This window comes from Mobula birostris, chromosome 3 (genome assembly GCF_030028105.1).
Source record: "Mobula birostris isolate sMobBir1 chromosome 3, sMobBir1.hap1, whole genome shotgun sequence".
In the NCBI taxonomy this organism is placed as follows: Eukaryota; Metazoa; Chordata; class Chondrichthyes; order Myliobatiformes; family Myliobatidae; genus Mobula; species Mobula birostris.
In genome coordinates this window covers 29,842,589-29,983,704 of record NC_092372.1, presented here as the reverse complement: position 1 = coordinate 29,983,704, position 141,116 = coordinate 29,842,589, and the positions used below count along the sequence as shown (strand labels likewise).

Below are 141,116 nucleotides of genomic sequence, written 5' to 3'. Positions count from 1 at the left end.
GCTACCCTCACTTGGTTTAGCCCGTCTGCCGAGACGGTTTACCGGGGTGTGGCCACTGCACGTGCTACAGCTACTTGGAGCCATGGGTGAGAGCTGAGGGCCAGGTGGGGACCAAAGGTGGACGAGCTGTCCTGAAAAGGGCAAGGCAGGCCCCCCACCAGAGGTGCTACCCCTCCCTAGACACCCCATACACCACTGTGTCTGATAAAGTAGCCATACTGTGTGTTCAGAGATGCTCTTCTGCACATCACTACTGAAACACATGGTTATTTGAGTTATTGTCATCTTTATGGTAGCATGAACCAATCTTCCCATTCTCCTCTGATATCACTCAGTAGCAAGGCAATTTTGCACACAGAACAGCCGCTCACTGGATTTTCATGCACAGGACTGCTGCTCACTGTCTTGCACCATTCTCTGTAAACTCTAGAGATTGCTTTGTGTGAAAATCCCAGAAGAGCAGCAGCTGCTTTGCGTAGCAGTAGGCAGGTAGTGCAGGAGTCCCCTGAGGTCATCTGCCTCCTAAGCAGATATACTGTTTTGGATACTGTTGGGGGAGATGTCTCATCAGGGGAAGGCAGCAGCAGCTGAGTTCATGGCACCATGGGTGGCTCTGTGGCACAGGAGGGACGGAAAAGGAGTGGGAGAGCTATAGTGATAGGGGATTCGATTGTGAGGGGATTAGATAGGCATTTCTGCGGCCGCACACGAGACTCCAGGAGGGTACGTTGCCTCCCTGGTGCAAGGGTCAGGGATGTCTCTGAGCGGCTGCAGGACATTCTGGAGTGGGAGGGTGAACAGCCAGTGGTCGTGGTGCACATAGGTACCAACGATATAGGTAAAAAAAAGGATGAGGTCCTACAAGGTGAATTTAGGGAGTTGGGAGATAAACTAAAAAGTACAAATGTAGGACCACAAAGGTAATAATCTCTGGATTACTACCAATGCCACTTACTAGTCAGTGTAGAAATAGGAGGACATATCAGATGAATATGTGGCTTGAAAAATGGTGCAGGGGGGAGGGATTCAAATTTCTGGGGCATTGGAACCAGTTCTAGAGGAGGTGGGACCAGTACAAACAGGACGGTCTGCACCTGGGCTGGACTGGAAACAATGTCCTAGGGGGAGCGTTTGCTGCTGTTCAGGAGGATTTAAACTAATGTGGCAGGGGGATGGGAACAAGTGCAGAGAGACAGAGGGGTGTAAAATGAAGGTAGAAGCAAAAAGTAGTAAGGTGAAAAGTAAAAGTGGCAGGCAGGCAAGTCCAGGGCAAAAATCAAAAAGGGCCACTTTTCAACGTAATTGTATAAGGGCTAAGAGTGCTGTAAAAGCAAGCCTAAAGGCTTTGCGTGTCAATGCAAGGAGCATTCATAACAAGGTGGATGAATTGAATGTGCAGATAGTTATTAATGAATATGATATAGTTAGGATCACAGAGACATGACTCCAGGGTGACCAAGGATGGGAGCTCAATATTCAGGGATATTCAATATTCAGGAGGGATAGACATGGAAGAAAAGGAGGTGGGGTAGCATTGCTGGTTAGAGAGGAGATTAACACAATAGAAAGGAAGGACATAAGCCGGGAAGATGTGGAATAGATATGGGTAGAGCTGCATAACACTAAAGGGCAGAAAACGCTGGTGGGAGTTGTGTACAGGCCACCTAACAGTAGTAGTGAGGTTAGGGATGGCATTAAACAGGAAATTAGAAATGCGTGCAATAAAGGAACAGCAGTTATAATGGGTGACTTCAATCTACATATAGATTGGGTGAACCTAATTGGTAAAGGTGCTGAGGAAGAGGATTTCTTGGAATGTATGCGGGATGGTTTTCTGAACCAACATGTCGAGGAACCAACTAGAGAGCAGGCCATTCTAGACTGGGTATTGAGTAATGAGGAAGGGTTAGTTAGCAATCTTGTCGTGCGAGGCCCCTTGGGTAAGAGTGACCATAATATGGTGGAATTCTTCATTAAGATGGAGAGTGGCATAGTTAATTCCGAAAAAAAGGTTCTGAACTTAAAGAAGGGTAACTTTGAAGGTATGAGTCATGAATTAGCTAAGATAGACTGGCAAATGATACTTAAAGGATTGAAGGTGGATATGCAATGGCAAGCATTTAAAGATCGCATGAACTACAACAATTGTTCACCCTAGTTTGGCAAAAGAATATATCAGGGAAGGTAGTGCACCCGTGGCTGACAAGGGAAATTAGGGATAGTATCAATTCCAAAGGAGAAACATACAAATTAGCCAGAAAAAGCCGCACATCTGAGGACTGGGAGAAATGGGAGTCCAGCAGAGGAGGACAAAGGGCTTAATTAGGAAAGGGAAAAAAAGATTATGAGAGAAAGCTGGCAGGGAACATAAAAACTGACTGTAAAAGCTTTTATACATATGTGTAAAAGAAAAGATTGGTTAAGACAAATATAGGTCCCTTACAGTCAGAAACAGGTGAATTGATCATGGGGAACAAGGACATGGCAGACCAATTGAATAACTGCTTTGGTTCTGTCTTCACTAAGGAGGACATAAATAATCTTCCAGAAATAATAGGGGACCGAGGGTCTAGTGAGATTGAGGAACTGAAGGAAATACATGTTAGTAGGGAAGTGGTGTTAGGTAAATTGAAGGGATTAAAGGCAGATAAATCCCCAGGGCCAGATGGTCTGCATCCCAGAGTGCTTAAGGAAGTAGCCCAAGAGATAATGGATGCATTAGTGATAATTTTTCAAAACTCTTTAGATTCTGGATTAGTTCCTGAGAATTGGAGGGTGGCTAATGTAACCCCACTTTTTAAAAAGGGAGGGAGCGAGAAACCTGGGAATTATAGACCGGTTAGCCTGACATCAGTAGTGGGGAAAATGCCAGAGTCAGTTATCAAAGATGTGATAACAGCACATTTGGAAAGCGGTGAAATCATCGGACAAAGTCAGCATGGATTTGTGAAAGGAAAATCATGTCTGACGAATCTCATAGAATTTTTTGAGGATGTAACTAGTAGAGTGGACAGGGGAGAACCAGTGGAAGTGGTATATTTGGATTTTCAAAAGGCTTTTGACAAGGTCCCACACAGGAAATTAGTGTGCAAACTTAAAGCACACGGTATTGGGGGTAAGGTATTGATGTGGATAGAGAATTGGTTGGCAAACAGAAAGCAAAGAGTGGGAATAAACGGGACCTTTTCAGAATGACAGGCAGTGACTAGTGGGGTACCGCAAGGCTCAGTGCTGGGACCCCAGTTGTTTACAATATATATTAATGACTTAGACGAGGGAATTAAATGCAGCATCTCCAAGTTTGCGGATGACACGAAGCTGGTCGGCAGTGTTAGCTGTAAGGAGGATACTAAGAGGATGCAGGATGACTTGGTTAGGTGAGTGGGCAAACTCATGGCAGATGCAATTTAATGTGGATAAATGTGAGGTTATCCACTTTGGTGGCAAGAACAGGATAACAAATTATCTGAATGGTGGCCGATTAGGAAAAGGGGAGGTGCAAAGAGACCTGGGTGTCATTGTACACCAGTCATTGAAAGTGGGCATGCAGGTACAGCAGGCGGTGAAAAAAGTGAATGGTATGCTGGCATTCATAGCAAGAGGATTCAAGTACAGGAGCAGGGAGGTTCTACTGCAGTTGTACAAGGCCTTGGTGAGACCACACCTGGAGTATTGTGTACAGTTTTGGTCCCCTAATCTGAGGAAAGACATTCTTGCCATAGAGGGAGTACAAAGAAGGTTCACCAGATTGATTCCTGGGATGGCAGGACTTTCATATGAGGAAAGACTGCGTTGACTAGGTTTATACTCGCTGGAATTTAGAACATTGAGGGGGAACCTTATTAAAACGTATAAAATGCTAAAGGGATTGGACAGGCTAGATGCAGGAAGATTGTTCCCGATGTTGGGGAAGTCCAGAACGAGGGGTCACAGTCTGAGGGTAAAGGGGAAGCCTTTTAGGACCGAGATGAGGAAAAACTTCACACAGAGAGTGGTGAATCTGTGGAATTCTCTGCCACAGGAAACAGTTGAGGCCAGTTCATTGGCTATATTTAATAGGGAGTTAGATATGCTCCTTATGGCTAAAGGGATCAGGGGGTATGGAAAGAAGGCAGGTACAGGGTTCTGAGTTGGATGATCAGCCATGATCATACTGAATGGCAGTGCAGGCTTGAAGGGCCGAATGGCCTACTCCTGCACCTATTTTCTATGTTCTATGTTTCAGAGATACTCAAACATATACCTAATAAAGTGGCCATGGAGTGGATTTCTCTTCTAGTTGTCTTTGGTCACCTGGAAATTTGGCTTGGTATTGGTATGTTATTGTCACAAGTGCTAAAAGTGCTAAAATTCAATGAAAAGGTTCTCTTGCATAGTGTTCATACAGATCAAATCATTGATGTAGAACAAGGTAACACAGTTACAAAGCAGAATGAAGTGAAAAAGCTACAGAGAAAATGCAAGTAAACAAAGCGCAAGATCATAATGAGGCAGACTGTGTGGTCAATTATTCATTTTATTGTACAAGAGGTCAGTTCAAGATTCTGAGCGTGGGATAGAAGCGGTCCTTGAGCCTGGTGGTACATGTTAATGTATCTTCTGCCCGATGGGAGAGGGGAGAAGAGAGAATGTCTGGGTGAGTAGGGTCTTTGATTATGCTGGTTACTTTACTGAGGCAGTGGGAAGTATAGACAGAGTCCATAGAGGGAAGGCTGATTTCTGGTGTGCTGTGCTGTGTCTACAATTCTCACATACAGAGCTGTTACCAGACCAAACCGTTATGTATCCAGATAGTATATTTTCTATGGTGCATTAATAAAAATTGGTAGGGGTTGTCTATAGCCTCTTGAGCATTCTTGGCTGTGATATCAATATGGTTGGATCAGGACAGATTACTGAGGATGTTCTCAACATGCAGTCTTCTCAATTTCAACATTGTTGATGTGGCTATGCACTGCCCCCCCCCAACTTTTGGAATTCAATAACGAACTCCACTTCTGGGTTTGAGCCACCCCAGTACTTCTGATTCAGTTATCATGTCAGAGCAACACACACAGAATGCTCAGCAGGCCAGTCAGCATCTATGGAAAAAAGTAAAGTCGACGTTTCGGACTGAGTCCTGCTGAATGACTCCCCCCTACCCCCCCCACCCCCGCATTGATCCCAATCACATAAGTTTAATTTGCCGATCCACTATGTCACACCCATAATTTTCTGACAATCCATTCCACCTTCTTCTGCGCTGTCGACATTTCAATTCCTTCAATCCCAATCTGGTCACTAACCTCCCTTTTCTTCTAAAGTGCCTGCCTCCTACACCCTACCCTGAGCTGTGATCTGCCATCTCCCTCCACCACCACTGCCTTACACACAGCAGAATGCCAATGTTATCCACCACATCCCCCTCCCCAACCCACTTGCTCAATATAAGCTGTTCCAGCTGTCCAAACCAGCCGATGGTCCAGCTGAAACTTTCTCTCCCCACCCACCCCTCCCCCAGCTCAGTAGGCACCCCTGTTAGGATGCCTTAAAGTTTCTACATAGATTCAGAGAGAAGTACACCACAGAAACAGCCTCTTCAGCTCAACAAGTCTGCATTGGCCATCAACTACTCATTTACAATAATCCTACATTAATCTCATTCTATTCTCCCTACTTTCGGCACTGCATTGTAGTGTAGCAGTTAGTGCAATCGCTTGACAATCCCAGAGACCACCAACCGGGGTTAAATTCCTGCCACTGTCTGTAAGGAGTTCGCACGTCCTCCCCATGACCCCGGGGGTTTCCTCCATGTGCTCCAGTTTCCTCCCACATTCCAAACACATATGGTTAGGGTTAGGGTTAGTAACATGCAGACATGTATGTTGGTGCCAGAAGTGCAGTGATGCCTGCAACCTACCCAGCTCAATCCTCGGATTGTGTTGGACATTGACACAAAATGATGCATTTCACTGTATGATTCATTGTACATGCAGTGCCCACTTTACTGGGTACAGGCGTGGAACCCAGTGTGGTCTTCTGTTGCTGTAGCCCGTCCATTTCAAGGCTTCAGCATGTTGTGCATTCAGAGATGCTTTTCTGTGCACTATAGTTGTATTGCGTGGTTATTTGTGTTACTATCACCTTCCTATCAGCTTGAATCAGTCTGACCATTCTCCTCTGACCTCTTCCATTAACAAGGCATCTTCTGCCCACAGAACTGCCACTCACAGGATGTTTTTTTTTTGCTTTTCACACCCTTCTCTGTAAACTCTAGAGACAGATGTGCATGAAAATCTCAGGATATCAGCAGTTTCTGAGATACACAAACTACCTCATCTGATACCAACAATTAATCAGTCACTTAGATCTTATCTCATGCTCATTTTGAGGTTTGATCAGAACAACTGAACCTCTTGACCATGTCTGCATGCTTTTATACACTGAGTTGCTGGCCCATGATTTGCTGATTAGATATTTGCATTAACAAGCTGTACAGGTGTACCTAATAAAGTGGCCAGTGAGTGTATATGTGGCAAGCAAAGCTAATTTTCTTTTCTTTCCCTTCACCTCCTCCCAGATTCTGTTGCTCATCTAAGTACTGTGGCCAATTAACCTATTCAACATGCACACGTTCTGGATGTGGGAGCGTACAAACTCAATACAAGCAAAGGTCTACAGCGCTGTAAGGCGGCAGCTCAACCAGATAGATGTACCACTGTGCCGTCCATGAAGTACACGTGCAGATGGCCTACCGCCATGTAGCAGCCATTGGGTAACGGAGATTCATCCCTATAGATTTTACAAATCTTTACCTAAAAAAATTAAGGTATGGAATTAACTTTGCTCAACAGAATTTACATGCAAAAAAAGAGCAGAAAGTTCATTTTTTGCAACTGGCATTTTTTCAATGCATGTACAGACGACACAGCTTTTACAAAAATATCTCAACGTAGACCGTTTTCTGGGAATGCAATCCTCCAGTAATGCGTGGTGTCCTGTTCTAGTATTTTTTAAACCTTCATATTTCATATACTAACTCCACATATATCATACATTAGATTTTCAGGGCTGGAGGGGTCGTTCAGGCTTAGCATTCCATTAAAGACTCAGTAACACCTCATTCAATATGATTTAATCAATTCTTTTATCTTTACAGCAAGAGTAATGCAGTTATTTTTGATTTTCATTTTAACATGCCTTTGAAGTTAATACAAAGTGGTGGTACCATTTCAACTGGAATCCAATCTATTGCTGACATTTCATGAAAGAAACACTAAGCATGAGATGCGGTTGTTACAGTTATTCAGCTGATTATCTTCCACATACATTTCATTCTATAGTGTGTCCTCCGCCTGTGAAGACTTGCAGGCTTGTGACTTTCCTCAGCATTATCAATGGAGAGTTCAAATGTAAAATGCAACAACAAATCCTAAATGGTCCATAATCAGGACCTAAATTTGAGATTTTATTACAGACTTAACAAGGACTTTGTTTTATTCTTTATCACTGGGACATTGTTTTGGGACAAGAGCAATTTAGAGTTATTTTAAGATAGAGTGGATAGCCAGCGCCTTTTCCCCATGGCACCACTGCTCAATACAAGGGGACATGGCTTTAAGGTAAGGAGTGGGAAGTTCAAGGGGGATATTAGAGGAAGGTTTTTTACTCAGAGAGTGGTTGGTGTGTGGAATGCACTGCCTGAGTCAGTGGTGGAAGCAGATACACTAGTGAAATTTAAGAGACTATTAGACAGGTATATGGAGGAATTTAAGGTGGGGGGTTATATGGGAGGCAGGGTTTAAGGGTCGGCACAACAATGTGGGCCAAAGGGCCTGTACTGTGCTGTACTATTCTATGTTCTATGAACTCATTGTTTTTGGTGTCAATCAGCAAACTTAAAAAACTTTCCATGGATGGCCACAAGGCTGAGCTCATGAGTTCACCTCTGCTCAATTCCAAACTGTGCATGGTCCATCCTTGAGCCATGCATAGACAGAGCAATGCAAGGTTGTTTTCAGGCTTCAGATATTACAGCACAGTCCCATTACAGCACAGTCCCATTACAGTTTTTGGCCATCTGCCTTCAGGTTCCGAGCTGGTTCACGGCATTTCAGGGAGTGCAGTTTTTCTCTCCCTTGCTCTGCCATTTGACCTTGTTAAGAGCAGACACAATTGCCTGTGGATATTTGTAGCAAAATAATATTGGCAAACTGTCTTGTGATGAGGAAGTCCTGTATGGCTTCAGGTGTTTAATAGAGTAACTTGACTCCATTATAAGGTTGCTGGCATGCTCTGTCTATTGCTTCCTGCCTCCTTGGCTGGCATCATCTCTCCAGTAAGGATGTACATGCTTTCCATAAATACAGGAAATTCTGCAGATGCCGGAAATCTAAAGTAGTGCACACAAAATGCTGGAGGAACTCAGCAGGTCAGGCGGCATCAATGGAAATGAATAAACGGTCAACGTTTCTGGCTGAGTCTCTTCTTCAAGACTTGAAAGTTTATGACATCTATTGGATTATATCAGACAACGATCATTCTATTGCTGATTCTTTCTTGCTTGTCTGAAACATTCATACACAAGGTGAGAATACAGCTTTGGGATAACTTAAGAAGAGGGTGTTGTTCTAACTGTGGACAAGTGTGCCCCCATTTTCAAATCTCTAATTTTCTGGATGTTATTTTATTGTATTTCTTAAACCTACAAAAACTTGAAGGGTTGGTAATTATGTAGCTTTAAATGTAATGGTGTCACGTACCCCGTGACGGGAATAAAGAACCAGCAGAGATGGAAAACACTTTGGAGTTCAGTATTGCTATAAACTAATAATATTTATTAGCAACTACTCAATACAGTAATATAAATGTAGATAAATCAAACAGGTTAGCAATGACTATAGATATATATAAGTAAGTATATCAGTAAGTGTGGAAACATATGTATGAAAAACCCAGCTTCTTTAAGTCTAGGGGTAAAAAGATACAGTCTTACGATGATGAGTAAAGTTCAGTTCAGTTCAGTTCGTGGTATTGAATAGTGATGGAGAGAGAAAGAGAGAGAGGGAGAGATTTGAGTCTTCACATGAGCTGACACCATTGATCTTTTCGTTGTCCTCCGAAATCCTTTAAAAAGTCACCAACTGTGACCACAACAAAGGGGACCGGTTTTCTGTGGTGGAGCTATCACCCAGGCGAGGGTGGACATGTGGACAAATCCCCACCAGTCAACCCCTTTCCTTTTCACTGCAAGATCCTCCAAAAACTCACTTTCTCTGCAGGCACAACAAAGCTCATTCAGTGTCTGAAATATGTGTCTGAGGTCTATATCATCTGACCTCCTATTTATCTCATCGTACTGGATACCAGCTGTCATTCAAATAACTCCTCCGTCCCTTCTCTGTGTAAGAAATACACCAGCATGCCACGTCCTTGGGAAGTATCAACACGCTGCCGAAAAAGTCATAACATCCATTGTCCATTAAATAACCGCCCTCGGTTACCATAGCAACTTATGAGCTGCTCGGTGCCATCTCTCTCTCCAACTCAGCAGAAATCCAAAAGTTACTTCCAGTGCCTTAAAGTGACAGTCCAACAGTTAGTCTTCGTCTCTCTCTCTCTCTCTCTTCAAAACAAGATATCGATGTTAAATAACTCTCTCTCTCTCTCTCTCTCTTTTCAAAAGCAGCTAATAGGGGTAAACGAGTACAGTTCACAGCGGTAATTCAAGACCCTGTCACAATAGCAACAGGATTGCTGTTACAAAGTGATAAAACATATGAGAACAACATTTTTAAAATCAATTTCAGTATTTTTGTAAAGAGTGTCTTTTAATCTGCTCAGATACTTATTTGCATAAGAAGTGAATCCAATAAAATATTTAAGAGATTAAAGGACTAACTCAGATCGCAGTGACAGGAGACCAGTTCTGTCGCACATTCTTCTAACCAGGAGGCCAGCCCATCTGACGACCTCCAATCACATGGATGTGTAAATGGTACACAGACTGTGCTCCATTCTTCCCATCGTTAATCACTATGAAGAGAAAAAGTATGTTGTAAGAAGACCCACCAACAACTGAGATTGCTACTTCCACTGAGGTTGGGTGAATCTAGAACTAGAAGTCACAGGTTAAGGGTAAAAGGTGAAATGTTTAAGAAGAACCCAATGGAAACATCTTCACTCAGAGGGTGATGAGAATGTGGAAACAAGCTGCCAGCAGAAGTTTGGATGTGGATTCAATTTCAGCATTTCATGGAGGTTTGAAAAAGTACATGGATGGGAAGGGTGTGGAGGGCTATGGTTCAGGTGCCAGTTGATGGGACTAGGCAGACTAAGAGTTCAGCATGAATTACATGGGCTGAAGGATCTCTTTCTGTGCTGTGTGCTCAATGACTATGACTCTACGAATAAGTAAAAAATAACCAATAGATCATTCTAATAATACTTTTGTCCAGGTATAGAAGCAAGTGGAATTCATAATTTTTTTTTCTCAGCCTAGTTTACAGCTGTTTGATACCCTCTCTGACTCACTCAACTGCTCATCATTCACTTGCATGTCCAGGTGTTTTCACCATGCAGTATATTGCACCATGGTGTTTACAGACAATGATAGAAGTATCTGACTAGTGGTGTCATGGGTGTACGATAATGTCCTGGGAGTCCCAAGACAGGAGGGACTGGGTTCTCCAGCAATACTTGGGAATGGTCATTGATGTATTTCTCTGGGGAAAAACATAACACTGTGGTAGGGTATAGGTTTAAGGTCAGAAGTGAAGAGATTTAAAAGGGACATCGGGGCATCTTCTTCACGTGGGGGGGGAGGTGTGTATTTAAAATGAGCTGTCAGAATTTTGGTTGAGGTAGGCTCATTAGCAACATTTAAAAGCCATCTAGATAAGTACATGGATAGGAGAGCTTTCAAGGCCTATGCGAGATGATGGGACTAGTAAAGCAGTCTAAATGGACCAACTGATCCTGACCCACTGGCACAGATTAACAACTGCGGGATGCTGGTAGCTCAGGTTGGCTATTTGGAAGTTTGGTTGATCACCGAGCTTGGCAAAATGTTTGCAGATGTTTCGGCTCCAATCGAGAAGCCATCATCAGGGTGTTGTCTCCTCAGAATGCCAGCTTATATACTCCTCCAGGGTCCAGATGGATATTGATTAGATGTTGTGATCTGGTTGGCTGGTTTAAAATACTGTGAACAGTTTAGCAGTAGAAGATTCTGGTTGGCTAGCTTCGAGGGAGGTCCGTTGAAAACTGGCGATTCGTTGATTGTTGACGTTGTTTCTATTTTCTGTGTAAGGGTTCATATTACCAGATTTATATGTTGATGTGTTTGTTGACGGATCCTTCTGTAGAAAACCATGCTTTGAGAAATTCTTGTTCTTTTCTTGTTCTTGCTTTGAATCAAGACTTTGGCAGTCATCCAGTTGAAATGGTTTCCTTCTTCACCATCATGAGCTGATACTAGTGAGAGTGAGTCGTGCCTTCTGCTCGCTAGCCAATCAGATCACGACATGTAATCAATATCCATCCGTATCCCAGAGGAGTATATAAGCCGGCATTCTGAGGAGACAACACCCTCAACTGTACACTGATGATGGCTTCTCGATTGGAGCCGAAACATCTGCAAACGTTTTGCCAAGTTCAGGTATCAACCAAACTTCCAAACAGATCAACAATGCCCATGACCCATCATACCTCCCTCCCACAGGCAAATTCCCTAAGAACCTCTTTTGCAAAATCATGATCTCTGCCAAAAAGACACTTCAACTGTTTCCAGGTGAGATTCAGCACAACGAATATCACATCAAGAAACCTGGACATAATCAATGTATTTCTCTGACAACTACAATGGCTTTATAAAATACAACAATATGTTCATATTGTATTTTAGATATTTGAGGCAGTCCCACTGGTGAAAAAGGAGATAAATCTCTGTGCTGGATGCTTCAAAGAATTATGCAAACTTGGAGAAGGCTGGGGTCATTTGGCAGCACCTCATGTTGCCTGTTAATAATCAACTACGTATAGATATCTGCAAAGTACAAGGTTCAAGAATGCCCATGAAACATTAATGTAAAGTTTGCAATTTCAGCTAAAAATCAGAAAATGTGTTACATGTTTAACAAAATATTAAAATGTTTAACGAAGTTGTTAGTATGTCCACACCGTACTACTCTGCAGTCCAGGCATGCTACTGCCTCTCTGAGGCAGTCTGGATCTGTTTTTGCTAAGCAGTGACTTCTTCAGAATGAGAATCAGATTCAGGCTTATTATCACTGATATACGTTGTGAAACATATGTCAGTGGGTAGTGGCTCCATATGTCACTACTACAGGGCGTGACGACCCTGCCTTACACGAGTCCTGGGCTCAGCTGGCTCCGGCTGACGGTATCCGGTATGGGTCCCTATCCAGGGTTACGGATCCCACTGCCTTGTGGGTATCTTCGGGAGAAGAGAAGGCTAAGGAGTAAACCCTACACAAATCCGGAGTGAAGCCCCTAAGGCGGTTGGATGACGTATCACGTCACCTCCCGGCAGCTCCTGCAGCCAAGCTGATGCCAAATGTACTGCTTCGCATTCCTTTGGACCACGTCCGCCAGGCCGAGAGGGGGATCTTGATGTCTGGGCAGCCCAGGATCTCCATATTGATCGCCCAGGTCTGCGCCCCGGACGGACGTCTCCGTTGTCTACTTAGACAGACGGAGCCATGATGATGATGATGATGATGTTGTGAAATGTGTTATGTTGCTACAGCAGTACAGTGCAACACGTTAAGAAATATTTTTTTTTACAGCGGTGCAAAAAGAGATTAAAAGGTGAGATTTTGTTCATGGGTTCATGGTCCATTCAGAAATCTGATGGCAGAGAGGAAGAAGCTGTTCTTAAAATATTGGGAGTGTGTGTGTTAGGTAAACCTGCTTCTGCCATGGAGGTGGCAAAGAGACGAGGCCATGTCCTGAATGAAGAGGGTCCCTAATGATGCATGTCACCTTCTTGAGGCATCACATGTTGAAGATGTCACTGATGATGGGGAAGCTTGGGTCCATGGTGCAGGAAGGTATACCTATCACTAGCTCTGACCCAAGCACATCATGATGGTCCTTAATCTTATTACATATGAAAATACTATCTTACTCATTCCTTCAATTAGAAAATGTTAATAACATTTCCATCTACTCATACAACTTTCGCAGACTTACCCACTCTGTAGCCATCTGTGAGCCCTTCTTTCTTCGCAAGATTTTTAGCCACTATCAACAAATGTCCCAGCAGCTGTTTGTACAATGAAAAATAAAGTTTAAATCACAATCAAAATGCTTCCGTTTGATCAACCTAATTCATAAATGTTCTAACAATGCAAAGGTGACTTCAAATCTACGTTTACTTCCTTGCTGTAGTCTGCATCTTTTAATTCCTCCTTAAATTTAATATTCACATTGTTTGCCATCAACATTTATATTACAATATGCAATTTATATTGTGCTCTTAAAATATCCCAAGGCTCTATCAAACAAAATCTGGGATCAAGTCACATTAGAAAATAAAAGAACAGGTGACCATAATTACATTCTATATATAGCAGCCATCCTCTCTTACCTCCTTGTCATCATCTGCTGTGGCACTAATTCGTGGTATCGGCACTTTGGGTATCACGAGAAAGTGAACTGGACCCTGAGGATTTATGTCTCTGAAAGACAGGCACTGCAAAGAAGATGATACAGTAACTAGGCAGAACTATAGAATCAAACAATAAAAAATTATTAACAGTTACTTTGTTGACTGCCATGTGCTAGCTTGAAATTCTCCCATTTTGTTTATTACACTCAGGTCACACCAGATTCAGCAGAACTTTCTTATTTTTGCAAAAAGTTAACATACCATCTGTCTGCCAAATTGTTTGTTGTATCTTTATTTTACTATCTGTGTCCCATGAACTGGCACACCAAGATCCCTCTCTTTATCAAAATCTACTAGTCTCTTGCCATTTAGAACATATTTTTCCCTATACTTCTTCCCAAAGTGCACAACCTAATTTTTGCACAGTAGACTTCTTGTCTTCTCGTTTAACCTATCTACAGCTAGTTTTCCCTCTTGCTCGGAATCAGGAGTTAAGCTACTATACGAGTCACACTTTATCAGCTATAAACATGAATCTAGAATATAAATTATATGGATGCATGATTCAAATGAGTAAGTGCATCAGGAGCACTTCAATATACAAGTAAAATGGAATTCAGTGCATGGAAATATACCTGATCATCTTCGTAAATAATGTCAGCAGAAATTGATCTATCAATAATTTTTGAGAATAACGTAGGCGGTTGGTTTCCATATTTCTTCCTTGCTTCGTCAGCCAACTTTGCTTTAAGCACTTCACTATTATCAACGTTTGATGAACAGTAGCCTTTCTAAATGTGGAAAGGAAAAAAAGTTTAACATGTGTTTAATAGGCATTATTTCTTATTTAGTAATACAGCACGGAACAGGCCCCTCTAGCCCAACGAGCCACAAAGGCCGGCAACTCACCTATTTAACCCTAGCCTAATCACAGGACAATTTACAATGTCCAGTTAACCTAGTAACCGGTACGTCTTTGTACTGTGGGAGGAAACGGGAGCAGCCGCAGAAAACTAGTGCATTCATGGGGAGGACAAACAAACTCCTTACCGAGGATGCTGGAAATGAACTCTGCCTCCAATGCCCCAAACTTTAACTGCATCGTGCGAACCACCATGTTACAGGGGCGCCCCTTCAGCCAGTGTGAATAACATCAAAGTTCAAAATAAATGTAAAGGTAAATTTATTTATCAAAGTATGAATATGTGACCATGTACTTCCCTGACATTCATTTACTTGCCAGCATTCACAGTAAAACAAAGGAATCAATGAGAAAAAGCTACACACAAAGACTGTAACTGCAACTCAACCTCTATACAAGCTAGACTCTGAAGACCTAGCACGGCTTAACGCTTGTCTTTTGGAGAAATGTATTGAACATAGGCACACCTCAAGGATATGTGCTTGCACCACTACTCTACTCTCTCTACACTCATGAGTGTACAACTAAGCACAACCTAAACAGCATTTACAAATTCACAGATGATACCACCTTTGTCGGTACAATCGCAGCTAGCAATGAGGAGACAGGAGTGAGTTAGATCTGCTAGTTGAGTGGTGTCACAACAATCCTGCATTCAACTTTAAGGAGGTGGTACAGGAGCCTGAAGAAAAGATGAGGATTAGCTTTACTTATCACTGAAATCGAAATATCAAAACAGTGAAATGTGTCATTTGTGTCAAATCAAATCAGCAATGATTGTGCTGGGCAGCCTGCAAATGTCACCAAGCATCAAGCACCAACATAGCAACACACATCAAAGTTGCTGGTGAACGCAGCAGGCCAGGCAGCATCTCTAGGAAGAGCTGCAGTTGACGTTTCAGGCCGAGACCCTGAGTCCTGACGAAGGGTCTCGGCATGAAACGTCAACGGCACCTCTTCCTAGAGATGCTGCCTGGCCTGCTGCGTTCACCAGCAACTTTGATGTGTGTTGCTTGAATTTCCAGCATCTGCAGAATTCCTGTTGTAAGCACCAACATAGCATGCCCACTACTCACTGATGCCAACTGTACATTCCAAAGACATACGTAGGAGGTAACTGCAGCACCTGGATGAAAACACGCATTACAGAAAGACATACAAACTCCTTACAGAATTGAACCTGGGTTGCTGGCACTATGCTACCATGCCACCCACATTCAATGTTACAGAAACAGCTTCTTCCCCACCATCAGATTTCCTCCGGCGCTCCCGTTTCCTCCGGTCCACTTTCTAAAGACGTATGGGTTAGGGTTATTGAGTTGTCCGCTTGCTATGCTGGTGTCAGAAGTATGGTGACACTTAAGGGCTGTCCCCAGCACATTTAGAATCGTGTTGGTCATTGGTGCAAAACAATGCATTTCACTATATTTTTGACAAATAAAACTGATCTTTAAACTTCATCAGATTCATCAGGATATTGCCTGGGACGAAGCAGTTCATTTATAGAGGAAGACATGAGAGGCTATATGTGTTCTCTCTGGAGCAAGGGCATGACTTAGGTATATAAAATTACAAGTGGTGTAGATAATAGGGGATTATTATTATTATTATCCAGGCTGTAAAAATAGGGGACAAGCTCTCCTCCACAATCACTCTGAGCACCGGTGCCCCACAAAGCTGTGTACTCAGCCCCCTGCTGTACTCACTGTACACCCAAGATTGTGTGGCCAAGTTTCCATCAAACTCAATATATAAGTTTGCTGATGACACAACAATTGTAGGCTGTATCTCGGGTAATGATGAGTTTGAGTACATAGAGGAAACCAAGAACCTGGTGGCATGGTGCGAAGACAATAACCTATCCCTCAAGGTCAGCAAGACAAAGGAATTGGTTGTTGACTTCAGAAGGAGTAGCTGACCGCACGACCCCATTTACATTGGTGGTGCGCAAGTGGAACAGGTCAAAATCTTTAAGTTCCTCGGGGTCAATATCACAAATGACCTGACTTGGTCCAACCAAGCAGAGTTCACTGCCAAGAAGGCCCACCAGCGCCTTTACTTCCTGAGAAAACTAAAGAAATTTGGCCTGTCCCCTAAAACCCTCACTAATTTTTATAGATGCACCGTAGAAAGCATTCTTTTAGGGTGCATCACAACCTGGTGTGGAAGTTGTCCTGTCCAAGTCCAAAAGAAGCTGCAGAAGATCATGAACACGGCACAGCACATCACACAAACCAATCTCCCATCCTTGGACTCACTTTACACCGCACGCTGTTGGAGAAGTGCTGCCGGGATAATTAAGGACACAACCCACCCAGCCAACAGACTTTTTGTCCCTCTTCCCTCCAGGAGAAGGTTCAGGAGCTTGAAGACTGGTACGGCCAGATTTGGAAACAGCTTCTTTCCAACTGTGATGAGACTGCTGAACGGATCCTGACCCGGATCTGGGCCATACCCTCCAAATATCCGGACCTGCCTCTCAGTTTTTTTGCACTACCTTACTTCCCATTTTTCTACTTTCTATTTTATAAATTAATTTTTTAATATTTACTAATTTTAACTATTTTTAATATTTAATATTTGTAATCCAGGGAGTGTGAAGCACAGATTCAAATATCGCTGTGATGATAGTACGTTCTAGTACTAATTGTTTGGCGATAATAAAGTATAAAGTATAATTAATCTGATCATAAACATACTAATTAGCCCCCTCCACCCCCTCTATTATCCATCACACTACAAACACTTTAAACTGCTTTTTATAATGTTGTTGACATTGTAAATGCATGCTAGTATTTATGTATGTTAATCCATATTCATATTTTAACTTTATATTTTAGATCATTCTTTATTGAGTGTTTTTGTTGCACGTCACGCCCACACTCCATAGCAAATTCCTAATATATGTAAATGTGTATGGTGAATAAAGTTGATTCTTGATAGTGCAGACTGCAGTAAAAAAATTCCCCAGATTTAGAGAGGATGGATGGAACCCTCTCCACACAGAGAGTGGTAAGCGTCTGGAATGTATTGCCTGGGAGAACAGTTGAAGGTAAATCACTGAAAGATGTGTCTGGACGAACACTTCAATCGCTTAGACATTGAGGGTCATGGGATTAACAGTGTCCACTGGATGACATGGCCGAGCGGCCTATTTCCATGCTGTACTCTATGATTCGCTTTCAAACTCCCGTTACCCAAATCTTAACTAATCCTGCAGTGAACAAGACGCTTGAATTGTTGGGATCTCTCAAAAGGTTGCAGATGACAGTAGAGGCGCACCGCGTAAGGATTTAAAATATAAGGCTGCAGTAAAATCGTAAGAGATGATCACAATTTTCCCTAGGAAGTAGCAACCCCTGCCGCCGAACTCCGAAACACTAGGCGTTTCATTTGATAAACGTGCAGTCCTATTGGTTCGACTGAGTGGAAGGTGATTCACTTTGACCCGATTGGGGAGGGAAGCCGTCAGTCATATCAATCCTAATTACACGGCGCCAGCCCTTACCTCCATACAGGCGCTGAGTCTGGGAGCAAGCAAAGTCGCAGTCAGACCAAGAATGCCGCGGACAGCGAACACCCTGGGCCGCCCCAGTGCAGCAACCAGGTTCATTCTGCAATCTTTCACCCTTCCTACGTCCGAGCAGGCTTCCGAGTCATTCTTTGCGGACACTTTATCCACAAGCAGCTCCTGGTTGGTTAATTTAAGCCATGTGGCTTGAACTAGTGATTGTGCGCAAGGGCGGTAGTCAACGATCACCGCCAATGATTGGGCAAATAGAAACTTAATGCTGCCAATACACGGTAGGTAAAATTCGTGCACTTGGTAAATAAAATGAAATGCAGAAAACCAGTTAGGTAGAAGGCAATTATGTTTTTATTTCAAAATATACTATATTCAAAAATAAAATTATATACAGTAAACCATTAAATGACTCTCAATCCTTTACATAAATTTCCCTTATGGTTTCTACATATCCATACTTTGGCCACCCACGTGGCACGCCAGTTGTTCACCTTACCACACCATTGTTGAGGGGTCTACACCCCGCCACCCGACCCCTCCCACTCCCGCGGGTGAAAGAATAACCTATACCGTGGTCCTTCCCCACTGGGCTCTTGCGGTGGTTGCACCGAGTTTTCAGTGCGTCCCTCAGCACGTACTCCTGCAGCCGAGAATGTGCCAGTCGGCAGTATTCTGCCACGGACATCTCCATGTGCTGGTAGATCATCAAGTCTTTCACCGAGTTGATGATCTGCCAGCACCACCGGATGTTGGTCTCCGTGTGCGTCCCCGGGAACAGCCCGTAGATCAGGGAATCCTTTGTTCCGCAGCTGCCAGGGATGAAACGTGACACTAGCCCGTCCATCCTCCTCCACACCTTCTCTGCGAACTGACAGTGTGCAAAGAGGTGGGTCACAGACTCCTCCTCACTGCAGTCCTCCCGTGGGCAGCGGGGTGTGGAGGCGACGTTCCGGGTGTACAGGAGGGATTTGACTGGGAGGGCCCCTCTCACCGCCAGCCAGGTGAGGTCCTGGTGCCTGTTGGTGAGGTCTGGTAATGAGGCATTTTGCCTGATGTACTGGACAGTCTGCTCAGGGAACCACCCCACTGTGTCCATCACGTCCTTCTCCTGCAGGACATTTACGGGCAGACCACTGCCTGATGGCCCTGTGGTCAAAGGCGTTCTCCTGGAAGAACTTTTCTACGAAGGACAGGTATGGCGGCAACGACCAGCTGACTAGGGCGTTGCGTGGGAATGGAGCCAGACCCATCCTTCGTAGCGAAGGCGACAGGTAGAAACCTGGGCACATAGTGGTACTTGGTGCCCACATATCTGGGCTCTACACACGAAGCCACACACGAAGCTGGCCAACAGGGTGAGGGCGACATTGGGGACGTTCCAGCCCCGATTGTCCAGGGACTTGTGCATGACGGTCTGCCTGATCCGTTCTATCTTGGATCCCCCGATGTAATGTTAATTTAGTACAATTTATGTTTGTGCAAACGTATTGTATCCGTCATCTTCTAGATTGTTGTCTTTCCCCTAACCCCACCTTTTTATTCTGGTGTCTTCCCCATTCCTTTCCTGAAGAAGGGTCTCGGCCCAAAACATCGACTTTTTATTCATTTCCAGAGATGCTGCTTGACCTGCTGAGTTCCACCAGCATTTAGTGTGTGTTGTGTATCTGATGCTATGTGCCCAAATAAATTTTCATTTCACCTATACGAACATGTACATGTGCATTTGACAATTAACTCGACTTTCATTTTAAATGTTTTAAATAAAGGAAATACAGAAAGCATCAGCAGGTCTGAAAGCAGAAACAGCATCTCGGGTCGATTACCTGTTATTTGAATGTTCTGACGTTCTTAGTAAATTCACAATGATGTTAAAATGGTTACAGATCAACTATTCAATGACATTGCATTTGAATAAAGCCTTATGAAAATAAAAAAAACATGCCACATTTTTTCTAGATAGTCTCATCAAACTACTATCGAGCCCAATTCTCATGCATAAGAAAAATAGATTTAAGGACTAGATGCAAATCATTTGGGACGAATCCTTACCATAACACTTGTGTGGAAAGACCACAGAAACCAGACCCTTACCCTGGTAAAGTAATATAGACAGTTACATTACAATAAACAGTGGAACAAAGCAACAGATCAAGCTAAGACAAATAAAGTTTAAGACATACCTGAAAGACCCCGGGGAATTATTAATAACAACATTTATAAGGAGCGAAAACAAATAAAATGAATTTGAGATGGTATTTTGATGATGTTTGTCAGAATACAAGCCCATAAGATATGAGCAGGATTGGGCCATACAAAGGCCTCTCCACCAATTAATCATGGTCATTTTTTTTCCAATCCCATTCTCTTGTCTTCTGCATTTAATCTTAACTCCTTTACCAATCAAGAATTGATCAATCTCTGCCTTAAATGATTCGGTCTGCACAGCCCTCTGTGGCAGATAATTCCAGGAATTCACAACCTGCTGGCTTTTCATCCATTTTAATGCCTCTTTATTCTGAGGACGTGCCCTCAGCGATAATGTTTCCACTAGTATGAGTCTATGATTCATTCCCACTTTATCTGGACCTTTCAATATCCAGCAGGTTTCAATGAGATTCCCGCTTTATTCTTCCGAACTCCATCCAAAGCAGGCCCAAGCCATCAAACACCCCTTCATATGATAAGCCTGGAGTTGTTCTTGTGAACTTCTTCTGGACCCTCTCCAGGACCTGTACACTTGTCCAGGTGCAGCACAGTAGCATAGTGGTTAGCACCATGCTGTATAGTACAGGTGACCCAGGTTCAATTCCCACTGCTTCCAGTAAGGAGTTTGTATATTCTCCCCGTGACAGTGTGGGTTGCCTCCCACAGTCCAAAGATGTACCAGTTAATTGGTCATTGTAAATTATCCTGTGATTAGGATCAGATTAAAACATCAGGGGATTGCTGGGTGGCCATATTCAAAGGGCTAGAAGGGCTCACTGTATGTCAATAAACAAAAACAAAATACACCCACATATGGGGCCCAAAATTGCTCACAGTATTTCAAATGCAATCGGACCAATGCCTTCTGTGCTCCTCACAGCAGTGTCATACTTAAAGCAACCTGCCATCTGGTGTTAACAATTCAGTTTAACAGTAAAATTCCTTTACAGCACTGTCTGAAGATTGGAGTTCTAATGGTTCCGAGCCAAATGTATACTGTATTACTGCAATCTTTGGAATATTTGACACATTTAAAAGAGGTCCATAAAAATACTTAATGGCTCCTTGATTTAAGATGGTCCTGAAATAGAATTTTAAGCCCTGAATCATACTTCTTATTGTTATTAGGAATTTAGTTACACAAAATGTTCCAAGTACTAAACATAAACTTTGACAATTATTAAATAGTTTTTTGCAAATAAGCTCTTTTTAAAAAATGCAGGGAGAGAAAAAGTTTGCACTTGCATACATATTTCAGATTTTATAAAAACACTCAAATCATCTTTCAAATCACAATTTAGTTATAATTTTGGCCCAGAAGGAAACACATGACAATTGTCTACAAGACAAAAAGTGTTGAAACAACTTTATCAAATTTTTTTTAAAATTATAAATGTTCTTTGAGTGTAAAGTAACCAATATGAAGATAAAACATCAGCAGCATTAAAGTGGAAATTTCTAAAAATCCCACAAGACAATTGTTTCACAAAATAAATGATTGAGTTAATGATTTGTTTCCAATGCGTGGCAGGCTTCAACATATCACAATGTTTCTAAAAACCCATTCTGGCTCTTTTCCTTTTTGGCTGAGATGATCCAGGCTGACTTCGAGGCATTGGAAGGAAGGACATTTCACTAGTGGATGCCATTTGTAAAGATCCAACATGGGACAATTGTGTAGAGGTAGCTAATGGTAAAAACCCATCTATTCCATCGTCTCCTTGAGAAGACTGGGGTGTGAGATCTTCTAGTGCAGCTAAGTAATTTTGAAGAATTCTCTTTCTTTCCTTGGGAATACTGACCAACTGCCTTTCTTGTGGAAATGTGGGTGTTGGTGTTTGGTTTTGTTCTACTACAGACACACTGGATTGAAGATCCACTTCTCGTCCAAGATTTTCATTAACACTCGCATTTGATACTTCTAGAGATTTTTTTGACAGAACATTACTTTCTGCACCAGATAAGTAGTCACTCTGTTCTGAATCCAGCACAGAAGACCTACTCCAACCCGAAAAATCACTGAAGTCCGACAAATTAGACACTGAGGATGTGAAGCTCCCGGACAGTCCTCTGCGTTGTCCTGCTCGAGATAACTTTTCCAGTCTTCTTCTTGCTCGCAAAGCTCGGACCTTTTTGTCCCGGTTCACATCTAATTTTTCTGCCCACCACTCATTCCACTTACCTTCCCATGATGCTGTAAGTCTTTCACTCAATTCATCCCTCCACACTGAGGGATCCACAACATCTGGAACACTAACAGGATCAAGTATCGGAAAAGTATTTTGGCAAAGCACTTGCTTTTTTTCCATAACCGCTTTCATTTTATTCCACATTTCTTTGTATGTGTCATTTAATTCATTATCCTTCAAAAATGCTTTATGTGAGAACATGCGCTTTGTACTGATGACAGAATGCTTCTGTGGCTCTTCAAAACCATTTCGAAATTTCTGTTGCTTTTTTAAGAATGAGTTCATCCACCTTCTACACACGATAAGAGTAGCAGAACTGGGTGTTAAAGGTGTCTTAGTAATCTGCTTGATCGATGACTGGAATCTCAGTTTGTCTACTGACCTCAGTGAAGAGGCTTCTTCCTGCCTTTCACTCTCACCTGGTACTAAATCTTGTGCTTCATCACGACTTGGTTCTGTACCACAGTTTACTGACTGTACCTTTTCACCCAAAGTAGCTGTGTTTGGTTCATGTTCACTTTCAGCTATCATTCCTGAGTCTTTCAATGTCCTTTTCCCGTTAGCTGACAAGTTCTGAGGGACCAATGTCTGGTAAAATAGGTCTCCTGCTGCAGACAGCTGGAACACTGACAGGGTCTTTTTGCCACGAGTGTGGTAAAGTGTCGCAAGTCCTGCAGAACAAATGTAAATTTAAAATGATGCTTTTTTTCCCCCACTCATAAAAACTGTAGCTAACCACAAATTGTTTCAGTACCCTTTTACTTTAATGTTTCTCCGCAACACATTTTATTCACCTGGGACTCCTCCAACAGCACAGCAGGTTACCACAAGAGAAACCATGTGGTCTTCCATTGTTGCAGTGAAGTATTACCCCAATGCATTTTTTAAATTTCAAAAACTTTTAGTATTTTCATGCTTTTATCTTAATACTTAAAATGGTAAATATATTATGAGCTGATAATTACATCATGCTTTGAAATTAGTCCCAAGTTAATTTCAGATACTTTTTTTAAAAATTCAGATCTCACCTGCCCCAGCAGAGTGCAGTCTCTCAGCAACCATTTCATGTGAGTGAGGTCTCCTGACTGGCAGGTGTTGCATTATGTCATAAATAGTGGAGAGTTTCTGTGGAGGCCCAAATGATTGGCAAGGCATCTGTGTCCCACCTAACAAAATAAAATTCAGAATAAATTACATTCTAGTATTACACTACATTTGTTGATTAATTCCAGCCTTTCTCAAGGAATATTCCATAATCTTCTAGACAGAAATATGTGGAAGGAAAGTACTTGTTCATGCAAATCTCTTCTTGAGAATCTAATGCACTTTGAACTTTTCTGTCATCAAGAGAAACAACAGATCTTCCTCACTTTCCCCTTGGAACTATGACAAGCTTTCCTCAATACCTTTCCCACCCTCGCCTTGATTCCTTCTTCTCAACCTCTGATGTACTTGATCAGCTTATCATAATCATTCACTGTATTCTTGATCAAAACATTTGGCTTTCATGGTAGCCAGAAAGCAAAATGATTCAGTCTTCGTCATATAAACAACTGGGCTCTCTTCAAAATCAACAGATACGTCTGTCCTTCAAACACTGACCCATTTTCTTATTACAGCACTTGGCAAGTAATCATTGAGACTGGTGCCCACTTCTCCTGCGGCTTAATCTGGATCAAAATCTCCTACAAAATGTGTAGACAGTTTTGGCTAGAATCCTAAATTATACTTTGTGACTGTAATCACATTACTTCTTCCCATCCTCTCTGAAGCCTTTCATCCAGCAGAATTTCTACATCATCTCCCAATACTTCATTGTCCAGCCTGACCGTCATTTGATTCCATTCTTATCTACCAAACATTAGTCAAACAATCACCAGCAATGGCACCATTTCCCATCTTTTCACCTGACCACCCTTGGATGCTTCCCATTTATCACCACAGCACAGATCTCTAATATTAGACAATGACATTCAGCTCTTCCTTTTACCAGTTAATCTTACTACTTGTATGGTTTTCTTTAAAGCAGTTTAAAATGCACAATTTCCAAACAATACCTGTTTAATAAATTTTAAAAGTATTCCTCAAATACTCCAGAGTTTGAACAAATAACATTATATAACTGCAATGAATTTGGTTGTGTTTGCCATTCTTTGGAGAGAGAATTTTAAGGACAGGTCTCTCCTGTATATGCCAAATAAAACATTCAATCATTCTCTTGGATCTCTATGACCTCATTATTATCACAGAGTAAGCAAACACTCATGTTCACCATCTATCATTGAGCTGGAAGTTTCTAATCACCTGAATACTGCAGAAGCAACACCTCCTGAGTGCGTTGAGTCCCCAAAACAATCTTGTTTGTTCTGTTCCTTACTGCCCCATTGGTGACCTGTGCAAACATTGGTGGCGAGTCCAAGGTGTGGTCCCATTTTAGAACAGGAACAGTAGAGAATCGTTCATCAACAATGTAAGCAGAATACTATATTTAAAAGAATATTCATTTAGTATTCAAGCAACATGTTCAGACACAGAATATCAATTTCAAATCTTTCACAATCCAGAGAAAAAAGTTCTAAACTTATAACTTGACCCCATAAATGGCAGGGTGCAAAACTGAAAAGATTGCCAAGAAATCTGTCAAAATTTTGTGCTATTCTTTTACTTCTGACTTCTGTTAAAGTCATTACCACAGCTTGATGTAAACATCAAAAGTGTTAGCAGGCTTCTTACTCATGAAGCGTGGCACAAAATAATCTGTTTCCTCATGAAACATTAAAAATCAACATTCTATTTCTCAGAAACAAAAACAGAAATTTGCACAAACCAAAAGAAATGGTAAGTAAATAAAAGTAAATTTATTGAGATAGAAATGCTGGTTATGACATCTGAATCTATTTCTCTTCAATTTTTGCATGCACTAAATTCATGACTGGAAAGTAATTAATTCAAAGTAACAAAATAAGTTGGTAATAAAGAGATATGAATTCAAGTGACATAAAGTAATTGTCACTTCAATTCACTTCTCTTTATTGCCAAGTTATTCTGTGTTAGTTTGTATTCTCTTCTCAGTCATGAATTATTTTATCTCAGTTTAACTGGTAAACTCAAGCCGTGGTTCATAATCTGCTTTTAAAAACTACAAACAGTGTGTTTGTAAACTGATGGTCTCATTTGTGCACTTGATTTACTTGTCTGACATGTTTTTATGAATAATTAAACAGACAGATAACTGTTAATACACAAGATTAAATTACACAAACCTGTGTTGTAATTAGGTGATGGTATGGATTTACATCACGGAGGTGTTTGGGAAGAATCACACGTTCACCTTTTTGGCAGTCAGCAGCAGCTCCTACCTTAAACAAGGTTTGGTTATAGCCTTCACCAGTCTGCATGAATACATTAAAAAGGGTTTGATGCCTTTCTTTGTTTCTGAACTTTGTTATTGCATTTATATTTTCTTTCAACAATAGGCTCATGGTGTTAAGACCCAGTTATGAGAATATTACCATCAATCCCTTTTCTGCCACTCATTTCCTGTAACTTATTCTCCCTCACAGATCCATCAACTCCCTCCAATTCTCTTACCATCAATCTATGCCAAGGTCAGCTGGCTACCGCAAATTACTTTCACTTTGTTTGGGATGTGGGAGGAAACCCAGATGGCCACAAATCCAAATCCATAGGACCCAAGATTAGATCAAACCTGGGTTGAGTAAGACAGTAGTACTATCTACTGTCACCATGACTCCCTGTGCATTACCAATACAGCTACTAACACCATGGTTTCATAGAAATACAGCATGAAAATATCTTTCTCCCCAAAGAAACAAAATTTAATTTACAAATAGCTGCAAGCACATTTTATATTACAGTCAAGCCTATTAATTTAAAAATCCGACCTTACCCCTCGTTTTTTTTTAATATAAAAACATTCACACTTTGAAAAGATGCATTCTAATTACTTATATCTGATTTCAGCATTAAAACTGAAGTGCAAAAGGTGGGAGGTACAGGAGCCATGAATAACCTAAATTCATAAATAGTTGATTTTTTTTGTAATGTTTGTACTTCTAGTTGCAACAGCTTTGTTAAGTGTTCTGTTTTTAATGACCAAAATTAGATAAAGTTTGAATTACTCCTTACAATGTTGATAACAAAGTTATTTGGGTAGTAAAAACAATCCTGCATATAAATGTTCTAAACCTCAATAACAACTCAGGTTGAGAATGTTGAGAAGGAACTAGAAAAAAAATGAAAGATCATAACAATACAAAATTAAAAGAATATTCCTGAACCCAAGGGTTTTAAAACTACAATGAAATAAAATTTAAATATTTCTTACCCTCACATCAGTTAAGTCCAGTCCAGTTCTATCAGCATACATATACACCCGTGGGTGAGCTGTGAAATCACACCACCTCCATGGTAACTGAGCATTGAAGTACAGGTTCTCTGTTTCCTTTCTTATTTTCTGAAGGCTAAGGTATAAACAAAAAGGTAATGTTAAAGTGTTAAAGGGATCCTTACATGTAAAATTAGTCTACCAATCCAACCTTAAAATAAGTTTTAAGTTTTACAAAACATGCACACATCTATGAACAAATCCAAACTTCTGACTCAGCTCAGTCTACGTACTCTTTGTTGAGGAAATATACTACAATTTAGTTACTCTAGCCTAGGCCTTCATATTAATTCAAAAAGACAGGAGAATATATAATTTCCCCCAACAAAAATCATCACAAAAAAGGACCAATCACAGGGAGCTGAGCAAATTGATCAGCTTTCCAAGACCTGGTCAAACCAAAGAAAGTATAGATTCGATAGATATCAGAACTATATGCTATCTATTTTTAAAATACAGACCCAAAATTACACCTGAACTTGACACACCACAAATTAGAAGCTACTATGCTTTGCATGTATTATTTTATATGTAATCCGGTATGTAATTATACATAACTCATAAATGCCTCTTCAATAAAGGTAACAGAATAGGCTAGTAACATAACTGTAACTTGAGAGAAAATAGTCTTCTCGATTTTCTCCCTTAAAATGGGAATCTATTTACTATTTTAACAGAATGTACAACTAGGAACAAAAAGACTCAAAGATTTGCTGCTAAAGCCATTGTGATGGCTTTTACAAAAGAAGATATTAATAGGATTAATTGCTCTCTGATGAGGCACTACTGCTTATCAACAAAAAAAACACGGTACTCTATCAAAAACAGATTTATTATCACTGACATTCCAGGAAATTTGTTGTTTTATGGAAGCAGTAAAGTGCAAGGCATAAAGTTACAAACAATTTAAATGCAAGAGGAATAGAGGGGTAGTGCTCATGGGTCATTCAGAAATCTGATGGCAGAGGGGAAGCAAAGCTGGTACTAAAATGTTGAGAGTGGTCTTCAAGCTACTCAATGGTGGTAAAGAGAGAGGGCATTTCGCAGATGGTGAGGATCCATAATAATGGATACCACCTACTTGAGGCACTGGTGGGGAGGGTTGTGACCATGATGGAGCTGACTAAGCCTACAAGCCAAATATATAACTAAATCTGGCTTTTCAATAATTCTTTTCAGTCCACCCGTGCCCAACATTCATCCTTTGCTGCTTACAATTTACTTAAAATTTGATGAAAATAAAACTTGTAGTTTTAATAACTCGTTGCCTATCAAAACGCACATTGTGATTGGTATGCATTTATTTGAATTGAAAGTATAAAAGAAGCCTGCAGCTCCAAATGAAAAGGGAAGACTTTCCTGTCTATTCATTTTCAGGAACTTTCAAAGTACATTTGCATTTACCCTTTGTCCAGGACCCAAAGATAGGCAGCTCCACACTCACTGGCAATTACCAACTCTCCAGGCACATGAGGGCTGAGATAAAAGAATAAATAATTATAGCTAAAAGATTTCAGCACTGCATGTATTAAGCCCTATAACTTCTACAAGAACCTAACATGGTAGTCTCAAACATTTAACATTTTTTTAATAAGAGAAAAACCTTACAGCCAAGCTGCATTTTACTAAGTCTTAACTTAATCCCACTCTGCTTCTCTTTTCATAAGTTACACTTAGAAAAGCTAAGAAAATACAAGGACAACAAACACACTGCATGTAGAAGAATCTTTTGGCCCCAAGAACCCAACATAAATTGTAGAACTGCCAAAATTGTAACCAAAATTATTCCATTGTAGTTTGCGCAAAAGGACAAAATCAGTTACAGAATAAGCACTAATTGAGAGGAAACACTCCAGTGTCTATTGGCTTCTGGTATTTAAATCCACTGTCAGGAACAAAGTATAAAACTTGTTGCTTCATAATCGTCTTAATAAGAATTGATAGAACAAAGAGAATAGGGACAGAACAGTGACGGGGGTCTTACTACTTGAAGAAGGGAGGAACTAAAGATGCCACCTAGCATAAAACAGCTATTTCTATTACCAGAGATAAGAAAATTCCATAGATAATAATCCAATTAGAAAATACCTATTCAATGCTGTAGTAAAATTAACCAATGAGAAAACAGTTATTCACTTAATGAAAGAAAAAAAGCACCTTCAGCTTTATACTTTGTATAACCACTAGAAGCATCGTAAACTTTTTAAGCATATATAAAGGCTACTTAAAATACAAGCAGATAATAACTAAACTGCAAAGAAGATGACAATTAAACACAGATCGAACAGTACTTAGCTGTGTCTTCTACCTGTCTTTCAGACACAAATAGCTGTCTTTAAAATGTACATCTCAACATCAATAGGTCCAAATTAAAGCTCTCAACACCGGTATCATGCTCTAACTTAACTAAATAAATTAGGAAAACAATGACTTATTGATCTACCCTTCAAAGATAAAAATTTGCATTTTAACCCCCCCCCCATTCTAGTAGCAAAACATCTGGAGCCTCCTTCACAGCAGCTTTATTGAAAAAAAATTATCATCCAGCCACAGAGGGATATTGCAGATGAACAAAAGTTTGGACAGAAATAGGTTCTATGGAAGAGAGAGCTGGCACATGGAGGAATTTAGTGAGAGAAGTCTAGTGGTTGAAGTGTTTTAATGAGGTAAGTATTATGAAGGATTGAAATCAGAGGCTTAAAAAGCCAGAAATAGAAAAACATATTTCTCAAGAGTACTGCAATGAAAGAAATAGAACCATTTGGAAAAAGGAATAAAAGCTTTTAAAATTGAGTCATTGCTTGCACAGATCTGGAAATAGAGAAGCAATGGTTAAACACCATATGGTGAAAGTTAGGACATGAATACCCCAGAATTCTGCATGAATTTATAAAGGGTTAATTGCGAGAAGCCACCCAGAAGTGCAACAGGAGAGCGCAGAAGCAGCAGCTCAAGGCATACAAAAAGTGTGAAGAGGTGCCAGCCTAGCCAAGGTGTAATACTGGTCTACATGCACAAATAAAGAACAAAAACTGCACAAAGTAAAACTAAAACACACAAACTGCTGGAGGAACTCGGCAGATCAGGCAGCATCCATGGAAAGGAATAAAGTGTTGATGTTTCAGACTGAGGCCCTTCAGCAGGACTGGAAAAGAAGGGGGAAGGAACCAGAATGAGAAGGTATGTTGGGGTGGGGGGGGGGGAAGGAGGATTACAAGCTATAAGGTGATAGGTGAAGCTAGGAGCGGGGGAAGGTAAGTGTGTGACTTCTCCCCCTTCTTCCATTCCCTATTCTGGATCCCCTCTTCTCCTCACCTGCCTACACTGTAAATTAAAAATAAACAATTCTAACAGTGAAGTGGACCCTGAGTGAACTCAGGGAGTAAATCTCTAGTAATTTACCTGGAAGACCATTCAATGTGTGAATTATGCTATCTGAACTTTATAGATGGTAGAAACAATTTAGTTGTAATCTTTCTAAGATTGTCATAAAACACTTCTTTTCCAAGAATTTATTCTCATAGTTCAGCCCTCAAGTTTCTGTCTTACTGCTCTTTAAACTGTCCCTCACTGTATGATGGCTGAAATAAATTTAAAGTTGCAGAACAATTCAGCCCCAACGCACAGAACACTTACTTGCAAATTGTATTCTATTTGCAAATGGTGCAGTATGAAAACTATATCCTACTGAATGCTCTTAGAGTCACATAATTGTTTGAGTATATTACAAAGTATTAATTAAGTAAAAGAAACAATATTAATAAAAACGTAGTTAAAAATGTAACCTTCATATACATAGCTCCTTTAACATTGCAAAATGTTGCAAAATGATTCAGTAACATATCAAATATATTGTATCAAAAAATGGAAATATTATAAGGACTTACCTGGAGACAGGATTTCAGGAAAGACTGGCAGCAGTGTTTGAGAGAATTGCTTTAGAGTGGAACCCAGATGACTAATGGCAAGAATAAATTTAGTACCCTTATTCTTCCATGAGAAAGCTAGATTCCAAAATGGCCAGGTGTGGGCCATAAAGTTTCAGTCCAAGTTTAATTTCAAACTTGGGAAGGGTAGAATTTATGATTTAAGAAAGCTTGGAGAATATGCATTTTACAAATCCTGAGTATTAAGATTTCAGAAAAATTAAACTCTGAACTTAATCCTTACCTGACATTAATGCATGTAGCCACCTCTTCTGTCTGAACCACTTGTAAGGCAGCTGGATTTATTTCACTGGAGAGTTTCCATGCTCCACAATGGTAGTCAGAGCGAACCCCTACAAAAACTGCCATTTGGAAAAAAATTTGGTGAACAAATAAGCATGATTTATTAATAAACCATTTTTAAATTAGAAAACTAATTATATTCATGTGTACAAATTTATTCCGTTTTTTAAAAATCAACATAGCCACAGGAGTGAGCCATACAGGCAATGACTCTACACAGTGCATTAAATAGAGAGGTGCAGTAACTTTACATGTTTGTAGAATTGGGCAATAAACAGAATTGTAAGTTGTTTAAAGAAAGTCATCTTTTGGACCTGAATGTAAGATGGGCTCGCAATAAGACACTGGCATCTTTCAATGGCATTAATCTGAAAAGTAATTCCATGGTACCAAATATCAAAAGGAATGGCATTATAACAAAGGTGGAATATTACTTTAAATACTTTGCATGTGAGGTATTTCACTGCTAAGAAAGTCAGCTTTATATATCTAGAATACATCTGCTTCTTCAGATGCTCTTAAAACGTGATACAATTTAATTTATTCCTCAATCAACTGTATTCCTAACAGTGAGAATCTGTTGTCAATCATTAGCATAATTATTACAATACTTCCCATCATATGTAGTGTTTTGAGACACTAGTATGTTAAAGCTCCAATATAAATGCAAGTTTTTCTTCTTTCCATTTAAAATAAAATTTTGAAAAATACAAAACATTGCAAATATAATCGTTATCATCTACTATTACCTTCTTCCTCCAAAGCACTAGAGTTGATTTGGTGAATTCTACCCTTCAGTTCAAATTTCACTGGCTTAAATTTCATGTTCAATTTTGGCATTTTATCTTGATCATAACTCAGTGCAACTTTATGGAAATCTGATGCTTATGCATAAAGGAACATTAACAACAATGATAAAAAAGTAAATCTTCATGTTTCATGCCTCTCATTAATATAACAGAATGGTAAACTCAAGACTATTACTTTATAGCTCCCTAACCTCTTCAGTATCATGAACCAAAATAAAGTTCTACATTAAACTTACCTTTGGCAGAGTACCAAGTCCTAATGCTAAATTCAGAAAATAATACAAAAGATGAATTGATCTTTATTCCACAAGTAAACATTCAACAAGCATATAAAAGTAGCTCAGTGCAAGCTTCAAAACAGAGGAAACTGAAAGAAATGTTTTGTTTGAAACAGAAAAAGAATTTGAGAAGTATTGATGTACCTTTTCCCTTAGCATCAGGGTTTTGGATTTTAAATACCAGTATTTAATGTACTGACAGTTCAGTGCATTAATGAGGAAATGCATCTTTAGGTGAGACAGTAAATGGTGATTCAGTTGATATGTTCACTAACACATTAATCTGCCATGACAAAATGTAAACAGGCCTGAAGATTCCCCTCTTAAGCACCTTTCATCCTTGACTTCACCCTAAGTAGATGACTTGATCAACTCTGGTATTTGGCACACTGCTATGAGAAATTTGCTGCTGCATTTATCTGTAGAGGGCAGTAATTCCATTTCAAATACCATGTCAAGCTCTGTGGGTAGAAGAAGGTACTGTTACAAATTTAGACTTTTGTCATCCCATCGTCATCATGGCCCCACGATTGATGTACCATCAACCTTCAGACCATGCCACTCAGGGGCTTGCGCTAATACTATTTTTTGTAAACTATGTGCTATCATAACTATATGTTTTTGTGCATTGCGTGTTACTGCATGGTACATACAGTGTTTTGCAGTTTGGCCCTGAAGGAACACTGTCTTATTCCTCTTTTTACTCCCTACAGGTCTCTTAATTCCTTCCCTTCAGATACATATCTATCTCCCTTTTAAACACTACATTTAAATCTGTTTCACTAAAATGCATGCTGAACTGCAAAGAACTTCTTTCCTCATATCACTTCCAGTCCTTGAGAAAATCATCTTAATTCTACAATAATTAAGGCAGTGTCTTTTTCCCTTTAGACATGTACAATTTTGGACAATAATACAAAATCATCTTAATTCTACAATAATTAAGGCCGTGTCTTTTTCCCTTTAGACATGTACAATTTTGGACAATAATACAAAACAATGAACACACTAAGTTACCCCATACTCATGAGTTATTTTACTTAAACAATTCGATTCCTCACTACCAACCTAAAAGCTGAACTTTTGAACCTGGCTAGAGCTCAGTTTCATGGGCTGCTGTGCAAGTCCTGGTAAGAAACCCAATGCCTGTGAGATTGAGTCCGGGGCCAAGTACTAGAGGTCCGTCTGTCTGTGTGAGGGATGGAAAAAGGGCTTGCTTTGGTGTTATTGTCTTGTTTTGTTCTTCTTGTTGTTGATGCTTTTGTTGTTGTGTTTTGCGGTACATTGTGTTGCTGCGTTGAACGTTGTGTATGTGCAATGTTGGTGCCGGAATGGGTGATGACACTTGTGGGGTGCCCCCAGCACATCGTGAGATGCATTGGTTGTTAACACAAATGATAAATACTGCTGTATGTTTCAATGTGCATAAGATAAATAAATCTGAATATGAATCCATCATTAAACTGAAATACTTGTTTTCAATTTCTCTACCTAAGATCATCACTCATTTTTAAGCTTTCTCCAGTCCTTCTAACATCCAGGATCATTACATCCTTCCACTGTTGGCCTCTTTAAACCCTGACTATACTTGCTATACCCATAATGGCTATGGCTTCTGTGTCATTCACAAAACTCCAAAATTCCCACACCAAAATCCTTTCTAGCCTTCAACCGCACTAAGATGCAGTATAAACCCTAACTTTGGACTAAGCATTCAGTCAGCTGACAACAACTACTCAGAAGGATACTCAGCGAGTTCATGGAGTTGCTGCCAGGATAGATCAAACATCCATCTTCAGAATTGGCCCCTTCGGAAAAGGGGCAATATACCAGAGCTCCTCCAGTGGCAGAGTGATCAAACAGAAGTTTGTTCCTTTGAATCTTCATTTCTTCATGAATATTTTCTGCCAGTAAGTCTGGTGGAATGTCAAAAATAGACTCCCGCAGCAACAGATTTAAAAGTCTCGCATGTTTACTCGCACTAGAAAGTGGGCATCTATATAAAAAGCATAAAACAGAATAAATGCTTAGAAGACAGTGATCTGCAAACTTATTGAGATCTTAACAAAACTGACATTTTATACAAACAAGATTTTTTTTTGGCTTAATAATTACTAATAAAGGACAGTAACTGTGATGAATCATCAACAGCATATGAACCTAAGGGAACTTTGAATTTTGTGTTTAATATTTACAAATTGCAGCATTACAATCTGGTGAATAAACTACAGACGTCGATACTGAGGTAGAAGCCATTGTAAATGACATTCCTGGAGCTAACGTACAATTTTTTTGAAGATTATTGTTTAAACAAGGACCTTGGAAAATATAACCCAGAGAAATATATCTGCACAAAAGCATTACTGACACTAGAAATCAAATGAATTAGAAAATGCTAGGAAGGTTCAGCAGATCTGGCAGAATGCAAGAAGAGAAACAATATTTTCAGATCACTAACCACCTGTCTATGTCAGTGATCTGGAAAAGCAATTGTTTTCTTTCCACAGATGATGCCATGCCAGTTATTTTTAGATGAGAAAGCTCTATAGAGAGAACAATTTCATAAGATATTCCCTCCAAGATAAATTCTTACCCTCTCTTTTTTACACGCTCTGTGAATGCTCTCAAATGGTTTACATTTACTGCTGTCTTCCTTGCGTTTCCCTTGAAGAAAAAAAACATAGAATCAGACTAACATGCATGTTAAATTATTCCTCCACATTCACACAGGTGCACTGCTAAAAATAATGAAGGCAAATGTAATATTAAACATTGAAGATCTAACAAATTGAAGCTGTGGGCTGCAATAAATTTGGGGAAGATGAACAAGCAAAAAACAGACACAATAAACAATAACATAACACGTACAAGAAAAAACAGAAGTCTCTAATGCACAGATCCTAAAAAATAATGAGGCTTAATATATTATACAAGATACCTTCCTTTATACCCTAAGGAATAAGTGCCAGGGCAGAGAGGTTTTACTAAAACTGCAACAGACAATTCTGCCAGCTTGGCTGACAGCTAGAATAGTCTGTATAGTTGAGGTCATTATATTACAAGAACACAAACAACAGGAATTCTGCAGATGCTGGAAATTCAAGCAACACACATCAAAGTTGCTGGTGTACGCAGCAGGCCAGGCAGCATCTCTAGGAAGAGGTGCAGTCGACGTTTCAGGCCGAGACCCTTCGTCAGGACTAACTGAAGGAAGAATGAGTAAGGGATTTGAAAGTTAGAGGGGAAGGGGGAGGGGGAGGGGGAGGGGGAGATCCAAAATGATAGGAGAAGACAGGAGGGGGAGGGATGGAGCCAAGAGCTAGACAGGTGATTGGCAAAAGGGGATACGAGAGGATCATGGGACAGGAGGTCCGGGGAGAAAGACAAGTGGGGGGGGGGGACCCAGAGGATGGGCAAGAGGTATATTCAGAGGGACAGAGGGAGAAAAAGGAGAGTGAGAGAAAGAATGTGTGCATAAAAATGAGTAACAGATGGGATACGAGGGGGAGGTGGGGCCTTAGCGGAAGTTAGAGAAGTCGATGTTCATGCCATCAGGTTGGAGGCTACCCAGACGGAATATAAGGTGTTGTTCCTCCAACCTGAGTGTGGCTTCATCTTTACAGTAGAGGAGGCCGTGGATGGACATGTCAGAATGGGGATGGGATGTGGAATTAAAATGCGTGGCCACTGGGAGATCCTGCTTTCTCTGGCGGACAGAGCGTAGATGTTCAGCAAAGCGGTCTCCCAGTCTGCGTCGGGTCTCGCCAATATATAAAAGGCCACATCGGGAGCACCGGACGCAGTATATCACCCCGGTCGACTCACAGGTGAAGTGTTGCCTCACCTGGAAGGACTGTTTGGGGCCCTGAATGGTGGGATCCCACCACTAAGCACATCTTTCCCTCCCCCTCTCTCTCTGCATTCCGCAGGGATCGCTCCCTACACAACTCCCTTGTCCATTCGTCCCCCCCATCCCTCCCCACTGATCTCCCTCCTGGCACTTATCCGTGTAAGCGGAACAAGTGCTACACATGCCCTTACACTTCCTCCCTTACCACCATTCAGGGCCCCAAACAGTCCTTCCAGGTGAGGCAACACTTCACCTGTGAGTCGACCGGGGTGATATACTGCGTCCGGTGCTCCCGATGTGGCCTTTTATATATTGGCGAGACCCGACGCAGACTGGGAGACCGCTTTGCTGAACATCTACGCTCTGTCCGCCAGAGAAAGCAGGATCTCCCAGTGGCCACACATTTTAATTCCACATCCCATTCCCATTCTGACATGTCCATCCACGGCCTCCTCTACTGTAAAGATGAAGCCACACTCAGGTTGGAGGAACAACACCTTATATTCCGTCTGGGTAGCCTCCAACCTGATGGCATGAACATCGACTTCTCTAACTTCCGCTAAGGCCCCACCTCCGCCTCGTATCCCATCTGTTACTCATTTTTATGCACACATTCTTTCTCTCACTCTCCTTTTTCTCCCTCTGAATATACCTCTTGCCCATCCTCTGGGTCCCCCCCCCCCCTTGTCTTTCTTCCCGGACCTCCTGTCCCATGATCCTCTCGTATCCCCTTTTGCCAATCACCTGTCCAGCTCTTGGCTCCATCCCTCCCCCTCCTGTCTTCTCCTATCATTTTGGATCTCCCCCTCCCCCTCCAACTTTCAAATCCCTTGCTCATTCTTCCTTCAGTTAGTCCTGACGAAGGGTCTCGGCCTGAAACGTCGACTGCACCTCTTCCTACAGATGCTGCCTGACCTGCTGCGTTCACCAGCAACTTTGATATTACAAGAACAGTATTTTTTTCCATCTGCCATCAGATTTCTGAATGGTCCATGAACTCAGGAAGTGTATGAACTTTTATTGGTACTTTTAGTAATTTGTTATGCCTGCACAGTACTGCAGCCATAAAGGAACAAATTTCACGGATTATGTCAGTGACAATAAATCTGATTCTGATAATACCAGAGAGGGAAACAGAGGAACTATATGAAGAGGCTGCTAGGATGGGTCAAAGCATATCCCTGCTGTGATGTAAACTTTTATATTTCAATGGATTTGCAGTGATTCTCAACTTCAAGGTAGTCCTGGGAAAGCAAAATTGAGTTGTGGACAGAATAGTGCAAGGAATGGCCGAATCAGATACTCAAAATGCTCATATATATTATGGGTTCTGACATTACACAACAGACTTAATTTGTAACTACAGAACAATGACATATATAATGACACATGGTGCTTCAGGGGTTTATCTGAAAAGTATCACACTGGGACTGGAGAAGATCAAGTGTTGGAAATTAAGACAAATAACAATAAACTGACCACATAAATTGACTAAACGTTTATCATTTTTCGAAATACAAAAAAAAAAGCACAAATCAATCAACCTAGTTCTTTATCCTTTCCATTTTGTCCCTCTCGACATCAGTCATAACCAGCACAAGTCCCCCTTTGGGATATTATCCATGTGAACATATTAATATTTGGATACTATCAGTATTTCAAGCACTGGGGATAGTGCAGGAAGTGAGACAAAAATCTTAATTTCACAGCATAACCATTTCCAGAATTACTGAGAACTTATTTTTTCCCCTCTTTCTAAACCAACTGAATGTTAAATAGACAGCATTTTGTTTTATTCTGATTATTTACAGCTTAAACATTAGTATATTTAATATTTCAATTATAGACTATGAGAAAGCTTCCAGTAAAGAAAGAAATCTACCCTATAAGGAGGTTTTATGGAATTTTGTTTGTTGTATTTCTTTAATAAAACTGGAGATCAAAATTCTATGCAAAATAGTTTGTAAGTTAGTGTGATACACACATCTAGGAGACAAACTGGTTTCTGGAACAATTCACCAAAGATTAAATCTGTAATTTAGTACAGATTTCTAAATGTAACATTTAGCCACATTAAAATCAAAGCGGCTTCTCTTAAAATGAGAGGAATAGATTGTTCAAAATAATATCTTAAAAAATAGTTCTTACCCTGAGAACAGATTCACCAAAGTAAAAGTGCTCTTCTAGCAGCTTGCCCATTGAGCTGAAGGCATCATTATAATGATCAAGGAAGAAGTTAGCCATCTTCAAAGTTATAAAAAGGACACCAGTGACAGTATTAACATTTTCAGAAATAGAAATAAAACAAACTCTCTCTCAATCATAAATCATTTTATAAATTCTTCAGAATATCACGCGCAATTTCAGACAGAGTAACTGTAAAGCCTGTAAGATATTAGAGATACAATTATTCTTGCAACTTGATATGCATGTTAGAAATTTAGTAAAGTTAGCAGTAATTAAATCAAGCAAGCCACATTTCACTTGACACAAGTAAACACACTATTGTATGAGTCACTGAATATTTCAATGAAAAAAATTTAAATATCTAACAATCATCACAAAAGTTATTAAATTATAAGCCAAGTAGCTCACAGGAGGCATATACCATAACTAGTGGGACCCTGAAAGTATTGTGGGATAAAGGGAGCTCTGCATACAAGCTCAAATATCCCTGTGTACAAGCACACCCAGAAAGAACAAAAACAAAGACTACTTTCTAAACGTGCAGAAAATTCAAAAATCTGCAGTGCATAGGGAGTTGGAATCCTTGCGCAGGTTGAGTCAGTGGTGCAAAAGGCAAGTGCAATGTTAGCATTCATTTCAAGAGGAATGGAATAGAAAAGCAAGGATGTAATGCTGAGGCTTTATAATGCACTAGTGAGGCCTCACGGAGTATACTGAGCAGTTTTGAGCACCTTTTTTAAGAAAGAAAATGCTGACATTAGAGAGAGTTCAGGAGGTTAACAAGAATGAATCCTGGAATGAAAGGCTTATTGGATGAGGAGTCATTGATGGCTCTGGGTCTTTACTCACTGGAATTTAGAAGAATGAGGGGTGAGTCTCATTGAAACTTATTGAATGTTGAAAGGCCTGGATACAGTGGATGTGAAGAGGATATTTCCTATGGCGGGAGAGTCTAGGACCAGAGGCCACAGCCTCAGAGTAGAGGAGCAGTGCTTTAGAAAGGCGAAGAGGAAGAATTTCTTTAGCCAGAGGATAGTGAATCTGTGGGTGTGGAGGTCAGGTCATTGGTTATATTTAAGGCTGAAGTTGATAAGCTCTTGATTAGTCATGGCGTGAAGGTTATGGGGTGAAAGCAGGAGAATGGGGTTGAGAGGGAACTGGATCAGCCAAATGGTCTAATTCTGCTCCCAAGTCATATGGTTTTAGACAAGACATTGAAGACAGGATGCAGGATACTTGCCCTCATTAGCTGAGGCATAAAATATAAGCACAGAGAAATCTTGTCAAGGCCTTATAAAGCATTGGTTAGACCACAGCTGAAATATAGCTTGTAGTGCTGGTTGCCACGCCGTAGGATATGTATGCTTGCACTGGAATGGGTGCAGAAGAAATTCACCAGATTGTTGCTGGGGTGGGTGGAATGTGCTGTACATTCTATTAAACTACCACGCAGCGCAAGTTTATCACTTAAACTTAAGTTACAACTTTTCCCAAAACATACCTGCTCTGTGAAATTAAGTGGGGCCATTGTCATTGCCTCTGTTTTTCCACCTGTCATTATCCTGCCAGTGTAAGTCAGCTCTTCTAGGCTTACTGGACGGAATTTGCACGCTTAAAAACAAGTAGTAAAAATAGTTTAAGACAAATAAAATAAGACACATGCTCTAGACCCTTCCCCCCCCAATTGAGGAGTTCCTTTAAAACAAGCTAAAATGCTTTATGAGAAATGTCGTAACAATTTTTAAAATATTCTTTTTCATTTACTTGTATTTCACAAATAACTTCAAAGCTAATTGACAAAAATGTGTTACGTGGCAGAAATGCTATAAATTCACATACATAAAGAGGGACAATTTGACAGATATTCTTGAGGTAGTTTTTTTTTCTTTTCCTGAAAATCATGACAGGTACCACACCACACTTATTCCATTAGGTTTATCTTTCACTGGCATCACACCGAATGGATCAGCCTTCCTGAAAGTTTATACTGAACAGTATTTGGTCATAAGAATTGCACAATTACACCAACTTCATCCTCGTCTAAAATCCCTACATGCATACTGTCTATCCCTCTGATAAATGGTCATGTTAAAGGATAAGTTAAAACTTAACCAGAAACGTCATCTCCTTTTCAGATGGTTCCAAATTACTTAAAGGCTAAGAGCACTTTAGAATTGCAATTATTTTTAATTTATATTAAAAAAATATTTATAATCAGTGGATCTTTGACTTTCAATTCTGATGGAAAATAATCAACCTCTCTAGATGCCCTTTGACTTGCTCAGTTCTGTTTTGTTTTTCTAATATATGCCTTCCAAATTTAGAGTACTTTGTTTTGGTTCCCAATGTTACAAACTACCAGCAAAGAGTTTTCTTAACACATATTTCACCTATAATCTATTTTCGATACACTATGTTATTAATAACTTAGCAAATGAAATCAAATTTACATTACCTGTTTTGGCTGGAAGTAGTGGAATTGGAACTGGTTCCAATGGTTCCCAGTTCTCTCGTTTCAAACATTTTAAGGCTGCCCATTTCAATTCTGATGCCTGCAATTGCAGTTGTGTACATTTGTAAACCAAACAATAAAAATTGATTCAAGAAACTGCAACAATTAAAGATTTAAAATTAATTAGATGCTATTAAAAATGCATACTTTAGAGTGGCCAGAAATGCTGATGAGGCAATTATAACTCACTTAAGTCTGTATGTTACTCAATTCTGAGACATTTTGGTGAAACCACATCAGAAAACAGTATTTTTCTCCCTATTTAAGAAATGGATATCATTGTGTGGGAAACTACTCAGAAAAGGTTATTAAAATAAGCAGGTTCTGTAATGAGGAAAAGTTGGACAAGTTAGGCTTGTGTCTTTGAGTTTCTAAGAGTGGAAGTGAATTTAACTGAAATATGAAAGATCCTAAGAAGACTTAACAGGATAGATACGCAGAATCGGGTTTAATATCATTGTCTCATATGGCATAAAATTTTATTTTGTGGCAGCAGAAAAGTGAAAAGACATAAAATTACTACAAATTACAAAATAAGTATTGCAAAAAAACGAAATGATTCCTTGTTTGCACTACAGGTGTCCCCCGCTTTTCGAACATTCGCTTTACGAAACCTCACTGTTACAAAAGACCTACATTAGTACCCTGCTTTCGCTTTCAGAAGGTGTTTTCACTGTTACGAAGAAAGGCAGCGTGCGATAAAAAATCAGCATGCGATAAAAGGCAGCACGCGCCCCGAGCAGCCGCTCTCCCCCGGATTCCGAACAGCATTGCTTAAACACATTGCATTGAGCAGTCGTTAGCAAGATGAGTTCTATGGTATCAGAAAAGCCTAAAAGAGCTCGTAAGGGTGTTACACAGCGTAAAACTAGACATAATTAAGCGTTTCGATCGTGGTGAAAGAAGCAAGGAGTTTGGCTTGTGGAAGCTGACGAAGATGATGTTGAAAAGGTTTTGGCATCCCATGACCAAGAACTGATAGATGAAGAGCTGATGCAACTGGAAGAGGAAAGGATAATAATCAAAACCGAATGCAGTAGCGAAAGTGAGGTCGTCCAGGAACTGAACGTGAAGCAACTGCGTGAGATTTTCGCTGCAATGATAAAGTATGACTTTAATTTCGAATGGGTACGTAGGTTTAGGAGATATTTGCAAGATGGTTTGAGTCCTTACAAAGAACTGTGTGATATAAAAATGCTCGAGGCTCACTAGTCAAGCAAGCCTTCCACATCAGCCACAGCAGACGACAAACCTCGACCTTCGACATTGAGGCAGGCAGTCATAGGAGAAGAAGAGCTGCCTGCCCTGATCGATGATGAGAGGACACCCCCATGTCCCACCACCACAACCCCCGGGCCCCGGACAGATACTGCACCGATTCGCGGAGAATGCAGCAGTAGCCGGGAGGCACACAGCACATCTTTAAGAAAAAAGCCGAAATAAACATACTAATTAATTAGGTGCTGCCTAGCACGTAATTGTCAGCCCTGATCAGTGCAATCACCTGATATGGTAAATAGGCTGTGTATTTATCATATCATTCCTGCTTTTACTATATATTACTGTTATTTTAGGTTTTATGTGTTATTTGGCATGATTTGGTAGGTTATTTTTGAGTCTGCGAACACTCACAAAATTTTCCCATATAAATAAATGGTAATTGCTTCTTTGTTTTACGACATTTCGGCTTACAAACCGTTTCATAGGAACGCTCTACCTTTGGATGGCAGGGGAAACCTGCAGAAATCTGATGGCAGAGGTAAAGTAGCTGTTTCTGAATTGTTGATTGTGGGTCTTCTGGTGGGTACTTCCTCCTTAATGATAATGAGAAGAGGGCATGTTCCAGATATTAAGGATCCTAAATAATGAATGCTGCCTTTTTCAGGCATCGCCCCTTAAAGATGTCCTCAATGGTGGTGAAGGTCGTGTTCATGATGGAGCTAGCAGTCCACAACCCTCTGTGGCCTCATGCAATCCTGTGCATTGGAAGCTCCATACCAGGCTGTATTATAACCAGTCAGACATCTACAGAAATTTGTAAGTCTTTGCTGGCACACAAAATCTCCTCAAACTCCTAACAAAGTAGAGCTGCTGGTGTGCCTTCTTTGAAATTGCATCAATACAGAGGGCCCAGAATGGATTCTCCAAGATGTTGAAATCACAGCTTCTAAAAGCTGCTCACTCACCACTGACACACCAATGACTGGAACGTGTTCTACAGGGTTCCCTTTCCTGAAGTCCACGATCAATTCCTCACCTTACTGACGTTGAGGTCGAGTTTGTTGTTGCATCACTACTCAACCAATCTACCACACTCCTGTACACCACCATGTTACCATATGAATTTTTGCCAACACCAGTGGTGATACCTGCAAAATTATAGATGGTACTTGAGCTGTGCTTAGCCACATATAGTCATGAGTGTGGAGAGAGTAGAGCAGTGGGCTAAACACACAACTTTGAGCTGTGCCTGCTTTGATTGCCGGTGAGATGTCATCACCAATCTGTACAGACTGCAGTCTCCCAATAAGCAAGTCAAGAATCCAGTGACAGAGGGAAATACAGAGGCCTAGATTTAGAAGCTACAAGTTTAACACTGAGGGATAATGGTATTGAATGCTGAGCTATAATTGATAAACAGCAGCCTGATGAATATTCTGCTCTTGTCTAGCACTCCAAAACAGAGTGGAAAGCCAGTAAGGTTGCACCTGCTGTATACCTGTTGCATCTCCAGGTTAGCTGCAGCGCGTACAATTTCTTACTCAATTCTTCCTTCCAAAGCATTTATAGAAGAATATTCAACAAGAGTTATTTTAAAAATAAGGGAATTCATTTAAGACAGATGAAGTGAAATTTATTCTCTCAGAATCCACTCTTCTGCACCATTTTTCTCAAAGGGTATAAGCAGAATCTTTGAATATGTTAAGGTAAAGGTATTTGACAAGCATGGGGAATAGGATACTGCAGGTGGAAAACAAAATGGAGAGTTGAGGTCAGCCATGATCTTATTAAATAGCACAGCATATTTGATGAGACGTGGCTAATTCCTTCTTCTAATTTGCACATACAAAACATTACTCGGGGGCATGAATGTCAGCAAAAAAACACTAGAAGTTCAGGGATCTTTAGTTAATGAGTGATAAGAATGTAGAATAACTGCAGTTCACCATTCTAGATACCATCAAGGTGAATTTTGTTGCTACCAACATTCTTTCTGTAGTCTGGTGACCAGAACTGTACCCAATTCTCCCAAGTGTGGTCTAACCACACTTGGAACTGTAATACTTCATTCTTCATTCTTAACGTTTTACTTTCAAGTCACTATGTGTAAAGATCACCAAATTGTTCTGGTCCAGCTACGTTAACACTACTGCCAAGAAAGCACACCAATGTCCACACTTCCTCAGAAAACTAAAGTAATTTCACATATCCTAGTAGGGGACAGAGGGTCCAGTGAGATGGAGGAACTGAGGGAAATACATGTTAGTAGGGAAGTGGTGTTAGGTTGTTACGTACCCCGTAACTGGGTTGCCAAACCAGCATAAATGGATCACTCAGTTGGAGTCTGGATTACTAGAACTAAGAAAGTTTTATTTAAGAAACAAGCAACACAGTAATCGAAAGGATAATAAATGCAACAGTTCAGCAATGATAAACACACATGTGCACAGAATTAAGATAACAGCATCAATCAAAAGCTCTATCGTTGTCTAGGGGTAAATGACCAATTTCAAAGTGACACAAAGTTCAGTCCAATTTAGTTCAGTTCGCAGTAATCATTGCCATGGCGATGGACAACGTGGGAGGGGGAGAGAAAATGAGAACGACTGATCATTCAGAACGGCTTCCACTCACAGACCGGCAATATTGCTCACAAGCAGCTTTCGGGCGGGTCCTTTGTGATGTCACCTGAAGCCACCGACTGTGACCCCTCCTCCAGATGCCGTCGATCCTCTGCAGTGAACCCGGCACCCAAGCGAGGGTGGACACACACCAGGTTCCCGCTGATCGTACCTTTCCACCCTGTGCGTTTAAGGCTGATCCCCCGATCAGCCGTCCAAGAGCTTCCCACCGACTTGTGAGAGGCGCACCGCTTCCAGGGTCTCGTTACCTCGGGTGTCGTGTGTGTGTGTCCTTCCTTAGCGAACCTGTCCCTTTTTATCCCCCTGCTGGGGTATCGCCTGTCCATCACTTCAAACAGTTCAGGGTTCAAAGGGGGAGCTGCTCTAGACAGCTCTCTCTCCCGTCCCTTCATTACACATCTCCAGATGCTGCTTCATTGTTCTTTATCTCTCCCTCCCCTGAGGACAGGTGGCAGACCAACTGCTAATGCCACTGTTGCTAGCCCAGGCCAGCAAACATCTTAATTTATGTGTATTCTCGTCACACTTCCCCCACTTTAAGGATTTTTACCGGGGTAAAAATTACAAACATGAGTACATTATTTGATACACACAAATATACATCTTTATCAGCTATTTGGCTAATACAGAGAATTTGAAGTTGTCAGCACCTTGACAGACAGTCAGTAATCACATTTTCCGTCCCTTTTATATGTGTTATTAATAATCCCTTAGACCAGGCTCCAACTCAGCAAACTTCATAGTGGCCAAAAACACTGATGAATTGCGATCAATGTAACCTCTCATTTGGTTTTGTCCCGGACCACAATAACAAGGGTCGTCCCATTCCGACTCAGTTTTCTCTCGCAAGGGCTTAGTAGGAGGGGGAGGCGTAGTGACCGCAGTTATTGCAAAACTTCCTACAGTACCCCACCATCTCCAAGAGCCTTCTGAGGGCCCTCTTGTCTGTCGGAGTTGGGAGGTCAGCGATAGCCTGCACTGTAGCTTGCATCGCTGCCAGCTGCCCGTGTCACCACAATTCCCAGGTAGGTGATCTTCGCGTGGCCGAACTCATTTTTTTCAAGGTTCACTATCAAGCTGGCTTCAGGCAGCCGTATTAAATTGCCAATACACACCTCTGTGTTCGTCAGCCCTTTAGTCACTGAATTACTCATTATATATGGGTGTTGTTTACTAGGCTGGCCTATTGTAACAGACATCACCCAACGTCCCAGTTCTTTGCATTGCCTCGGGACAATCAAACACACGGGTGCGAGTCGTTTAATTACTTCTGCTAAAGAGTCGCTTTGTTCGGGGATTGAGGGAGAGACCTTATCAGTAGACCTGGCCAAAACAATAGCCTTCTCCCCTCTGATCGATCCCATACTAATCTTTTCAAAATGGTTTTTTTCTCTTATCAGGGGGCCCCTAGCTTCATTGATTTCCACGCTAACACCGACTAGGTTTGTTAGCATATCAAAAGCCGGTGACCGTCTCAGTTCGTGTCGGTCATGATCAATAACATTCTTCCCCCTGGGCAGCCGGTAAACCTCTTTCATGATTCCACCAACTGTTTCCTCCAGCACCGTAAAATGTCCATCAGGGGGTACCTCGTGGGCCATGTTAAAAACCTCATCCCCATAACTCTTTTGCACCACCCCCCACTCCTCATCTGCGGGTACTGTACTTGATTTCCCTTTTTTCCTTAGCACTTCCTCCTCCACACAATAGCCTACTAGTTCCCTTGTTAAGGCTGTGTCAGAGAGAGCTGTCTCTGCCAGAACCATCAGCCCCTCGTCTCGCTCCTGCGTCTGCACAAATTCTTTCCTGGCTACTGCTACGTCTGTCCCAGCTCCCTCACTACACTCCTCCTTTTCATTTTCTACCCCCTTCTCGTACAAGGTTGGCAGAAACGTTTCAGCTAAATTCACTACCGCAGCTAAATTTACCACCGCAGCCCCATGATGAACCTGTGAGTCGATGGGCGGGGCCTCACTGCTGCCAGGCTGACCTGTCAATCTCACGATTGGGAACACGATTCCCCCGGCGACGTCATTACCAAGACTTCCACGCCTTTCATCGGTAATTCGGACCTCACCCCAATCGTGACTAGTCCAGAGACCAGGTTGCTTTGTAAGTGTACCTGGTGCAAAGGGACTGACTCTGTCCCTTCCCCAACACCTTTGACCTCTACCTCCCCAGTCTGGGTCTCTGAGCTAAACTCTAATACACTCTTCAGTATTAGTGACTGACACGCTCCCGTGTCTCTCCAGATCCGCACTGGAACCGGTTTTAACCCCTCCTTCACTGACACCAATCCTGCCGAGATAAACCTCTCGCGCCCTTCCTGAACTTTGGCAGACCTGTCCCTCCCTAGCGGTTCGCTTAACAGCTCGATACAGCCATTCAAAATCGCTGTCTTCCCTTTTCCCGTCTCCTTCTTTGGGGCAAAGCACCTGGACGCAAAGTGTCCGACTTTCCCGCAATTATAACAGACGACCCCAGGAGACTTCCTACCAGACTGCTCCTGGTCTACCTTATCCTTCTCACTAGTCCCCGGCTTACTTTCTGACTTTTCCGGCAGACTCTCCCCGCCGTCCTGACTACCCTTCTGGTAGCCTTTACTCAGGGCAAACTTCATTTTATGCGTCAACGCATACTCATCCGCTAACTTAGCAGTTGCGGCTAACGTGGCTGCCTCTTTTTCATCGAGGTAGGGTCTCATACCCTCAGGGACACAACCTTTAAACTGCTCAATCAGGATCAGCTGTAGCAGTCTGTCATAATCCCCCTCTACCCCCTTCGAGGCGCACCAACGCTCACAATATGTCTGCATCTCACGGGCAAACTCCAAATACGTGTGGTCCCACTGCTTCCTCGCATTCCGGAACCTCTGCCGGTATGCCTCCGGGACCAACTCATAAATCCTGAGGATGGCCTCTTTCACCACCTCATACCTCTGGGCATCTTCCGCGGACAAAGCAGAGTAAGCTTCTTGGGCTTTCCCTTTCAGTACACTTTGAAGCAAAACAACCCACTTATCCCTCGGCCATTCCTGACTTATAGCCACTTTTTCGAAATGGAGAAAGTACCGATCCACGTCGGTATCGTCAAATGGGGGAACCAGCCTAACCTCCTGGGTCGCCCGGAACCCTCCACCTTGGTTCGGCACGAGCCCCTGCTCGGCCCTTATCTTTAACTTCTCCAGCTCAAATTCCCTTTCCCTCTGCCTCTCTCTCTCTCTTCTCGCTCCCATTGCCTCTCTTTCTCTTCTTTCTCCAACTCTCTCTTTCTCTTTCTCTTCTCTCTCCAACTGTCTCTCTCTCTCTTGCCTTTCTACCTCTCTCTCCTTCTCTTCTCGCTCCAACTGTCGTACCCGGAACTTGTGCTCGAGTCTCAGTTTTTCAAGCTGCACCTGTACCGCGTCTCCAGCAGGTTTTTCAATAGACACCACCCCCAGCTCGCCTTGGGGAAACACACCTTTTGATACATAGTGCTCTACGATAGCTCTGTGTATCTCCTCTCTCCTCATTGTCGACTTCCCCTTAGCAAGATTCAACCGTTTGGCCACAGCTACCAATTCCGATTTCCTGGCATCCTCTAATGCCTCCAAGGTCGGCGCCTTTATAAATTCCTCAGCCTCCATTTCTGCTGTTTGTCTTTTCTTTCTTTCGGGAATTTTAACCCAATCAATTTACTCCGTCCCAAATTTAGCGTTCAAAATCGCGGATGAGAACCCCACTTATGTTACGTACCCCGTAACTGGGTTGCCAAACCAGCAGAAATGGATCACTCAGTTGGAGTCTGGATTACTAGAACTAAGAAAGTTTTATTAAAGAAACAAGCAACACAGTAATCGAAAGGATAATAAATGCAACAGTTCAGCAATGATAAACACACATCTGCACAGAATTAAGATAACAGCATCAATCAAGCTCTATCGTTGTCTAGGGGTAAATGACCAATTTCAAAGTGACACAAAGTTCATTCCAATTTAGTTCAGTTCACAGTAATCGTTGCCATGGCGATGGACAACGTGGGGGGGAGGAGGAGGGAGAGAGAGAACGAGAACGACTGATCATTCAGAACAGCTTCCACTCACAGACGGGCGATATTGCTCACAAGTAGCTTTCGGGTGGGTCCTTTGTGATGTCACCTGAAGTCACCGACTGTGACCCTTCCTCCAGATGCGGTCGATCCTCTGCAGTGAACCCGGCACCCAAGCGAGGGTGGACACACACCAGGTTCCCGCTGATCGTACCTTTCCACCCTGTGCATTTAAGGCTGATCCCCCGATCAGCCGTCCAAGAGCTTCCCACCGACTTGTGAGAGGCGCACCGCTTCCAGGGTCTCGATACCTCGGGTGTCGTGTGTGTGTCCTTCCTTAGCGAACCTGTCCCTTTTTACCCCCCTGCTGGGGTATCGCCTGTCCATTACTTCAAACAGTTCAAGGTTCAAAGGAGGAGCCGCTCTAGACAGCTCTCTCTCCCGTCCCTTCATTACACATCTCCAGGTGCTGCTTCATTGTTCCTTATCTCTCCCTCCCCTGAGGACAGGTGGCAGACCAACTGCTGATGCCACTGTTGCTAGCCCAGGCCAGCAAACATCTTAATTTATGTGTATTCTCGTCACAGGTAAATTGAAGGGATTAAAGGCAGATAAATCCCCAGGGCCAGATGGTCTGCATCCCAGAGTGCTTAAGGAAGTAGCCCAAGAAATAGTGGATGCATTAGTGATAACTTTTCAAAACTCTTTAGATTCTGGACTAGTTCCTGAGGATTGGAGGGTGGCTAATGTAACCCCACTTTTTAAAAAAGGAGGGAGAGAGAAACCAGGGAATTATAGACCGGTTAGCCTAACATCGGTGGTGGGGAAACTGCTAGAGTCAGTTATCAAAGATGTGATAACAGCACATTTGGAAAGCGGTGATATCAACGGACAAAGTCAGCATGGATTGTGAAAGGAAAATCATGTCTGACGAATCTCATAGAATTTTTTGAGGATGTAACTAGTAGAGTGGATAGGGGAGAACCAGTGGATGTGGTATATTTGGACTTTCAAAAGGCTTTTGACAAGGTCCCACACAGGTGATTAGTGTGCAAACTTAAAGCACACGGTATTGGGGGTAAGGTATTGATGTGGATAGAGAGTTGGTTGGCAGACAGGAAGCAAAGAGTGGGAATAAACAGCACCTTTTCAGAATGGCAGGCAGTGACTAGTGGGGTACTGCAAGGCTCAGTGCTGGGACCCCAGTTGTTTACAATATATATTAATGACTTGGATGAGGGAATTAAATGCAGCATCTCCAAGTTTGCGGATGACACGAAGCTGGGCGGCAGTGTTCGCTGTGAGGAGGATGCTAAGAGGATGCAGGGTGACTTGGATAGGTTAGGTGAGTGGGCAAATTCATGGCAGATGCAATTTAATGTGGATAAATGTGAGGTTATCCACTTTGGTGGCAAAAACAGGAAAACAGATTATTATCTGAAAGGTGGCTGATTAGGAAAAGGGGAGGTGCAACGAGACCTGGGTGTCATTATACACCAGTCATTGAAAGTGGGCATGCAGGTACAGCAGGCGGTGAAAAAGGCGAATGGTATGCTGGCATTCATAGCAAGAGGATTCGAGTACAGGAGCAGGGAGGTACTACTGCAGTTGTACAAGGCCTTGGTGAGACCACACCTGGAGTATTGTGTGCAGTTTTGGTCCCCTAATCTGAGGAAAGACATCCTTGCCATAGAGGGAGTACAAAGAAGGTTCACCAGATTGATTCCCGGGATGGCAGGACTTTCATATGATAAAAGACTGGATGAACTAGGCTTATACTCGTTGGAATTTAGAAGATTGAGGGGGGGATCTGATTGAAACATATAAAATCCTAAAGGGATTGGACAGGCTAGATGCAGGAAGATTGTTCCCGATGTTGGGGAAGTCCAGAATGAGGGGTCACAGTTTGAGGATAAGGGGGAAGCCTTTTAGGACTGAGATTAGGAAAAACTTCTTCACACAGAGAGTGGCGAATCTGTGGAATTCTCTGTCACAGGAAACAGTTGAGGCCAGTTCATTGGCTATATTTAAGAGGGAGTTAGATATGGCCCTTGTGGCTAAAGGGATCGGGGGTATGGAGGGAAGGCTGGTGCAGGGTTCTGAGTTGGATGATCAGCCATGATCATACTGACTGGCGGTGCCGAATGGCCTACTCCTGCACCTATTTTCTATGTTTCTATGTTTCTCTCCCGAACTGAATCCTACAATTTTTTTATATACATAAATGCACATTAGAAAGTATCCCATCAGGATGTGTGACAGCGTCACTAGGCAACTGCTCTGCAGAAGATCAAAATAAATTTCTCTATTTTTATTTAGAAATACAGTGTAGAACCTGCCCTTTTGGCCCAACAAACCGCACCGACCAGTAACCCACTGATTTAACCCTAGCCAAATCAAAGGGCAATTTACAATGTCCAATTAACCTGCTAACTGATACGTCTCAGTATGAGAGGGGAAACCGGAGCCGCCAGAGGAAACCCCCACACACACACGGGAAGGAACATACAAACTTGCTTACAGAGGATGCCAGAATTGAACCCTAATGCTCTGAGCTGTTACAGTGTTCAGTGTTGCACCAGCCGCTACTCTGGCGCCCGTATGATATTATACCCTTAGCCAGCTGCAACAGGCAGGCCACGGTGTTCACATGTTAACTGTTCCAATCAGAACTCCATTAAAGCAGCAGTTAGCAAGATGGACGGAGGAATTACATCAAGTACCCCCACTCCAACACTTGTAGATCAAACACTGGCTTCATCAGCCACTTCAAGATTCAGGATTCAAGATTGTTTAACATCATTTCCAGTGCACAAGTGTAAAGGAGAATGAAATGATTGTTACTCGGGAGCTGATGTCCACAAATGATAAAGAAAGCAATAATAATTTTAAAACATGATAAGTATAAATACATAAGATAGCTTATTTACATAGATTGATTGATTATACACAAATTGCAGTGAGTTGCCAATGTACACCTCACAAATAAGCCTCCCCACCACTGACACTTTACACTGTCTCAGGAAAGCAACTATACAATTAAGGCAAACACGGGGAGATCTGCAGATGCTGGAAATTCAAGCAACACACACAAAAAGTCCTGACGAAGGGTCTCGGCCCGAAACGTCTTCTTATAGATGCTGCCTGGCCTGCTCCGTTCACCAGCACTTTTTGTGTGTGTTGCTTGTATACAATTAAGGACCTCTTCCACCCTAGTCATTCTCTGTTCTCCCCTCTCCTATCAGGCAGAAGATGCAAAAGATCGAAAGCACATATCACTGTATTCAAAGACAGATTGCATACTATTATTTCCGACTTTTGAGCGAAACACTCAAACTACAGATGATTGATCTCAATCTCCCAATCTACGTCATCATGTTCCTTGCATTTCATTTCTTTATTCACTTTTACTGTAGCTGTTGCATTATATATTTTTCTCTCAGCAGAAGATACAAAAGCTAGAAAGCACAAACTAACAGGTTTAAGGACAGTTTCTATCCAGCTGTTATAAAACTACTCAGTGTTTCCCTAGTAGGGTAAAATGGACTCTTAACCCCACAATCTACTTTGGTTTGATCTTGCACCTTACAGTCTACTAAATGCCCTGTACTTTATTCTGCTCTCTATTAGTTATTGTCTTCCTCAACGTACTTTTGTAATTAATGGATCTGTATGAACGGTATGCAAGACGTTTTTCGCTGCATGTGAGAATAATAAACTAATTTAACAATTACATTTACCAACATACTGCATTGTTTTCTTTTTACTACTGACGTACTTATAAATAGAATGGCCTGTATCTTACTGCATCTCGGAATACGTGACAATAATAAACCAATAATAGGTATAACGAGAAAGGGACGTGGTGAGATGGGGGTGTGGGGTGGCAGTTATGAAGGTGTGTTGTGTGCCTTTAGTTATGGAGAGGGACACACAGATTGACGTAATTGACAAACGGGAGGAAACTAGAGCGGCCTACACGATGCAAGGAGTTGTCCCTCTCCATCCCCAACCTCCACCCACACGTTAAATTGCCCCTTCCTCTGCAGATGCCAAGGCCTGACCCCAGTCCCCTATTCCTAGTTGCGGAGCACTGCAATTTCTAAAGTTTAAAAACTCTTACCTGCTGGTCGCCAGTCTCCGCCACGAACGGCTGGACACGTTCATATTTCCCGCAGGATCCAAGCTCTCGCCTCTGCGCATCGATGGGGCCCGGGCTGTAGAAAGTGGGGAAGAGGGAATAGGGGAAAGCGCTGGCCATGTGAGCAACCAGGACGCGCGCCGACCACAAGACTGACAGCTACCTAAGCTAATGGCTATGCGGGGAAACGTGCGTGAGGCGGTACTTTCGGCCAAACTCTGGCCCAATGACTCGCTGCCCTTCGCCTTACGCTCCACGTGACTGGATGGAGCTGCTCTGTTGGTCGGAGCTGTCTTACGGGGTTGCCTAGGAGACAGAGACGCTTTGCCCCAGCTGACGCTCCTTTTCGTTACATCCACCTCTCCGCAGCAAGGAAGAGAGCAACCCACACAAAATGCGGGAGGAACCAATCAGCCACAATGGAAAAGAGTTAACAGTCGACGTTTCGGGCCAAGACCCTTCAAAGGCTGAGAGAGTCGGTCAGATTTTATTCCACTTCAGCCCGCCTTTCTTGCAAAGGATTGACGGGTCGCCAATATGACAGCGATCTCGAAAAAAATGCTGGTGAACGAAGCAGGCCAGGCAGCATCTATAGGAAGTGGTACAGTCGACGTTTCGGGCCGAGACCCTTCGTCAGGAGAGCGATCTGCCTGCTTATTAATTAATAGAGGCAGATTACAAGAAAAGTATATTATCTGAGCTGCTCCCTCTCCTTTCAGATATCACTCTCTTTGAAATCTGCCGGTATTACTTTCAAATACTTCACGCCACATTTTTCATTTCTGCCACTTATTTCCAATTCAACACATACAAAATGCTGGAGGAACTCAGCAGGTCAGGCAGAATCTTTGGAAATGAATAAGCAGTCGGCGTTTCGGGCTGAGACTCTTCTTCAGGACAGAGAAGGAAGGGGGAAGATGTCAGAATAAAAAGATGGGGTGAGGGGAAGGAGGCTATCTGGAAGATGATAGTAGAAGCCACGGGGGTAGGAAAGGTCAAGATGGAGAAGGAGGAATCTTATTTCCAAGGTCTCCGCCCTCTCCAAAATCCTTGAAAATCCAGCATTTTCTTGGAATCCACCCATCCAGTTTCCTGTCCTGAAAACACTATTAGTATCAATCCCATAAACACGAGATTCTGCAGATGCTGGAAATCATAAGCAATACACACAAAATACTGGGGGAACTCGGCAAGTCAGGCAGCATCTATGGACACATTCATCAAGACCAGCAGGAGCATGGGCTTTCAGAATTTTTTGGCAGGTAGCAATCATAACGATCTCTTAGGCACTTGGCAGAACCAATAAGGAGGAGCGAGGTGTAAGGAGAGCAGCCATTGTTGGCATGCAGTGTTGGAGTGGTCAGCCTTTGGTTCAACAGGCTCAGGTGAGAACAGGCGCGGGCTAGAACTTAAGCTTGAAAAATTAGAAATGTAATAAGTATAGGTAGGATGGTAGTTAGGGCAGTAGAATACTCTTCCCGTAAGATGGGGGATTGCAGGGTACCTAATGGTCTCCCTGATGACTGCATGTGAGGGAAGTGCACCCATCTTCAGCTTCTGACTGACAAGGTCAAGGAATTGGAGCTGGAGCTGAAAACCTCATAGACTTTTACTGAGGTGGTCACACCAGAGTGCAGGCTAAAGAAAAAAGTAAGGGGAGAAAGCAGCCATTGTAGGGTTCCCCTGTGGCCATTCCCCTCAGCAACAAGTATACCCCTTTGGATACCGCAGGGAGATGACCCATCAGGGCACAGCAACAGCAACCGCCAGGTGAATAGCACTGCGGCCAGCTCCGAGGTTCAGCGGGGATGGGTAACGTCAGGCAGAGAAATAGTGATAGGAGAATCAATAGTTAGGGGGTGCAGACAGAGATGCCAAGATGGTGTGTTGCCTCCCAGGTGATAGGTTCCAGTATGTCCCAGAGTGGCTGCAAAAGTTTCTCAAGAGGGAGGGTGCGTAGCCAGAGTACATTGGGATCACTGGCATTGGTAGAAAGGGGGAGGAGGTGCTACACAGTGAGTATAGGGAATTAGGAGAGGCTGAAAAGCAGGACCTTTAAGGCAGCAATCTGTGGATCACTCCTAGTACCACAAGCTAATCAGGAAAGGAATAGGATATTGATACAGATAAATGAGTGGCTGAGGAAATGGTGCAGAGGGCAGTGTTTCAGATTTCTGGATCATTGGAATCTCTTCTGGTGAAGGTATGACCTGTACAAAAAGAACAGGTTACATCTGGCCCTGAGTTGGGGCAGGGCAGTATCCTTGTGGGCAGGTTTGCTAGGGCTGTTGGGGAGGATTTAAACTAATTTGGCAAGGGAATAGGAACTGGAGTGATAGGGCTGAGGATGGGCAGTTGGTACACAAGTCAATACATTGCGTAGTGAGACTGTGAGGAAGGATAAGCAGATGCTAGGGCAAAATTGCAGTTAGTGGAGTGAGTTGAAGTATAACATGGGGCCAAAATTGAAGAGGGTGATGAACACAGGACTGAAGGTATTATATTTGAATGTACACAGTACACTGAATAAGACAGATGATCGTGTAGCGCAGTTACAGAGTGGATGGTTTGATATTGTGGGCATCACTGAGTTGTGGCTAAAAGAAGATCATAGTTTGGAGCTTAATATCCATTGTATTGAAAGGACAGTCAGGTTGGCAGAGGTCAGGCAGAATCTACGTTTGTATGAAAATGAACAACAATTCAACGTTTCAGACGGAGCCCTTCTTCAGGACTGGAAAAAAGGGGGAAAATGCCAGAATAAAAATATGTGGCTAGGGGAAAGAAGACAAGCTAGAAAGACATTGGTGAAGCCAAATGGGTGGGAAAGAAAAAGGGATGGAGGAGAAGGAATCTGTTAGGAGAGGAGAGTGGAACATTGGAGAAGAGGAAGGGGGGCACCAGGAAGAGATAATAGATGTGATGTTTTGTGTCTTCAAAAACATTAAAGTAATTCGAACAAAGACACGAGAATCCAAGAGTACAGGTGTAACTTAGAGTTTACTTTAAGCGAGGTGAACATGTATTACGTGGTAGCATGATGACATATTTATACTTATAACTCATAATAAATTATTTAAATCAACAGGAAAGCTTAATCAACCAATTATACAGTGGCATGCAAAGGTTTGGGCACCCCGGTCAGAATTTCTGTTACTGTGAATAGTTAAGTGAGTAGAAGATGAACTTATCTCCAAAAGTCATAAAGTTAAAGATGACACATTCTTTTCAACATTTTAAGCAAGATTAGTGTATTATTTTTGTTTTGTACAATTTTAGAGTGAAAAAAAAAGGAAAGGAGCACCGTGCAAAAGATTGGGCACCCAGAGCTGCTCATAAGATTGCTAGAAAGGCAAATCAAAACCCCCATTTGATTGCAAAAGACCTTCAGGAAGATTTAGCAGACTCTGGAGTGTTGGTGCACTGTTCTACCCTGCAGTGACACCTGCACAAATATGACCTTCATGGAAGAGTGATCAGAAGAAAACCTTTCCTGCGTCTTCACAAAATTCAGTGTCAGAAGTTTGCAACAGAACATCTAAACAAGCCCGATGCATTTTGGAAACAAATCCTGTGGACTGATGAAGTTGAAATAGAACTTTTTGGCCGCAATGAGCAAAGATATGTTTGGAGATAAAAGAGTGCAGAATTTCATGAAAAGAACCCCTCTCCAACTGTTAAGCACAGGGGCGGATCTATCATGCTTTGGGCTTTTTTGCAGCCAGTGGCATGGGGAACATTTCACTGGTAGAGGGAAGAATGAGTTCAATTAAATACTAGCAAATTCTGGAAGCAAACATCACACCGTCTGTAAAAAAGCTGAAGATGAAAAGAGGATGGCTTCTACAACAGGATAATGATCCTAAGCAGACCGCAAAATCCACAATGGACTACCTCAAGAGGCGCAAGCTGAAGGTTTTGCCATGGCCCTCACAGTCCCCCGACCTAAACATCATCGAAAATCTGTGGATAGACCTCAAAAGAGCAGTGCATGCAAGACGGCCCAAGAATCTCACAGAACTAGAAGCCTTTAGCAAGGAAGAATGGGTGAAAATCCCCCAAACAAGAATTGACAGACTCTTAGCTGGCTACAGAAAGTGTTTACAAGCTGTGATACTTGCCAAAGGGGGTGTTACTAAGTACTGCCATGCAGGGTGCCCAAACTTCTGCTTCGAGCCCTTTTCCTTGTTTGTTATTTTGAAACTGTAAAAGATAGAAATAAAAAAAGTAATCTTGCTTAAAATATTAAAGAAATGTGTCATCTCTAACTTTATGCCTTTTAGAAATCAGGTTACCTTTTACTCGCTTAGCTATTCACAGTAACAGAAATTTTGACCGGGGTGCCCAAACTTTTGCATGCCACTGTATATACAAGATTACTTGAATATAACAAATATTAAACACACAACACTCCTCCCTGCTTAGCTATAAACTCCAACACAATACAGAAGTCATCCCAACTATTTCCACAATATATTATATAATAAACTACTATATACAGACATTCATAGCATAACAAATTTTGAATTGTCTCATTCGGTTCTAAAGATTTAATCACTGTGGAGGATTTCTTACTCTTGTGGGATAACATCTTTCCCGACAAAGGGGATCACTGTGCCTGGCAGGTGAGACTTGTGGCTATGAAACAATCTCAGGTTCTGGGGCCTCCTCCAGTGATCGTAGGAGTTGACACTGAAACTGCAAGAAGTGGTTCTGATAGCATTAGCAACCTTTCTTCTTTCATTTTCTTCTTCTAGTTTGTGCATCTTGATCTTGGGAAGGTGTATTTAGTTCACTCTTACTAATCTTTCTATTGTTCCCTTTAAGATCTCTCCTCTTAATTTCCTCATCCATAACATCATCTGATGAACCCTCTGTTTTTGTATCTCCATTTATTCTTTTCTTTTTCACCTTCCATTCATCCTGCTGGGTGTTGGTCTTTGTGTCTTCCTTTACAAGCAGGTTTTTGTCTTCCAATTGAAGTTCATGCAATAACCTTAATACGCGCAGAGTAGATTCTGGTTCTTTATACATCATCCAACTTAGGAGGAACTTGCCCCTTCTCAAAAGCAGGTCTGAACACAGGGTGAATGAACTAAGATTTCAAAATGTTTTCTCCATTTCTCACCTTACATGCTCCCATGAGCCTTCTCACAATGGAAGTATTTGTTTGCACAAGAATGGAAGCTCCAACCTTTTCGACCGGATCCAGACAGACCAACACTGGTGTGTCAATGGTCTCAGTTACTCCAACATTTGCTTCTGAAAACTCCAGTTTCATTGACAAGTAACCATCGTATGAGTACTCATCAGCACGAAGCCCCGAATCTTAAGAGTACTGAGTAGCATCAATGGTAAATATGTCAAATACCGGTTGTAAAAAGATCTATAAAGCAAAGTAACTTGAGGAGCTGTGTCAAGTATAGCTTTGGCATAAGCACCTTCAATCCATACGGATACATCAGAGCTTGGCCCCTTTAAACCTTCAGGAATAGTATTTTGCACTTTGGTATTTCCCTTGATACACTGATTGGAATGTATCCTCTCCGAAATGCCAGCCTGTTCCTTCACTGGGTCCCTCCATAACTTTGCCTCTTTTCTTCTCTGTTTGATTAACCACTGACTTACTTTCCAAAGATTTTCTTATCCCTCACAGTCTCGCTTGAAATGTCCATCTTCTCCATATTAGTAACAGAAAATACCCATCACCTTGCTCGTCAAGAGACACTTTTCAGCAGCAGCCAGCTGTATCATAAGCCCTACAGGTGGGTCAGGGTTCCCAACAGACTTATGTCATTTAGCTGAAACAAGAGCAAAATATCCATCGAATCAACTCAGGTCGAAGGTTTTCCACCTCATTCCTCAAAAGGCCCATCTCAGTGACCACTTTAGCAAATAGAGGCTAACACTGAAGACACTACTCAGCTTTTGGAAATGTCCCACTTCTCAATCATGTTTTTCTCCTCTCTAGCTTCTCTGAGTAACTCAGTAAAAGATGGAGGAGAGTGCATGTGGAGGGTCATTTGAATACATAGAGCAGTCACACATGTGACAGCGTGCCCTTCACAACTTGCTCCATCCTCAAGCAATTTCTCTCAGCCAGTTCAATGACCCAAATGCAGCAGTTTCTCCAACCTGGAAATGTAGTAGGCAGACAGCTTCTCTAATTCCTCCTGGAATGTGTGCCTAAACTTCATCATCAGATTGGCTGCACTTTCAACAGTGCCAAAAGTATCTTCTGGAGCTTGCAGGTAATTAGCTGACGTGGCTAATAGATTTCCTGCCTTTAGGAACCTCACTATATCAGCCACTGGACCCTTTAAGCTCTGTACCAGTTTCTAATTTTTTTCATATTATCTGAGCACTGCTAATTCATTCATCCCACACCTCACACTCTCCCTCACCATCAGGTGTGAGTTTAACCCCAGAGAACACTCCCATCCTACAATAACTTTGGCTCTCTGCAGGTACACTTGTGCATCTATCAACCAGTGATGTAATAGACAAAACCAGCTCAGAATTTAAATCAGCCACTGAGGGACCCATTAGATCTTTCACATCAGACAACTCTTTTCCCTCACTTCACAGAAACGAGAACAGCAAATCTTTAAAGTCTTCGCCCTCTGCTACATGCCACCCTCTCTAAAAATATGGACTATCAATGGCCCCTCCTCTCTAGAGTCTTCCAACCTATCAGGCAATGAGACTTCAGTCACATCACTGCTAGTCCAGACTAACATGACAACCCTACCAACCGACTGGTCAAAGCACCATTCAACCAGTGTAACTGTCCTCAAAACCTTTACAGAACTTAGCACTCTCAACACCCGTTCATTGGGAATTTGGACATCCACCCCGCTCAAAACACAAGCATTATTTGTGAATCTAAAAACGCAAACACGAGGAAATCTGCAGATGCTGGAATTTCAAGCAACACACAAAAGTTGCTGGTGAACGCTGCAGGCCAGGCAGCATCTCTAGGAAGAGGTACAGTCAACGTTTCAGGCCAAGATCCTTCGTCAGGACTAACTGAAAGAAGAGCTAGTAAGAGATTTGAAAGTGGGAGGGGGAAGGGGCCGATCCAAAATGATAGGAGAAGACAGGAAGGGGAGGGATGGAGCCAAGAGCTGGACAGTTGATTGGCAAAAGGGATATGAGAGGATCATGGGACGGGAGGCCTAAGGAGAAAGGGGGAGGGGGCAAGGAGTATAGTGAGAGGGACAGAGGGAGAAAAAGAATATATAATAATAAATAAATAATGGATGGGGTATGAGGGGGAGGTGGAGCATTAATGGAAGTTAGAGAAGTCAACTGTACCTCTTCCTAGAGATGCTGCCTGGCCTGCTGCGTTCACCAGCAACTTTTATGTGTGTTGCATTATTTGTGAATAATCTCTTTGAATCACACCAAACTTTAATCCGTGCAGTGTACATAATAAAGTACCTTAGTCATTTTCCCTGACACTAGTTTAAACACACAAACTGCTTAATCAATTCTTAACAGCAATTGCACAGCATGCAGTGAATTCCGGATGAGCCCCCACAAATGCAGCCCCCTCGTCGGGCCTGTATGCAAACTTGGCCTGTTAGCTAGCTCTGCTAACAGCCATGGGACTCTAGCAGTGAGAATGTTGCCTTTCATAAACAATATACGTCTAAGGTCAATTTGGGGTTCAGCCAAGCAGAAACGTTGCCATGTTCCAATTAAACAAACCTTGATTTGAACGAATGCTGTGTAAATACTGCTCATATACAACTGTCGGTCAGCAAGAAATAGCAAATTATACACTGCATAAAATCAAAAAGAAAGTACATTTACATATTTCAGCTTTATGGAACAGTTAGTAGGAAAAATAAAAGGGGAAAAAGGGCTCATTACAGTTTGACGCAGTTCAATTGTGCACATAAAGTTGGAGCTCATACTTTAGTCTTTAACTCGCACACTGGACCCATGGTCTGCCTGAAAGCACACACATCCCAAACTTCACTCGAAATTCATCTTGAACAAACGAGCACACTCTCAGGAATATTGGCCCTTCCTCCTTGGAACTATTCATCTGCACAAAGCATTTCATGATCCAGGGATGCTCCTTCCCATAGCATCCACAGCTATCTTCCCTCCTGACTTCTCCGCAGCTCACGCCAAAAAGACATGTAAACCTACACAGTCTATTACAAATCTCTCTCCACCCTGCTCTCTCGAATTTTCTCCCGATTCCACCATCCTGATTGGCTGACACAACATCCCTAAGTTGAACATCATAGCTCCTTATCTTTTAGCCGAAACGAAAATATCCTAAAAGCAGAACACACTGCTTTTACAGAACTGCTAAAATGAAATACCTACAGCTTAGCAATAAATATCTTAACCAGAGTGTTAGATTATGAGAACACTCAGTCCTCTTTTATTGCCATTTAGAAATGCATACATGAATTAAGAAATGATACAATGTTTTTCCGGAGCGATATCACAGAAAACAGTACAGACCAAAGACTAACACTGACAGAACCATATGATTATAATATATACGAACTGTAGTTACAGCAGTGCAAAGCAATATCATAATTTGATAAAGAACAGACCACGGGCACAGTAAAAAAAGTCTCAAAGTCCCAAGTCGATCGACTCCCGAGTCCCCGATAGCAGGTGGCAAACGGGAGAAACTCCCTGCCATAAACCTCCAGGCAGCGTCAACTTGCCGATAACTTGGAAGCACCCGACCCCAGCTGACTGAGTCCATCCGTCCGAAAACTTCGAGCTTCCGACCAGCCTCCCAAGTGCCATCCTCTGCCGAGCGCCTTTGACCTCTCCCCGGTTGCTGAAACACGCAAAGCCGAGGATTTCAGAGCCTTCAGAACCGGAGATTCTGGTTACCAGACCGTAGCAGCGGCAGTGAAGCAGATGTTTCAGAAGTTTTCCAGATGTTCCTCTGTGCTCTCACGTCCGTCTCCATCAAATCAGAACTGTGCACGGTCCCCTACTTGACAGATAACAGACATCATCACCGAAGTGGCTGCGCGCGCTGCCATCGCGCCGCCATCTTCTCTCCCCCCCCCCCCCACCAGGAGAAGATACATACAAATAGTACAGCTACCGTGCCTTGTGGGAAGTTAATCATCCTCTTATTTGGTCTGAAGGTTAGTTGCAGAGAAAGTTTGGGTAAATGGTGTTATTTTGAACAAAGAAGTCAATGGAAGGTTTAACCATGAAATCCAAATAAGAATTAGGATTTACCTTTGCACTCGACTACTACTGCTGCAAAACAAGTTTTATGTCGTACAAATCAGTGATAATAAATCTTATTGTGTTGCCTCTCAGAACCAAAGGTCAAAAACTAAGGGCCACATGTTTATGTTAGTTGAATAAAGTGAGGGGAATTTGATGGGGAGAAAGAAATCAAAAGAGTGGAGTAAGTCTGGAATTTCCAAAAGAAAAGATGGTGGTTTATCAAACATAAGGTACAATAAAAATTTATAGTTGGAAAGTGGTAGTCAAAACAACTCGTTTTCAGCAGGATTGGACAATGAGACACATAGCTTCCTTCTCTGCTAATATTTCATTTGATAAAAGGTTAGAAACAAGTCAATTGGAGTCAAGATACAGATGGGATTTTATCCAACAGAATTGTTCAAATGTCTAAAAAGACTGAAAAATCAAAAAATCAATTTGTATTCTTTAATCACTATATCTATGCCTTCACAACCCTCCCAACCCTCAGAAGGAATAGAGGACTGTTACAAATAAGGAACCACAGCTATTTCATTAATCTCCACACTTTACATTATTAAAACATTTTCATTTTTTTCCCTTTGGCAGATAGTAGTCGCAGGGCAATTGCAAATTAACCAGATGTCTACTATCTGCATTATTTGTAGGAGATGGCTAATCTCCACCTCCCAAAGAATCTAAAGACAGCACTATAAATACAACTTTTACCACTAATAGTCATAAAGGAAGAATAAAAAGAATAGTTTGGAAGATGATTGAAGCAATTTTAATAAAGATCCATTTTATATATCATTGCCCCTGGGCATCATCATTGAAAAATGTTTAACGTACACTTATATTTTCTTTGGCCAGTGCAAAGACATGTCAGATTATATCAAGTCCTATACTAATAATAGATCTGATTGGAAAGAAAGAGGCAAAGAGAAATGGGTCACTTAGAATATAAAATGACAGAATAAGTAGACCCAATTGCAATGAAAATGAACAAAAACAAATCAGGAATATAGCCATACTTTTAAATCTACCTTACTGAAATATTTACCAGGGCATTAAATACCCTGGCAAAATTTACCAGGGCATTAAATTTTAAAATCATTTCCAAACACCAAAAGCTGGGATAATAATCAGGCAACTAATCCCCCTTTCTTTCTCAAAACGATCACTGATTAGCACTGAAACCCATGAAATTAGATAATCTTGATTCCTGATTCAGGGTCTCGGCCCGAAGTGTTGACTGTTAATTCATTTCCACAGATGTTGTCTGAGTTCCTCCAGCATTTTATGTCTTTTTCTAAATTTCCAGCATCTGCAGAATATAGTGTAAGGTATTCTTATAGTTTATTACACAAAGTTGATTTAACTATTTTTATATAATGAGAAAATAAATGCTAAACAACCAATAATCAGTAAATGGCTGGTCCAACAAATTCATTCTGAATTACATAAACAAATACTTTAAATTTAAGTCAATAAAAATCCTATAAAACAATTCATATATAAACAATCAAAATGTACAAATAAATTTATTCTTTGCAGATTTAAATCAGAGAGGTATTCATTTTGATGTTAAAAATCTGTCATGTACACAAAAGGTATTTCTAAAATTAAAAATGCCTTATTTCAAACTTCAGTTACACCAGGAAAATTTGCCGAGAAGTATTTCAAATTAACATATTCACAACCATTTAGACATTTAAACCTACTTTGATTGTATAAATAAATGTGCAAAAAAGCTGTTCCAGTCCTTCCATATTCAGTTATTACATATTTCAATTTTGATGAAACTCAAAGCAAAGCCTTCCAGAAATGAAATATAGTAAAATATGTAAAGATGATCATCACCATTATCATTGACACTTTACACCTGAAAGCAACCTGAACAGAAATATTAACCTGCCATTCTACAATAGTTGTTCAATGCCCAAATTATTACAATTAAAATTAGCACCTGGTTTTACAATTATCAGAGCTGATTGAAAGGCTAAATATCAAGAGCCACAGTAAATTTGAGGATGTTCTTTGGTTTCGAATATTTTAACTTGTCTGTTACTCTACATTACAATTATAGCTCAGCTGCACTTGTTTACTACATATGCCAATACTTCAGTATGAAAGGTCAGTGAAGTGTTGGTACTTTTAAAGATATTTGATAAAATTGAAGGTCAGGCAATCAAGTGGTCTCATTGAATTTTTACTCCTAAATGTCCTTAGAATTAAGTACCCAAATGGTATCCATTTACCTTTAAATAGATTATTAACAAAGCAATATAATAGTGGTAATTATGTTGGAGGTACAGTAGTACATTACTCAATAAACAAAGCAAAAGAATAAAATGAGGAATGACCGCAAAATAACCAGAATCATCAGAAGCTAACCAAGGAGTCAGTTGATTTGATTATGCATTTTGTCTAGTGCCAATTGCATGCTCCAAATGCTCAAAGGTCTCATATATGCCAGCGAACGATAAACGTTCTTTTCACAGTATGCTTCTGGAGTCTGAAAAGACATGCCAAGCCGTTCCCATACTGTCCTGTAAGCACCTTCTGCAGTCTTGAAACCTTCATCAACGAGTCCCTACAATTTCCAAGAAAAAATTTCAAAGATTAATATACAATAACAAAGGGAAAAAAAGCTCTGGACATCATCATTCTCTTTTTTTGGCTTTGTAGAGAAGAAGAATTGCAGAGTTGTACACTTTGATAATAAATGAAACTTTGAATCTTAAGTGTTTCTTTGTACTTCCAAACATACTGCAGGAATTTCAATTTCAATGATAAAAACATTGTTCAATGATAATTTTAAAAATGAAAATAAATCTGTGCTCTTGATGAACCAGGTTTAATTTTCAGGCTATTTATAATATTACCTGTTTCTTTCACAGATGCTTCAAGACCTGCTGAACATTTCCAATACTATCCATTATTTTAGATCTCCAGAACCTGCTGATTCTTGCTGTTCAATTATGTTAGTCAAAAATTCACTCACTATAAACATTTTACAGGAATAATGTGCATAACCTAAAGTTTGAACAACTCACCTCTTGTATCATAGTAGCTGCCAATCCATAGACCACCCCAGTCCAAACCTCATCTGACTGGACACTGGATGTATCTATTGTACCATCTGGCCTCATTCCATTTACTGCTCCCATGGATCCTTTGGCAAAACTCATTACATTTAAATCAAAAATCGTCTTCAATGCACATAGTATTTGAGATTTTGGAAATACCTGTAAATGTAATATTTAATGACATGGTATATAAGGCACAATAGTAAACCATTATTCCTCTCTACAACAGATCCTGACCAACAAAGCAGACAAGATAATAAATTTTAGACACCCCACCCTTGACAGAAATAAAACAGGTCAAGTGCATAACTTCCAGATTCTCATTTTTGCTCTTAACCTGCCCAGATCTATAACTAAAACTGAAGCAACTAGGAATTTAGTGCACATATTCGTATTTCACTTCTCACTGGCTGATTTCATCGGCTAAACATTGAATGGGACACTTCAGGCGCATTTTGGCAGCGACTAGAGATTTAAAAGCATTCATTAGTCTAACAAGTCAATGCATCAATCGATAGCATTCAGAAATACAGACCAACAACTTTGTTGATTTAAATCTCTACCCAATCGAAAATTTGATGGTATCATCCAAACAAGAGGAAAACAATAAATACTTCAACCTTAAAGCAGGTTGGGTTTGAAAAAAAAATGAAGGATCAATCAAGGTTGTGGAAGAAATAAGAAATCAGCTCAATGGTGGCTCTTTCTATTTAATTAACCAGCCATTTTTCAGGCTGTAGACTTTTGTCTCAATAAATAGGTCATAAAATATTCTGAAGCAGGTTGGTTTCTTCAAATTCCTGGGATGGGAACAAAGTTGATTTTTTTAAAACAATTATTCCAATAAAAAAACTTTCAGAGAAAGCCTTACTCATGCAAAAGTGCATCCTGTCTGTTACACAGGCTTAGCTAACAGGTATAATCCCAAACTCTGGCAATTCTTCATCTGTACTCACTATCTATATGTTATTGATATGCTAGCTTCATGTACTTTAGCCACATTTTCAGTATAGCGTGATGAATTATACATATCACAAAAGCTGTTAACGTTTCTAAGTAAGTGTAGGGCCTGGAGGGCCAAGTATATTTGCCCTTGGTGAAAGCTTGACCAGAGGTTACAATATTATGTCCAAAATATACTGTCACAACTTGATAGGTCTCACTGCCCTGCATTGGGTGGAATAGCTAGAATCCCATGAAAAAGAATGAAATGTGTGTTAGGAGGATTCAGAATTAGATCTCCTCTCATCTTACCACAATTCCTTTTTAAGTTTCACCAGTCCAAATGCTTATGTGCTGCCTCTGAAGTGGACATGTACAGTAGCAAGGGCTGAAGTCTCAATGAGTTAGTGGGGTACTGGAAACGCATTGCTGGCAGAATCCAGAACAAAAGTGTAAACTTAAATAAAAAGATGAACAAGTTCAACTAAGTACAGTTTGTTATGGAACTAAAACAGATAAAGATCAGCCATGGTCTAACTAAACAGAACTGACAGCAGCACCTCTAACAAATTAACATTAAGATGAACAGAGAAACTAAACGTCTTTACTATTGTACAAGCTTCGCTCTGGAATGACAAAGTCAAAGAGAATATTCTGAACAACTGTATATTCAGCCTTTAGTTCAAACCACAACAGTAGTATAGTGGGTAGCACAATATTGACAGTACCAGCGACCCAAGATCAATTCCCACTGCTGCCTGTAAGTTCTCCCCATGACCACGCTAATTTTCTCCAGGTGCTCCCGTTCCCCCTCACAGTCCGAAGATGTACCAGTCAGTAGGTTAATTGGTCATTATAAATTGACCTGTGATGGGGTTAGGATTAAATCAGGGGACTGAAGGGCTGGAAGGGCTTATTCCATGCTGTATCTCAATAAATAAATAAACGAGAAGCAAATTCATATTTTCAATCATGACATCCACAAAAACTGTTGCCTGGCTAATTTAAGCATCCAATTTAACTTTAACTAGTAAACAATGCAAACCCCATTTTACAAACAGGAATTCGTAATGAGCCATAGTTTTTTGGCTTTTTACAAATATTTGACAAAGTACAAAATTAGGTAAATTAAAACAATGAAGATAACAGAAGTGCAGAGATCCTTACCGAGTAATTTCTTACTGGAGTATTACTCACATGTATCTAGATACAGTGAAAAGCATTTTTGTTGTGTGCCATCCAGTCAGATTATGTCATACACAAGTACATCTTAGTCTGTTTAACAAGATAAAATTCTGTGACATTACAGGAAAGATACTGGCATGGATAGAGGAATGACTGACAGCCAGGAGGCAGTGAATGGGAATAAAGGGGGCCTTTTCTAGTTGATGGCCAGGGACTAGTGGTGTTCCTCAGGGGTCAGTATTGGGACTGCTACTTTTCAAATTGTTTGTCAGTGATTTAGATAATGGAACTGATGGCTTTGTGGCAAAGTTTGCGGATGATACGAAGATAGGTGGATGGGTAGAGGGCACCGATGAAGCAACGTGATTGCAGCAGGACTCAGACAAACTGTAGAATGGGTAAAAAGTGGCAGATGGAATGCAGAGTTGGGAAATGTATGATAATGCATTTTGCTAAAAGGAACAAAAGTGTGGACTGTTATCTAAACGCAAGGAAGGATCAGACATTGGAGGTGCAGAGGGACTTAGTAGTCCTTGTGCAAGACTCCCAGAAGGTTAATTTACAGATTGAGTCTGCAGTAAAGAAGGCAAATGCAAAGTTGGCATTTATTTCAAGGGGAATATAATATAAAAGCAAGGAGATAATGCTGAGCCTTTATAAGACTCTGGTCAGATCACACTTGGAGAAACGTCAACAATGTTGGGCCCCATATCGCAGAAAGGATGTGTTGACATTGGAGGGAGCCCAGAGGAGGTTCAGAGCATTATTCCGGGAATGAAGAGGTTAACACATGAGGAGCTTTTGGCAGCTTTGGGCCTGTACTCACTGGAATTTAGAAGAATACAAGGGGATCTCATTGAAACCTACTGAATGTTGAAAGGACTAGAAAGGGTGGATGTGGAGAGGATGTTTCCTATAGTGGGGGTATCCAGAACTAGAGGGCATGGCCTCAATATTGAGGGGCGACCTTTTAAAACAGAGAAAAGGAGGAATTTTTTTAGCCAGAGAGTAGTGAATCTGTGGAATGCTCTGCCACAAATTGTGGCGGAGGTCAAGTCCATGGGGATATTTTCCTAATAGTCAGAGCATCAAAGGATATGGCGAGAAAGCAGGTGCATAGGGTTGAGTGGGTCCAGGATCAGCCATGATAGTATGGTGGAGCCCACTCAATGGGCTGACCAGCCGAATTCTGCTCCTATGTCTCATGGTCTTACATGCTTCTTTACTTTACATTAAACTGACTTACCATCTTTGAGTATCTGAAGAGTTTCCAGTTGCATACCCTTCAAACTGAATGGTATGTGTTACTCTATTTGGAGATAGTACAGCAAAACTACTCAGAATGTAACAAATTGCAGCAGTGAATCAATGGAAACCAAGAAAAGATGTATAAAACATATACAGGTATTACATTGTCAAAAACCTACATTTTTCTGAGATATTTGAGGTAATGAGAAACAGACTGCGTGGTTAAATGCTAAATTACTTCAGATTACTCAAATACTCCAAAATGTATTATGGCAAAGACATTTAGTTACTTTCATCCTTTTAAAAAGTGTTTTGATTATACTATATAATTTCAAAATTACTAAGTTCAATATTATTACCTCATATTCACCGTCTCCTAGGCCACAAGCACGTATAAACCACTGCCCAGCACACTGGTCTGACATCACACTGTTTGAGTAGCACTTTTTACTACTGTCATAATTATAGTATTTACCTAAAACATTTTAAAAATTCATGTTCAGTTAGAGATCACACAAAGAATGTCATTTTATACAACCCAGGACAGGATGTTGCTGACTGTTCAGCAGTTAACTGTTAGCATTTACTCCAAATGACAGGAAGTTTAGAAATTGGATTGCACATGTGCGAAAGTTGATGACCAAACTCTGCCTGAAATTTCCCAACAGTTCTCCACCTTCCAATTCCGCAAAAATCATTCAGTGCAGCACAAGCTTGCTGGGAATTCCCAGCATTCATGCCATTCCTGCAGATCCTGCAACAGAATAAGACGTGCATGACGTGCCAGGGGTTCCCAACCTTTTTTATGCCATAGAGCCTTACCATTAACCAGAGGGGTCCACGGAGCCCAGGTTGGGAATTCCTGCCCAGCTACACGATTTGTTTCAAAAGTAGTTTTATTCCTACAAGAGTAATTTTTTTGTTCTAATCACTTACGCTTGGGTAAAATCATATATTTTTAGTTACATGTCTTGTGTTCTTAGATGACTTAACATTAGCTTTTAACAATGTTTATCAATTTTAATAATTTGAAAGTCTAGAACATTCCAAAGCAGAAAAAAATGCTAAGTTTGACAGGTGGTAATGTATGGAGCACAGCTTTCAAGTCTGTGAAATATATTTTCCCCAGCAGTTTTATGGGCATGTTGTGTTCTGGCCCCACCACATACCCTGGTTATGTTGTATTTTGCCTTGATATCATACAGAGCCTGGCTCATGAGGTCTAGGAGTCCTTTGTCCAATAAGAGATCCTTCAGGATTACAGGTCACATTCAGCAAAATCCACAGCATTAGTTTGGGAACCTCAGCTAAATTATTACACTATGTGCATAACAAAGTTTGAACTGAAATCTTTTCACTTCATAATTATACAGAAGGTGTAAGATTTTAAGAGCCAAAAAAATCTGGGAAAAAATTAAAATTAAAGAAGTTTTCACCTTTTTATTTATATCCAGGCAAATATAGCACAGATCCACTAATTTTTTGTGGCTTTTATTGATCCATTTTTTAAGAAATAAGGCGAGTATTACCTAACTGATCAACAAGATTTAAATTACGCTGCTTCAAGATCCAATTATTTTCGCACATGAAAAACAGAGTACTTGCATATAAAAACGTACAAAAATTTCAAAAGTTACAGAAAAGAAAATGTCTAAGAAAATATTTAACCATTAAAATTTTCAATATGTATACCTTCTCTAATATGTGATAAACAAGGAAAACCTGATTCTGTAGCACTGTATTCAGAGTTCCAAATGAACACCTCTGCGGCAAAGAACAAATCAAGGAGATACCCTCACAGAACATATGCAGTACAGAACTAAACATTTTTATTAACCTATTCTGCAATTTATTAACAAGAAATTCCCAATCTCCAAACATGGTCATCTTTCAAATATTCAAATAACTTGGACTAGAAACAAAGAAGTATCCAGCCAGAATGCTCATACCATTTACCATTTTAAAAAATAAACCTTAAGTACTGGATAAAATCAGATAGCTCAATTCTAGTGAAAGCTTACCATTCCATAGTATCCTATCAAATGCTTCCTTTCCTCTTCTTAGTATGTCCTGGTATTTTTCATAGTCACTGTCCTTTTTCAGGATCTCAGCCATCTTGCACATAACACAGGCAGATGCCAGCCAGAGACCTCCACAGTAGGCACTACAACATGAAAATTAAGAATAAGACATGCTTACTTGCAGAGCTAGCCAAATAAAACTATTCAGTGGATATCACATCAATATAGCTGGAGTATCAACAGCAAAATACCGTTGGAAATGCAAAACAGTTCAGGCAGCATGTGTGGAGAAACAATGGTTAAGATTGAAGGCTGATGACTAAATATTGATCTTAAATGTTAACCCTTTTTTCACAGAAATGCGGTCTGACCTGCTCCTGCAGAACTGATTTGCTTAAAGTTAAATTTAATTTTGCATTCAAACCTAAAATGATCAGGCTAAACAGATGCTGTGATAATAATATATACTGGTGAATGAAATTCATTTCCAAAATCTAACAGTGTAAACTAACCCAGCCATGCACAAGTAGACTAATGGAAGAAAAAGATCTGAGTAAAGAGATCTTTGTCTTTCAAAGTAAAAGTGGAAAGCACACATTTTAGTTATCGAATAATGAATTGTAATAATTGATGAACTGATTTCCTACCTTGGTCCTGTTACAGCCCATCCATCATATGTCTGGTCTGCATAGCCAGAGTTTTCAATAAGTCCATCTCCATCAGTATCAAACTTTAGTTCGGACTCCATAACAGCCTACAAGCAACAGTTATTCATTCAAATTGCATTCTCAGTTTACAATAGTTTATTGACAAATTGTTTACATTCTTCAAACTGTAAAACTATAAAACAGATCCAGAAAATCCAAAAAGAAAATTTGATAAATTTGGGCTTTCTTCATTTTTCTAATGCTATCAGCAACAATACAAAAATTACCCATATACAGGGCTCTTTATAAGATATATTCAAGTTTCTATAATCACTAAGAAAAATTCATTCCAATTTTCATCCTGCAGTTATCAAGTGATCAAATTTCTCCAAACTTTCAACTGTAGTTCCTATATGCTATTTCTATGATTAAATAATTTACTGAGCTACAAGTGAGCACTGATATTAACACACAGATTTAGATACAAAAAAAAGTCACTGATTTAGAAATTACAGAATGCTTCTTTTATAAAATGCAATGTGTTACCACCTCATTTAAAGAAACTACATACCTGGCAGGCAGACCACATATCTTCAAGGTAAGTGCTATCATTAGTTAGATAGTAGTCTCTATAAACTTGCAGAACAAATTTCAGGTTGAGATCTTTCCAGTCAGCTGTGTCATGAATCAAGTAAGCATTGACTCTTTCCCAGGGTTCATCATCTGTTCAAAAAAAAAAGATTTTTAACTAGAATTAAATTCACTCAGGTATACATGATTTTGAACATATACTTCTAAAAACAGAAATTTACAAGTAGCCAGTTTAGAAGCTGGTGGTTCACTGGAGCTCCAACATGAAAATGAACATATTAGCAGATGACTGAAACATCCAGGATGTAGTCAGATGTGTAACAGGATGCAACTCCAAGGGAATCCATAGTTTACAAGGAATATTCTTCAGAGGGTTATATCCTTCAAATAATGCTCCCTTTCCTACATATCTGTCACTTTTCCCCAAAATTCTTCATCCTTGCAAACTACTTCCTAATCGCCAAACTCCCTTTCCTGTTTACAAGCTTTAAAGAGCAAAGGCTTCCCAAATCTGTGACCATCTGCCCAGAAGTCACTTAATTAGATTTTCACCCTTACAACAATACTAAGCAGCTGTTACCAAAGCCTAATCTGACCCAGAGTTAAACGTTGACCTCAAATCCACATTATAAAAGCAAGAGGGGCAGTAGGATATTGGTTTAAAAACTAGATGAGCACAAGCAGGAAAAACTCTTACAGCATTTTGAAAGAACAGTACAATGGACAAGCTAAATAGCACTATTTCAGAAGTGGAATGGAGACAATACAAAGATGAATTAGGCCAGGCAGCATCTATAGGAAGAGGTACAGATGTTTCGGGCCAAGACCCTTCATCAGGACTAACTGAAAGAAGAGATAGTAATACTTTCAAATCTCTTACTATCTCTTCTTTCAGTTAGTCCTGACGAAGGGTCTCGGCCCAAAACGTCAACTGTACCTCTTCCTATAGATGCTGCCTGGCCTGCTGCGTTCACCAGCATTTTTTGTGTGTGTTGCTTGAAATTCCAGCACCTGCAGATTTCCTCGTGTTTGCAAAGATGAATTAGTTGATCAGGACCTTGAAATTTATCAAAGCATAGCAGAGGTGTGGAATTAAATGCATGTACCTGCCACATACACAATATGCTAAATAAATAGTCGCTTCCTGAGACAAATATAGTGTGTAACATTTGTATTTGGAGAATATTGACTAAAGAAACACAAAGCAATATGCTGATTCACAATATGACTGGAAAAATATAATAAACAACTTGCTTCCTCTGCATGTCTCAAACTGTTTCACAGCTAATTGTTTGGAAGTATAATTTCTTAAGGCAAACGTGGCAGAGAATTTACAGCAGTCATACAATAACAAACTGGAGAGCAACTTCTGGTGCCTACTTGAGTAGTTGCTAATTGCAGATTGCCAACTTGCCAATTTCTGAAAATTAGAAATCTTCTCCATAAGCTTGGCTATATTAGTATCTCAATGACACATTCAAAATAGATTACTTAACTCCTCACCAATTCTTCATTGAATAGGCTAGAGGAACATTATGACCAATTTATTAAGGTTAATTAAATTCTTAAGTGGCACAATCACTAGCACAACAAACTTGAAACTGCTGGGATAAACAATTGCAGACTGAGTAACCTCATTGCTCAGCACTTCCATTCAGTCCATAGTTTCCATTTGCTTGCCACTAATTCTCTACTTCCTTTTCTGACCTGTCTGTAGCTCCTGCACAGTTCCAATAAGTCAATCTCCTTGGAAAAAGAAACAGCCCCTCATCTGTTTGGACATTGGTCTCAATACAGTGGATGCCGGTTAACTGAGATACATTTGGATGAGAAAATTTTGGCCTAATTAATCAGCTGCCCTAATTAGCCAAAGTTTCAGGGAAATACTGAAAAAGGTATAAAAACACAAACTAATTTTAACTGAGTAGCAAATTAGAACACTACCAAAACACTACAGTTCTATAAAACTGTATTGGTACCTAATAGTTATTGACGAAGGAATTTTACAAAGCAGTGTTCTTTTGATTGACTGTAAATGAACAAAATCAGTGCAGGGACCTTGTAACATTAACTGCTTCTCCCCATACTACCAGATGTGCTGGCATTTTCAGCATTCCTCCTTTGGTTTGGGGTTCAACAACAGCTCAGATTTGCATTTCACTGCTTTACATACCCATTTTCACCTCTCTCTCACTTCTCTCATTAAAAGTAAAAATCCACAATTATCCTAACAATCCTGGCCTCATCATATCAGAGACATTCCCTATCTAATCCATAACACCCACAACTTTCTGTGCAACTCAAATTCTGCCGAATCAGCATTTTCCTTTTTAATCCAAATACAAAAACTCATTCCATTAGAACATTGAAAAGTACAGGCCATTCGGCCCATGATGTTGTGCTGATCTTTTAACCTACTCCAAGATCAATGTACTGCTTCCCTCCCACATAGCTCTCTATTTTCCTTTCATCCATGTGCCTATCAAAGAGTCTCTTAAATGTTTCTAAAGTATCTGCCTCCACCTTCACCCCCGGCAGTGCATTCCATGCATCTGCCACTCTGTTTATTAATTAGATATTATTTCAATATTGTTCCAACATTAATTAGAACTTAATATTGCTGGAAATTTAAAGAGCAATATAATTTTGTTTCTGATTTTGCAGCCTCATCTTTCATTCCTCTTGTGATTTTACACAAATTGAAATATTCTAATTCATTCTTCCTAGTTTATATTAAACCTTTTAATGCAAATTCCTGAATCCGACAAAGGAAAGTTTGCTAGGACCACTCTTACACACTAATCCCCCTTGCAGAGCTTGTCATGCTCTGGCTGATAGATGATGACAGCAAGTTAGCCCTTAAAACCCCACATTAAGCTTTGGGGGAGGGGTTAGTGGCTGCAAAATGTAACGCATAGAAAACATTGTTCTTTTGCCACTCACTGTAAGGTATAAGCAAATAAACCATCAAAGTAGCAGCTTCAAAGAACCAGCCAATTCCCCTCCACCACCACCCTCCCCTGTCTAGCAGAACTGGTCTTCACCCGCAACAATTTTTCCTTTGGCTTCTCCCACTTTCTCCAAACTCAAGGAGTAGCCACGGGCATTTGCATGGGCCCCAGCTATACCTGCCTTTTGTCGGCTACATAGAACAGTCTATGTTTGAAGCCTTCCCTGGTTATGCTCCACAACTCTTCTTCCGCTACATTGGCAACGGCATCTGCACTGCATCATGTGCCCATGCTGAGCTCGTCAATTTTTATCAACTTTGCCTCTAATTTCCACCCTACCCTTAAATTCACTTTGTCCATCTCTGACACCTCTCCCACCCTTTCTTGATCTCCGTTTCCATCCCTGGAGACAAACTGTCAACCAACATCTTTTAGAAACCCATTGATTCCCATGGTTATCTCAACTATACCTCTTCCCTTCCTATCTTCTGTAAAATTGCTATTCCCTTTTCTTAGTTTGTCTCTTTTAAGCTTGTGATTATGCAACTGCAGCAGGAACATTAAAAGGTTTTTAGTTATAAACACAAGAAAGTCTGCAGATGTTGGAAATCCAAAACAACACACACAAAATGCTGGAAGAACTCAGCAGGTCAGGCAGCATCTATGGAAATGAATAACTAGTTGACATTTCTGGCTGAGAAGGAAGACGCCAAAACAAAAAGGTGAGGGGAGGGGAAGGAGGCTAGATAGAAGGTGATAGGTGAAGTCAGGAGGGTGAGGATAGTCAAGGGCTGGAGAGGTACGTAGAGCAGAGGAGAAAGGAAAGGGGGGGAAGTGATATACAGGTGAGAAGAGGTAAAGGTCAAAGTGGAAAATGGAGCGGGGGGGGGGGCGAGAATTTTATTTTACCAGAAGGAGAAATTGATATTTGTGCTATCAGACTGGAGGCTTCCAAGACAGAATGTAAGATGTTGCTCCTCCATCTAGGGTGTCCTTATCATTGCACAAGAAGAGAGTCGTAGTTAAAATGTTTGGCCACCGGGAAGTTCCTCTTGTGGTGGATGGAGCAGAGGTGCTCAACAAAGCAGTCCCCCAATTTACTACAGTACTCACTAACATAGGTGAGGTCACACTGGGTGCAGTGGAGACAATAGATGATCCCAGCAGATTCACAGGTTAAGTATGGGAGGAGGTGTAAGGGCAGGTGGTAAGTTAGGCCACTTGTAGGGATAAGTGGTGGGAGGGAGATTAGTGGGGAGGGACGAATGGACAAGGGAATTGTGGATTGAGCAATCCCTGTGGAAAGCAGAGAGGTGGGGGGGGTGAGAAGGTAAAGATACATTTAGTGTTGTGATCCCTTTGGAGATGGTGGAAGCTGCAGAGGATGATGTGTTAGATGCAGAGTCTCATAGGGTGGGAGGCAAGGACAAGAGAGACTCTATCACTGCTAAGTGGCATGAAAATGGGATGAGGACAGACGTTCAGTAAATGGAGGAGATTCTGGCGAGGGCAGCATCAATGGTGGAGGGAGGGAACACCCATTCTGTTAAAAAAAAAAGGATATCTGTGTGTCCTAGAACAGAAAGCTGCATACTAGGAACAGATGTGGCAGAGGCAAAGGAACTGAGAAAAGGGAATAGCATTTTTACAAGTGATAGGCTGGAAAAAGATAATCAAGGTAACCATGGGAACCAGTAGGCTTGTAAAAGATGATAGCTGACAGTTTGTTTCCAGAGATGGAGACAGAAAGATCGAGAAAGGGGAGGGAGGTGTCAGAGATGGACCAAGTGTATTTAAGGGTAGGGTGGAAGTTAGAGACAAAGTTAATTAAATTGACAAGCTCAGCATTACTAGCGCCAATGCAGTCATCAATGTAGTGGTGGAAGAATTCGGGTGTATTACTGGGGAAGGCTTTGAACATGGACTGTTCTATTTAGCCAACAAAGAGGCAGCCATAGCTGGGGCCCTTGCAGGTGCCCATGACCACCCCTCGAGTTTGGAGAATGTGGGAAGAGCCAAAGGAAAAATTGTTGAGGGTGAGGACCACTTCTGCCAGATGGAGGAGGGTGGTGGTGGAGGGGAAATGGTTGTTTTTTTAGTCAAAGGACAGCCTTAAGACCTTCTTGATGGAGGATAGAAGTGTATAGGAATTGAACATCCAGGGTGAAAATTAAACGGTCTAGAGCCAGGGAATGGAAAGTTACTGAGGAGATTGAGAGCATGAGAAGTGTTGCAGATATAGGTGGGAAGAGACTGAACCAAGGGGGATAGAATGGAATCAAGGTACAAGGACACCTGAATAGTTAGTTAAAGCTTCATTGTCAATGTTGAGGACAATGAGATTGCAGTGCTATTCCATTCAGTACAAAACTGCAATTTAATTACTAAAAACACAATGACTACATTCAAAATAACATCTGAGTTACTTAGAATGACTGTTACAACTAAGTTACAACTGAATTAAAAACAAAACTCTAAAATGAAAATAAACAGTGGCAGCCCTATTCAAGCGTTGCACATATCCATGTTATAAAACACAATGATTAAATATAAAATGGCATCAAGAATTAAAGCTGAGATTTTTTAAAAAGTCAAGTATAGGTAACCAGAATTAGCAATGGAACAAAGAAGCAGTATATAAATATTTCAGAGATACCTTTTATCAGTCCCTTGAAGGACACTTTATTTTCTTATTAGTACTAGCATATTACTGAAAAGCAATGACAGGAGCTTACATGCAGATCTCCAGGTAGAGAAGTTATAGTTGTAAGTTAAAGAACACTAGGAATTACAACCTTGCAAAAGACACAGATATTTTGATTACAAAAAAAATAGCAATTGTGAAGTGGGAATAAATTTTAAAACTTACCACCAGAGGAACAAATTCTCACCTGGATCTCCTATATCGTGTGGGACTACATTTAGTGTATTCACCTTTGCTAATCTTCCATTCATTAGGTGTATCCGTTGCGTGCAATCCTCTTTTAATACAGCAGCAGCTACAAGTATAGTTGGTATAAAGCTTAATGTCTAACAGGAGACTTGACAAACACATGCTTTTGTGCACATTACAATATCCATATGTCACATGTTGGATACACACAATATCTTTTCAGATCCAATGTCATTTGTCAGATCATGAACAGATCTCACTGCCTTATAATTGACTTCTAGTTTCAATAATAAAGCTGTCTCATTAATGTGAACAAGAGCTCTTGAACATTTCTGTCTGGCTAAGCACTAATGAGACAAACTCAGTAAGGTGCTGGTCCAAAAGCTTGGTATTAAGTTCTCCATAAAATCTTTCATTTATTATCTGAGAGCTATTTACTAAAGCTTTATGAAATTGTAATTACAGATGCATTAAAACATGGCATGGTTGCAGACATGTTAATAACAAAATGGGAACCCTCAAATAAATATAGTACTAGCCAACATATAGATTAATCTGCATCCGTCAAGTCTGGCATGTGCCATTTTCAGTGATGAATAAAGACTTGTTTTTGATTATACAATTGAAGTTAGCCAGAAACTTCCAGCTTTTTCTAAATGTCAGCAATCTAGCCAAAATGAGGCTTTTCTGACAATTCAGCATTCTGAAGTAGAAAACTCGGTAATGAAATCTCCAACAATGTCCTAACTTTTTAAAAAAAGCAAATGACATGGTACTTAAATGTACAGTACTATATGTTAAATGGAACTTTTATGCTTTGGTATGTATTTGTAGCAAAGAAGATTCCATGCAAGACAAAAATATTTGCGTTTGAACATTACATCTCTGAAAGATGTAAGTGCTCAAAAAAAAATTTTAAGTGCTCAAGTTAAATGTTTTAAACTAGCATGAGCACGTAAACTAGCCTCAGCATTTAATACCATCATTACTACAATCCTGATTGAGAAGTTGCAGAACCTGGGCCTCAGTACCTCCCTCTGAAATTGGATCCTCAACTTCCTAAATGGAAGACCACAATCTGTGTGGATTGGTGATAACATCTCACCCTCGCTGACGATCAACACTGGTACACCTCAGGGGTGTGTGCTTAGTCCGCTGCTCTATTGTCTATGTACCCATGACTGTGTTGCTAGGCATGGCTCAAATACCATCTATAAATTTGCTGATGATACAACCATTGTTGGCAGAATCTCAGATGGTGACGAGAGGGTGTACAGGAGCGAGATATGCCAACTAGTGGAGTTGTGCTGCAGCAACAACCTGGCACTCAGTGTCAGTAAGATGAAAGAGCTGATTGTGGACTTCATGAAAGGTAAGATGAAGAAACACATAGAGGGATCAGAAGTGGAGAAAGTGAGCAATTCCAAGTTCCTGGGTGTCAATATCTCTGAGGACTTAACCTGGTGCCAACATATCGATGCAGTTATAAAGAAGGCAAGACAGCGACTATACTTTATTAGGAGTCTGAAGGGGTTTGGTAAGTCAACAAATATACTCAAAAACTCTATAGATGTACCATGGAGAGCATTCTGACAGGCTGCATCACTGTCTGGTATGTCTGGTATGGGGGGGGGCGGGAGCCTACTGCACAGGACCGAAAGAAGCTGCAGAGGGTTGTAAATTTAGTCGGCTCCATCTTGGGTACCAGCCTAAAAGTACCCAGGACATTTTCAAGAAGCGGTGTCTCAGAAAGGCAACATCCATTATTAAGGACCTCCAGCACCCAGGGCATGCCCTTTTCACACTGTTACCATCAGGTAGGAGGTACAGAAGCCTGAAGGCACACACTCAGTGATTCAGGAACAGCTTCCTCCCCTCTGCCATCTGATTCCTAAGTGGACAGTGAACCCTTGGACACTACCTCACTTTTTTAATATATATTATTTCTGATTTTTGCACGATTTTCAATCTATTCGATATATGTATACTGTAATTGATTTACTTATTACTATTTTTTTTTCTTCTATATTACTTATTGCATTGAACTGATGCTAAGTTAACAAATTTCACAACACATGCAGTGATAATAAACCTGATTCTGATTCTAATAAATGCAAAGTACATCTTAGAATTAAAGGAACACAATGGTGCTTTTGATGGATTTCGATGGTTAGTAGAATGAGATCAATCATTTGCACAATAAACTTATTAGCAATTCTATGATAAACTGTATTTCTATCATACTGTTAAGAAATTTTTGTAGATACTGGTCTAGTATTAAACAGTAACATGAAATTTGAATATTTAATTTCTGAAAGAAGGACAGACTATCACTTACCAATATCATATTGGAGACTAAGTTCAAGTTTGGGCCAAAGCATGATTAGTGCAAATGATGCATAAAAATGAACATCATATGTATTGTACATTCGATATTCTTGTCCTACAATGCAAACAATACATCTTACACTATGGAATGAAATTCAAATCATGAATCTCTAATAGATAGTAGTAATTAATAATAGATTCTTCTGGGTAAGTACGTTTCTATTCCCAGCATTTTGTAAGATCACATCCTAAATTAAGAAATTCAAATTAAATTCCAAGCACAAAGCATCCCACCAGAGGTAATTTTCAAGAGGTGGTACCTCAAAAAGGTGGCATTTATCATTAAGAAGTTTATAATCTGGGACATGCCCTCTTCTCATTGTCTGTTTCTTCTCATTAGCAGTTTGTCTTGTCATTTCTTTGTTCCACATTACTACCTTTCCAGCATCATATTCCAGCAATCTGATGTCTACTCTGTCTCTTTTGCTCCTTATATATCTGAAAATACTTGTGGTATCTATATTATTGGCCAACTTACCTTCATGTTTTATCTTTTCTCTCCTTATTTCCTTCCTAGTTGACTTCTGTTGGTTTTTAAAATCTTCCCGATCTATTAACTTCCCACCTATATTATAAGCCCTCTTTTTCACTTTTATGCTGTCTATGACTTCTATTGTTAGCAAAGGTTGCTTAACCCTGCTGTTAAAATGCTGGCAACACACATCAAAGCTGCTGGTGAACGCAGCAGGCCAGGCAGCATCTCCAGGAAGAGGTACAGTCGACGATTCAGGCCGAGACTCTTCATCAAAATGCTGCTTCTTCTTTGGGATGAAATGATCCAGCATCTTCCAGATTGTTCCCAGAAATTCCTGCCATTGCTGCTCTACTGTCAACCCGGCTGGGATTTCCTTATAATTCACTTTGGCCAGTTCCTCTCTCATATTACTGTAATTTCCTTTACTCAACCGAAAATTTTAGCTTCTGCCTCTCAAATTGCAGGGTGAATTCTATCATAATATAATCGCTGTCTCTTAAGGGTTCCTTTATCTTGAGCTCCCTAATCAAACCTGATTTATTGAACAACAAATCCAGAATTGCCTTTTCCCTTGTGGGCTTGACCACAAGATGCTCTTAAAGACCATCTTGTGGGTATTCTACAAATTTCTTTTCTTGGAATCCAGTGTTCCCAGTCTCCCTACATATTGCAGACCCCATGACCACAGTAACATAGTCTTCCTGAAATGGTTTTTCTATCTCTTATTATAGTTTATACCCCGCATCTTGGCTACTAGTTGTAATTGTTGACCAGGCCTTTTTCCAGTATCACAATCAAGACCAATGTGTTCTAATGTTTGGTTAAAAATACACACTTTCCAGACTATTTAAAAAGTAAAACAAAACAAACAACATATTAAGTTTAATATTGGAATTTATCTGGAATTCATCATGCTTGGATCAGCCTTAGACCTGAGAGTATAAAACATCTCAGGCTGTGATGAACATCATACAAAAGCCTATTGCTGGCATACATACATAATGTACATCCATAATAGATATACCTTCCAAATATGCAAATCGCCCATATTCCTTCAGCACTTTGGGTAGAGGCGGAAGTCCAGCCTTCTGGTTACCAGTTGTTATATTTAAATCATCAGGTACCTGTATCCAGACAGTCCCTCCATCAGACAAAAAATAGAGTTCATTGAACAGAGCTGATTTGTACCAGTCAGGTAATTGGCTGAAAAATTATTAGGAAAATGTGAAATTAAGACCTCAAACTTAGTTCTACATCAAAGAAAAATTAGTGTGCGTACAAATTTAGCTTTGGTGATATCCATAAAAATATGGCATACATATTAAGCAGAAACAGTGATATTTCGAACTATTCAGAGAAGTGGGAGATTCAATATGAAAATGGGCAGAATAATTTTAGAAGTACTTCCTCAGCACAATTTGTTATTAATACCTTGCAAATATTATTTTCAAAATTAAACTATATTACAAATACAAGATTTTATCTAGTTGCTAGCAACCTGCTGTCATACAAACTGGTCACAGACCATAAGAGCAGTATTAGGCCACTCAGCCCACCAAGTCTGCTCCGCCGTTCCATTATGGCCATCCCGGATCCCATCAAGCGCCATACACCTGCCTTCTTACTATATCCTTTGATGCGCTGAATTATCAGGAAACTATTAACTTCCGCCTTAAGTATACCCATGGACTTGGCCTCCACTGCAGTTTGTGGCAGAGCATTCCACAGATTCACTACTCTCTGGCTAAAAAAAATTCCTCCTTACCTCTGTTCTAAAAGGTTGCCCCTCAATGTTGAGGCTGTGCTCTCTAGATCTGAATGCCCCCACCATAGGAAACATTCTCTCCACATCCACCTTATCTAGTCTTTCAACATTCGGTAGGTTTCAATGAGACTCCCTCACCCCCCATATTCTCCTAAATTCCAGTGACTACAAGCTCAAAGCTGCCAAACGCTCCTCATATGTTAATCCCTACGTTCTTGGAATCATCCTCATGACCTCCTCTGGACTCTCTCCAATGGCAATACATCCTTTCTGAGATATGGGGCCCAAAACTGTTGACATTACCCCAAGTGTGGACAGACTAGTGTCTTATAAAGGCTCAGCAATATCTCTTTGCTTTTATATTCTATTCCCCTTGAAATAAGTGCCAACATCACACTTGCTTTCTTTACCACAGATTCAACCTGTAAGTTAACCTTCTGGGAGTCTTGCATAAGTCCCTTTGCACCTCTGATGTTTGAATTTTCTCCCCACTTAGATAATAGTAGGCACTATTGTTCCTTTTACTAAAATGCATTATCATACATATCCTAACACTGTATTCGATCTGCCACTTTTTTTGCCCATTCTTCCAATTTGTCTAAGCCCTGCTGCAATCACATTGCTTCCTCAGCACTACCTACCTCTCCACCTATCTTCGTATCATCTGCAGACTTTGCTACTAAGCCACCAGTCTCCCAATTACTGACAAACAATTTGAAAAGTTGTGGTCCTGGCAGCCAACTAGGAAAGGGCCCTTTTATTCCCACTCGCTGTCTCCTGGCTGTCAGCCATTCCTCCAACAATGCCAGCATCTTTGCTGTAACTCCATAAGATTTTATCTTGGTAAGTAGCCTCATGTGTGGCACCTTGTCAAAGACTCTGAAAATCCAAGTAAATGACATCCACTGCCTCTCCTTTATCCACCCTGCTTGTTACTTCCTCGAAGACCTCTAACAGATCTGTCAGGCAAGATTTCCCTTGACAGAAACCATGCTGACTTTGACTTATTTTATCATTAGTCTCCAAATACCCTGAAACCTCATTCTTAGACTCCAACACTGAGCCAACCACTGTTAGGCTAACTCGCCTATAATTTCCTTTCTTTTGCCTTCCTCACTTGTTAAAAAGTGGAGTGACATTTGCAATCTTGCAGTCCTCCAGGATCATGCCAAAATCAAGTGATTTTTGAAAGATCATGACCAATGCACCAGTCACCTCTTTAGCAACCTCTCTCAGGACTCTGGGATGTAGCCCATCTGGTCCAGGTGACTTATCCACCTTAAGACCTTTGAGTTTGCCTAGCACTTTTTCCTTTGTAATAGCAATGGCACTCACTCCTGCTCCCTGACACTCATGGACCTCTAGCACACTGCTACCACAGTGAAAACTGATGCAAAGTACCCATTAAGTTCATCTGCCATTTCTTTATCCCCCATTACTACCTCACCAGCATCATTTTCCGGTGGTCCAATAACTCTCACCTCACTTTCACTCTTTATATAACTGAAAAAGCTTTTAGTATCCTGCTTTATACTATTGGCTAGTTTGCCCTCATATTCATCTTTTCCCTTCTTATAGCTTTTTTAGATGCATCTTGTTGGATTTTGAAAGCTTCCCAAACATCTGACTTCCCACTCCCTTTTGCTACCTTATATGCTCTTTCTTTGGCTTTTATGCAGTCCTTAACTTCCCTTGTAAGCCACGGTTGCCTACCCTTGACATTTAAGAACTACTTCTTCTGTGGGACATATCTATCCTGAGCCTTGTGAACTATGTCCAGAAACTTCATCCATCTCTGCTCTACCATCATCCCCGCCAGTATGCTCCTCCAATCCACCTGGGCAAGCTTCTTTCTCGTGCATCTGTAATTCTATTTATTCCATTGCCCTACTGATACATTTGACTTATGTTTCTCCCTCTCATATATTCTTTCAGACAGTAGAACAGAATAATAAAGTTGGCTCCTTAGGACAACGCTATGAATACTTAAACAGTTCAACTTGTAGTTCGTGCCCAACCTCAGTACTTTCTCCACATTCAGCTATTTTTGTGCTCATATATATTGATAATGTGATAGATTTATTCTAAAGTAACATGTACAAAATGTTGAAAGAACTCAGCTGGTGTGGTCTTGATGAAGGGTCTCAAATATTGATTGTTTATTCCTTTCCTTAGATGCTCCCTAACTTGCCGAGGTTCTCCAACATTTTGTATGCATTGCTTTGGATTTCTAGCATCTGCAGAATCTCTTGTGTGAGGATTTATTCTAAAACTATTATCCTTAAAAATAATTTCACTGATGTTTTCTGAGTTGGTGGGAGGTTGGAGTGAAAGGGATGTGGTGACAAATGCACAGAAGTAAAACCAATAATCTGCTGTAGTCAGGAGTTTCATTGGCACAGGACTAGTAGATTTACCAGACTACTGGATGTTATTGTATTAATGATTTTTAATTTATATTTTAAGGTGTTACATAGTAAACCAAGTTTTCCAGGGTCCTGGTAAATTTCCAGTTAGCCAGATGCTGAACTACTGAGATTTTTGAAAAATCAGGCAGCATATTAGAGGTTTTTTTTGGGATAGTAGTGAAAACTGAGACGAAGCTAGTGACATGATGAAGGAAGCCCTGAACACCACCAGAGATGGAGGACCTTCATTGCTGCTCTAAATGCCAGCGGCATAATAAGTAAGTCTTTTAAGAGTTTTACTGTGTCATTTTTCATCTTTTATTGCTACTGTTTCACATATATTATTGCTTGTTTTATTGTAATAGTACCAGTAACATAACACTATATTGTGTAAACATGTACCACACACTTATGTCAACCTGTCAATCTTCATTGTAAGTCTATATGCTGCTTGTGACTGTACATACTTTGAATTGCACCTTGGCCACAGAAAGCATGACCTGCCCCACATTTTGGCGGATTCTGTGGTAAGACCTTAATTTCTAATTATAATTCATTAATCCCAATGCTAGAAAGTCTGTATGGTTTGTGTGCACTAGAAGACAGTTGTTCTCAAAGATGACAACTTTTACCCCTATAGGGTCAAGATTCACATCTAAATTTACTCATCTTTGATAGCGACTTGGGGGATGAATTGCTTTTACTCCATTTCTGTGGCTTCCAAAATGAACAAAAAGCCCTTGACAGGATCCACAGAATCCGCCAAAATGTGGGGCAGGTCATGCTTTCTGGGATGAGTGTACACAACTTCTAAATGCTTGGCTCCTTCTCCATTCTGAGCAGTCACAGTCCAGCGATTGTCAAGTTTTTTTAAAGTTCCATTTTCGGGATCTGATGACTGCTGCAAGGCCTGTACTTGTTACCCATTTTTAATTGCTCTTGAGAAGGACTTAATTTGGAGTTTGCTTTCAAACATGTATATACATAAACATCTGGGCACTGTAACTGGTAATCAAGGTTGGTGTCATCTTGGTTCTAGAATGGAATTGAAGGTTTAATAGTTTCCTTTGTCCCACTGCAGAGTTGCAGTATTGCAGGAATACTGAGATGACACCGAACCAAGTTTATACTGGAATTGGGTCTGTGATTAGCCTTTTAGTTAGTATAATAGTTTACATATCATATTGAACAACAATCAATTTCTAATGGTAGATATATTTGAGAAGTATTCCCAGTTGATGGTGAGAAGTGGATGCTAGGTCAAAAAAATACCACTTGTGTTGTGCATCTCTCAACATCTCTCTTTGTTCTGTGCTTAGGCCAAATTAGTGTTGAGTAGTCCTGCCAAAATCCAAGTTGGACACTGAGGTGGCTATTGGTAACTGCTACTTGAATAGTATTGACAATACCTTCCATTGGTTTGCAGATCATTATAGCTGACTGGTGGGCAATAATCAGCCCTACTGGAATTGTCACTTTCTAATACATCAAATAAACTATCAATAATTTTTCAGTTAGATCAATTAAACATGATAATTAGACTTGCCTTCAAAAGATAAATACCTGCATTAAAAATTCCATATACAAGGATAAAATAGGCAATACTTGTTGTTTCAGTTAACAAGACGGCAGAATGCTTGATAAACACATCTTCAGACAACTCATTCACTCCTTTTAAATAAAGTTTGCAAACACTTCATTATTTCAATACTTACCTATTGTTTAAAATTGGACTTTGCCAGTCATGAATCTTTTGTTCCCATTGTTTGTAGTGTGTTAAGGAGTAGTGACTTAAAGCAGGAGCTGCTTCGCCTTGTGTCCCAAAATAGCAGGTGTACCATCTAGAAACCAAATTCAACTTTTATTGGTACAACATGTAGCAAGTCATTAACCAAATCCTTCCCTATCCTTAATGTAATAGGCATCCCAATTATTACTTTGAATAAAAAAACTATTTTAAACAGTAAATTTAGATATTCCATACTTTATTCATTCAAAAGCTGAAGTCCTCAAATATAATATGCCAGGGTAATTCCTAACTATATCTCCTTAAATCATCCTTTCAAATGAAGGATTTGACAGACATTTTATTAATTAGATAAAGAAACAACAAACATGAACTTCAGTGATGCTTTCAGAACGTTTCTATACTCACAAACATATTGATCAGATATAAGCAATGATAATGGGTTAATTCAATGCATTTTCATTTTGCTTTAGACTACTAGATTCTCTAAACAAAGGTAGTCTTGTTCAACTATTTACATGCAAAATTTCCAGATCATGAAGTGGAAAACCTACTGAACTTGGACTTCCTCACAATTTCTCAACTTAAAAAATGACTGTGGATGAGCCATTGATTGAGGCTGGACTGGCAAAAGAAATCTTGGGCAAATGCAATAAGGTATCCATGAGAACAAAAGAACTTGAGAACAAATGAAGTTCTGTTAAAGAAAATCAAGAATAATAGAGTTAATAAAGCGTTAACACAAGTCTAGAAATATTAACTGCTTTCTACAATTGCAGTGAAGGAGCATCTCAGCATTTTCTTAAAACCAAAACACCATGATGAGAAATGTGAAAGTTGCAGATATTTGAGTGTTTTGTTATAGAATCAGTCATACAGCAGGGAAACAGGCCCTTTGGCCATACCAGCAAGATACCCCATCCAGGCTAGTCTCAGTTGCCAGCTTTTGACCCATAACCTTCTAGCCCTTTGCAATTCATGATTATGCTCTTCATTTACCAGCACTGTACTCTCGCTTACCATTTATTCTGCATTTTTAGTGTTTTACCTTGTTCTACCTTAAAGTATTGTGTAATGATTTGATCTGTCTGAACAACATGAAAGACAAGCTTTTCACTGTATCTTGGTATAAGTGATCATAATAAACCAATACTAAATACTTGTCTGACTGTCTTTTAAATGATGTTATCGTACACGCCTCAACCACTTCTCCTGGAAGCAACTCCACATTGAAACACTGTGTGTGTAAAAATGATGCCCCTCAAGTTCCTCTTAAATCATTCCCCCTCACCTTAAGCATTTGTTATCTTGTTCTTGATACTCTAGATCTGGGAAAAAGATAGACTGCTTCCACCCTATGCACCTCATGATTTTAAACACCTCTGTAAAATCACTTAACAGTCTCCTGTGCTCCAAGTAGTTCTGGCCAGTCCAACCTCTCCCTATAACTCAGTCCCTAAAGTCCAGTTTTTCTTTGCTTTGTAAAGGGGGAGAAAAAATTAACTTTTCTCAACTTCTTAGTGGAACGTGGACAGGATGAGCAGTTGAACAAAGTGGGCTGAATGGCTTTAAAGACTTCTTGTTTGATTACTTTTTAAATTACATAAGATGGCCACATGTTCACAAGAAAATGGATAAGCTCGGTATACCCAGATTAGATTTTTCTTACCTTGCATGTTCCTTTTCCTTTGATCCAAAATAGATCTTTGGCATATCCCACGCAAGACAAAACTCCGCAACAGCTTGGTTTTTGGCTGGAACGGTGCAGGTAGCTGCAACAGCTGCTGCAATAACTTGTCCTTTATCTGTTGGTTTACTTTTTCCTGGGAAAAAATGAAAACACCCAAATCAGAACACCTTGACAAAAAGACCAAATGGATAAATTTACAACAAATAGATTAGGTGGATGAGGATTCAAATATTGTTCACAGTAAAACTACAACTTTGTTACTGTATCTCACATGAAAAGCAGCCATATATCTTCTGAAGTGTCTTCCTGCTGCATTGAGCTGCTGCTGAAATACAGTCCTGCACCGAGTGGACAGACATCATCTATATCTTTCAGATTTTATCAGGTGTGCAAATATCAGATATCATTTGTAATCTCCACCTCAAGGTCGTGCATAGGCAAACTGTGCCAACATCACGAATAAAGTTAGTTTGCAGTGAAAGAAAACCTGCTAAAAGTGGTGAAGCAACTCCAGCACATCAAGTTGCTTTGAGTAAAATTCACGAATACATTTGTTTTCTATATTACTAATCCAGCTTTAGACTATGCTATAACTTTGCTTACCTGGCCTTATTGCACTAATTCTATTCATTTTTACACATTTATTTACATTTCACGATGTTCTGCAGCCAGTGAAGTACTTTTATAGTCATTAGCCCATAAGACATAGGGATATAGGGTACAATTAGGCCATTCAGCTCCACTGAGTCTGCTCCACCACTTGATTATGGCTGATTTATTTTCCCCTTTCAATCCCCTTCTCCTGCCATCTCCCTTAACCTGTGACATCCTTACTAAATAAGTACTCATCAACCTCTGTCTTTAAAAAAACACTCACTGACCTGGCCTTCACAACTGTCTATGGGAATGAATTCCACAGGTTTACCACCCTCTGGCTAAAGAAATCCCTCATGTCTGTTCTAATGGGACGTCCTTCTTTTCTGGTCCTAGACTTTGCAATTATTGATAACATCTTCTCTACATTCACTCCATCTAGTCCTTTCAACATTCAATTGGTTTCAATGAGTTCCCTCCTCAATCTTCTAAAGTCCAGTGAGTACAGGCCCAGAACCATTAATCGCACCTCATATGTTAACCCTTACATTCCCAGAATCATTACCATAAACCTCCTGAACAAGGTTTATAAACTGAACCGTTTAGAGATTATGGGTAGATTTGACCATCTGGGGCACAAACCACCTGAAGGGGATGGGGAGGAATTGAAGAGTCAGGGTGTTTACACCTGAAACATCAGCAATTCCTTCCTCCCAGCAGATGCTGCTTGAACAACAGTTCCTTCAACAATTTGTTGCTTCAGATTTACACCTGTGAAAGGCAAGCAGTACCCATTTGTTCAAATGGAAACACAATATGATTCAGCTTATGATTCTGAAAAATAACTTTGTTCTAACTCCGGATCCTAGGCTGAACCCTATCAAACTTGCATTAACTGATTAAAGCATTTAAGTTGCTTCATCTTTATCACTCCAAAAAAAAAAGTTTTATAGTTCAGTGTACTGTTACTTCAAATCAATAGGTATGCATAAAAACACTGAAGCACATGACTGATCAACGCACTACAACTGTAGACATTAAAGACCATAATTTAATTTTAAAGATAGCAACAACTTATCTAATATTAGGCATTTTGGTTCAGAAAACTGGTGTTGAAATGGTGTTGTTAATTATGTATTCCTTTCTAAAATAATTCACATTTGAACTTCAGATACATGATTTAGCAGTTATATTTTAATACAACTATAAAGATTTTGAAAAATTCTGGTTACAATAAAGCCATTTGGGGATGCAGAATGATGAAAATTGAGTTGAATGCTCAGACAAAATCATCACTCTTTCCTATTTTTTCTGACACAGCAATTCTTTTCCTCATAAAATCACAATTCACTGAAGTAGAAAGAATGTGCTTTAATTAGAGACATTAATTGACTTTTGCAGTGTCTGTCTTTGGATTTGGTTTTCTGTCAGTCTAACTGTCTGTGGGTAACTTGAAGCAGAGCTAATACAGATATGCCACACAATTCAGATCAAATAGATACTAGATTGAATTGAAGGATAATTCCAATCTGCTCACTACTCCTTCCCTTAAGCTGTCCCCAAAACTAATAGTGCAAGTCTTAGTTTGGCATATTGGTTTAGTGAAACCCAGTTCAACAGCAAGCTGCAACAACTACAAGTTTAAATAACAACAATCTGAGTTACGACAAGCTGGATGTGAGGGGGGTGGGGATGGGAAGAAGACAGGTGGAGGAATTATTTGCAGGTCTGTTACATATCACAAAGATTAAGTTTGAAAAGGAGCTTCAAATAAAAGCAATAAAAAGTTTTGAGAAGTTTCAATACATGCATAAACTTTTAAACAACAAAATTTAGTCAAGGTAAGCAAAAGGAAGTAGTAAAATTAAATCTTGAGTCTCAGGATATTTATCCATTTCTGTCACTGGAGAGTGAAATTATTGACTCAGTGACATGAATGCATTATGATGAGCAGCACACCAGGCTTGAAATAGAATGAAACAGACTAAAATAGCAAACATGAATGCTGGAGAAAGTGCCTTTAACAAAGAGTTGCTAACACAGAATGCTTTGACCAGTCATTGCCAGTGAGCCCGACCATTGGCTTGCTCCCGCCAACAAATCAGATGAACATTCTGAAGCAAAGGGCTCAGAAACTGGATTAGATTTGGATTACTCTGAAAAGAAACAATGGGGTGCAACTGTTTCTGTAACTTTCTCTGGTCCCAAAACCAAACAACCAAATAGTAAAAACAGAGATTAGTAATTACGAATTTAAACATAAAACTGGAGAACCAGATTAGCAAGCACACGTTTAACAGAACAGGCTTACCTGTTGAGGAAAGAAGTTCAGAGATATTGGGCACTGCTGATTCCTCTCAACTACCCATTAACTGATCCGTTCCAGAGATCTAAGCATGCAACTGGTAAAAGGGAGAATCACCACTAGCTGCAATATTCAGCCTCCTACATTTCATTGACAGAAAAATCATAACGAATGTATGATAAAATTGTAAAAGATTAGCTGAAATTTCAAGCAGAGAAAAATCAGCATTTACCCTGGATATCAAAATAAATCGATGTTGCTCACAAATGATAAAGTTGTCACCCCAATAAGAGATCAAATACAGTGATATCAAGTGAAAGTCTACCTCTGTTCACTCTTGTGGTAGGAATATTATCAAATACTCAGGGGCAACGCTTAATTTGTCCAAAGTAATTGAAACCAAATCCCTTCAATTTCTGTGTGAGATCATCTAATTCCCTGGTTACATTGAACTCAGATACAATAATCATTCAAAGCAAACGTATCCTTATTCCTGGTTCTCATTCCAAGTGTTATCTATTAAACCAGCAAGTACACCTTTTGTACAGTGTTGAAGGGGTCTGGATTTTGCTAGCTGTTCCACATCTACCCTCTCTAGTGCCAGAAAGTTTGGGGCTCCCACACAAATAAAGTTCTGCAGTTATAATGTGAGCACTGAATATTTCCCCATTGGGTTTTACGTAGATATCAATAGCTGAGTTTACTGGAATACTTGCAGAATCTGCTCCTGGTTTCAAGCCATGTTCAGCAAATCTGTTCCACAGTTCTCTATCTGAAATAGTTCCTTAAAAGCACAACAATCTAACATCCTCAAGACTGCCTCCACTTTTTATTTTGTAGGAAGTGTAAAACATTCTGAAAAAGCAATCCTTAAAGGAATCCTAATTATCTATTTATTTTAAAGATTTCTCTGCTGTTGCTACTGAGACTCTTACATTCTATGTTTGTACATGACATTGTAGGATGTGATATGTGAGTATATTTGTTATAAATGCTATAGGATATGATTCTGTCAGTGCTGAAGCTGCATTTCATTTTGTGAGTGGAGAGTATCCCATAAAATCTTAGCATGCCTTTTATATACAGTGGGAAGTCACTGTAATTCAGTAAGGGAGTCACTTGCATCCTGATACCCAGATCCTGAAGTGCTCTCACAGCTACAGTATATGCATGTAGCTTAGCCAAGTCGAGTTTACAGTCAACAGTGGTCCCCAAGATACTGATGAAGGACATGCTGCTGTATATCATGGACGATGGACAGGCTTCCTAATATGGTTCAGACATTCTCATCTATCAGTCCAACCTTGAATTACAACTAGGCTGCAAAGTCACAAAACTTATTCATTGAGGGAAAAAGCAACTGAACACTCTGCGATCATCACTGAACATCTTGACTTCTGAATTTATGGAAGTCATAAGTGAAGCAGCTTAAGATTGTCGGGCCTGAAAAAAAAACACCATGGCAAAATCCTGCAAAGAACAATTATCTCTAGATGATCAATATTAGATATGTCCCAGTTATAACACTTTTGTCCTTATTGCTTTAATGTCTCACACTTCCCAAAAACATGTTTAAAACACTCCTTTTTGACCAAGCTTTTGATTACAGACCTTATACTAGAGTTGGCTTGGTGTCAAGTTTTTGATAAAATTTCCTTCGTGCTAAAAACTTGAGTTAAAAACACTGTTAAAAACGCGTAATTACTGGTTATAATTTAGTTTAATTACTAATTAATACCCACATATCAATTTATGTTGACTAACCAAAGAAATTCATTAATGGTACTCATTGATACTCAAACCACTACAATTCACCTACCACCAAGACAGGTCAATGGCAGACACCATCTCCCTGGCCCTATTCTCATCTGAACAGTAAAGACACCCTTGTCAGACTACTCATTGACTACAGCTCTGCTTTTAACACTAATGTTCCAAACAAATTCATTACCAAACTCACAAACCTGAGAGTTAATATCTCCTCTGCAATAAGATCCTCCATTTCCTGACGAACAGACAACAATCTGTAAGAATAGACAATAACACCTCCACCACAATTATTGTAAACACTGCTCCTCCACAAGTTTGTGCCCTTAACCCCCTATTCTGCTCAATGTACACTCATGATTGGGTGGCCAGATTCTGCTCTAACTCCATCTACAAGTTTGCAGATAATGGGGCATCAATCAAGTATCGATAAGTCAGAGCCAAGATGGCACCAGACAGAGATTTCTTCAAGTTCATCTGTGGAAACAGCTTATTTCTACATTTATTGTCTCTCTTTTTCATTTTCAAGGTGGAAAGAAAGCCTGTGGTATGTTCGGGTGAACGATTAGTTTTTCTTGGGGGCTTTACCACGATTGTATGTTTGGTGGGTGAAGGATGTTGATGCTTTTTGCTGAAGTAAGTGCAGAGGGGACGATTTATGCTTTGCTGCTGCTTGTGCATGGGGGGTAGAGGGACTTTGGGGTGTGAATGTTTTTACTGTCACTCGTTCTTTGGGGTACTCTTCTGTTTTCGTGGATGGCTGTGAAGAACGAGAATTTCAGGTTGTATATTGTATACATCCTCTGATATTAAATGGAACTATTGAACTAACAGCAAGAAGATAAAAGAGCACCATAACATGGGGGTCATGATAGCTTTTCCCTCAGTCAGCAGAACAAGAGAGCTGGCCATTGACTTTAAGAAGGGGACAGTGCACATGCTCCTGGATCAATGGTGCTAAGGCTGAGGATGAGAGGTTTAAGCATCGCCAACAGCATGTACTGGTCCAGGCATTAGATGCCACAGCCAAGAAAGCTGTAAGTAGAAAGCAAGTGGGTTTTACGCCAAGTACCATGAAATAAGCTTTCATATCTTGAGGGAGCCCAATCGCCTACAACATCCAAGTTAAGGTTACCTTTGATCAGAATCATAGAGGGTATGAGTCCAATAGGAGTTAGGATGCCCCATAGCAAGTCACTTAGTTCCTGACCCCTAACCATACCCTTTTAACTAACTACAAGGCATGTCAGGAGAATGATATAATATTCTCCAGGTGCCTGGATAAGCAATGCATCAATTTAAGCCTAATACTATCCAAGACAATGCAGACTGCTTGATTCATTTTTCTGAACATTCTTTCCCTTCACTACTGATGCACCACAGTTACAGAGTGCACTGTCTATAAATTAGACTGCAGTCCTTAGCTTGTTTACTCCTAACACTAAGACCCATATCACCAAGGCCAACGACAGCAAAGATGTGTGATTACCACCACCACCCGCACTGGTGGGTGTTACACAAACAAAATAGTTATCAGCAGGGGCGCAGTGCAAATTTTTTAGGTGCCGGAGCTGACAAAATGCTTGCCATTTCCTATATCCTCTCTATATATATGTCACACCCAATTTGTGTACCTGCTCATTTTATGTACTGGGCAACTTCCTCGCCCCATTCATGTAATGAGCAGGTACACAAATTGGGTGTGACATACATAGATGAATAGGGCTTGTTATGATGTCAAGCACTAAACCAAGATGAAAGAAATATATGAATTCCAGAGCTCCACAGAAAGATAGTGATAGTTAAGACATTAACAAGATTATAGCCTATCACTACATTTCAGTGTATAACTGGTACAATAAAACATATAATACTTAATTTAATAATACGACGAAGTATTGCATGGTTGCACTCACTAATTATCATAAAGTATAATTATCAAATAAAAAGACGATAATCATGCATTTTACCAATTTAAAAGTAATTACCTACTTACCAAATGCCACCAATGGGAAGTTTCACAATAATTTCCACAAAGTAATATGTGTTCGGGGATCTTAAGCAACTCCTGTCTTGGTGTCATCTGCTGATCTGTGGTACCGCAGCCATGATGTGACATATGGCTCAGGATTCCACTGAACTAGAGGAGGTCCATGTAGCTTAACAAACATAAGTGCTGATACATGATTTATGAGAATTCTTGAGCATGTTGTTGTTATTATCAAGTTCATGTGACTGAATCCTCTCTCACACTCAGCAGTACTAATAGGAATAACTTGTGAACAGCTCAGTAATGGGCATAAATCTTGAAGGATGCGGCGTCCAAGATCCTCCACATAATCTCTGAAGGCATTTATTACAGAGGAAGAAGAAAGCTTAAACCTCTTACAGAGGTTCTCCATAATTAGGTGGTATTTCAGCAGGCTAGTTATCTTTATCAAGGACACACATTTCATTTAGCAGGGATTTATACATACTTTGAGGTTTAGAAGTTTGAGAACCTTTCAAGGATGTTGCCGTGAACATACGGTGCTGCAAATTGTTTATAAGACTAGTAAGAAATTGTAGATAATTAATGGAGACAATTTTGTTGTTCCTTGTTAAGGTAATTTCTCCAAACTTCCCCTTTTCAACTGAACCTTGAGCTTCTAGAGTTGTTGTACCAGGTTGCTCTTTCAGTCCATGCAGTGATCTTATGCTCCGTTGGATCAGTTTGTCTGCATAAACAATCGTAGTAGTGCGTTTCTGTAAACACTCTGACAGTAAACCAAGTTCATGCAACATGTCATACATTAGAGCCAAGTCCAATAGAAACTGTTCTGAAGAGAATCTTTTCAACAGACCTTCATAGGTTTTTCTGTCACTCCCAGATCTTGCTTCATCCTTCATTGCTTTTTCAAAATGAAAACACAGTGCTTCATAACTGTGCCACACTGCTGAAACTGTTTGAAACGAGCTAGCTACTCGACTGGTGCCCAGAACACGGCCTATTTTGCAAATTTGTTGCTCTAGTTGAGAGGCACATTCAGACAGCTCCTTTTGATTTAGAGGTGATCTACTGTAAATATAGTACAATTTGTCCATAAATGATTGAAAATGATTTATTCCATGAACTTCTCTCACCGAATCACCTACTGTAAGTTCCAATCTGCGATTAAGACAGTGCCAAATTATCACATCAGGGTAATGTTCCTTGAGAATTGTAGCAACACCAGCTTTGACACCAAGCATTACACTCACCCCAAATGCTACAAGGTTCTGTTTCAGTAAGAGTCATCAAACCCATGGTTATTGAGACAGTTCAATAGATGCTTAGCAATAGTTGCAGCTTTCTGATCAGGCAGTTCAATTAAGTCTAAAAAACATAAAATGGGGATCACCTTCCTTATCACTTTCACATTTCAAATAAGCTATTAGGGCAGTCTTAATGCTCAGACTTGTTGATTCATCAATGAGAACAGAAAATTTGCCATTTATCTGCTTGATATGCTGGCAAATTTTCTTTTCATATTAATGGCTATGTGATTAATTATCTCTGTAGCACTAGTGCAGGAATGCAGTCCAATTCCAATGTCAATACCATTTTTTTTTAAGTTCCAATAAGCCAAAGTGATCAGAGTATGGTCTGTCAATCTGACCTAAATAATATGCAGAATGAAAAATTGAACAAGTTGCCTTTAGATGCAAAGCATTCATGGTGTCACATAATTTTCCAAGAGCACCTTCACAGCTATATTTTCAACACTTGGAGCAGCGGCGTGAGTTTTTGATAGTTTGTGATCAACAATTTTTTTTCTGAGAGACTTCAAGCGTGTACTTTGATCCGCTCCATAATAGGATACTTGGTACATCTGCCATGCCGATTCTCCCGTGATCTTTAAGTTCTTGAGGCTGTAGCACTTTACATAGCTAGCCAGCCATCCCTTACTAGCCTCAAACTCCTTCCTCTCGCTCTCCTCAACCCCTTCACAGTAGTGCTCCTACAGGCTAAGTGCTTTTTCACGCATAATTTTGCCATCAACAGGGATATGCTTCTGCGATATGTCCTCTAGTCACACACTTAATGCTTTCTCAGTCTTTGTAAGCACTTTATCACAAACCAGAGAGACCATTTTTGCCATTGTAGGGGTAGCACTAGGACTTCCACGAATTTCGGCTTCTTTCTGCTTTATTGGGCGAATGATTGATTTGTTCTTATCGACCTTAAGGCCCACTTCGGCGAATGACATGCCACTTTTCAAAAGATCTAAGATTTTTATTTTCTCGGCGAACAATGCTCAAACAACGAGTGCTGGGGAGAGACTGAGGATCTGTGAAATGGCGGGAGGCTACAGCAGGGTATGCTGGAACAAAGGGTCGAGCGAGGAGGGATTTCACAAAACAGTCACAGCTCCAGGATTTCACCAAAAACGATCAAATATCCTAATATTATTAGAGGTATTTTCCCCACCAGCCACCACCCCCGCTTCCGTAAAATTCCATCTATTTAATACACAGCTGCTATTAAATTCCCTGCTTGTTTATTTTAAACAAACTCTGTTTTTTTTAAAACAGAGGTGCCAGGGCAGCGCTCCGGTGAGCTCCGGTAGCACTGCACCCCTGGTTATCAGCACTGGAGCTGTGATTATTTATTAAAAGTTAGATAACCCAATGCAGAGATACATCTACAATTGCCAATTATACACCGACGGTAAAGCAATAATTATGAACACAACACAAAGACCTGATAGATGAAACCTGTAGACAAAACTACAGCAGGTGGATTTCAAATTGAATAAACAAGGTCATCCATTTTAGAACACAAATGTATCTCCCATTATATAATGCTAGAAATAGTGGAAGTCCAGTTATTTAGCATTCCATGTTCACCAATTACTGACGTGCAACAGTATAGAATGCGAGTTTTTATATATGGAGAGAAGGTTTCCCTGAAGTTATAAAAGCAGTGGCTAGTTAGAGGAATTATGCAGAGTTTTGGGTACTGCTAGTGAAGAAGATGAAAGAGCTATAGATCTTCCAGAATACTAACACGTTGTTAACAGTCACTAAGAAATAATCAGATAAAGTAGGCTCAAATTCCCTGGAATATAGAATGTTTAGAGTGATTTTTGGTTTAGAATTTCAGAAGAAAATGTTTTCTTGCTAATGACGATTGAGGACATTATTGAATAGTCAGAGCCATTTCTGAAATAAAAGTCTTTTGAAAGATAGAAAAATTGAATATTTTCACAAAAAAGGTCAATTCTTTTGAACTAATTCTTTTAAATTTGAGATTGATGCTTCTTTTGCTAGAGAAAAAAAACAGATAGAGCCAAGACAGAGAGATTAAACTATAAAATATAGGAGACCTCAATCTTGATCATACACTTTATGCCAGTTCACATGGTTTTAATAGGTAATAGTGGAGTTGGCTCCCATTGAATAGTTTTCTGATCTTGAGATCCAAAATTACACAGTAAAGTGCTCCTAGGGTTAAGCAAAAATACTCCAAGACCTATAGACTTACATTCTCTAACAAATGTAATGGTGGGAATAGAGCAAGTAGACACCTGGCCTTAGAATTTCAAAAAGAATTAATTCTTTTCTTTTGTTAGCCCATTCACCGGTTGTGCTTCAGCTGTTTTCTCATGAAGAAGGAGTGTGTTAGTTATAATACTTCTAACCATCTAACATAAGAACATAAGTGTGGTGCGTGGCCAAGCGGTTAGGGCGTTGGACTAGCGATCTGAAGGTTGTGGGTTCGAGCCTTGGCCAAAGCAGCATGTGTGTCCTTCAGCAAGGCACTTAACCACACAATGCTCCAGTCTACCAACTGAGAATGGGTTACCCGCAAAAATGCTGGGGGTTAACCTCGCGATAGACTGGTGTCCTATCTGGGGGGGGGGGGGGGGGGGGAGAGAAGTCTCGTACTCTCAGTCGCTTCATGCCACGGAAACCAGCATAAGCACCAGCCTGATGGGCCACAAGGCTCATGACAGACTTTAATAAGAACATAATGAATAGGAGCAGGAGGAGGTCATCTGGCCCGTTGAGACTGCTCCGCCATTCAGTAAGATTATAGCTGATCTGGCCATGGACTCATCTCCACCTACCTGCCTTTTCCCCATAACCCCTAAGTACCCTACTATACAAAAGTCTATCCAACCTTGTCTTAAATATATTTATTAAGGTAGCCTCCACCAACTCCATTGGACAGAGAATTCCACAGATTCACCACTCTCTGGGAAAAGCAATTCCTCCTCATCTCTGTCCTAAATCTACTCCTCCAAATCTTGAGGCTATGTCCCCTAGTTCTAGTCTCACCTACCAGTGGAAACAACTTTCCTGCCTCTATCTTATCTATCCCTTCAATAATTTTATATGTTTCTATAAGATCTCCTCTCATTCTCCTGCATTCCAGCGAGTACAGTCCCATGTGACTCAATCTCTCCTCATAGTCTAACCCCCTCATCTTTGAAATCAACCTGATGAACCTCCTCTGCACCGCCTCCAAAGCCAGTGTATCCTTCCTCAAGTAAGAGAACCACAGCTGCATGCAGTACTCCAGGTGTGGCCTCACCAGTACCCTGTAAAGTTACAGCATAACCTCCCTGCTCTTAAATTCAATCCCTCCAGCAATGAAGGCCACCATTCCATTTGCCTTCTTGATAGCCTGCTGCACCCGTAAACCAACCTTTTGAGCTTCATGCACAAGCACTCCCAAGTCCCTTTGCACAGCAGCAAGCTGCAATTTTTTTACCATTTAAATAATAACCTGAAAATACCTGAAAATGATGGGGCAATTAAAAAAAATCATAATAACACTGCAAGATTTTAATGATCTCCTTCCACTGTTTCTTTGTGAACAGTAGAGTAGATCGCAGCACCTTTGCTGATGGTCACAACGATAAAGGTATGATTGGGTACATTGTTCAACCACCATTCCTCATTCTCAATTTCCAGTCCACCATCATATCCCAAATCTCTATACCACACTAGATGGTTGTCATGGGGATATGACTTCAGCACCAGTGATGTGCTTTTCAACAGTCAGCTTTCTGGTAGCATGCTTGAAGAAGATGCCAGCTGAATGCACAGCAAGTGGCTGCTGTCTACAAACGCATGTTACATTCCACCTTTTGTAAAATGGAAGAATTTAATGATTTGCTTGGTGACCACTGATTTGGTTGGGATAAAATGTAGCACCTACTTAGTACATCAGAAGTGGCCGGAATGCAGGCTTTAGGCTCAAGTTTTCCTACATTTACTGTTCTGATGGCATCACTTCTGGCTTTTCATTACAAGAAAAGGAACCTATAAGAAATATTCTGCACACCAAATTTACATCCAGAAATTGCTCAATACCAGTACAACTTTCAATGGTGATAAGGAAACATTGCTAGCTGTATTTTTAAAAAAAAGGTATTTCCTACATAAATGGCTGTAATTCAAATGGCAATAATGAACACATTATTTGAGTTTTAGTGTGCTTATTTTGATTCCTCTTCAAATGCACAGTAATTCGAATACTGTTTAAATGGGAGATTTAAAAGGAAATGCAAGAGAAGTCAAGGAAATTATAAAGCCCATCAGCATACACATACCTGGTAGGGAATCCAATTTCCCATCATGAAGCAAATCTTTCCAGATTTCTTGTCCGATGCCATTTGGGTTAAAATCAGTCTGATGACTAATCTTTACATTTTGCTGTTAAAAGAAAAAAATGATTTTAACTACATTTATAATGCAGTCCTATATAGAAATAACATTCAAGTATAAGATATATAAGATATAAAAGATATATCATCACCACTTCAGATTTTTGTATGTCTATCTCAAGAAAGGTGGCTGCAGAAACAAACTTACAAAAAGCCAGATCTATATTAGGTAGTGAACGCAGCAGGCCAGGCAGCATCTCTAGGAAGAGGTACAGTCGACGTTTCGGGCCAAGACCCTTCGTCAGGACTAACTGACTAACTTTCAGTTAGTCCTGACGAAGGGTCTCAGCCCGAAACGTCAACTGTACCTCTTCCTAGAGATGCCACCTGGCCTGCTGCGTTCACCAGCAACTTTTATGTGTGTTGCTTGAAATTCCAGCATCTGCAGATTTCCTCGTGTCTGCATTAGGTAGCACCTTTCTTGATCCCAGAACATGCAAAGTTACATTATATCAATTACATAAAATTATAAAATGTAGGCACTGATAAAGGAAACAATATTCACACAGCATCTTTCCACAGTGATATAAAAATAACCAGATAATTTTGTGTACACTAATTTGATTTAGTGAGGTTGATTAAGGGAAATATTAGCCAGGACATTGGGGATTACTCATTACTCTTCTTCAAAGAGTATCCTTTAACATTCAAACCTGATTGTAGACAGGCCCAAGCTTTCCCCCTCCTAACCAAAAATATTATAATCTATATCTTAGAAACTGGCCATCATAAATATTCCTATCATTTCAAATATGAAGCTAAAATCAGATGAGTCATCCTATTTTTAATGTGCCAAGTGTCCTACTCCTTATTTGTATGTTTGTATGGTCCAGCTGGAGGCATTCTTCGAACACTGTCTGCAGTTGATCCAAATATGGGTATTTAATCGGAAAAACCAATTAAATGGCACTACCTTTTAAGAATAAAGATATTCTCTCATTCATCAGCCACCGTAAAGTGTGATTGCTTTCAACAAATGAACTCAAAACCTTGGTATCCATGGACAAGAATACATTAGAATAATGGTTAAATCTCTGGTATAAAAGAAACATAGACTAATATACCTGAAAAATAGTAATTTGTGAATCAGGGCTTTATGTCGTCAAGTTTTGTAGTAGAAAAACAAAATCTACTTTTAATATATTGCTTCTAGCAGGAAAGCTCTTCAAGATTCAAAATACTACATTTTGAAGTTATGAATCTGTATAATAATTCTTCCATGCAAGAAAATATGTTTGTACATTATACTACTGGTGCTCAGCAGATCAAAATGAAACAAGCACAGTAAATGATCACTTAACCCATCATGTTGTCATTTTACTAGAGCAATCATAAACTAATGCTACCATCTCCTGCTCTACCTGGAGCTGCTCTTCTGCTTCACTATTTATTAAATTTCCTCCTGTAAGTTGCACACTATCCACTTTTTTTTCAAACTATCACTATTGTCTATTTTAAATCAACAATCCCTATTTTGTTCACTCCATAAACAGGATGCCAAGAAATTATCGAAGGCTTGGCTGCAGATTCATTTAATATACAACCAAGATGGGTGCCCTATGGCTCTAACATTACACTGAATATTCTGGAGTAACAATAATTAACTTACTGCATGTTTCGCTGAAATTGCCATTGTATAGCTATTTACAGGGGTGCAATGATGCAACAACACTCCTGAAATGCTTTCGTCTTCTTTATCGAAATGGAATGGTTCATTCCAGTGTCCTCCTCTCTGATCATCCTTGGTCCCAGTACCATTCCTCAGAGTAAACATAAGTGAGACTTCCAGGTCATGGTCATTTTGGTTTTCAATTTCCCATACAAAAACCCCAACTGGCAGACTAGTGTCCTGTGAGACAAAGCACATTGAAGTTCAGTCTAGTACAGTTTACTATTCAAAATTTTGTATGTCTGGATTACTGTCACGGAGCAAAAACAATAACTCAGAGTTACAAAATTCGGCATTATGCAGCATATTCAAATAATACTATAGCACAGGCTGAAAAATGTTGGAAGGTCATGGCATGGTGAACATCAGAAAATAGTTATATACAGTACACCATTTCAGACACTGGCAACCAGTGCTCCACAGAAGAGGGTTAAAAAATTAGGAGGAAAAAATGATATTACAGAGGTAGCAGGGAAGATATGTTTCAAAGAGGTACTCAGTAGTGCAGTTTATGAATAATTTCCTTTCAGTCAGAATAAAGTGCTCTTTCCCCCAGGCTGAGATCAGATTGAGAATAATTCATATCTTCCCCTTACTTATGTGGCCTTCATTAGCCTACAAAACACTGGGTCCATTCAGAAAAGTTTCTTGTAAAATTACTGGGGTTGGCTGGGAACCCATCCACTGGTTTTGCTGTGCTTCTTCAAGATGAGAGCGCTGGAGGGGCTAGACTAAAAGGAAGAATCCACAATACTGGAACTAATTTTTAACTGCAAGAAAAGCTGACTGATCAGACTTCGACGGAACATTCTAATAATTCCCTGCCATACTACTTTCCAGTCACACCCTTTCTATTAACAGAATTTCCATTAAATTTATGGAAAGAGATAATACAGATTCAAAGCCTGAATGCAAACTGATTACAACTTTGCCCAACATTGCCAACATTGAAGATACATTTGTAAAGCCAACTGAAATTATCTTTCAAATTTAATTTTTTTTAGACATCTTTCTTTGTGAAGAAACAGCCTCAAGTGGGTCTGTCCTTGCTACAACAGCCAAAACATTTGCAATTGCTCTATGTCTCTGAGAAGATCTCCCTCAGCCAAATTCTCTAAATACGAAACCAACTTTCATATGAGCAGCAATAATCAGTGTCATCACCTCCACTAGTTCAGTTTCATCAAAACTGTAATTGAGTTTTCACAACTCCACTTCCAGATTTGACCAGTTCAATTCTCTACAAGCTTCAGCTCATTTATATCTGAGATAAACCAGTCATTTCTCACTCTCATCCTTATCCACCTGCCCCGACTGTTATATAAAAATTGCTACTCCAACTTCCAGTTATATAAAAATTGTTTATCAGTAATCAAAACCTCATTTACCTCAGAACATTGCAATCCCACACTACAGTCATGCTAAATTAGGAAACGTAACAGTCAATTTGCACAGTAAGTATCCTCCAGAAAGATTACGGCAATGACCAGATAATTCAGGCCATTGGCATTATCTTCACGTTAGAAACACAGGATCTCCTGAACTGTAAGGACAAATTTGCCACTCACACAAGTTTAAATGATTTTTAAGCACAGTCTGTGGCTACTATATTGCATTCCTCAAGGGAGAAGCTCAAAGGCCTCATTTGATAACATTTTTATATATTGAAATGGTAATTTGTAATTTTTTTTGATAAGTAGATATCTTTGCCTTTAAAGCAATACACTGGGACTGTTCAGCTGCTACAATACTATAATGGTATTTATCAGTGGGATCACATGACTAACACCTTCCATAAATTCTTTAATTATTAATTAGCCAATCCAAAATGTTCAAAGCAAAAATAATGTAGGAAATTTGAAATAATAAGTGCCAAAATTATTCTGTACTGCATCAGTACTACGAAGTTAAACCATTAACCATATCTAAGGCACCATGGAAAAGGTCAAAAACAGAGGTTAAAAAAGACAAAATGAGCTCAATATCAACTAATTTTAAAACTGTAAATTCTTTCCCAATTTACAGTAAGTCCCATGTGTTTGGAAAGCAGTCAGAAGGCCAGTTAGAAATTGATTTTGATCCAAATTTTTCAACCGTACATTCATCAAATGGCAGTGAACATCTATAATTTTTTCTAATTAACCAAAGTTTACTGATTTTTCAAATTTCACAACATCTGATAATATTATAATACTAACCATATAATTGTGAGGAATAATTGGACTTATCTGCCGACATATTAGAGTGACATTTTGACCAGGAAGTTTGTAGATTGTCCAGGCACGTGGATAAAGGGCATGGTAATAAGCATACTCTCCACAGTATCCCCAATTCCAACTTTGAAGCTTGTGTGGCCTCTCAACAGAAAGAACTTGCTGATAAACAGTATTCCCATTTTTTCTTAAGCAAACTGTAAACTGGAAACAATGAAAATTCAGTTCAGAGTCAGTATGAAGGTACACCGTATAAAGTTATTAACATTAATATTTGTATCTTGTTCAAAAGAACACATTTAGGATGCCCATTCATGGTTCAAACTTTTCTTTACAATGAGGTGGTTGTCACTTTATAGCCAACACTTACCAATAAACATTCACTTAATTGAACTCCAGACTATAGATTCAACCCCAAATCAAAGGATTAAAATGTTTTCTCCTTTCTTTCTTCACACACAACTTAAGAGGGTGAGAGAATATCTCAAACTGGGGCGGCATGGTAGCATAATACTACTACAACGCCAGCGACCCAGGTTCAATTCCCGCCGTTGCTTGTGAGGAACTTGTGCATTGTCCCTGTGACCCCGTGAGTTTTCTCCAAGTTCTCCAGTTTACTCCCACATTTCAAAGATGTACAGATTAGTAGGTTAATTGGTCATGTAGATGTATTTGGGCGGCACAAGCTAGTTGGGGTGAAAGGGTGTTACTGTGCTGTACCATTAAAAAATTCTGCCAGCATACTCAATCTTTGGTGGGTTTCTTAAATTTAAGAATGATAAATTAACTCAATTCCTACTCATTGATAATGTAGACTAGACAAATATATTAGCAGGTAAGAGAATATGCACACATTTAATAAAGATAATTCAAGATTCATTACAAAACATCTAAATGCAGAGGAAAAGTTCTAAAAAGACTGCGAGAAGCATAGGGAGGGGAAAGGGAAGATCCTATATTGTTTAACTGAGGAAGATAAGGAGCACATTAAGCTGAAGGAAGAAATATTCAAGGTTATAAAGTTAGTGGTAGGCCCAAGACTTGGAATAAGTTTAACACTCATCATGTTTAACATTTTTAAATCAAGGAGAAAGCAAAACATGAGAAAAAACTTGAGTGAAATAGAAAGGTCTTTGTCAGTTTTTATTAAGTACATAAAGACGGATCAAAGTCAACATAGGTAGGCCTCTTAGAGACAAGCTAAATAAATATTAATGAACAAGATGATGACATGAGAGTTGAACAGTTATTTCTATGAATCTGTATAAATACCGATAAGTTAGTTACTGCCTGCCACTGGTGTTTAGGGCAACAATGAAGATCTCCATTTCTGCCTGTCCTTAGCCATCTTCCCTACTGTGCTCTAGGTGTGGTTCAGGGTCCTCATTTCTGCCTCTATAGTATGATGCCAAGTTGTCTTTGGTCTCCTGCGTTTCCTCTGCCCTTCAGGGGTCCAACGAAGTGTTGTCTGGATGATAGAATTGGCCTCTCTTCTCATTACTGCCCAATCCATCTCCAATGTTTCCTCATGATGACTGTGGCCATGTCTTCTTTGTGACACTGAAGGAGTAGCGGGTGTGGCTGAAGATCTTTCTTGGCCAGAAAATATAGAGGATCTTCTGGAGGCTCATGGTGTGGAATGATGACAGCTTGGCAAGGTCATTCTCTGTTATGTACCAGCATTCTGACCCGTACAAAAGTGTGGACAGAATGCAGCTCTGGTACAGCTTCACCTTGTTGTGGACAATGACATTGGCAAGAATCTTGCTGGGCACTTACAAAAGTAGATACCATGCCAGTTGTTGCAATCACTTAGCACCCTTTTCTTGGTGACACTAAGAATGACTCCCTTTGTCCTGTTGGATACTTGTCTCCATTCCCAGATTATATCAAACAGTGGTTACAGGATGGCTGCTGCAATGTTTGGTTCAGCCTTGAACAATTAGGCATGCAAATTGTCACATCCTGGAGCTTTGCTGTCCTTTAATGATTTAATCACAGCAACTGTCTTGTGATAAACGTTTTTCAGTCTTGTGATAAACTATCTCTTCTTTCTAGGGTCAATCTTTATCGTGCCAGTAACTTCCTCTCAGTTTTCACTGTTGTCAATCATGCAAGTCCCAGGTGAAGATTCAGGGATACTATTGCATACTGATATAGGATTCTTCATTGCTGTTTCTGTAACATTTTTTTTAGACCAGTCTGAACGCCTGAATTTGGAGGACCAGTGGACCACTCTTAATCTGGCCCTTACCCTTTGACCTGTTTGGCATGAGTGACCCCACCAGGAGTCAAAGCAAAAGGCCCTGACTCTAGCTTACATAGTCCTCCGGATCATTGAGGCAGAAAATCCTCCCCTCTTAGAGGGTTAACACTAATAAGAGGAGGAATTTAATAGCATAAGCTTACAAGAAAATTAGTATTAAGCAAGCTAATGGAGCTGAAAGCCGCAAGATTTATGACTACGATGGCTTGCATTGTAAAAAGTGATTATGAAGATAACCGATGCACAACAAGCAACCTTCTAAAATTTCTTAGAATCAGATTTATTATTGTTGTTATTCTACATGTGAAATTTGTAGTTTTGCATCAGTGGTACAGTGCAAGACAAAAATTATAAGTTACGAAATAAATAAATAACTACAAAGAGAAATAGAGATAATGTTCATAGATCATTTCAGAAACTTGATGGCAGAGGGGAAGAAGTTGTTCCTAAAACACTGAGTGTGGATCTTCAAGCTCCATCTTTTCAACAGTAGTAACATGAAGAGGGTATGTCATGGACGGTGAGGGTTTTTAATAATGGATGCCACCTTTGAGGGAGCACCTCTTGTTGTCCTCAATAGTAGGAAGGGTTATGCCCTTAATGTGAACTGGTTGAGTTTGGAAACCAAAGCATTGGAAAACTCCAAATATATTATTTTTTTTTAAAAAGGTCAGAGGCAAATAAGATAGCTACAATCACCAGCCATTTATCTATTATCAGAAAAATATGAATTAAAAATATAATAGCAGAACGTTTTGAAAGAGATAACCTAATCGAGCAGGTTCAGTATGGCTTCATGAAGAGGAAAACCCAAGTCTGAAAATGTACTAAATGTATTTCCACATATCAACTGTAAGACAGATAAAATTAGTCGATTAGAAATAAAATCTTAAATTCACCACAGCCATAGTCATAATTAACTTTCTGGCAAGTTGATACATTATGATACATTTTTAAAATGCTTAAAGGCTACTGTTTTATTATATAGCACTCAATGTTTAAATAAATTTAAGTTATGTACCGAGTTCCTAATTCTTGCTAATAATACAATTTATATTTTTTAAAAGCTACCAAATTTCATAATAACTTTAGTTTCAATATCACCTTGGACAACCAAAAATACCTGATTCTCAATCACAGTGTCATATGTATACATTCCTGGGTTTAGCTGCCATCTGCAAAACTCTCCTCGCCACCCTCTTGTAATGGTGCCTCCTCCAAAACCACCTAATGGGGCCCCTGTAAAGAAAAGCCAAATTGGTATTTTAACAATACAAATCCAAGTATCTAATTAAACCATTTTCCGAAGCCAAAAATTTGGAAACAAAGTAAAAATACTATAATTTTTAAACTCTAGAAATTCTGACATACACAACTATAAACAAAGTGACATTTCTGTTCCAAATGATCACATTCCCATTTAATGTCTAAAATCAAAATGCTAACTTAAGATTTTTTTTCTTGACTGAATAAAATAAAGCATTGATTTGAAAAATCGTATTACTTGGACATACACAATTAAGCCAGAAAAAAAAACTAAGAGAATGAAATGGAACAAAATCCAGCAGGCGGCACGGCACGGCAGCAGCGGCCTTTCGGATCTGGTGTTATGTTAATTTAATTTTTTAATTTAATTTTAAGCCACAATTTTTGATTAGGGCACATGGATAACAGAGCGACTATCTACCATCGCCAGATACTGCTACAATACAGAGATCGCCCAAAAACAAACCATCATGAAGATCTACCGGTTAAATTACACGACCTCGGCTTGCTAAGGGGATCAGGTCTGCAGTCCTTGGAGTCGCCTGATGCTGGTGGCTGGAGGTGGGGACATCATAAGTGGTGTGTGAGGAAGCGGAAGCGAGGCAAGCGGGCAGGAGTCAGTGCCAGGCTAAAAGCAAACCCTAGCCGGCCGACTCTCCTGTCCATTCTGCTCTCCGATGTCCGCTCCCTGGACAATAAATTGGACTACAGGCTTCCCCCGCCATCCGAAGGTAGAGCGTTCCTATGAAACGATTCGTAAGCTGAAATGTCGTAAAGCGAAGCAGCAATGACCATTTATTTATATGGGAAAATTTTGTGAGCGTTCGCAGACCCAAAAATAACCTACCAAATCATGCCAAATAACACATAAAACCTAAAATAACAGTAACATATAGTAAAGGCAGGAATGATATCATAAATACACAGCCTATATAAAGTAGAAATAATGTACATACAGTGTAGTATCACTTACCGGAATCTGGACAGCGCCAAGCACACTGATGATGGTGTGTTAGGCTGAGTTGTCGCAGGCTGGGTGGTGCAGTGGCCCCCACCCTCTGGGCCGCTGAGCGATACATTGCCGCGAAGCATGCAGGGGTGCAGCGGTAACCGGGAGGCACAGAGCACATCTTTAAGGAAAAAGCCGAAATAAATATGCTAATTAATTAGGTGCTGCCCGGCACATAATTGTCAGCACAGATCAGTGCCAATTTCCGATTGCATCGCCTCTGATCTGGGCCGACAATTACATGCTAGGCAGCACCTAATTAATTAGCATGTTTATTTCAACTTTTTTCTTAAAGATGTGCTGTGTGCCTCCCGGCTACCACTGCATTCTCCGCGAATCAGTACAGTATCTGTCCGGGGCCCAGGGGTTGGAGTGGTGGGACACGGGGGTGTCATCTCATCGCCGATCAGGGCAGGCAGCTCATCTTCTTCTATGACTGCCCGCCTCGATGTCGAAGGTCGAGGTTCGTCGTCTGTTGTGGCTAATGTGGAAGGCTTGCTTGACTGCTGAGCCTCGCTCATTTTACTATCATACAGTTCTTTGTAAGCACTCAAACCATCCTGCAAATATCCCCTAAATCTATGTACCCTTTCAAAAATAAAGTCGTGCTTTATCATTGCAGCAAAAATCTCAAGCAGTTGCTTCACCTTCATTTCGCTACTGCATTCGGTTTCGATTGTTATCCTTTCCTCTTCCAATTGCATCAGCTCTTCATCTATCAGTTCTTGGTCATGGGATGCCAAAACCTCTTCAACATCATCTTCGTCAGCTTCCACAAGCCAAACTCACTTTGTCCTTGCTGCGTTCACCACAATCGAAACGCTTTACTCTAAGTGTAACACCCTTACTCTTTCAGGCTTTTCCGACACCTTAGAACGCATCTTGCTAACGGCTGCTCAATGCAACGTGTTTAAGCAATGCCGTTCCGAATCCGGGGGAGAGCGGCTGCTAGGGACGCACGCTGCCTTTCTTCGTAACAGTGAAAACACCTTCTGAAAGCGAAAACAGGGTACTAATGTAGGTCTTTCATAACAGTGAGGTTTCGTAAAGCGAACATTTGAAAAGCGAGGGACACCTGTACATCCGACCCCAACGAAATACTCGGCGGGAGTACAGAGTCTGCTGTGCGTATGTTTTCAGGGAAACGTGGCTCACCAACGGAACCCTGGACACAGCCATTCAGCTGGACGGACCCGTCTTGTTTCGAGCTGACAGAGATACAGCTCTTTCCAGTAAGACTCATGGTGGTGGCTTGTGTGTTTAAATCAATACGGAATGGTGCAAAACTCTGTGCTGGTTTCCAGATACTGCTCATCGTTAGTGGAGTTTGTGACTGTTAGATGCAGACCATTTTATTTACCACAGGAATTCACCACTGACCTTACAGTCAGTGTCCACATTCCCCCCCAGCGCTAATGCTAAGGAGGCACTCTATGAACTGTATGGGGCTATTAGCGAACTGCAGAACTCACACCCTGATGGATTGTTTACTGTCGCCGGAGATGTTAACCACGCGAACCTTAAGTCAGTGCTCCCCAAACTCCATCAGAACGTGAACTTTGCAACGAGAGGGGCAAACGCGTTGGACCTTGTTTACACAAACATCCCCAACGCGTACCGGATGAAGCCCCGCCCCCACCTCGGTTACTCAGATCACATCTCTGTTATGCTAATCCCAGCATACAGACCGCTCGTCAGGCGCTCCAGACCAGTTCAGAAGCAGGTGAAAACCTGGCCAGCAGAAGCCATCTTTGCTCTCCAAGACTGCCTTGAGCACACTGACTGGCACATGTTCAGGGAGGCTGCAACCGATGTCGACTCCACCAACTTAGAGTACACAGCATCAGTGACTAACATCAGCAAGTGCATCGATGACGTCACTGTGGCCAAGACCATCACTACATGCGCTAACCAGAAGCCATGGATGACCACGGAGGCGCGTGCACTGTTGAGGACCCATGACTCCGCCTTCAGAGCAGGTGACAAGGCAGCCCTAACAACAGCGAGGGCCAAACTGTCTCGGGCCATCAGAAAGGCAAAGTGTGCACATGCCCAGCAAATCCACAGCCACTTCCAGGACAGCAGCGACACACGACACATGTGGAAGGGCATTCAGGACATCACCAACTACAAGACAACATCACCTGCCTGTGCTGGTGATGCCTCCCTCCCAGATGCATTGAACAACTTCTACGCTCGTTTGAAGCGGAAAATGACGTGGTGGCGAGGAAGACCACCCCTCCTCCAAATGTCCAGGTGCTGTGTCTGACCGTGGCCGATGTGAGGAGAACCCTGTGCAGGGTCAACCCACGGAAGGCTGCTGGACCAGACAATATTCCTGGCAGAGTGCTTAGAGGATGTGCAGACCAGCTAGCAGTGATTCTCACTGACATCTTCAACATCTCCCTGAGCAGCACCATCGTTCTTACGTGCTTCAAGGCCGCCACCATCGTCCCCGTGCCGAAGAAATCTTCAGTGTGTTAGAGTGAGTTTTTGGGTAGATGATTCATTTACACTTAAATGACTTTGGCCACCAGATTTCTATTTGACAAAGTACTATGGATTGAGTCCACAACAATGCGCTTTCTAAAAAGGTATGACTACCAGATGCTTCTGGCGCCGTAGTCTGACCAGATGCTGTAGTTTCAAAGATAGTATTATCTATTCTTTATAAATATTAATTGTCTTCTATGTTAGCACGTAAAATGTCAAATAAATGTACTGTGGATTTAACTTGCATTCCTAAAGGCTGTGGATACCAACCCAGGCTTGTTGGTGTCGGAAGGAAAGGATGAAGTTAGGAGGTGTGATGTTTTGTATGTAGCTTCAAAAGGAAGCATTGTCTATGCATTGTCCATAACTTTTTAAGTAACGATTGCCTTTGTGTTTAGCATATAAATATTGAGCCCACATTGGGCTAGCAGACCTTTCTACTGAAAGCATCTCCGTCCGTATAATGCCTGCTGTACGTTGTGTCGAATAAAGAAGCTGCTTTGTATTTACCAGTGACTCTGTCTCTCCCGTGATTTCATCCACGCTACAAGTGTCCTGCCTCAACAACTACCGCCCTATTGCACTCACATCTATCATCATGAACTGTTTTGAGAGGCTCGTCATGAGGCACATCAAGACCCTGCTGCCCCCCTCACTGGACCCCCTGCAGTTCGCGTACCGTCCCAACCATTCAACAGACGACGCCATTGCCATCACCCTCCACCTGGCCCTAACCCACTTGGACAAGAAAGACACATATGTTCGAATTCTGTTCATAGACTTCAGTTCAGCATTCAACACAATCATTCCTCAGAACTGATTGGAAAGCTGAGCCTACTGGGCCTGAACACCTCCCTCTGCAACTGGATCCTAGACTTCCTGACTGGGAGAACTCAGTCAGTCCGGATTGGAAGCAGCATCTCCAACACCATCACACTGAGCAGGCTGTATGCTCAGTCCACTGCTCCCAGGGCTGTGTGCTCAGTCCACTGCTGTTCACTCTGCTGACCAACGACTCTGCTACAACACACAGCTCGAACCACATCATCAAGTTCGCCAATGACACGACCATGGTGGGTCTCATCAGCAAGAATGATGAGTCAGCATACAGAGAGGCGGTGCAGCGGCTAACAGACTGGTGCAGAGCCAACAACCTGTCTCTGAATGTGAGCAAAACAAAAGAGATGGCTGTTGACTTCAGGAGGACACGGAGCAACCACTCTCCGCTGAACATCGATGACTCCTCTGTAGAGATCATTAAAAGCACCAAATTTCTTGGTGTTCACCCGGCGGAGAATCTCACCTGGTCCCTCAACACCAGCTCCATAGAAAAGAAAGCCCAGCAATGTCTCTACTTTCTGCGAAGGCTGAGAAAAGTCCATCTCCCACCCCCCATCCTCACCACATTCTACAGAGGTTGTATTGAGAGCATCCTGAGCAGCTGCATCACTGCCTCATTCAAAAATTGCACCGTCTCGGATTGCAAGACCCTGCAGCGGATAGTGAGGTCAGCTGAGAAGATCATCGGAGTCTCTCTTCCCGTCGTGACAGACATTTACACCATGCACTGCATCCACAAAGCAAACAGCATTATGAAGGACCCCACGCACCCCTCATACAAACTCTTCTCCCTTCTGCCATCTGGCAAAAGGCACCGAAGCATTCAGGCTCTCATGACCAGACTATGTAACAGTTTCTTCCCCCAAGCCATCAGACTCCTCAATACCCAGAGCCCGGACTGACACCAACCTACTGCCCTCTACTGTGCCTATTGTCTTGTTTATTATTTATTGTAATGCCTGCACTGTTTTGTGCACTTTATGCAGTCCTGGGTAGGTCTGTAGTCTAGTGTAGTTTTTGTGTTGTTTTACATAGTTCAATGCAGTTTTTGTATTGTTTTATGTAGCACCATGGTCCTGAAAAACATTGTCTCGTTTTTGCTGTGTACTGTACCAGCAGTTATGGTCGAAATGACAATAAAAAGTGACTTGACTTGGAATCCTTGCATGAAGCAGTAAGAAAGGTGATATAAAAATAATTGAGAGAGTCCATACAAAATGCTGGTGGAACTCAGCAGGCTAGGCAGCATCTATAGAAAAGAGTACAGTCAACCTTTTGGCCCGGAATGTCAACTGTACTCTTTTCCATAGATACTGCCTGGCCTGCTGAGTTCCTCTAGCGTTGTGTTGTTGGAATTTCCAGCATCTGCAGATTTTCTCTTGCTTGTGAGAGTCCATGGACTTTTCCAAATACACAAGAGATAACTAAATTAACGCCAGCATCATGACAATATTCCCAGCACCGAGGCTTAAAACACATTGTTTTCTTCTTTGAATGGCCACATTGTTCAGATGACTGACACTAGACTCCTGAAACAGAAGCTATTTTGAGCTCTGTTGCAAGAAGAGATTGAAGAATGCATACGTGTTTTGGAAGAAAGCAAATTTCCAACAACTCATGGGAATACCTAGCCTATGACTTTCTGCAATTGGTATAAGGAATCAGGCACACATGTATATTGAGCACAATTAAGACTTAGATAAATGAAAAGCACACCACAGCAAATCACTTAGCCATCTCTTCAGGCACCTCCTGCCCCAGGATATCCCACAGAGTTCTGACCTGACTGATGAGGCCAAAACAAAAGACTGAAGATAGTCACCCGCCATCCTGAGAGAATGCCCAAGAAAAAGGTGGAAAGTAACAAGGAAATTCCACATATTCCATGAAGACAAAGCTTGGACTTCTACCGGTTTGCATAGCTACATTTTTGATTTGAATGTGGTAACAGAAAGGTTGTTCAATGCAAAGTTAAATTGGCCCAAAGGAGGGTGGTAATGAAGAATACCCTTCTCACAGAACCACATAAGTTACAACACGTTCTGTTTTTACTTCTTTTCTAAACATCCAAGTGCATAACATTCCTCTCAGGCAAAGCAGTAATTTGTTTGTACTTTGCTGAAACCAAAACAAGATGGGGTGTATATACAGTATGTGGAACATTTTGTCAATACATAAGAGTGATCTTGAGCTTGTTATTTTCCCATTACTTCATCTTCCATCTGACTGACCTCTATGTCAGTGGTCTTTCCAGTGTTCTATTGAACTCCAATGTAACCTCAAGGAGCATTCATTCTTCTCCAAGTGGCACTTACAATCTTAACACTGATCTCAGAAAATACAAATAATTGACCTTTCTAGCTTGTAAAAAGTAATCAACCTGCAATATTAATCCTTTCATTTTCTAAGGAAGCTGTTTGCCTTGTTGACTGTTTTCATTATTGCTTTCATTTGCATTTTGATTTCTTGATTCCCGAATTAAATGTGTGATGATCAAACCTTCAATATTCCCTGAACATTTACCAATAATGACTTAATATGAACATAAGAACACAAGACATTGGAGCAGGAGTAGGCCATTCAGCCCATCAAACCTGCCCTGCCATTCAATAAGATCATTGCTGATCTGTCCATAACTCAGCTCCATCTACCTGCCTTTTCCCCATAACCCTTAATTCCCTTACTATGGAAAAACCTATCTAACTGTTTCTTAAATGTATTTAGGGAGGAAGCTTCAACTGCTTCCCTGGGCAGAGAATTCCACAGATTCTCCAGTCTCTGGGAAAAACAGTTTCTCCTCATCTCCTTCCTAAATCTTCTCCCCTGAATCTTGAGGCAATGTCCCCTAGTTCTAGTTCACCTAACAATGGAAACAACTTTCCTACTTCTATCTTATCTATCCCTTTCAAAATTGTGTATGTTTCTATAAGATCCCCTCTCATTCTTCTGAACTCCAGAGACTACAGTCCCAGGCGACTCAATCTCTCCTCATAAGTTAACCCCTTCATCCCTGGAATCAACCTGGTGAACCTCCTCTGCACTGCCTCCAAAGCCAGTATATCCTTCCTCAAGTATGGAGATCAGAACTGCACACAGTACTCCAGGTGCGGCCTCACCAGTACCCTGTATAGTTGCAGCATGACCTCCCTGCTCTTGAATTCAATCCCTCTAGCAATGAAGGCCAATATTCCATCTGCTTCTTAATAACCTGTTGTACCTGAAAGCCAACTTTTTGCGATTCATGAACAAGCATTCCCAAGTTCCTCTGCACAACAGCATGCTGCAATCTTTCACCATTTAAATAATAATCTGCTCTTCTATTATTCTTTCTGAAGTGGATGATCTCACATTTACCAACGTTGTATTCCATCTGCCAGACCTTGGCCCACCCACTTAACCATGACTTAATCATTCTTCCATTGCTATTAATGATACAAATAATGACAATGTTCAAATAGTAGAAAACTTTATAGCCTGAAACAACATTTTAAATTATTGAAAGAGCAACATACAAATTTTACACCAATGCACTTACCATAAATCTGTCGCAAAGGTATGGAATTAAATGAGTCAATAAATGGTGCCTTCTTCTCTATTCGTGTTTTTCTGTACCACCATTTCAAATACCTGAACAGAAACAGAATTACAGCACAGTCAGCTGAAACCACTGGTTATTCACAAAACTTATTTCATTCACTCCACAGTTTTAGCCACCCTCTGAGCCTCATTGAGTATACGATCAACTCTCAGTTCTGTATATGTGTAAGGAAAGGTTTAAGCAAATAATTTGGGTATCAAGGACTTCGGTTTAAAAATGATTGCTGGATATCAATTTACAAATTTGTACTACAATGCCTCAGACTCCTTTGGACACCTGGCTTTGACTTATGAAGCTATTTTTCACAATAACAAATAGCATACCAGTCGCAATACATTCTACTGAAAATTCATAAAGCATTTCACCTCGGCTTTTCAACTTTGTATTTAATGAAGTGGCTTCTAGGAACAGAACTACACAGTACTCTTAGCCTTAAGGGTTACGCACTGAACCTATCAAACCAGGAGTGCTTAATGGCTAAATATCCCAAAACCTGGTTACTTACTCTGCAGCACATCCAATTATCGGAAGAAAACACCCCTTTTGTTCATGCATTTTTCAGTTTGTTATGCTGGTGGCTGCTTGTACATGGGAATGCTATCACTATGTAATAAGAGTCTTGGCTAATGCAGAAATCAGGCTTCTGACTTCCTCAGACCCAGGGCTTCAGCCATTGGACTTCAATCTTTGATATCGACCTGAGGACTTGCCCATGACAGGACCCCGAACTCTAGGCCTCAAACTCCTCTCGCCAATTCGCATATCTATGGGGTCACTGCCTGCATGGACCTCCAATCCCGGCACCACTGAGCTGGAGGGACTCTCTGACATGGGGGGATAGGGTGTCACAGACCCTCATCCTTGCTTCGCCCAAGGTGCTTGCCAGCTCAATATTAGTCCATGGGTGTCCTTTGTTCACATTGTTGCCAGCCTTCAAACATGGAGCAGAAGCCCACACTCTGGTCTGATTTCTAACTCCTCCGCATTTCAGTCCCTAAACCCTAACCTGACCCGTAACTCCCCTCTGACTCCAAAACTATCCTTATAAACCTCAAAAAAAAGTCTGATCTAGAATGGGTCACTATTAGCTTTTATGCTCCTTTCACGTGCATTTACACAATTGATCTTATCCACTCATTGACACTGTAAATTCCACTTTCTTATCCCCACTAAAGAAAAATCTTTATGCATTGAACTCTACTGTTTCAGAAAAGAGGAAGGCAGTAGCAAGGAAATTACAGACTAGTTAGTATGACCTCAGTTGTTGGGAAGATGCTTTGAGTCAATTGCTAAGGATGAGGTAATGGAGTACTTGGTGACTGATACAAGACAAAATAGGACAAAATCAGCATGGTTTCCTTAAGAGAAAATCTTGCCTTATGAACCTGATAGAATTATTTAAGGAGATTCAAGTAGTACAGGTAAGGAGGATGCAGTGTAAGTTGTATATTTGGATTTTCAGAAGGCCTTTCACAAAGTGCCACATATGAGGCTGCTTACCAAGTTAAAAGCCCATGGTATTACAGGAAAGTTACTAGCATGGTTAGAGCATTGGCAGATTGGTAGGAGGCAGCAAGTGGGAGTAAAAGGATCCTTTTCTGGTTGGCTGGTCCACAGGGGTCAGTGTTGGGACTGCAGAGGTGGCTTTGTTCCCAAGTCTGCAGATGATAAAAAGATTGGTGGAGGGGCAGGTAGTGTTGAGGAAACAGGTAGGCTGCAGAAGGACTTACAGGTTAGAAGAATGGGCAAGAAGGTGGCAAATGAAATACAATATTGGAAAATGCATGGTCATGCACTTTGTTAGAAGAAATAAATGTGCAGACTATTTTCTAAACGGGGAGAAAATCCCAAAATCTGAGATGCAAAGGAACTTAGGAATCCTTGTGCAGAACACCATAAAGGTTGACTTGCAGGTGGAGTAAGTGGTGACGAAGACAAACGCAATGTTAGCATTCATTTCAAGAGGAATAGAATACAAGAGCAGGGATGTGATACAGAGGCTTTATAAGGCACTGGTGATGCCTCACCTTGAGTACTGTGAACAGTCTTGGCCTCTTTATCTAAGAAGAGATGTGCTGGCATTGGAGAGGATTCAGAGGAGGTTCACAAGGATTATTCTGAGAATTAAAGGGTTATCATATGAGGAACGTTTGATGGCTCTAGAATTGTACTTGCTGGAATTTAGAAGGATGAGGGGGTGACCATTAAAACCTTTTGAATATTGAAAGGCCTAGACATGGGAGATGTGAAAAGTATGTTTCACGTGGTCGGGGAGTCTAGGACAAGACAGCACAGGCTCAGGATAAAGGGATATCCATTTAAAATAGACATGCAGAGAAATTTCTTCAGCCAGAGCGTGGTGAATTTGTTAACACAAGCATCTGTGGAGGCCAGGTCATTGAGTGTATATAAGGCAGAGACTGATAGGTTTTGATTGGTCACAGCATTAAAGGTTATGGGGAGAAGGCTGGGGATTGGGACTAAGGAGGGGAAAAAGGATCAGCTATGATTGAATGGTGGAGCAGACTCGATGGGCCAAATGGCCTAATTCTGCTCTTATGTCTTATGGTCCAACTTGACTTCTTGGTGCCTGCTGTATTGATGGTCTCCTCCCAGATATAGAAACAGACTGTGGATAGTCTCAGCATTTTAGATCTCACTATTAGTCACCATTCATCTCTTTTTAAGCAAGAAGGGATCCAGTCTGTTTATCCTTCTTGCAATTCCCATCTCATCCATATCTTTTTACATGAATGGGAGTAAAATTTCCATGGTTATAAGAAAGGATATAGAAATTAAGATGGTGTAAACTTGTTGAAAAAAGCTTTTTTAATATTAAAAGTTAATATAATATATTTTATAATATTAAAAGGTTTTAATCACAATATCTTGTTAAAGCTAAGTGGACTTCAAATTAAAGTTCACCACAGGCTTGTTAGAACAAGGAACTGGCAGATGTATTAAATTAAAAAATGACAACTCAAGCAGCATTACTGAGGGGAAAGAATTAACCTACTGGACCTGCTGCACATTTGCAACTTCGTGTTTTCTTTCACTGCAGATCAGTTGGTTGGGTTGACCATGGATGTTGCATGATACGCAAGCCAGGGAGGTACCATATGAAAAGCAGGCTGTTGCCAATGTAGCTGGCACCCCCTCTCCATGCATCGATGAATGAAAAGGAACGGCAGAGACCGATACAGTCTGACATCAGCGGCATCGCAGGAGTAGCCAGTCAGCATTGAACTCAATGTAGGACTGCCTTAGGGAGTGCAGCTGTGGATTTTTGGTCAGGCTCCCGAAGCCTTCCCATTGAGTGGGTATAGCCAGAAAGCAGGAGGCTTGAGATCAATGTTTTCCTTCTAGATGAGCTGCCAACCACAGCTGATGAGCCTAATCTGCCTGAAGTGATTGGTTTTCAGGCATCAGTAACCCACCTGAGCCTCTTCTCCTGTCAATAGAAATGGTTCCACTGGGCTTAATAGCTAAGCCACTCCTGAAGGCCAGGAACTGAAATTGGTTGTCAGAGGCTATTTGAGACACACATCACTGGGAGCATTTAATAGGAAGTGGGAACTTATCCTCACTACCACACCAGCTGTAACAACCTTAAGGAACTTGCAAATCATTGGACCTTGAATTGTTGATTTACATTATTCAAGCACTGTTTGGGGGATTAGTGTGGGACTTATACTATGTGTCAGCATAGACTCAATGGGCCATGACTAGGAACATAATCAATGATGGGGCAAGTGAAGTTGAGTGTAGTTATCCCCTTTTATTCGAGAGCCTGATGGTTGAGGGGTAGTAACAGTTGTTGAACCTGATGCTGCCAGTCCAGAGGCTCCTGTAGCTTCCACCTGATGGCAGCAGCGAGAAGACAGAATGGCCTGAGCAGTAGAGCTCTCTGATGATGGATGCTGCTTTCCTATGACAGCACTTCATATAGATATGCTCACTGGTTGGGAGAGCTTTACCCATGATGTACTGAACCAAATCCATTACACTTTGAAGGACTTTCCACTCAAAGGCATTGGTGTTTCCATACCAGGCTGTGATGCAGCCAGTCAATATACTCTCCACTACACATTCATAGAAGTTTGTTGAAGTTTAGTTCACTGATGACAGCACAATGATCAATACACCACTCACAATTCTACAAATAATGAAACAGTCCTCATCCAAATGCAAAAAGACCCGGACAATATCTAGGCCTGAGATGGCAAGTTGTGAGTAATATTCACACTACACAAGTACCAGGCAATGACAATATATCGAACTAGGGAAAATCCAGTTTTCACTCCCTTACATTCAATGGTATTACCAACACTGAATTGCACTACTATCTATATCTGCTGGGTGGGGGGGTGATTACCATTGACCAGAAACTGAATTAGAGTAATACACAATATAGCCCAAGAGCAGGTCAGAAGCCAGGAATCCCGCAGTGATTTTTCCAGCATCAATCTTCTCTAAGCTTGTCCACTATCTACAGGACTCCGATGGATTGCTTGGACCTTGCAACACACACAAAATGCTGGAGGAACTCAGCAGGTTAGGCAGCATCTATGGAAATGAACAAACAGACAATATTTTGGGCTGAGCCCCTTCATCAGGACCGAGAAGGAAGATGCTGGAATAAAAAGGTGGGGGAAGGGGAAGGAGGATAGCGAGACAGTGATAGGTGAGGTCAGGTGAGTGAAAAAGGTGAAGGGCTGGAGATGAAGAAATATAATTAGAGAGGAGAGTGACCCATAGGAGAAACAGAAGGAAGAGGGGGAAGTGACAGGCATGCCATCCACTCCACCAATGCATTGTAGCAGCGGTGTGCACCATCTACAGGATGCACTGCAGCAACTCACCAAGACAACACCTTCCAAACCCACACCTCTACCAGCTTGAAGGACAAGGGCAACAAGAGCAAGGGAACACCACTACTTAGAAGTTGCCCTCCAAGCCACATACTACTCTGACTTGACAATATCACCAGTCCACTGCTGTCACTGGGCAAAAATCCTGGACAGCACTCCTATCGGGATAATACACACACTAAAGGACTGAAATATTTCAAGAAGTAACCACACCACATCAAGGGATGGACAATTCAATGCTGGCTCAGCCTGCAACATCCACATCCCCTGAATTAATAAAAATGCGTCATCAAAACTTTCTAGCCCTTTTAGGTTGTAAATTTTAAAGATTCATCATACTCCACGAAAAGAATTATTTTAGAGCCCCTAAAGATTTTGTAGGTCTCAGTAAAATCAACTTATTCTTCTAAACTCAAGAAAGCACAAGGTATAGCCTACAAAGGTTGGGCATAACAAAGGGCAATAATTTAATTTGCAACCCACACTTTCTGGGAACTCCTCCTCCACAGGAAATAAATGCAGTTCCCAACCGCAGACTTGAACGAGGTTGAACGGTTATCCGCACCTGCTTGACGTTGAATACAGATTTCAATTCATTGTCATAGATGTCAAGGTGTAATGACAATCCTTGATCGCATGAAGCTCACTGCTCCGTTCAGTAAAAGGTAGGTCCATAGTGACTGAACATCCAAACTGACACAGATAAACCAATGTAACCCCGAAAGTATCAAGAGGGAATTTAAAGTGTCTTCCATTTAAAGGGTCTTTAGAGGTAAATAGTCGGTAGGACTTTTATCAACAGCAAAACGACAATTTTAGGCTGACAAACCATCTAAGTCACTGGACTCCCAATTAGCTGCTACCGCCACAGTGCGGTGTTGACACAGAGAGGGAATCGATGAAATGTAAACTGCTGAAGTCTGGTCTAATAAAGGGGGTGAAACGCAAATCAACCCTCGCCAGCACAGTTCACGGTAACTAGGGATGACTTACCGGATCCCCAGGCCCAGGTGACCGATCATATGCGACAGGGACACATCGGTAGCTTCGAACGGCTTCCTCCGCTCTTTAAACTCATGTGCCAGGCAGATCCTCCACCCAAATTGCGGTACTCCAGCCCTGTCCGAGCAGCCCCCCGCATAATGAAGCATCAGCTCAGAGCCCTGAGCCACCCCACCCTCCATCTCCACACAGAGCGCGGCGCCGCTCCCTCAGTTCTCCCCACCCACCGCCAGCCCGTACGCATGCGCGCTCTGTCACTCTCGAAACCCAGGAAGGGCGAACGCGTAACGGGGGGAGGCGAAGGGGGCAGGAATGTCGCGCATGCGCTCTGCGCCTCCCTCGCCGACAGCGCGATTACTCCCGGGGGAGTGTAGATGAGGCTCTCTTGTGAATAAGGAAGAACGCGAATCGTATTAAAACCCCAATAAATGTAACAACTTTTATGAAAGGTTTCAGCTTGTCAAAACAGTTTATGGACTCTGGTCATAAACTACCTACGTCAGAACTGAGCTGTGCATGTATGCATCAATCGTTGAGTCAATGCTAAATTAAACAATTTCAGATAGCTAGCTCTTTCTCCCTCTCCTCAGACGTGGTTGTATCTTTCTGTTTTTGTTTCATTGATTTTGTTTACAGTATCCGTTAACTTTTAACTGTGAAGACGACTCCAGCGGATTGAGCGGACGAGACCAATGGAAGGTCCAACGGTCAAGAAGGTAGTCTCTGCAAGCGTCGTGCAAAGTGTAGAGCAGGACACGACACAAAAGACGTCCTGGTCATCCACTGCGCCTAGCCCCATCTGCAGTCGTCTCGACTCTCACCTTGCCACTGGATTCAGATGGGAATTGAGAAGAGAGAGTGAGGCTGACGCTGCGCAACTCTCTAAGAGTGAACTTGAGGCGTGATGTTTTAAGCTAAAACAGAAGTTCTGTGTTGATAAAATTGTAGTTCAATGAAGTGTTGGGCCTCAGTTTTACTGGTTTTTCCCTTAATGTGGAATGTTTGTGGCTGAGGTTTCAGATACGGTCAGAGGCTGTATTCATGGCATGTTGTATTGAAATTTTGTAATCGCAAAAAAAAACTGTCCCTCACTTAAATCCAAATCATGCGCTAGTCTCGACGCTATCATCATCGACAACGCCGATGGACGAACAAGAACTTCATCTGTTCTCTGTCACCGATTTTCAGAATCAGGTTTATTATCACCGGCATGTGGCGTGAAATTTGTTAACTTAGCAGCGGCAGTTCAATGCAGTACATAAGCAGCGAGAGAAAAAATAATAAATAAAATAAAACATAATAATAACCAAGAAAATCAATTGAATAGATTATTTAAAATGTGCAAAAACAGAAATACTGTATACTGTATTAATAAAGTGAGGTAGTGCCAAAGCTTCAAAGTTCATTTAACAATCGGATGGCAGAGGGGAAGAAGCTGTTCCTGAATCGCTGAGTGTGTGCCTTCAGGCTTCTGTATCTCCTACCTGAAGTAACAGTGAGGAAAGGGTACGCCCTGGGTGCTGGAGATCTTTAATAATGGACGCTGCCCTTCTGTGCTGGAGGTCTTTAATAATGGACGCTGCCTTTCTAAGACAGCACTCCCTAAAGATGTCCTGGGTATTTTGTAGGCTAGTGCCCAGAATGGAGCTGACTAGATTTACAACCTTCTGCATTCTGCCTCCATTCTCTCCACAAATCCCTTCCCTGCATTGCTCAGCAACCTAAAACATCTTAGATTTCTTACTTTCACAGTTCTGTTTAATGGCCTTTGACACAAAGTGGAGGTTTCAGCAACCTGTGATAAGTCAGGCAATGATACACAGAGGCATAGTGTCATGGCTAGTAGATCCACTACCTCTCAGAGCTAGTGACAAGTTTAAACCCGACAGGCACTGTCTTTGTGGAGTTTGCACCTGCTCTCATGTCTGTGGTTTCCTCACATATCATAAAGATAGGTAGGTAGGTTGGTTGGTTAAACTTCATATAGTGTATAGGTGAGAGGTGGGATGAGTGTGGGGAGAATAAACATAGGATTAATGTAAATGTGTTGATGGTGTGGTTCAGGGCCTGTTTTTGTTATGTATATCTCTATGACTAGGGGAAAATTAGGGATCTGCAGACATCTTGAAGTCAAATATAGGGTCAAGTAATTTACTTCAGTCTCATAGAGCTGCTGGGGAGAAGGACAGGGTAAAAAAGATGAAGCACACCTGGTTTCCTTGGCTGCATAAATCTAGGAAATACACACTCTAGTCCCGCCAGACCCATGAGGTTGAGACGGCTCTCTCATCCCAAATCCCGGTTTGTGTGGATGCCGTGTAATTTGCTACCCTGTTACAACTCAGTGCCAAGAAATAACGGACAGTACACTGCAAACGATTAAATGAAAATGATTAGATCTAGTACTAGGTAATGAACCGGGTCAGGTCACAGATCTCTCAGTGGGGTGAGCATCTGGGGGACAGTGACCACCGCTCCATGGCCTTTAACATTATCATGGAAAAGGATAGAATCAGAGAGAACAGGAAAATTTTTAATTGGGGAAAGGCAAATTATGAGGCTATAAGGCTAGAACTTGTGGGTGTGGATTGGGATGATGTTTTTGCAGGGAAATGTACTATGGACATGTGGTCGATGTTTAGAGATCTCTTGCAGGATGTTAAGGATAAATTTGTCCCGGTGAGGAAGATAAAGAATGGTAGGGTGAAGGAACCATGAGTGACAAGTGAGGTGGAAAATCTAGTCAGGTGGAAGAAGGCAGCATACATGAGGTTCAGGAAGCAAGCATCAGATGGGTCTATTGAGGAATATAGGGAAGCAAGAAAGGAGCTTAAGAAGGGGCTGAGAAGAGCAAGAAGGGGGCATGAGAAGGCCTTGGCGAGTAGGGTAAAGGAAAACCCCAAGGTATTCTTCAATTATGTGAAGAACAAAAGGATGACAGGAGTGAAGGTAGGGCCGATTAGAGATAAAGGTGGGAAGATGTGCCTGGAGGCTGTGGAAGTGAGCGAGGTCCTCAATAAATACTTCTCTTCAGTATTCACCAATGAGAGGGAACTTGATGATGGTGAGGACAATATGAGTGAGGTTGATGTTCTGGAGCATGTTGATATTAAGGGCAAGGCGGTGTTGGAGTAGTTAAAATGCATTAGGATGGATAAGTCCCCAGGGCCTAACGGAATATTCACCTCACTATAGGAAGGATGTGGAAGCATTGGAAAGGGTACAGAGGAGATTTACCAGGATGCTGCCTGGTTTAGAAAGTATGCATTATGATCAGAGATTAAGGGAGCTAGGGCTTTACTCTTTGGAGAGAAGGAGGATGAGAGGAGACATGATAGAGGTGTACAAGATATTAAGAGGAATAGATAGAGTGGATAGCCAGCGCCTCCTCCCCAGGGCACCACTGCTCAATACAAGGGGACATGGTTTTAAGGTAAGGGGTGGGAAGTTCAAGGGGGATATTAGAGGAAGGTTTTTTACTCAGAGAGTGGTTGGTGCGTGGAATGCACTGCCTGAGTCAGTGGTGGAGGCAGACACACTAGTGAAGTTTAAGAGACTTCTAGACAGGTATATGGAGGAATTTAAGGTGGGGGCTTATATGGGAGGCAGGGTTTGAGGGTCAGCACAACATTGTGGGCTGAAGGGCCTGTACTGTGCTGTACTATTCTATGTTCTATGTTCTAAGTATATTTAACAATCTTAACTTAACTACAAGGTTAGTAAAGAAATGAAGGAAAAATAACAAAAAAGGCCTATTATAATTAAACAGTCAAATGTGCACAAGTTGGAGCTCAACTTTTCCAAAAGTCATACATATTCACTGATCCTCAGTAGACCTCAGCACTTCGCTCCATCGAATCTTGATCTCCCCCTGGGTCTGCAATCTGGCTGAACACCCTAGTTGGGCAGTTTTTTATTTATTCTGTTATGGTTATTATTCTATAGATTTATTGAGTATCCCCACAGGAAAATGAATTTCAAGGTTGTATATGGTGACGTATATGCACTTCGATAACAAAATTTATTTTGAATTTTGAACCTTGGATTTAGGATATTAATTTTTTTTAAATCCTGGAAGGATTTTCCAGATAAATCTAGAAATTATTGATCAACCTTTTCATTCACTTAACAACATTTCATGTACATATGTTTTCCATCTCTACTGGGCACAAAGTAAAACTCTATCTGTAGGTTAAGCTATAAAATCTCTCCCTGGAACGTCTTTAAAGTAAAGGTTGTCACTGAGTTAGCGTTGTTTCAGCCCGTATGATACTACTAGTCAACTTTTACTACTGTCCAGGTTAACACATTTGTTTTGCATTGTAAATGTAGGTAAATGACTAAACATCTACCGCTTATGGTATTGATTGCAATCATCATGACGCACTTTGAACAGTTAGTAATGGCATATAATCAAAAACTCCATTCTTGCCACATTGGACACTCACCAGTATGTTTCCCAACAGAACTGCTCTGCCATAGCATCTGTCATGCTCCTGACCCTGACACACCTAGAAAATAAGGACACATGTCAGAATGCTATTTCTGGATTTCAGTTCAGCATTCGACACTATTGTCTCAGAAAACTTAGTGATCAAATTCTTACTCCTCAGTCTAAATACTTCACTGTGCAACTGAGTGTTGGACTTCCTAACCAACAGATCTCAGATAGTCAGGATGCACGACCACTCTTCCTTCCCCATCATCCTCAACAAAGGTACCATTTAACACAGGTACCATTTAACACTATGTGCTGAGTCCATTGCTGTACACTCTGCACAGTCAAACACCCAAGTAATCACGTTATCAAGTTTGCAAAGGACACAACAGTGGTGGGATTCATCAACAGCAATGATGAAGTGGCCTACAGACAGCAGACATCCCACCCTGCAAAAACTCATTTCAGGGAGGTAGCACCATCAATTTGCGGGAGACTTCCGGGAGAGGTGGGATGTCTGCAATAGAGTAGCTCTTGAGCAGCTAGCCAGCTAGTTTAAATAACGTTAGCTATGCTAATGAATGAATGACACCTGTTAAACTCACCTCAACATGTCTTTTACATTTTAACCCACCATGGGCAATAGAAAAGTCACTGTTGCAAACAGTGCAGCGAGCAACACTGTCATTATTTTTGACCCCTATTAGGCAGGGGTACACTTTAGGGTAGTCTGGGGTGACGTACGTTTTATATTTTCTTTTTTTGGAACACTCTGCCACTCTGACATTTTTTGGAACTCTCTCGCTCTTGCTCTTGCTCTCTCTCTATCGCACGCGTGTGCGCGCTCTCTCGCTCATGGTCGCTCTCACGCTCGCTTTCTCTCTCGCTCTCTCTCGTTCTCTCACGCTTGCTTTCTCGCTCTCACTCACTCTCACTCTCTCTCACTCTCGCTATGCTGTAAACACACCAGACGAACTGGCCTCCACGGCTGCCTAGGTTTAAAAATTCCACAGATTCACCACCCTCTGGCTAAAGAAATTTCTCTGCATCTCAGTTTTAAATGGACACCCCTCTATCCTGAGGCTGTGCCCTCTTGTCCTAGACTCCCCCACCATGGGAAACATCCTTTCCACATCTACTCTGTCTCAGACATCTCACCCTGCAAAAATTCATTTCGGGGAGGTAGCACCATCAATTTGCGGGAGGCTCCCGGAACTTCCGGGAGAGGTGGCATGTCTGCAATAGCGTAGCTCCTTAGCAGCTAGCCAGCTAGTTTAAATAATGTTAGCTATGCTAATGAACAAATGACACCTGATAAACTCACCTCAACACGTCTTTTACAGTCTTAACTCACCATGGGCAATAGAAAGGTCACTGTTGCAAACAGCGCAGCGAGCAACACTGTCATTATTTTTGACCCCTATTAGGCAGGGGTACACTTTAGTGTAGTCTGGGGTGACGTACGTTTTATATTTTCTTTTTTTGGAACACTCTCCCGTGGCGCGCTCTCGCTCTCTCTCTCTCTCTCTCGTGGTCGCTCTCTCTCTCTTTCTCTCTCGCTTGCTCTCTCTCGTGGTCGCTCTCGCGCTTTCTCTCTCTCACTCGCGCTCTCTCCCTCTCTCTCTCTCTCTCTCACTCTCGCTTGCTTTCTCTCTTGCTTGCTTGCTCTCGCTCTCTCTCGTGGTCGCTCTCGCACTTTCTCTTTTGCTTTCTCTCTCGCGCTCTCTCGCTTGCTCTCAAAAAAATTGATTTCTATGACACTGTATATAATTTACTGGCATCAGGGAGCCACTATTAATACGCGGGAGACTCCCGGTATTTCCGGGAGAGGTGGGATGTCTGAGACAGGAGGTGGAAGAGGCCTGCTGGCAGGCAAATAACCTCTTCCTTAATATCAACAAGACAAAGGAAATGGTTATTGACTTCAGGAGAACTTGTAGTACTCGCACCCCTCTTTACATCAGCAACACATACAAAATGCTGGAGCAACTCAGTAGGCCAGGCAGCATCAGCTCATCATAACCAGTTTTATAACTCTTTCAGGTCCAGAAACAGCAACACTAAAAGTCAATCTTCTGGAGCTCAGAAGCTGATTCATTAATGACTTAATAAGATTTTGATTTTAAAAAAGACTCAATAACTTTCTGCCCTGATCAAGATTCCCTTGATGCTGGCTGGCCTGCTGAGTTCCTCCAGCATTTTGTGTGTGTTGCGTGGATTTCCAGCACCTGCAGAGATTCTCTTGTTTGTGAGTGGAAACTTCAAGCAGTTTTAACTCCTGGAAGTACATGTCTCACACAACCTCTCATGGTCCCAGAATGTCTTATCATTGTTCTGGTGTTATCATTTCAGAGGTCCTGTTCTGGGCCCAGCACATAAGTGCAAGTATCAAGAAAGCCCAGCAGTGCATCTACTTCCTTAGAAGTTTGCGAAAATTGGGCATGACATCTAAAACGTTGACAAACTTCTAAAGGTGTGTGGTGGAGAGGTTATTGACTGGCTGCATTGGAAACACCAATGCCCTTGAATGGAAAATCCAGCAAAAAGTAACGTATATGTCCAAGTCCATCGGGGTAGAGCCCTCTCCACCATTGAGCACATCTACATGGAGTGTTGTTGCAGGAAAAGCATCCATCATCAGGGACCCCCACTACCTAGGTCATGCTCTCTTTTCACTGCTGCCATCAGGAAAAAGGTACAGGAGCCTCAGGACCCACACCACCAAGTTCAGGAACAGTTATTACCCCTCAATCATCAGGCTTTTGAATCAGAAGGGATCACTTCACGCAACTTGCTCCATCACTTAACTGTTCCCACAACCTATGGATTCACTTTCAAAGACGTTTCATCTCATATTGTCGATTCTAATTGTTTGTTTGTTTAGTTATTTTTGTATTTGCACAATTTGTCATTTTTTGCACACTGGTTGTCCACCCCGTTAGTGTGGTCTTTCATTGATTCTATTATGGTTATTGGATTTATTGAGTATACCCACAAGAAAATGAAAATCGGGGTTATATATGGTGACTTACAGTACATGTACTTTAACAATAAGTTTACTTTGAACTTTGAACGCATTCTACACAATCAGAAAAGCTCACCAATGCATCCACTTTCTGAGGAGGCCGAAGAGAACTGGACTACGCACATCCGTATTCACATCATTCTGGTATTTCGAAATCCGAGTGAACTAGTAGTCTTTGGGGTACTGCAAGTCTGTGTCTTTGCTGTTGCTCTGCTCACGCTTGAGTGCTTGGTGGCAGGTGCCGATGCTTTTTTTGCCAGTGGGGGTGAGGGGGGGATTGTTGCTTGCTACTGCTTACACGCGAGAGGGAGGGGACTTTGGGGTTCCAACATTTAACTGTCATTCGTTCTTTGGGGGCACTCCTCTGTTTTGTGGAGGTTGCAAAGAAAAAGCATTTCAGGATGTATATTGTATTCATTTCTCTGACATTAAATGTATCTTTGAAACCTACTACAGATGCGCAGTAAAGAACATCTTAACAAACTGCATCACTGCATGGTACAGAGACTGCACTGCGGTGGGCAGGAAGGCTTGACAATGGGTAGTCAAAACTGCATCACCAATACCAGCCTACTTGCCATAAAGGTCCAACAGAAAGGTGCTGGAAAAGGGCTGGTAACATCATGAAAGATCCCACCCACCCTGCTCATGAACTGTTTGTCCCAGTCCCATCAGGGAGGAGAACAATGCTAGGACCAAAGAGTTAGTTTCTGCAAGGAGTAAGTCTGATCAATACCTCTGACCACTAACACATTCCTCCAACCAGAACCCCCCATCTCCACCCTTCACCGCTCCCCCATTTCTTGTACAGCCACTCCTGTGCCTAGCACTTTATAGACATACAATACAATCTATGTATATGTTATCTTATGTATTTATATTTATTGTGTTCTTTATCTTATTGTGTGCTGCATCAGATCTGGAGTAACTAATCTTCTTTGCCTTTACACGTATGTACTGGAAATTGCATCAAGGTTCAAGTTTATTATCAAAGTATGTATACAGTATACAACTCTGAGATTTGTCTTTTCCAGACATCAAACAATCTTAATAATGATTATAGATCACAAAGAACACAGGAAGACAGTATTAGCAATAGTGAACACCAAACTAGGTTATAACTATGAATTTTCACATTATTTTCAAAACATTGCTGCAAACTTCTGCAATTTGCTTGGATCCAAATTGCTACTGGCTTTTGATTAAAAGCTATGCATACATTGTAGAAATAAATTGTGAACTTGTAGACAGCAGCTGCTGTTAAATACAGCAGTGGAACTTCTGCTCTTTCACGTGAGGCTTACATCACAGCTTTATTTTGATTGCAACAGTCAATAAAATAACATGAAGTAAACAAGAACCCTGCTTTCAGTATTAGTTCTATCAGTAGGAAGCCAGAAAATGCAAACACTCCAAAGAAAAACAAGGACAATATAAGCACTCCATGAAAATTAGAAAGTCTTTTTTTAAAATCAAAATCTTATTGAGTAGTAAGGAATCAGCTTCTGACCTCCAGAAGACTGATTTTTAGTGTTGCTGTTTATGGACCTTAAAGAGTTATAAAGCTGGTTATGGTGAGAAAATGTACACATTTGGCATTTGTGCTTTTCTGGAGTTTCCTCAGTAGGTGTGAAAACCAATTCTCCAGGGTGCTGTGAAGTAATTGATAAATATTTCCTGCAGATACTTTACACCTTCTATCCTGCACCCTGTAACCCACGCTTACGGAACAGGAGGTTTGAACTTGAAAGGAAAAAAAAGTATTGTTTAGCTTGTTAAGGCAAAGCTTAGAGAAAGACCAAAATCTGCCAAGAAAGCAGACCAGCTTCAAAGTAAATACAGTATGTTTGCTGTTGACATTCCTTTATTCTACATCTACAGCTATTAGAATTGGAATGTACTATCCTTAACACCAGTGAAAATACTTACTGTAGTGATAACAGTTTACAGAGCGGTGAAAACAAATGAGCAAGAAGCAGAAACAAATTTCAGAACATGGAAAAACAGCATGAAAAACATTTTGATCCTACATATGTAAAATAAACTAAATCTTAATTGTTAATATTATTGAACTCTAGTGGATGAAAGCAGTATTTTTTAAAAATTGTTCTTATCAGGCAATGGTATTTTCATTATTTTGGGGATGCAAAACATTCCTCGTTGCTTTGTTAGATATAATTGGCTTTTTACACCATTTCAGAGAGCAGTTAAAAGTCAACCATCCTAGTTACAAAGAAAAAAGGTAGTCCTTTTCTTTGAACTACTGTTGTCCTGCTTGTGATGATGACGCTAACACAATGGTGTGAGGTATGGAATTCAAGGATTGTGACTACAAAGAAAGTCAATTTATGTTCAAACCAGGGATGCTGCTTGACTTGCTGGGGAACTTTCTAAGAGCTGTGTTCCATTGATCATGATACTTCTTGCCTTTCTTGCATTTAAAGTTGCGAAGATTGAGGTGCTATTGAAACAAACATGACAAAATGCGGTGAGGCATCCTGTATTCATAATCAGTGGCACATGGTAAAATCGAGCATTTAGCTGGTAGCTAAATACATGTTTTAATAATTGTCTTTACTTTAAAAGTGCAGCAAGGGATAAACTCGAGAATGGAGTATAAGATTATTTTTATATACTTAGGGGATAAAATTAATATAAACATTTTAAAAGAAGTTGCAAATATCTTCTTTAAGAAAATTAAAATAACATTTATAAAGTTGAATTTATGACTTGTGTTTGGAAGAGTGACCTAGCCACAAGTCAATTTTTTGAAAATACTGTAGTGGAATTATATAATTTGTGTTTATATATGCAAGGGGTGGAGGGGTGGTGGGCAGAAGGCAAGAAGCAAATGAGCCAGACTTACAGACTCCTGACAGGGAATCTGGAGACAAGACTTGTGTTTTATTACTGTGAGGAATTTCTCAGTTTCATGGCATTATGTTCATTGTTTTGAAATTTTTAATGCCGCTCCCCCACTTATCAATTAGAAATATTACAGAACTGAGGAAAAAAATTCTGGGACAAAAATATGCAAGTTATGGAGTTTAAACTAAAAAACCCTGAATTAATGTGGAGTATTTTTGTTTTAGGCTCCTGTGTTATTGGCTCCAGTTCTATCTTGTCTCCAACTGTTTTGCCCAGATAAAGACAGTGACCTCCCTTGGTTTCCTGTTCTTTCACTAACCATCCCTGGCCACCACACCATGCTTCCACCTCACCCCTGTTTACACTATGTTTCAGTTACATTCAGGTGGAATTCATTCTAATGTTATCTCTCTTCTTTTAAGAAGATTGGTTCTTAATGGTATGTTGTCAAATAAGTAGCCTCTTGCTACTGCTAAATACTTATGCATGATTTCTTAGATATTTAATGTAATATACTGTATTGGACAGAACAGATCTACATTAATGTTTTTCCTTTACTGATTTTTCAACTGTTGGAAAAATATGGATGCACATTGTGGCTTCACCTGGGCTATTCTACGTGCATGATTACATAGATCATAGAACATAGAACAATCTACAGCACATTACAGGCCCTTCAGTGCAATGTCGTGCTGACCATGTAACCTACTCTAGAAGCTGCCTAGAATTTCCCTACCGCGGTAGCGCTTTCTTTTTTTAAGCTCCGTGTACCTATCTAAGAGTCTTTTAAAAGTTCCCTTTCAAATAATTTATCTAATTCTCAGTGACATCTGAACACAATTAACTGAAAGCACGATTGAATACTGAAATTTTTGAAGATGTACACGGGAAGATGAGATTTTATTTTTTTTCTGTTGCAGGTTACTAAAATTCAGAACACACTGTGTGAAAGGTAATTGAAGCACAGTAACTTAGGAACGAGATTTGGATAAACATATCAAGGGACAAAATTAGATAGGGATATGGGTAAAGAGCAGGAGAACTTACACAAAAAATGGTAATTGGACTGGCTTGCATCTGCTATTCAACATGCTGGAAATGACTTTGAACACTTCATTACTAGCATATTCCTCTGTGGCAAATTAAGGGGAATAACAATAAAACAAGTATCTTATCCTTACTGTGTTATTCTGCTCTGATGTTCCTGACTAACATGGCCATTTTATTTGGTACCAGAGTGGAACCCAGTGTGGTCTTCTGCTGCTGCAGCCCATCCACCCCAAAGTTCAATGTTTTGTCCATTCAGAGATGCTCCTCAGCACACCACCGCTGCAACGTGGCTACACGAGTCACAGCCGTCCTCCTGTCAGCCTGAACCAATCTGGCTATTCTCCTCTGACCTCTCTCATTGACAAAGCATCTTTGTCCACAGAAATGGCGCTCACTGGATGTTATCTTCTTGTTTTCTACACCATTCGCTGTAAACTCTAGAGACTGTTGACAAACAACCAATGCACAGAAGACAGACTATGCAAATATAAAAAGCAAATAATAAAAAAAACTGAGAACATGAGTTGTAGGGTCCGTGAAAGAGTGTCCATAGATTGTGGAATCAGTTCAGTGTTGAAGTTAAGTGAAGTCATCCACGCTGGTACAGGAGCCTGATGGTTGAAGGGTAATAATATAGTTGTCCTCCTGTGAATATACTTGGAGCATAGTTTTTTCCTAATGAATCCATTATTTTGTCAAAGGTGCAAGTCAAGGACCAGTCCTGGATAAGGCAATTGCACTTTTTGGATTATGTCAACATCTGAGCAAAAAATCATAAGGATATCTGTATTACAGGTGCTAACATTACCATTAATATGCATTAGTATCAATAGAAACATGGAAGCAAAAAGATCAATGTTAAAGCACTCAAGAGCTCCCAAAGCCAGTTCATCTTGTACATTAGAGGGAACGAGCACAGGAGGTGGCAGCCTTGACATGCTTGGGATCTTTAGCATTAACAGCGGCCCAATACTTGAAGCCCCACCACATTGAGAGCCAAGAATGAAATGATGTTGAATATCAATTGGCTACTAAAAGGTGGAGGTCACTGCAGATTTATCCAGTGTTGACCTGAAAAATGTTGGCAATAGGAGAGCTCGGAGGTAATAATACAGAGAAAATAAGGGAATATTAAAGGAACAAAACCAAACAAGCAACATATTACATGATTAATTACACTTTAATGCTTAACACTGTGCCATGGATAAAACTTTTGAAATGAGACCACACTAAGCAATCAGGTATAGAAAAGATGAAGAATAATTTTTTTACTATCTTCCTAACAGCTTTGAGACTAATAGACAAGATTTCTCACTGTTCAAATGGCTTTGTTGGTAGAGGACCGCGGGCAGGAGTTCCATAGAAATAAGCAAAACATTTTTTTTCTAATCAACATCAATATTTCATCCCCAGTATCCAGAACAAGAACTATTAAACTGGATGCACAATAAAGATTTGTCTTTGTACCAAATTAATTTTAGTCGATTTAACCGTAATGCATATTGCCTATATTTTGATGAAAGTACATGTTAACTGTGAAAGCACCAGTGAGAATGAAGCAAATATGTAGTACTGCAGTGAAGTCATAGAGACAGAGAGAAATACAGATCCATCCCACTGAATCCATATAAACCATCAAGTGCCCATTTTTATTCTAATCCTACCTTAATCCATTTTATCCTCTCCATACTCCCATTAACTAGCCTCCATCACAGATTCTACTACCGACCTACAAGTTACAGTAGCTAATTACTAACTATCTACACATTTTGAGCTGTTGGGGGAAACCAAAACAGCCACAAGAAACTATGCAGCCACATAAAGTACTTTTAAGTGGCAATTACTGTACTCATACAAAGCTGCCTACTCTACATAAATTCTTAAACTGGAAATACTGAGGTTCTTGGGTAAGTAGGACAACATGGACTACAGGAGGAAGAAGCTGGAGGATCATGGTCCAGTTCTCATTAGGAGATCAGAGGCAAAGAGGGTCAATTACTTAAAATTGAATTGAATTGAATTTAGTTGACTTTATTTCTTACATCTTTCACATACATGAGTAAAAATCTTTATGTTGCGTCTCCATCTACATGTGCTATGTGCGATCATAGTAATTTATAATAAATAGAACAGTCAATGTAATATAGAGTACATTCAGATCGGCATGAGTTCATCAGTTTGATGACCTAGTGGAAGAAGCTGCCTGGAGCCTGTTGGTCCTGGCTTTTATGCTGCGGTACCACTTCCCGAATGGTTATCGTGGCTTCCTTGGCGTTATCATATCAGTATCTGTCCTGGGATCAGCATGTAGGTTCTACCACAAGGAAAGCATGACAAAACGTCTACTTGCTTAGAAGTTTGCTTAGATTTAGCATGTCTCCTAAAACTTTGACAAAATACAATAGGTGCACAGTGCAGAATATTCTAACCAATTTCTTCATGGCCTGGTATGGAATACCAATGCCCAGGAATGGAAAAGTCTACATAGAGTAGTAGGTACAGCCCAGTCTATCACATGCAAAGCCTCCCCACCACTGAGCACACGTACATGGTGTACAGCTACAAGGAAGCAGCATCCACCATCAAGGACTGCACCATCCAGCCCATGCTCTCTTTTCACCACTGCCATCAGAAATGAGGTACAGGAGCCTTAGGTCCCACACCACCAGGTTCAGGAATAGTTATTACCCTACAACCATCAGGCTCCTGAACCAATGGATAACTTCGCTCACCACAACTCTGATCTGATTCCATAACGTATGGACTCACCTCAAGGACTCTACAACTCTTGTTCTCGGTATTATTTATTTATTTATTTCCACGGTTTGTCTTCTATTGCCCATTAATTGTTTATGTACAGCATTACATAAGTTATGTTGTATTTCTTTATTTTCCTATAAATGCCTCAAGGAAATGAATCTCAAGGTAGTATTTGGTAATATTTTGATAATAAATTACTTTGATATATATTACTTTGATAATATATTATATATATATGATAATATATTACTTTGATAATAAATTTACTTTGACTTTGATTTCAATTGAACAGTTTCTTAGTATGATAAAATGGCATCTTGGAGTTAAAATCTACCTCATCATCTGCCTGCTCTGCACATTCTCTGTAAACGTAACATTCTATTCTGCACTCTGTTCCTGTTTACTTTGTACTTCCTCAATGCACTGTTGTAATGAATTGTTCTGTAAAAATGGTATGCAAGTTAAGCTTTTCACTGTACCCCAGTACCTGTGACAATAATAAACTAGTTTACTCATTTTCAATATATCTTCCTTCGCACATCTTGTTCGTGCTGTTTCAGTACAGTATAAACCAAATATGAATTATACTAAGAAATTACAAGTGATGCTTTAAGACTCTCCTGCCACTGTGGGAGGACACACAGAAATAAAACTACAACTCCAATGTTCAAGCAACCTCTGCTGCTCTCAGCAAAATCTGGCTTTGTAAATTAAAATCTTGGGCAGAGAGAGCAACAATGAGTCCACTGTCTTATTCTCTCCTCCCCAAAGAAAGCATTTTTAGATATTTTTCTATTTCCTAAAATGTAACCTTTCTGTAGTTTTTAAAAAGAAATACAATTATTTATACTGTAAATAACAAGGGCTTTTCAGAAGATCACTCTCCATCTCGGCATGACTTAACTTTAAATTCTTTTCAGGCCTTGTGGTGAATTAGAAATTCATTGATTAAACAAGTCTCTGGAAAGCTTAAGTCTGAATTGTATTAAAGCTTTACTTGGGAAATCCTTGAGAAATCCCTAGGCTCACTGCTATTGATTTTCCTTTGACTTTTTAATCGTCTGCAAACACTTGAGATGGGATCAACTGTACCCCTTGAAAAGCCTTTACTTTCACTGTTATGCATGAGTGCCTCTGAAGAAACTCACAGCCTTGTATCACCAACAACAGCTAGTCTTGTTCTAATTATTAGAAGCAGCAGGAATTTCCTTTCGTGTTTAAGATACAAAGTGCTTCTTTAAGTAAGCTAATGCCTAACATGTTATCCTCATACTGTTTAAGCACTGAATTCTTATCTTTTTATAAGGACACAAGATGATTTGGAGCTTTTGCAGAGAAGTTTACAGAATTGAGGAATTTATAAGCAACAACAGGAATTCTGCAGATGCTGGAAATTCAAGCAACACACATCAAAGTTGCTGGTGAACGCAGCAGGCCAGGCAGCATCTGTAGGAAGAGGTGCAGTCGACGTTTCAGGCCGAGACCCTTCGTCAGGAATTTATAAGGTGCTTTAGTTTCTAATGTTTTTTTTGATCTATGAACAAACCACTTAAACGTTTAGGCAATTAGCAGATCTGCACCTACCTTCTCCATATCTCCCGAAGCTCATTCCCTTGGTATCTTGGTTCTCTAAGACCTTTCAGTTGTGCTATTGATCGCTGCATGCCCAGTACTCAGGCTTCGGATGGCAAGCCAACAGATGGATGCCGGTTATCACCCAGCAAACCGGTTGGCATCAAGTTTCAAGGGACCATGTCACTGGCAAAACACATGGGTAAGACCCATTGAAGGGTAAGTGGTGAGGAAGAGATAAGACCAGGAAGGGTAGGGTGATTGGCACGGAATGGGCTAGCATGGAGATGGAGGCAATGGAGAAGGGATCAGACAGAAGCTGTCATAAGGTCTTTCAATGCTGTCAATGACCTGGCAGGAATACTTTTGCTCCTCTTCTATATTTAGGCAATCGTTTTTCATGAACTTTCCATTTTTTGTGGGTACTTCAGTGATCCTCAGAAGGGCATATATGACATTATGGCTGGAGCCCACACTTTTCTTCGGTCCTGAGACAGGGCGCAAATGTAGTGTTTACTACATTGCAATAAGATAATTTAATTTCTAATCCTTGAACTGCATTTGATACAGAGCAACAAACAGTACATTTGTAAGGAGTATGTTGAGAGGACTGGATGTAATTGACTGTGGATATCAGGAAGGGTAAATCGAGAGGACAAACACCAGTCCTTATCGAGAGATGAGCAGTAGAAAGGGAGAACAGTTTCAAATTCTTGGGTGTCAACATTTCTTAAGATCTATCCTAGAAACAGCAATTAGAAAGGAGGCACATCAGCCACTATACTTCATTAGAAGTTTGAGGAGATTTGGTTTGTCATCTAAGACTCTATTAAGTTTCCACAAGTGTACAGTGAAGAGCATTCTAACTGGTTGCATCACTATCTGGTATGGAAGGGCCACTGCACAGGATCGGACAAAGCTGAACAGGGTTGCAAACTCCTTCAGCTCCATCATGGGCACTAGCCTCTCCCACATTGAGGACATCTTCAAAAGGCAATTCCTCAAAAAGGTGGCATCCATCATTAAAAACCCCCATCACCCAGGACCTGCCTTCTTCTCATTACTACCATCATGGAGGAGGTACAGGAGCCTAAAGACATATGCTCAACATTTTAGAAACAGCTTCTTCACCTCCAACATCAGATTTCTGAATGGGCAATCAACCAACCCATGAGAGCTACCTCACTATTTTTGCACTACTTACTTAATTTAATCATATGTATATTTGTTATTGTAATTTATATGTATTGCACTGTACTGCTGCCACAAAACAACACATTTCACAGAATAGTCAGTGACATTAAATCCTATCCTGATTCTGATCTTGTAATCTCCTGACCAAAACAGTTACTAAGCAACAAAAGTTCCCACTATCCTAGTCATCAGCTAGTAATTCTCCCAGATAGTTGAGAGGGAGAAAGCAAATATCTATTGGATCTGGCTGCGCAAATTAATTTTCTAAGTTTATCTGGAATGGCCACTTCCATTTTGGGACAAAGCCCTGGCTTAGGGCAACTGATATAGGCTCCCTGGCTACTATAAACATCTCGGGACCACAACTGAATTGCTATATGGTATCTCTGAATAAGTCAGCTACTCCATATCTAAAATATTAGGTAGAAAATTGCACACAAAACTACTTCTGCTTGAAACAGGTGTGCAAATTTTCTTCAAGCTAGTAACAGAAAACATACCTTTATCTGTAGCCCTGCACGTGCCTCCTGTCCCATAAAGGGTATGATTGGATCTTAATGCCCTGTCAGTGTTTAAACAATTAGTGTAATACTCTCGCTAATAACATGTCTCTAAGCACTACAGAAGTTTAAACAAGGCACCTGAGCTTGGGCAATAAAACCATGGAACGCCAGAGTAATCCACTCCACTCTGCTTTGGAGCATCTAGACAACAGCAAAACTTATGTCAGGATTTGCTTGTAGATTACAGCTTGGTATTCAGCACCATCTTCCCGTCAGTATTAATGACCTAGCTTCTAAACCTGGACCTCTGTACCTCCCTCTACGATTGAATCCTTGACTTCTTCATTAGGAGACCACAATCAGTACAGAATTATGATAGCATCACCTATTCATTGACAATTATCACAGGAATACCTCAATGATGAGTATTTATCCCTCTGCTTTACTCTTTCTACAACCATGCCTGTGTGGCAAAGCTCAGCACAAACACCACCTATAAGTTTGTAGACTGTTATTATTAAGATCTCAGATGGCAAACGGAGACGTGTACGGGAGTGAGATAGATCAGCTGGTTGAGTGCAGTTGCACCAATAACCTTGCACTCCATGTCAGCAAGACTAAGGAATTGACTGGGGACTTCAGGAAGGGGAAGTCAGGAGAACATACACCTTCCTCATTGACAGGTCAGTGCAATCCATGACAAAGGTGCACCTGCAGTTCTACTTAGTTATGAGTTTGAAGGGATTTAGTATGTCACCAAAGACTTACTAATTTATATAGAGTTACGGCAGTTTGCATTCTAACTAACTGCATCACAGCTTGGTATGGAAGCTTCAATGCACAGGATCACAAGAGGCTTCAGAGAGTTGTAGACACAGCTAGGTCCATCACAGACACAACCCTTTCCACAACTCAGAACATCTTTAAGAAGCAGAGCCTCAAGAAGGTAGCATCCCTCATTCAAGACCCTCACCATCTGGAACATGTCTACTTCTCATTACTACCACGACCCTGAAGACCAACACTCAATTATTCAATAACAAGTTCTGTCTTTCTGCCATCAGATATCTGGCAATCCAAGAACACTTCTTCGTTTTTTTTGCACAACTTATTTTGTAATTTACAGTAATTTTATGTATTTGTGATATGCTGCTCCTGTAAAACAACAAACTTCATGTCTTATATAAGAAAATGATAATAAACTTGAATCTGACTGGTTTTGACAGTGATCCCACAGTCCTATCCTTTCATCTCAAAAGAAATTTAGTGTTAGGAATTGGTATACGATTTCTGAAATTCTAATCTTTCCTGAATTTATAAAGTAATACATAATTATAAATACACATTGAAGGATTCTTAAAAGGTCACTCTGGAAACAAATTTCTGGAAGGCTTAAGTCAAAATCACAATAATTCATGCTTGTCAAAGCTGCCCAAACAGCGACTTGCTTTAATATAAGTTTTTAAGGTAGTAAAACATTCCAAGGTGCCAAACATTAGTATGGATACTGTTTTGGAAAAAATGGACATGGATTTTTTGTGTCGATCAATCCTCCCTCGTTTTGCTTCCAATGCCATGGGGGGCTGGCGGCTGGCACAGTGCTGTAGCAGTTAGTGCAAAGCTTTACAGCACCAGCAACCCGTGTTCAATTCCAGCCGTTGTCTGTAAGGAGCTTTTACGTTCTCCAGTGACGCCATGGATTTCCTCATGGTGCTTTGGTTGCCTTCCATATTCCAAAGAATATTAGTGTTAGTAAATCATGGCCATGCTATGTTGATGCCGGAAACATGGCGATACTTGTAGGCTATGTCAGCCAACCTTGCGTTGGTCATTGATGCAAATGATGCATTTTATTTTATGTTTCAATATAAATGTGACAAATAAAGCTAATCTTTAAGATATTTATCGTTATTATTTCAAGTCAAGTCAAGTCAAGTCACTTTTTATTATCATTTTGACCATAACTGCTGGCACAGTACACAATAAAAACAAGACAACGTTTTTCAGGACCAAAGTGCTACATGAAACAATACAAAAACTACCCTGAACTACGTAAAACAACACAAAAACTACACTGGACTACAGACCTATCCAGGATTGCATAAAGTA

At 40.7% G+C, this 141,116-nt stretch overlaps 3 protein-coding genes across 9 annotated transcripts; all 3 read right to left on the bottom strand.

Annotated features, from left to right (window-relative positions):
* Positions 1–8,795: 8,795 nt before the first annotated feature.
* Positions 8,796–18,263, bottom strand: LOC140194956 (uncharacterized HIT-like protein Synpcc7942_1390). Its single transcript, XM_072252417.1, has 5 exons — positions 18,043–18,263; positions 14,248–14,403; positions 13,592–13,696; positions 13,195–13,267; positions 8,796–10,014 (listed from the first exon to the last, which is right to left on the bottom strand). The coding sequence occupies exons 1-5, from the start codon at positions 18,145–18,147 to the stop codon at positions 9,923–9,925; spliced, it is 531 nt and encodes a 176-aa protein (XP_072108518.1). The 5' UTR covers positions 18,148–18,263; the 3' UTR covers positions 8,796–9,922.
* Positions 18,264–21,494: 3,231 nt separating this feature from the next.
* taf1c (TATA-box binding protein associated factor, RNA polymerase I subunit C) lies at positions 21,495–52,894 on the bottom strand. 3 transcript variants are annotated; one of them, XM_072252416.1, is made up of 14 exons: positions 52,740–52,894; positions 40,671–40,767; positions 39,717–39,826; positions 38,177–38,272; positions 34,772–34,842; positions 33,927–34,174; positions 31,841–31,969; positions 31,033–31,150; positions 28,267–28,338; positions 26,803–26,938; positions 25,718–25,846; positions 24,759–24,846; positions 23,483–23,620; positions 21,495–23,125 (listed from the first exon to the last, which is right to left on the bottom strand). In XM_072252416.1, the coding sequence occupies exons 1-14, from the start codon at positions 52,875–52,877 to the stop codon at positions 21,819–21,821; spliced, it is 2,877 nt and encodes a 958-aa protein (XP_072108517.1). In that variant the 5' UTR covers positions 52,878–52,894; the 3' UTR covers positions 21,495–21,818. The 3 variants fall into 3 exon arrangements, with proteins under 3 accessions (XP_072108517.1, XP_072108516.1, XP_072108515.1); XM_072252414.1 differs by having other exon boundaries at positions 21,496–23,125; positions 24,759–24,936; XM_072252415.1 differs by lacking the exon at positions 28,267–28,338 and having other exon boundaries at positions 24,759–24,936.
* Positions 52,895–61,133: 8,239 nt separating this feature from the next.
* gba2 (glucosidase, beta (bile acid) 2) lies at positions 61,134–121,803 on the bottom strand. Of its 5 annotated transcripts, none has more exons than XM_072252409.1 (18): positions 121,589–121,803; positions 115,662–115,753; positions 107,642–107,757; positions 104,238–104,456; positions 101,980–102,219; positions 100,257–100,359; positions 87,987–88,140; positions 86,286–86,411; positions 81,422–81,600; positions 79,873–79,977; positions 77,533–77,640; positions 71,671–71,822; positions 71,100–71,206; positions 70,453–70,595; positions 68,791–68,906; positions 65,024–65,215; positions 64,362–64,560; positions 61,134–63,291 (listed from the first exon to the last, which is right to left on the bottom strand). In XM_072252409.1, the coding sequence occupies exons 1-17, from the start codon at positions 121,777–121,779 to the stop codon at positions 64,369–64,371; spliced, it is 2,535 nt and encodes an 844-aa protein (XP_072108510.1). In that variant the 5' UTR covers positions 121,780–121,803; the 3' UTR covers positions 61,134–63,291; positions 64,362–64,368. The 5 variants fall into 5 exon arrangements, with proteins under 5 accessions (XP_072108510.1, XP_072108513.1, XP_072108512.1 ...); XM_072252412.1 differs by having other exon boundaries at positions 61,134–61,737; XM_072252411.1 differs by having other exon boundaries at positions 61,134–61,734.
* Between the last annotated feature and the right edge of the window lie 19,313 nt (positions 121,804–141,116).

Bases quoted from the DNA above. Each gene is read 5' to 3' on its own strand.
- taf1c (XM_072252414.1), bottom strand. From the start codon at position 52,877: ATGGCCAGCGCTTTCCCCTATTCCCTCTTCCCCACTTTCTACAGCCCG. The intron at 28,339-31,032 runs GTAAGGATTAAG...CTTTTATCTCAG, and splicing joins GCTACATGCATTAATGTCAG to CCCTCATGTGCCTGGAGAGT. The intron at 23,621-24,758 runs GTGATTAGAAAC...TTATTTTGTTAG, and splicing joins GTTGCTTCTGCAGTATTCAG to GTGGGACACAGATGCCTTGC.
- LOC140194956 (XM_072252417.1), bottom strand. From the start codon at position 18,147: ATGAACCTGGTTGCTGCACTGGGGCGGCCCAGGGTGTTCGCTGTCCGC. The intron at 13,268-13,591 runs GTAAGAGAGGAT...TTGTACAAACAG, and splicing joins CAGCAGATGATGACAAGGAG to CTGCTGGGACATTTGTTGAT. The intron at 10,015-13,194 runs GTAAGTCTGCGA...TTCTCTTCATAG, and splicing joins CACAGATGGCTACAGAGTGG to TGATTAACGATGGGAAGAAT.
- gba2 (XM_072252408.1), bottom strand. From the start codon at position 121,779: ATGGAGGGTGGGGTGGCTCAGGGCTCTGAGCTGATGCTTCATTATGCG. The intron at 81,601-86,285 runs GTAAGTATTGAA...ATAATTTTTCAG, and splicing joins AGTCCAATTTTAAACAATAG to CCAATTACCTGACTGGTACA. The intron at 70,596-71,099 runs GTAGGAAATCAG...TTCATGTTGTAG, and splicing joins TGGGCTGTAACAGGACCAAG to TGCCTACTGTGGAGGTCTCT.